The sequence below is a fragment of the Polistes fuscatus genome, unplaced genomic scaffold (genome assembly GCF_010416935.1).
Source record: "Polistes fuscatus isolate 324 unplaced genomic scaffold, CU_Pfus_HIC Scaffold14, whole genome shotgun sequence".
Classification (NCBI taxonomy): domain Eukaryota; kingdom Metazoa; phylum Arthropoda; class Insecta; order Hymenoptera; family Vespidae; genus Polistes; species Polistes fuscatus.
In genome coordinates this window covers 4,275,473-4,419,651 of record NW_025113042.1, presented here as the reverse complement: position 1 = coordinate 4,419,651, position 144,179 = coordinate 4,275,473, and the positions used below count along the sequence as shown (strand labels likewise).

The window sequence follows — 144,179 nt, the reverse complement described above, 5'->3', positions numbered from 1 at the left end:
TATTTTCCATCTAATTCGAGACTTCATATTTTTAGGACTGGCAAGGGAAGAAATCTTTTCGATGTATACTTTTTTCTATAATTTCTTTTTCTTCATTTAAACTGTACGAAATTTATTTTTTCCATTCGAAACGAAGGATACTGACACGTACGTATTTTTACGTATGTTCTTCGCTTTAAAAAATTCATCCCTGAAAAAATGAAGAGCGGTTACTTTTAGTCAAAATTTTTAGTAAAATCGAGTTTTTTTTTTTTAATCTCTACAGAGTAAGAACATGCTTGAGTTCATCTTTTCGGACATATAAAATGGTTAAAAATCATTCAAGCGAATCACAGAAATGTTTCCAAAACTCTAGGAGGTATCTTGTTTCTGGTTAAAAAGTATTATTTTTTTCTTTTCGTAAAATTATTCTTCATTAGTTTCTAACTGCAATAATAATGTACAAAAAAATCCTCGACTACTTTGCTCGGTTATTTTTTGGTTCTTTTTCGATTAAAAAAAAATAATTAACGTAGTAAAATATTAGAATATTTGTGCATAGCATAAAGGAAAGGAAGAAGCCAGTTAAAAAATGTTTCGATAAATAAAATAGATCTTACTCTCTTTTGATTATATTCTTTTTGAAAAAAAACTTCGAAGGTACGGGAAGGTAATACGGACGAATGCACGAAAGAACGTACGAGTGAACGTACGAATGAACGAATGACGTTCGACATTTAAATCGACGAACCGAATCTGTCCTGATTCGAACCTTTAAAATATTCAACGAAAATTCGTCGAAACGTAGTCCACCGCAAACTCTTTTATACGATTGGTCTATCGTGCGTAGTTCGGTGTGTTTTCTGGTTCGCACGTCACGTACCGTGTTCTTCTTTCGTGCGATATCGAATTGAGGAGGGCCGGGGAAAAAAATCGAAATAAAAAAAAAAGAAGAAAAAAAATTTACAAATACAAATAAAAAAAAAAGAAGCATAAAGTGCGAAAAGGGAATGACACTAGCGTATCGCTAACGTGTACCGGGATTTACGAAGATCTACGTGATGCCAGACGTGCGCTGATCTCTCCGCAATCCCAATGGGAGGGGGGGTCGCGAGATGGGGGAAAGGGGAAAAAAGGAATAAAAAAAAAACAACAACCGTAACAACAACTCGACGTTTTAGGTTTTAAAAGTTAAATCGTCCGCACGATTCGTTCGTTCAGTGCGACAAAGAGTGGGATAACCGGTGAAGAAGTGGGAGGGAGGGAAAAAAAGGGAAAGGGTGAAGGGAAAGAGCGATACGCTTCGTACCACCGTAGAAATTCAATATCTGGCCAACCCAAACACACGCTGCTCGCGTCGGTCAAATTGAATACTATCGTTTTTCGATGCATTTCAAATGTGCCCATGAATCTGTTAAAGTATTGATAGTAGTCACGCTGGTTGAACACTTGCCCACCGTTGCTAGCAACGCTAGGGTTAACGTCGTATAACTATGACGACGAGGATACCGATCACGTCTATATACGTTCCTTTATTGTCAATGGAAAATTCAGGGTGAAAAATATAGTGGCACGTTTTTGTGCATACACTTTGATAATAGAGATGCTAAAAAGTTAAATTAAAGATAGATAGAGGGAGAGAGAGAGAGAGAGAGAGAGAAAGAGAGATTGCACAAGAATGAACATTTTCATTTGTATGAGCTGAGTCAGACGAGTTCGTTTAGTTAGATTTGACTTCCGTTTTCATTGGTAACCTTTGCTTCAAGATACGGATGCTGCATGTACCAGGTGCATTTAACTATTCCTTTAACTTCTCAAAGTGTACTTCTCATTTAAAATTTTTAAATTATTCAATGGTTACTCTTAGTCTTCTCGAATATCTCTTAGAAAAGTTACTTCTTAATTTGTTCATTAAATAAAAAATCGAACTTCGAATGGTCATTTGATACGAGATCGATCGGTTGTTTTAAAAAAAAAGAAAACTTATCTATTATTCTTGTCAATTAAATATGCTATATGTTATATTTAATACTCATAGATTGATGCGTGAATGGTTTTTTTCTCTTTTAGTATTAAAACTGATCGATGTATGTTACGAGTTTTAGTTTGCTCGAATAAAATAATATTTTGCAAATAATATTTTTCGAACGATACATCCTATCGGAATGATTTTTATTTAAAAATTTTTATATTGGAAAACAAGATTTAAACGTTTTTTTTTTTTATTTATATACGTAAAAGCGTGACGAACGTGATTAGAGTAGTTGTTGGATACTCTCAATGCTGCACGATTTCGTATTTTATGAATTATGTTGGTTAAACAAATCTGGATTATTTTTATGCATCTGTAGAAAAATTATTGAAGATTTAGAATAACTATTTTTAAAATAAATTTTTCAATAGAATGCAAGAAAAATGTCATTTCAATCGTTTAAAAGTTTTAATTTATAGAAAAAAGAACTTGTTCGATACGACGTATGATATTTTTGGTTTTATTTTTGTTCATTTATCCGAACCATTTTAACTTTGGTCGTTTTTAATATTTGTTAAAATCCTTTTACGCGTAGATATACTACATCTCTTTAAATTTAAAAACTTATAAAACATTTCATTTTGGATGAAAATAAAAAAAAAGTAGCCAGAAATTAAAACCAGAAATGTTACTTCGAAAAAATAAATCGATTTTGCATGGAATGGCTCTCCATTATCGTGAACCTCTCTTCATCTACATTCTACAGACGAAAAAAAGGTCTTCTGATTTTATAATGAAGTATAGTATTGAATTGAAACGCTTTGAAAGTTCAGATAAAAAAAGCTTGATAGAAAACTTCTAAAAGGATTCGACGAACGTTGGTTACGTGTACGTAGATACATTTGATACGTACATTCATAGTTATTTTTAAATGGCAATGAAAAGAAAAAAAATATAGCGTATTGTCGATATCCAGTAGATCCAGAAGGTTCGGTAGATCTAAAACAGATTAACTTCAATGTTATTTCGATGTAACGCGAACAATGGATCTTGATAAACGTAACGGCTTCTTCTTTCTTAAAAAGAAAATATGTTCGTGTAAAAATTTATCAATAGCTGAATTTTTCGAATTCTAATTTTTGCAATTTTGATTTAAAACAATTATTTAATAGCACATTTGCTAAAGTATACTCGCACGCTTCTATTTTACATATCGCAAGTGAAATCTGCTTAGACATAATAAATATTTTATTTCTTTTTTTATTTCTAATCTCTATATTTAGAAAATATATTGATATTTTATTTGAATACAGAAAAATGCATCGAATAAAATGAAAGCTCTTTTCCCGTAAGAACTACCATCGATCGAAGTTACTTCTATTAAGATTCCGAAGAAAATTCTTTATCTGTGCATGTAGATGCGTACACGTGCCTTACCTGTGTATGCAGTATAAAAGAGAAAGAAAAGTTAATCGGGAGACGAAATTGCATTTTAATATCGATCTTGTATATATCGGAAACAGATTTCCGCTTTTTCCCCGTAGATCCCTTTTGCTTATCGTACGGACCGCAATTTTCTGCCGTATCAATAGATTTCCATGTCGTGTGCGGCCAGCTGTAGCGCACACCATATAGGCTATCCGTTTTCACGATTTTGCGATATCTCGTTTTTTGGTATATTCCACGAATAAGAAAATTCAATTGGTGACAAAGTTACACGAATCTAACGCAAACTATACTTATTCGTCTATCTTATTTATTTGTTCTTCGCACTAGAAAAGTAAAGATTTAATATATTTTATCTACGTTCTACATAGAAAAATAATAGTCGAAGATAGTTAGAAAGTTCAATCTGCTTTTCGATTTAACGTTTTCCCGTAGCCATACGTTTGAACGTTATCGATAAGAGGACTGAGAATATACGATGAGGAGGAGGAGTAGGAGGATGATGAAAAGGAGAAGGGGGTTCAATTCGGTCGATGTGCAATCGAGCCATTTTCCAGAGACACGCGTATCCTCTTCTGCTTTATGGAGTGTCCCGATTAATACCACGTTTATGGTAGCGGATGTGCAGTACTTCGAGGACAGGCGAGGTATGGTTATTACTCACAGAGGTTGATGGTGTCCCACAATCCTCTTAGCGCCTCGCTACCGCTCTTACCACAAAATGTCACCATTCAATACTGCGGCACCATCTTACCATCGGAAATTACGAAAGCTTTAACGGAGATAGCTATACCTTTCTGATTTTCACATACTATGGTAAATGTCCGATTATCACGCGCGCGCACACACGCGTACACATTCATACACATTTTCAATCTCTTTTATAGAAAGGCAAGAGTATTTGCATGATAAATGGTATCTATTAACTATTGGCAATCCTTTTGTAAGAAGAGCTACAAATGTACGTATGTAAGTCTGCTGAAATTCGAATAAAGTTCTCGTTAAATAGGTTTTATTCAAAAATCAATGATACGATTCTACAACCATTAACTTTATCTCGCATATCGTTTTATATATCTCTTTTTTCTTTTTCGACAAATTCACGATTCTTTTTTATAATTTATACGTTCAGTTTAAGGCAATGCTTGGAAATGGTAACTTTAGCAAGAAGGATAGGTTTTGATGTCAGGATAGTTTGAAGAAAAATACTCATTGTTTAATTACAAAAATTATATAATACAAAATGTGACGAGCACTACTTATAAGTTTTTTTGGTAAATAATTTCTATCTTGCTTACTTCATAGGTATTTAGTTTTTTGGTTTATAAATATCTTGTTTCTCAACCGTTAGTGGACATAGTAACAAGTAATGAAGAATTTAATTCTCTTAGGTGTATTTGTTACCCGAATACAATTCAGTTTAATTAATGTTTTCATCGTACAGTGTTATTTACCAATGTTCATTAAGGTTATACTATTATTTGTAATGAAACCACAATCGCAACGTTTTGCGGAAATGTAGAACGAAGATCAACCATTTCAAATTCTAGTATCATTAGAGATGTAATAACCTAGTTCAAATAAATATATAGATATTTATTTATAAAGCTCACTTTCTTACCTAAGGAAAGTAAAAATATCAAAGATGATTTATAAAACAAATAATAGCATGCACTTTAATGCATTCACTTAGAAAGGATAATAATTTTCACGATGAGATTAGTTTAAAATAAATATTTTAGGTCTCTTAACGAAATAGACAAAACTTTGTAAGATAAAAAATATCCCATCAATGAATATTCACTTTATGATCCTTGAGAATTCTATGCGATGTTAAAGGATATGCATGCGTGCCTCAACAAATAACATTTATTTGGTAGACAGGTAGATAGATAGGCGAGTAGTATTAATACGGATAATTGTGTATGCGATTGATTGATATTGTCGTGGATGATAACGCACGCATGCGGTGCTGTAGTACGGACATATGAACGTACCGCATGATATTAATATAAATGGCACGTGGCAGGCAGGTAGTTCGTAAATACTTGGCAATGGCGATATTATCGTGACTGGAACGAATGTAAGAACACTTGTTTTTTCTCCCCCATCTCTTCCCCATCTCCTCCCCCATTTGCTTCTCTCTTTACTCCATTTTTCTTTTCCTCTTTCTCTATCATTTTTTCTTCTTTTACTCACGCGTCCCTGGTGCAACTACGACCCTCCCCCCTTTCCCCTATTAAGCGCATACCAAAGATCAATATTTGAACAACAATGGTACGTCTCGCTGTTGGTTGAGAACGAAGATCGAAGGATATGGTACTCTTTTGCAAATTGATTCACGAGAGATAGTCCTGAACGGCTCGGTTCTCGTCGGTTCATTATCAATTTGCACAATGCACTAGTAATACAGAAATTATTGGATCGTTTGCGATTCAGACTCGGCATTTGGAATGCGCACGCGAATGAACGTTGAACGAGAAACGAAATATATTATGAGATACGTACATGCTAACCGAGCTTACGTACAAACGTGACTCTTGGTGAGTGCCTGCATTTCAGATAAAAGCCTTCCAGGGAAGAGAGAAGCTGGATAATCGAATTAATACTGCTTTGATCCTTCTACTATCTCCTATCATGAATTTTCATAACAGCAAGCTCTTCGTTGAAACGTAGGTGTCTCTATGTAACTTAGATATATATATATATAGAGAGAGAATGTTTTGGGATTATTTTTTTTTCCAACAAAATGTGTTAGTATGTTTTACTGGTAGTAATTAGAAAAATGTTATATGATTATAAACTTACAAACCTTTTTTGATGAAAGAGTTTAACAACATTGAAATACGATTATTAACATGGTATTGTTGCGCTAATTGTTTTAAGCTAAGTGAATTATTACGCTAGACATTCGTAACTCTCGTAAAGTTTCAAATAGAAAACAAGTATTCGATAATCCGATTATTTGAGTTATATTGAAATTCGTCAGAAATATGGTATCGAAAAAGTGTATGGAGATGGGGGAGGAATCGTTGAGTTGGAATCATTGAACTGATAAAACAGGAATGCCAAGCTCTTTGTGAATTTTGGTTTTGCATAGAGAAGAAGGGTCATAGAGAGAATAAGAGGATGAAAAGGAGGCGAAGGAGGAGAAAGGGAATATCGAAGAGGGTGATAGGAGGATGCTCAGAGAGCCGACTATAAACCACGGAAGATAATACCTGTTTCGGTAATAGAATAACGCGAGACCATGGCACGTCCGATAGCGATTCAATTAATGCCGTTATCCAGGAAGATCCTGCGTGCGCAGCTTTTGATCGCGAAATACAGCAACGAAGGAACGGGGGGTGGAGATATTCTCGTTTGGGGGATATTCGATCGGATAGATCGCCGTTGTTGTTCAATATCCTAGCCAACGTGCGACAATAAAGGATACACCAGCCGACGGCTTGCTTTCTATTCTCTCGACCTATGATGCTTTTGAGCTTTAATTATCACGTCAAGTTAGCATCCTAGTCATTTGTAATCATAAGTAATACGTTCTATGATGGTACCGTACATTTTCTTCAAAATCGATCAAGGTTTTTGTTGCACAGAATTGTATATTTTTTCTTATAAAAATACATTGTAAAATATATATGATTTTTTGAAAATGGGTCATTTGATTCGTTGTGGTGGTAGAAATAGGTATGCGTAAGGTTTGATACGTTTAGTATTCAAAATTAAGATGATCATTTTATATTGTAATTATAATATAATACACACGCATAATATGATTGCATAAAATAATATAGATACTATGTTGAAGTAACATGGAAAAGAATTTCTACGAAAAAGGAATTTGATGGTATCAAAGAAGAGCGATAGCTTATGTACCTAAAAGAAAGTCTACGAGACATATGCGTTTATATGTATGTAATACATATACTAAGAAAACTCGAGATAAGATAGAATTTCGTTTACAGATCGAATACTTTCTTGAAGTCCACGAAGTAATACCTGATATCTTGATATTGTTGGATGTCTTTCCATTTCTATCAATCCATGTGCTTATACTCGCGACGTACGAATATGATATTTATTTTATATATATAGTTTCTATCACATAACATGACTTCGGAAAACATTCATTTATGTTTTCTATTGTATTTTGACTTGTAGCGTATTTTTCTCTGGAAATAATGGTCGTCATGAAATAACGAATTGTTCTATAGAATAACGAATTATATATATATATATATGTATATGTATATTAGAGGAAATGGATAGAGTGGAAGGGAGAGATGCCGTTTAAATTATGGCGAATGCATTCGATCTCTCGGATTACAGTTCATTTGGCCGATTTCCAATTACAATTAAACTGATTACCACCGGTCGAATGCTGGACTAACAAAAAGCACGCGGTAGCAATAGAATGAGTAAGAGAGAGAGAGAGATGAGTATATCCCGATGGTGTTGCTGTTACCTCCGAATGGTTGCTGCATGGCCAGTACGGAATGTGAAAAGGGGGTAGGTTGGTAGACAGGCATGAATGTGTAATGAACTTTATTATCGCAACGCATCGAGGATGTACGACGGGGCACGGATTTCCACGATTTTCCACGATTTTCACGATACCCGCGCGGCCAGGGCTAATTCCGTTGGTCACGAATTAACGGCTGGTGTGTGTCGAACGTCCTCATGGTGGTTGGTGGTACCTAGGTATGTATGCTTTTTCAAAAATGCTATCGTTGCCCTGTCACTCGTCGAAAACTCATCACGGAAACGCTTCGTTTCTATCGTTTGTCATTCGTTCCGTCTCTTCTTATTTTTTTTTTGCGCAAGCGTCAGAAAAATACTGATCGAATGCATCCTACCCAACGTATAGCAAAAAAATTAACTTTTGCAATAGCGTTTATGTACTTGGGATTGCTATGAGAATCGTGAAAAGTTGATGCTTGTTGTTGAAGGCTCAGATACAGAACTACGCTACTATAGATGGGAGTAAGGTTTAATATCAAAACTTTGGATTTATTTGAAAACGAATTTAAAATAATGTACTGGTCGAATCATTTAATATTGGAACTTAAAATGTATATGTTAATTGTTATTGCAAACTCGGTAATCGGTTTAATATTATATATGATTATTTTTTTGGGGGGGAAATTATTGATGAGGTCTTCATCTTTCAAATCAAAGTTGCCAGCTCTAAATTTCTTAAACCAATTGCGAATGGTTCTAATAGTGACTTTGTCACTATAATGTATCTATATATACTCTTATTTAATTAATGAAATTGTATTTCATTAATTAAATCAGTATATCGAAAATTACGTTTCGTTTCGTTTCTCGATTTGATAGGATAGCTTGACATATCCAATAATATACACATACCTCTCTCTCTCTCTATATATATATATAATAAATAGAAACAGTAGGAAACATAGAACCGATAAGCACTCGGCCTAGTTCGAGATAGAATTTCGAAGTTAATCAACAGTCGTATTGAATAGAGAGAAAAAGTATCTACCTTTTTCGAAAGATTATCATTCTTTTCTTAAGGGTAAGGTATCGATAAGCACTTGGTGCTAATAAAGCTCAACACTCGTTACTAAAAGAATAGGTCGGAGAAATTGAAAAGAAAGGAGGATCAGAAAGAAGAATAGCTAATGATCAGCATTCATCACTCTGAGGGAATTGTTTCTTTTTCTTAAAAATTCATTTCTATAGTTTTTGTCTATATCTATAGTATATAATGGAGCTCTTATTGTTGTCCAGATTTATGGATATTTGAGTTTTAAGTATCCGAGTACTTTCTATCTCTCTCGGATAGATATATAATTTTTATTCAAGCAGTTGGATATATCTGTATATTTGTATTATTTAAATTGTAGTATTCGTGTAAATAAATTCTCCTTTGATTTAGTTGGAAATATGGAAATATTTTTTCTTTATTATTGGAGTTAAATGAAAAAAAAAAGAAAAAAGAAAAAAGAGAATTTATAGAAAAGAAATGATTTAATTATGAAAAGAAAATATACGAGAATAATTTTAATATGTAAAATTTGATATAATTATAATATAACAAAACGATATATAATATAAATAAAACTGAGAGTTTTAAAATTCAATACGCGCGATGTAACCGAACGATCCATCATATTGGATAAATCGTACCGAAATGAAAGTTTCGTTTACGATCGTGATAGGAAAGCTCAACAGATATCAAAATGAAATATAATTTGTCATTTGATATGCCGATACACAGTAGGAAATGGTAGATCTCGTATCTGTTTATTTCTTTACTTTTTGATTGACGAAAAATAATGTTTCTGGATTTACTAATTAAAGTATTATAGGATATATCGTTATTGATCCAGACTGTAGGCAATAGACCTAACTAGAAAGAGATAAATCATGGTTAAAGTCGTAAAGGACATTACGATGGTATCGTATCGTATCGTATCGTATCGATATCGAACGATGTGATATTTGTCTTGATTCTAACGTTATTGGCGTACTGCCAATTAAATCGGAAATAGTTTAGAGAGTAAATGAAAGCAAGAGAAAAAGAAATAAAAAAAAAATCTAAAGAAGAAGAAGAAGAAAACTAAAAGAGAGAAAAGAAGAATAATAAAAAGAGAGAGAAAGAGAGAGAGAAAGTAATAATTTTTTTCTCAATTAAAAATAAATCCTAGCCTTTCTCTGATCAACGGATCTAATGCGTTGATCGAACCGTAAAAAAGTTTTTTTCTCAAGTTCCGTCGTTCGCATCGAACACGAAAGAACTTTTATCGAGCATTTTTCACGGACTAGTAACTCGCTTTATTTGCCGAAATGTAATTGTCTCGGTTAATAAACTACATTTGGCTTTGATGTTTCTTCCTTCTTATTGTTGTTTATTTTTTCATCGGACTGCACCAAGTAGATCGGTCGTAAAATTTTATTGCGTTTTAATGTGCGTTGAAGGAACACTTGGAAGACCGAGATAGAGGAGAAATAGAAAATTAGGCAGAGAGATAAGATAGAGTTGAATTTATGCGCACACCTGTGCCTTATCTCCCTTTTTCGCGTCCTTTCGTCGCAGATGCGAATATTATTTAAGGACGATTTAACTATGTGCGTCAGAATTCAATTATATTCCCTGTATTCGTTATTTCAATCTATTCGCTCTTTCAACTTATCATATTTTCTATCATGGGTTCGTTCACTCATACTTGTGCGTTCTTACATTCGCACTAACCAACTCGTTAGATAGAAAACCTTGACGTCTAACATATAATAGGTATAATTGATATTTCGTTTTCATGATCAGAAATCGGTAAAAAATAAATGTTAAAAATTTATGGCGGCGCCTACTTTTTTTTTACCATATTATTAATTCACTTTATAGGAGTATCTTTTTAATAACCCTATAATTTAATGCGAAATTGTTCACACAGTTACAGTGAAAATGATACGAAATTTGTTTTTAAGTATCGGCAAGGGGATCCTCTATGGGGGCAAAAAGGGGGTGCAATTTTTCTGTAAGGCGCGATAACTCGATAAATTTATAATCCGTGGGTTGTCTTCCGACAACGTGCAGAACAACCATTCATAATGGGAGCATCGCACGCGAATCATGTATCATTCTAATTGATTCTAACCACGGTGCCAGACAGGTGGGGCAGATACAGCTGTGCTTAGAACGAATGAATATTCATCGTACAAAATCGCGGAGGAATGTTTCCGGGGTGTTCCACATCTGTCCCTGATAAACGAACGCCCCTGGAATTCATTTCTTGCAGTAATAGCAGGAAGCTAAACTCGAAAAGGACCGATCTGGAAACACGACGTGCTACAAAAGCGACTGAAAATTTACGATTTAACGCGTGATGATTTGATAAACCTACCTGCTTCCGATTATTCAATATCAACCTATTTTACTTCTTATATTTCATCTCGCAGATATTATAGATACACATTAATTACATTAGTTACATCAGTCCTGTTTTAATGCAGACGAAAAATCGTACGTGTATGTAGAAATACGAGCGTGTAAGTTACATTCTCACAACTTGTGTACTACCTGCACACCCGCGTGCTTTTTTTTTTAGTATAAAATATAGAAAAATGAGTCGTCCGTTCTGTAACATTTATCGTTCCCATTTCGTTTGCGAGAGCTACACTTTCCACCTATGGTTAAAGTCTATCTTATGAGTTTCAGATAAAGTATTATACATGTGTATATACACACATATATATATGTGTGTGTGTACTCTTTCTTCTCTCTTTCTCTTTTGACTACTTTTTCTTTCTTTCCTATCGGGAATCGTTCTATTTGATGTACGAGCGGGCTAATGCAATAGATAAGACGTCGCATTTGTCATTGACGCTTTATGGCGATTGCTTCTGCACTTTTTTTTTTCGTCCCCCTTTTCTTCTTTCTCATCTCGCAGAAATGAGATGATCATTTACCGTTGCTCGGATTACCTTCGTTCCAAACTATTATACGAAGCTTGCGAACTTCGCACCTTTTCTTTTTCCTACTAGTATATTAGAATTTTTCTTTTACTCTTGTACACCTTTCTATTCTATTCATTCAATATATTTTTATATATTTTCATTCAATTTGCGATTGTTCATCCCGGATATCATAACAATTTTTATTTGAAACAAATCGAGGCATTTTGTTCGATTCACTTTTTTTCACTCGTTTCTTCTTTTTTTTCTTTTTCTTTTTTTTTTTTCTTTCTATTTACTCCTGTAACATTTTTATTCCTGTCGATACTTTAATTCAGTTAAATTCTATTTCTTTTTCTTTTTCTTGTTTGTTTTTAAATATCGTGCCGATATTTTTATTCGTCGAGATTGTTGTTTGAATACTAAACGAATTTCCATTAGAATACGTTGAAGAAATTTACACATTTTTTGTTTGTATGTATTAACTTCAAGTATTATTCCAAAGCCGCGAGGGTTTAGTTTGAATTTTCAAGAAAATTTTCGCTATTGTTCAGGTATAATGAATACGTTCGGTATTATTCATGTATGATATTCGTAATTATTGTTCAAATATGAGAATAATATTTTCAATATCGTTCATACATGATGAATACCTACGGAATTGTTCGAATATTATATAAATCCTCGGTATCATTCGTATTTTTATTCGCATTTAAATTGTTCCAATTTGTCTTCATACAAATATCTCCCATTTTGATTACCTTTTCGATTAATTTTACTCCAACTTCTGCAAATATGCCTGATATTTTCTTTTAATAAAAATAAAATAATATATATATATATATCGAATTTTCATTGAAACACAAGTCTAATACCAATTTCTAATTTTTATATTTGTCCGTATAATAAAACACTTGTTTCACTTCCGATACTTGAAATTTCATGTTATTCCATACCTTAATAATTCCAATATCTGTCAGTTTCTCGGATTTCGAAGAAATTTCCATTGGAACACGTCGAGAGAATCGTAGTAGCAGTAGTAGTAGTAGTAGTAGTGGTAGTAGCAGTAATTCGACTTAAAAAAAAAAAAAGAAAAGAAAAGGAAAAAAGAAATAATAGTGGAAAGGACCGTGCAGAGAAAGATAAACTCTACCTAAAAGAGAGATCGATAGACTTCGAATCGAAAAGCTGCACTGGCACGAAATCAATTTACATTTTCGCGAGGGAGTATCGTTTAAAATGAATTTGCATCTCTGATTCGTGCAACCTCCGATCTCTCTCCTCCCTTCTCCTATACATCTATATACATATATACATATACATATATATATATATATTTTTTATATATATATATATATATATATATACATTCTCATTTAAAAGTATAATTTCTTCTGAAATATTAAATTCTTGGAAAACACATTTTTGCCCGTTGAATGCCGACGACGTCGCTACCTTTATGCTATTATGGTAATGACCCTCAACAAATTTCGGTCCTTCTCTCACCCAGCCCCGCGTAGATCATGATTCTTCTGTTCCGTCTTCTTTACTGCTATCACCGTTACTACTACGATCCTTTTTTCTTCTTATTCTTTCTTTCGGTTATCCCCGTTTCCTATTTTATTTTTCAAATAACTTCCTAGAGAAATAAAAGAAGAAAAAATAAAATCAGTTTTGATCAACATACATTTTTTTCTCCCAGCCTCTTTCCCCTCGAGCCCTTTTTATTTTTCGCCATTTTGAATTTGATTTTTTAATAATACCTATATATTATATACTTTGCGATACTTTACATAATTGGACGCTTTAATGCGATTACGTATTGGAAAAGAAAAAATATTAAATCCGAGAGAAATGTTATAACGATTTATCGGGAGTTCTTTTATCAATTTTATCGGAGTTAGTTCCTCGTTATTTTTACTAAAACGATATTGTATCATATTATATTTTATATAAGTTCTACGCTTTTGTCGAGTGGAAAACAAAGCTGCATTATTCATGAGCTTTGTAAATAGAAAGTAACGTGAAACCGAACTGCCGTAATCAACTATCTCGAAAGTTAACGTTAGAATTTTGTTATTTAACATTAAAACGTATCATGATCGGTTTTTCAAACGGTATATTAAAATTCTGCATTTAATTATCTGATATTAATAAAAAAAAAACATAAAAAAGAACCCCAACGAGTTTATGCCTTTCTTTTTATTTTCTTTTCTTGTCTCTCTCTCTCTCATTCTCATTCTCTTTTATTTTCGTTCTCTTTCTTCGTCTCTATCAGTGACCGTCACATTTTCTTTAATTTATGGTGCACCTCGTGCTCGACCCAAGTCTCATTCGTCGTGGCATTTATGTTATCTGGGTGCGGCATGAGGAGCTAAGAAACCCTTCTTGCCGTGCAAACTACTGCGTACGTTTGCTCGCATCCCTTTCTTACTCGTAGTCGTGTGCCACAAGTCTACTTGGGGTTAAGATTGCTCGTTATCGGACCTACGAAGGACAAGGATGACATCCATAGGACTAAAGCTCCTGGTTATCGTGTCAATTTCAAGGACATTCAGAGCCATCACTTTCTCTCTCTCTCTCCTTCTCCCTCTCCCCCCTCTCTCTTTCTTCTCTATTTCTGTTTTCTACCTTGGAAGGGTAGATACAGAGATATTTATTAAGAGTAAGATAGTAGTAGATAAAATGAAAGAGCTTATCGTATTCTTTCTTTTTCCTACCATTTTTTTCTTCTTCTCCCTTTCGCTATGACCATGGAGAAAGAAAATTGATGGGTTTTCTTGGACATTCGTTGAAAGGCGCGTTATTATCTCGAAAATATCTTCACTGGCGTGTGTTAGATTTCGTTAACGTTGTTAAATCAATAAGAAAGGTTTTTACGATTAAGAGGTCGAAGGTGTAACAGCCTGGCGAATACTTATCGAAACGATTAGGAGTAATGTGCCGACTCATCGTGCGAATCCCTCGAATCGTGACGATGCTATAGATGAGAAGAAATAGATTTCTAAGGACGCGGATAATGCAGCGAAGTTTAGGATAATAGCTTGGCATGATTCTACTACGGTGAATGAAGAACTACCTAGAATAGTAATGTTAGGAAAACGTTTAATCAAAGTCATGTTATTGATCGATTGACTTTTATTTGCGTTCACAATTGATCAATAAGTAATATCGAAACGTTCAATTTCTAAATTATTATTAGATAACAGATGAATAATAAATTAAATCATTTCATGAGACATTTTTAACAAATATTTTGAAGTTATACTTGAGAGTAAAATTTAAGTTGCAATGAAAGCATAAAGTTAGTCGTTAAAGAGAGTTGGGTTTAGGTTATCAATTGAATGAACTATTCGATGAAATATAATTCATGTTATAAACATATTTAAAAATATAACACTTCATAACATTCTTATTCGAGGTACGATAAAAATGTCGCGGTGTTGCTGGTAGGCCACATTAAGAAATTAACTAAATTGCAAAGTGTTGTGTCAGGGTTTTAGGTAGCGGGTAGAAACTCTCGGAGATTTTAACGGAGATAGGTCTACTTCTACCCAAGTTAACCACAATTCTTCTTCCACTTCTAAAAAACGAGAGGGGAATCATGTCCTATACCTACTTCTTACTCTTACTTCATTTCCATATCCTTACCCTTTATTTGATTATATAAATTTTGTATGTATTTCGTTGAATTTGTAATTCAGGGCAATGTCCTAAGGTTCACCAATCACTCACTCGCAGATAGATAGATAGATAGATAGATAGATAGATATATACCCGAGCATTTTGGTCCTATCGATCTTTCTCCATCCTCTTTCGAACGGTCGAATCGAAGCCGAAATTTGTGAAGATACGAAAGGAAATCCTGATACGTAGAATTTTCGTGCCGAACGTTAGTCGATTCTTCGGGATCCAATCGAAACGGTAATCACCAAACCCTCGATAGTTGAACCTCGACAATACGAGTTCATTAGTAGGTAATGAGCTACGAATAAGTTCCTATTACGTGGTGGTTCTCTTAAATTTTCAGTCTCGAGAATTAGAAACAGTATAAATTTTGCAATGAAGAGATATTTTTGTAAAATTAATTTAAAAAATTTACCAACTACGGGACAGGTCAATGATTTAACATTTTAAAGCCCTTCTTATAAGTATATAAAACACAGTGTATTTTTATTATATAAAAGTATTTGAAAATTGTGCTCTTGTTCGGATCAATGATTGACCTATAAAATAATATTCAATTATAATGCTGACGGTAATATACATTAATCGTTTTAATTTGTAGATAGAAAATATATAGTCATGAATGGATGTGCATACATGCATTTGCAACGATGTATTCAGGTTATACTCACAAGGATTGTTTACTAACACGATATTAATATTCTCAATAAGCGTAATAATCATCGATAGGTTAAACGCGTTTAATGTTTTCCTGGAATTTAATCTTGTACGAGGTTGGTGCATATTTAACAAATAGTTGATACGAGAAAATATTCGTGTTTTGTGAAACAAAAAAAGAAACGGCAGAAGATAGGAAGAGAGAGAGAGAGAGAGAGAGAAAGAGGGATGGGTTAAAGGGAGAGGGATAGGGAGAAAAAGGGGGTATATCAAAGAAGCGTCAGTGAAAAGCAGACCAGCGTAGTTCGGTACTTAGGCCGATGCAGTGTTCAGTGCATATTTACGGAGGCGGAAAATGTTTGCCCCAGTTAACCACAAACGGGGTTCACGTTCACGGCATTTCTAGGTCGCTCGGAGTTACTACAGGTAGTTGTAAGAGACTCGACTCGACTCGACTCGATTCGACTTCTCTACAGATCGTAAGAAGAACACTTCACCGTATCTCTGCCAAAAAGAAATTTTCATTTCGTTTCGTATAAGTTTTCCTATCTTATTTTTCTTATTCCTTTGCCGACTGTTTTCACGCTAGATCGCGTGATCCGATCAGAAACGAAACGATATCCGCAATACGAAACTATACTCATTTTTTCATACTTACCTCGTCTTATCACATTTTATAAATATTCTTGTTATAAAAGTGAAATGAAATATGTTTGATAATTCTATTGCTAGGTTTTAAGGGATACCCAAATTTTTATTCATTTTTCTTACTTTTATATACCAAAATATATTACCGTGTTTTATATTTAGATGCTGTTCCGTTTGATCGACCAACGGATCTACGCGGTTCTATTTCTAAATTTATCCAAAATTGTATGAATTTACTTTGACGAACAGATTACGGACAAATTGTCGTTATTGTATATTTGATTGGTAGAGTAATTAAAATGAGATTATTAAGCGTTTGTGTGTCCCTTAAAAAAAGAAAAAAAGAAAAAAAGAAAGAGAGAGAGAGAGAGATGGAATCTTATACGCCTAATATGTTTTTCATAATCGCGTGTAATGCATAACTGGTCTCAAAAGTGAACGTTCTTTGTTGCATACCGTAGATAAGCATCGCGTCAGTGATAATTAGCACGCTTCACAGCGATCGATCCCTTTTGACCGAACATTCAGCTCGTTCGTTCCTCCCTGCGTTATTTGGAGCGGAACTACTCGACGGATCCTAGAGGATCAAACGACAAAATACCCCCTCCGGGCTCTCGCAATTCTACCCTTATGGTATACGACGATCCCTCGGTCGTAAAATGAAACATTTTCGTTGAATATGTTCGAGTATTCAATTATTATTGAAATATCGAACAAACCTCCTTATTTATTTTATCATTTTTTTCCCCTCGCTTTCTTATCCCCTCGTCTGTTTTATTTTCATGCTTCGCGCAAGACTTTGCTAATTTGTTTTTTTCTCTTACATCAGACTTCGTTCGCTTTTTGCACATTTCTCATTTAGATTATTACGCGAAATTAAATTAATTAGAATGAAATGCGAGTCAACTGTTGACGTTACAAACAGATGAGACGCAAAATTTAGATATTAAATTCACGTCCGAGTTTGTATAACGCGAATGTGTATTTTCCATCGAAAACAAAATAATGATGCCCCGCATCTTTTACCTTAACGTTAGTGTCATTTTCTATACTTCTTTCTTGACTGTTAACGAAGTATTTAATTAAAAGTTCTTATCTTCGATCAACTCGGTGAATGGATGATTTTTCTTCCGAAGAAAAAAGTTTGGACGTTCAATTTTGAATTTCTCCTCAGCTCGAAAAAGACTTAGAACGAACCATTGTCCTGTGTCATATTTTTCCTATAACGCAAAAATATGATTATTTAGTTGTCGAAAACAATACGTATACATAATAGCTAATAGTTTTATAAGATTAACTAGAGTATTAGTTAATCCAGTGCCGTTTTAATACCTTGGCGCGAGAAAGAGAAAGAGAGAGCGAGTTGAAAGCGAGTTATTCGCGTTCGTTTCGATCGCGGTTCACAAGTTTAGGTTCAAATAAGTGAAGCAAGCTGTTGATTGGAGCGTCAATATCGAAGAAAGGGGGGAACTTGTGAGAAGTTTCTCGGAGAAACCTGACTCGTGAAGCAGTTCGATTATAGGTCTTAAGACTATACGCTTTCGAGAAGAAAGTACGCGAGTGCAAGCGAGAGAAAGGGGGTTGTTCAACGTGTACCGTCTATGGTCGGCTGGTAACACGAGTGTGTGTCTGGTTAGAGAAGAGAATAATGGGCGATCTGTCGATTGGAAATCGTCGAATGTCTTCCAAGTTGGCAGCAAAGCTGTTGGCACGATTTCGTTCGGGTGCAGCGTGTCAAGTGGCTCGCATTGTTTTCCTACGGAACAATGAGCGATTATTTTTCCTCTCATTTGTCTGTTGTTTTTTTCCCGTTAGCGTGATGGAGGAAAAGATAGATAGAAATAGAGATAGAGAGAGAGAGAGAGAGAGAAAGACAAATAAAAAGAAAACTTCTGCTCGACCCTTTTTACATTTGAAGCACGCGCGTACCCTACACTCGGCTACAATGTTTTTTCCTTTTTCTTTTTCTCCCACGTAGAAAGCTAGTTTATTCCCCGAGTCTGCTCGTACTACTTCCATTGGTATTATTACTACCGGCTATTAGTAATAGTCTTACTACTGCTACTACTACTTTTATTACTATTAATATTACCTACAACCACCAGTATACTACATATTTCTTATTTCCAGCCAACTCAATATTATTATTTACTATTATTTACCGCTACTAACGACTGTCGTTAACCAAAGCACGCGTGTACTATAATACCTATAGTTTGCCGTTGCTATTCTTTGCAAAATCGGTCCGTCGAAAAATTCCTTCCCTTAGGGTTTCGAGATTACACCAATGCCCGATGGTAAGCCCGTGGAAACGTAAACGTACTTAAAGCTGCGGTAAAAGTGGGTCGGCGGGGGTTCGTTCGGTGGAAACGTTTGGCTAAAACACCGAGTTGCATCACACCGTTGAAGAAGAGAAGTAACCCAAGTCGCTCCGAACTATTTTCTCCTTGTATATATTCAGAGCCTGTTCGTTCGAGATATTGAGAGTCATCTGAAAGTTTTATGGGAAACGTGGGTATTCAAATAGCTGAGTTGGCTCGACCCTATTAAAGCTGATCGAAAAATCAACATTCTTCTGTCGGATTAAAGTTACTATAAACCTTTTCCTTCCTTTCTTCTTTCCTTCCTTCCTTCCTTTCTTCCTTATTTTCTTCCTTTCTTTCTTCGTTTATTCGATGCTCAAATGCTATACTTCTTTCTCTTTATCCTTCTCTCTCTTCTCAACAATGTTTTTTTTCTTTTTTTATTTCTCATAAAAGTAATCGTAAATTTGTATTCCAAAGGAAATTGTATTTTATCTTCTCTCACTTTCTATCAACGTACAATGACAATAAACGGATACGTTTTTATGCGTTCATCGCATAGAAAAATGTTCATTTCGTACTTTCTAATCGAACCGATCGGATCGTTCGTTCCATTCAAATTAATTCGAATCGTTTAGAAAAATATTCTTGTCGTCCCTGGTTCCCTTTCCTCGTCCAGCTTAATCCTTCCCTCCATTAGCTAATTACAAATGCTCAAGGAAATCTCTCCCGTCTAACTTTCAATATTCTTGATTAAAGTGCATCCTTGGAATCGTCGTTATTTGCGGCGGTTTTAAACGATTTCACACATACGAGCATTACTCCTTTATTATTACCATTGAATTCGCTAGTTTCTTTGATCCATAGAAACATTCCAAGTATATCTCATCTTGTTTTATTTTTATTTTTTATTCTTAATTATGCATAGTGATTTATATTTTAAGCTGACTGGTTTTGCAATAGCATAGGAATTATCCCTTTTCCAAAGTATAATATTTTCGATACGTACCAAAAAATTGTTTTCGAATAAAATTTCGATACGTTTCGTTCGTTCAGTTTTTTCTTTTCGTTTCTCTTTCTTTTTCTTTCTTTTTTTTCTGTTTTGATTTTCTGTGCCTTCGACAGCTAAAACAGTTTATACAACAAATGAGCTTGTTTTGAATCGAATTACGAAATAGATCGTGTTTCGTTCCGTAGTCGAGTTCGTTATTAAACGTTTCCAATGGTTCAGCATCGTGAATTTCCAATGAAAAAGTAGTAGACGTTGCTCGTTAACTCTTTTTCTCTTATTTTATCGGTATACGCAATTCTATAGAATTCTATTCCGATTCTCATCGTGTAGTACGATCTCGAATACTCGATAATATCGTAGCATGAATGAAAGTTCGTTGAAAATGCTATTAATTGGTACGGCGTAAATTAACGATCTTTGATGTATTTTTTCCTACTTATATAAGCGCGCGCAAAAAAAAAAAAAGTTTGAACTTTATTATGGCAATTCAATAAGAAATAATCTCAGATATTATTCTTTTTAATTTTTTTCTATGTCTGTGTTTTAGAAATGAAATAAAAGCAATGATTAAGTATACTCTCTAATTTGAAGATCTCGATAATCGTTCCATGCAAATATGCTAAATAATATGAAATATCGCGATAATGTGCTATCAATTGATCGTGGCTGATCGATAACGAATGGAAATTCAAATAATTAACGAGGTAATATCTTTTAACGATTGATATGACATAATATAATATAATTATAGTAATAAATAGAAATGAAATAAAAATTGAACACGCGATTCGTATAAAATATAACAATAACGTAGAAAAACAAATTATATGACTATATTATAGATTTATTTTGTGCAACGATAGAAAAAGAAACAAAAAAAAAAAAAAAGTAATTATGCGTGAAATGTAGAGATACGTGCACGTGGCATTTTGTGCCAAGTAGTCGGAGAGAGAGTGTGTCCCCGATTTTGAAGCCGCTTACGAAACGCAATCAAAAAGTTTCGCGAGCCACAGTATGGTCGTACTTCCGGTTAATATCCGCGACGGGCCAATGGAGCGCAGAGAGATAGTTTCGCGCGCGCGCTCAGCTTCCTCGCAATTTCCAATCAGCGCACGGAAATGGCAATGCGCTTCAAAGAGAGATAAAGAGAGAGGGAGAGAGAGAGTTGCTATAATATTTCGCGAGTTGAAATCGACGCGCCGAAACGTCGACGTCTAACTCTCCCTCCCTCCGCCCCCCCTCTGCCCTTCCTTTTCCTCTTCCAACCCTTTTACAGTGCCACCCCCCGTATCCCCTCCTTTCAACCATATCCTCGTCTTCTACGTCCTGGTGGCTGTTATCAGCCGTCTCAGACGGATATGAGATTCCCCGAACCGTGGCCGCAAAACGCTATCCGCGAGAGTAAATTATTATTCCTCTTGGAACGTTTCTAATCCCTTTCCCCATCACGTTTCTCTCAGGCCATTTTCATTCTCTTAATCGATGTACAACAATTCGTGACCAACGATCGTACGAAATATTTTTCAAATATCCAAAATAAGGATTAGCGTAATATTGCAACCCTTTTTGTTTTAAATTACCCTGCGATATTTTATTTTTGAAATGTACGCAAGTATTCATCAGATTCGATTCGAATTTTCTCAAAGTTCATCTATCGGCAAATTGCAAAGAAATGATTTCCTCTACTCGATATATTAGTTACTTACGCGTATACATAAATTCGTATAAAGTATATAATAATATCATGTAATAGGTATATATGTAAATTCTTCGTTCATCGAATAGTAATCATAAGAGTGGAAAGGCTTTAGAATAGAAATTGGAAAACTTTCGTCGTATACGCAACGTACGCGAATAATTTCAATATTACATGGAAACCAAAGTCCTAGTGAAATATGGGCATATCCTTCCTCTCTCTCTCTCTCTCTCTTTCCCTCTCTTACTCTCTTGATACTCACGCAGGATACTCTCGATATCTCTGGTAAAATATTGAAAAGAATCTCGGGGAAAATCGAAACGTCACGTTCTATGAAGCATTGCCTCCAACCTTGGATCAAATATTCCCGATCCTTCGTAAGTAGTCAAACAAAAAGAAACCTCGAAGTAGAAGGAAGGATCATCTCTCTGTCTCTCTCTCTCTTTTCAACAATTCCAAATTTATTCTTTATGCGATCCGTGATGGAAAAGTAAGTGACTAATTTTTGATACCTAAAGTACAGTGAAACATAGGAAATATCGTAATAGAAACCCATTAGAAATAATTATATTGGGGGATGCACATTTTATAAAAGCTTTTAAACGATCTATATTTATATAACATTTCTTTTTCTTATTTTATTTTTTTGTCGTGTATAATACGTTCGCAAAGTTCGTACGTAAAAAAGCCCCTCCGACACTTTGTTTATGCGGGTATATTTTTCGCGCAAAGTTTTTCCCTATTCTATCTCCGTTTAGGTCGGTCTCTTCCTAGATATATAATTTTCTCCTCGAGTTTCTCTTCCTTTCTCATTCCTAGCTCTCGATTTTCTCTTTCTATCTTTCCATTTGTCTATCTCCTCCCTGGGATTCTCTCGTTTTCTCGTTGAAACGCAAGGGTGCGAGCGATTACTGTCGGCAGAAGCAAGGAGGAACCGGCGAAAAGCCAAGGAGTTTGAGGCAGCGAATAATTAAACCCGGTAATGTCTGAGCATTAGAGCAGATGATGACGTCATCAAAGCCAAAACCACCCTCTCTCTCTCTCTTTCTCCGTCCAACCAAAATTTGCCCTTCGCGCGCGACCCTCGACCTCTCGCTATCCTTCCCTAGGTGAAAGGGTGTTCCAAGGTATTACCGTCGTTTCTCTTCGTTCCTTTACCGTTCCTCACGACTTAATATCTTTAACTTCAAAACGTATGGGATAAGGATAAATTCGTGAGGAAAAATCTTATCTTTATCGTTAATATCATATTTTATATCTCATCGGTAACACGGAAGGAATGGATTATGCGACCGTTTTGTTTTCAATTTCTTACTTTTCCAATTTTTCAAGTATCAAGAATAATCCGGAACTGTGATCATCTTCAAAAATAAACGAAACCATGAACATATTTGGATTAATAAAAACGTTTATTTAACTTTCAACTATACCAAATACAATAACCACAAATTCTTCCATCTTTAGGAAAGATTTCGCTCGTGAAACTGAATGAGAAAGACAATAGGTATTACTATAATAATTATACGGACAGGAACTATTTCTCTCTCTCTCTCCGACTCTTTCTCGTTTGAGAAACTTAGTAGGGAAATAATTAATTAGAACCTTCGGTCCAGTAACGCGTTTGAAACAGGCTGACCTTACTAAATACATAGACTATAGTACACTTACATACCTATACTTTCGTACTTACACCCTTATGTATACTTATAGATACATACAAATATATATGTAATGCTTATATACTTATATACTTTATATATGTATATGCTTACATATACAGTTCCAGGATCACACCGTATGGTAATGCGACTTCAGTTCGTGTGACATTCCGCCTAGTTCCTTTTAAGAGGAAGAGGATCCGCAATGTAGTAATGCAACCGAGCGTTTTCCTGTTCCACCAGCTTGGTCCGCGATCCGTGCAAATTACGGTCGGGGACGAATTCTAGTTGCTGCTCTCTTTTCTTCTCTTTCTTCCACCATCACCGATGTTCTTCTAGTTTCCCATTCTATCTTTCTCTTGATCACCTATCTCTCTATTCCCCTAAAACTCCTGATTTGAAATACTCTAGTAATATTGTTACTACCTTTAATAATTATTAATATGCAATGTATGTATATTTTAAACATTTTAAAATGTTCCAAGTGTCTTATACATACTCGATGGTCTGATCAATTTTCTTCCAAGCATCACAGATCTTTTTGTACGCGTTATTTAACTGCGAGACTTCGTTGGACACCCTGTAAAAATAAAATACACATTGCTCGCAATCGTCCGAGTCTTACAATTAAACATTTCTAGTTAAGCTCGAAGTCTTTTGGTATACGCTAATTGTAAGCTGGGCAATAAACACGAGAGGTACGGGACTGGTAAACAAAACGTGTCACACGTTGTCTAAAGCCTACCCTTAAGGTACCTATTTTTCATGCATGCAACAGTGTTGTCACTTTGGACAAAGGAACACATTCATGATTATTTCAATATTTTAGATTAGGGGTTCTCGGGGAACACTGGAAATTCTCTTCTTGGAATAATTTTAGGATTCTCTTAATGAAAAATTAAGATCATTATTCAGCAAAGTTTGATGTTCTTTTGACTAATTTGACATTTTGAAATATGGCAAAAGGGAAGTAAAGGTATGAAAGGGTTAAGAATCCCTACTGTAAATTATTATAATCATTCGGATACTCTTACGATTAATATGCTATCATTTCTTCTTCTTTTTTTTCCTGTAGATTCTTAATGGAAAAAACTCTTACCGTTTATTTCATTTGGTTTCTTAATTTTTCCAACTGTTTTCTTTTTCTCGTATAAAAACTCTTTTACCTAACCGACCATTGAAAAACTCCGGTACGTAACCAGTCGCTCAAAAACTCTTTAACATAGCAAGTCGCCAAAAGCCCTGCATCATAATTAGTCGGCTAGAAAACCCGTAGTTAAAACAAGTAGTCGCTACAAATTTAGTATCATTGTCAGTTGGTAGAAATTTTCTAACAAAATACTGTCCTCGAAAACTCTGAAATATTAGAAACTTCATATATTTTTAATTAAATACGAGAAACATTAACGATAGCTAGTATTTCGTACATTTGTTCGATTTCGATAAAACAAATAATTCGTTTTATGACACGGTGTATTACATTTAATTAATATTAAATTCGTTTTTTTCTTTTTTTTTTTAATTTTCATAAAACTTGTTCAACGTTTCCCATTCGAAATACTACGATCTCGTCGAACTTTTGATTTATCGTCGTTTCCCAATTTTCTTTTCTTTATTTTTCTTCCATAACTTTAGATTAGAATATCGAAGAGCAGAAACGGACCGGTTAGTTTCGTTCGTCGTTGTTCGTGTTTCGTGGCACGGGTCGTATCTTTATCAAGTTTATTTATTTTTTTACATCGTATTTTTTTTTGTCCTTTGGAAAAAATCTATGGATAAGCAAATGAATCCACGCTAATTGGATATCTCAAAAGTTAACTTGCCTTTTCTTCTTCTTTTTCTTTATTTTCATTTTTAACTTCGTTAAAACGAAACTATCTTATTGTTAGAAGAATTTTCTTGTCTCGAGTTTCAAAAAGTATATTAGCTCTCTCTCTCTCGAATTGTTTATCTTTTCTTCGAGACACTAGGGGTAGGGGGAGGTTGAGAGATAGGTTCGGGAGTGTAATAAAAAAAAAAAAAAAGAAAAAAAGTATTAAGGTGCAGAGAACATCGACTGCAACAAAAAGCTACAGGCAGTTGTTATTTTCTTGTTGTTCGTAACGCAGATTCCGCAAGCCTAATCCCTTGTCGCGTTTATATCTTTCATGGAAGGGATGCGACGAATGCAAAGACCCTGGAGCGGTACTCGACATGGCAACGAGTTCACAACGAAAAGGGAGAGAGAATAGTTGGGGTCGCTTTGGTAACTAACGATCGTCGGTGACAAACAGGTCAGTGGAACGAGGATCGTTTATATCCATCTTATTCTCAATCGCTTTTTTATTTATTTCATTTATATCTTCCTTTTGTTTTGTTTTCTTAATGAATGAAGTTTCTTCCAAAGTGAATGAAGACGAAAGAGGGATCTACGGGTTAAGGAAATTCGAATTACGAGAGGAGGAAGAGAAAATGGAGAGAAGAAAAAGAAGAGCTTCGATTGGAAACGTTTTTGGGTTTGATTCGCAACAATTTGCTGATTTATCGTAGTCGAGTTATTGTTAAAGTATGCGTCTTCTTAGAATAAGGAAAATTCGAAAAGTTTAAAAAGTGTAAAACATTGAACAGTTTGAATATACAGAATTGAAATGAAACTACTATAAACTAAAACCGATGTTGCTCGAGTCTTGTTAAAGTAATGGAATCGAAACTGATCGTAAGATGAGAATACGATTAAGAAGGTAACAACACAGTGTTGAAAGAGAGATCATTTTTAACGGAAGGACGGGTAAATCGTTTTACCATTTACCGTGGAATAGATGGCGGGGTACCTAGAGAGAAGATCTATTATTGATATAGTCGTGTAGGTAGGTAGGTAGGTAGGTAGGAAAGGAAAGGTGGGATGAAAACGCGAGAGAGAGAAAGAGCTAGTTCAAACTTTAAGATGTAATCAATCACGGGGGGGTAGGGCATTAGAGTCCGCCTCCAATCTCAAAGCTGCACGGTAGTAGTATGTGCAGCTTCTGTTTTCAAAGTTCTCAATCCGGTAACCGCGGTTCTCTAAAAGTCCCTTTAAAATTAAACGATTCATTTTCTCCTTCCCTATCGGTTGTCTTATCCTACTTTTTCTTTTTTCTTTTTATCTTATCTTTTGTTATACTTTTTTATTCTTTTCTCGGATATTTATTACACGCGCAATTAATTTATTCTTTATTTACGTTCTCGTAAGATCGTTAAAGTTAAACAACGATGGGAAAGTTTTATACTTGGATGAGTGACCGTTTTAGAACACTGCGTGTTGTTTATTTCTGAGAGAGAGAAGTGTTTGAGGATTCTGGAAAAGTATTTCGATTCTTTAAACTTGTCTTATTACATTCAGGGATTTAAAATGAAATTTTCTTTTAATATTAAATGTTTTATTAATATTAAATGTTTTATTTTGTTATTATCGCTGATATAATATTATGACAATCAATTCACTTTGTACCGAAATGTTTTCAATAAGAAAGAACGATCCTTGAGATTTTACCATTTAACAAAGAGTACCTTTTTGTAAAAATAATCATTCGTATTCTTACTCGTTGTTCTCGGTATTTTCAGTATTTTTCGTTCTTTACGAAATAAAATATTTACGAAGAGAAAGAAACCAAAATGGAAAAAGAGAGAGAAAGATAGAGAACTAGTATTCTATCACATCAAAATTAAAGCATGCTACAAAGCAGAACAAAGCAAGGCGATGGGGTGTCTTGTTTGAAAAAAAAGTACAAAACTGTTGAGAAAATGAGGACGACTTTATTCGAAAAAGGATGGAAAGAGAAAAAAAGAGAAAGAAAGAAAGAGAGAGAGAGAGAGAGTATGTGTCTCTGTCTTCGTTTCTCTTTAAATTCGAGAATAGCCAGCTAGCAGTAACTTTGTATGTGCAAACAATTGTTCCAGTTGAAATTCGTTTCTCTTTGAACGTCGATACGAGAAAACCATTAGATTTCTTTCTTCGAAAAAGCTTACTCGTTGAATCGTATCTGATTTATTCTAATGTCATGTCAGATAACGTTCAAATGAAAATTTATTTACGAGAATGATTGGATCGTAATATAATTCGTATTAATTTATTTAGGAGAAATTTTTGGATAATATCGAGGAAAAGAAAAAAAAAATTATCAATTACACGTACGTATGAACTATGAAGAGAAATATGGGAAGAATGGGATAAATCATAAGTATGTTTTGTATGAAAATTCTTCTGGGTCAGTGTCCCTTTTCGATTTGCACAACTTCCAACGAGCGGTTTTCGGCTTCCGTGAGATTTTGACGTCGAATAAAATCGTGCTCGCGATGAACCTTCGACCTCACTCTCCACACTCTATGTATTGAAATACATATATACTTGTATATACATATATATCTTTCTCTTTCTGCTTTTCCTAGTTCATGCTAGCCATGTACTCGATGCGCCTATTCAAACAATTCCCGACGTATGCATGGCCGTGCACCCGTTTTGTAATGTGTAGGTAAGTACATACGTGTATTTTCAGTGGTCTGCAAAGCTGAGTTGCACCGTCGGTGAAAATCGATGTGGTCCAACCGGATGCACATTGCGTGACATATATCTACGAAAGAAAGATAGAGGGAGAGAGAGAGAGAGAGAGAGAGAGGAAGGGAGAAAAGTATCAACGAATTTTTTCCTTTTTCCAAAGAAGAAAGCAACGAGCTCGTGGAACTGCAATAGAAGAAAGAGATAATCCCGAATAACGATCGAGTCGAGTACTCGACGCGTTAAAAAGAAAATTCTAGACCGTAACACGACCTAGCGTTTTTCGAATGGGGAGAAACTACTAAAGATCGATCGTTTCAAATTAATGGAGGGCTTTTTTTTTTGTTTTTACGATACCAACGTCAATATATATATATATATATATATCTTCTGCACGTAAAATCTAAACGAGATCAAATAAAACATGCAATGAAATATTAGATGAAAGGATGGTAATACGAACTCTCTTTACTTAGTTTTATATAAATGAGCTACGAATATACTTTTACGATTATTAAGAAATTTGTTAACGATGTATAATCAAGAAATCTTTTAGCTGAGGGATTTTAAATAGGATGAATTTGATGTACTTTCTTTCCTTCTTTGTTCCTTTTATTTTATTTCATTTGATTTTCTTTTTGTTCACGACTATCGTACTCGAGAGATTGTAAACGGTTCGCTCTGGAAGATTACAACGTTTCGCGGGATAACGTCAGACCGTTCTGGCTTGGATTTAAACTAGCGAAGTCTAACGAGTCATGCGCCGAGGGGGTTAACTGGGTATTAGATGAATATAAAGTCAGTATATCTCGTTGGTAGACCGCATTTAGCTTAAGAATGTTTCTTAGCCCAAGAAAAAAGTTCATATTTCTTTGAAATGCATTATTATTTATCTGCAAAAAATATTCGAATATCGTTAGAGCAAGGTTTCATTAATTTTATTCCGAAATTTAATGGAATATTTTGGAGGTATCGAATGTATGCAAAATTGATTCGGAAACGAAGGTATTAATCGGCAACATAATACGATGTAAATCATATTCGAGTCTAACAAGTAGGAAACAGGTGTTTGAGAAACGCCTGAGATTATCGGTCGAGATTCATTAGGATGTCGAGTAATACGTATTGATATACTGCAGGTGGAAACTTTTGCGACTTATTAGAAAGGAAAAGAAAGGAGAGTAGAAATGACGGAACAAAATTAAATTTATACAATAAAAAAGAGTTTTAAACGATTGAAATTGAATTAGGGCAAGAAGCCATTCGAAAGTAAATCGATAAAAGAAAAACTTAAACTTCGGTACTTTTACTTCTTAGGAATTGATTTTTCGATTGCAGTATAAACTTTCTTTCGAATATTTTACGAATGAGGATGTCAAATTTGTTCTTCCCGATAATCCATCGTTTTTCGCAATGTAATAACTTTTCATTAAGTAGTACAATCCTCGCTGGGTCTTGAAATCAAACAAAATGTATCGAGCGATTCTCGAGAGAACGATTTCGTGGCATGGTTAAACGCATTCGTCGAGAGTTTAAGACGCCGGGGAAAGTTTTATTAGTCTGCCTTTCGTACCCTCTTCTTTCTGTTACTTTTTTTTCCCCCCTAAAAACTATCCTTCTTTTTTCTTTTTTCTTTCTATTCTTCTTTTTCACTTTACCTTTGCTAGGAGGATTTACACATAGGTTTATATTTTCATTGGTGATCCAAGGTAAGAAGATAACAGACGAAAGTCTTTCCTAGCACCGTTAAACCCTTCTTCGTTTTCCTGTCTAATCTCCCTAAAAGATTTAACACCCCGGCAAAAGGTAACGCAAGAAGTAGCGAGCACGGGGTAAGCTGGGTGGTGGGACCACCAGGGGTTGTTGAGGGCGAGGGTTAAGGAGCGTAGCGGTTAAGGGAAATTCAGCACGTAAGTTGGTTACACGGTTTATCGTTTGATCGTTGCTCGCACATTGCGGGCTGAGGTTGGGCCGGGTCGGGGCCGGGTCGGGGCCGGGGCCTTAAAACGGAGCTCGCGCGATCGCGCGAGGTGAATAATCGTGTTCTATCCGGTTTTATGTTAACTAAGAATCCTGGGTACCCGAGACGGGCGGGGGGTGGGCGCGTTAAGGTAACGCGTGCTGCAAAGCCGTGAGGCAATAAATCGGCGGTTCCCAGAGTGCCCCAGGGAATGAACTGACGAAAATATAGCGGCGGCCCGCAAACTAGGAATTGTTAGTTACTGCGCTACGCCGTAAAATATATGAGTTCATGCCGTCCGTGAAGTGGATAGCCGCAAACCCTATCCTCGAGTGGCGGCAAATACACCCAACGCGGAAGGCCCGTCTACGGAAAATCCGAAAACCATCCGAAAACCATCCGAAAACACTCCCTCGCTGGCTATTTCGCACCTTTGATCGATCGCTTGATCTATCTTTCTCTCTCTCTCTTGCTTTGTTTTTTTTTCCTCCTCTATTTCTATTAAACTCTTATGTTACCCGACATCTATCCATTTTTATTTTATCTTATTTTGTTTTGTTTCTTTTTCTAGTCGACTAGTTGATAGAAGTTACACGTGAAAGGATTTCCGATAACTTTTATTTCTTTATCGTTATCCTTTGATTTTTTGAAGAGTCGTCATGTAGAAAAGAGACTGACACGAATGTTACTGAATTAGTTGTGATTTCTGATTTCATCTTGATAAACTAGTCGATCGACTAGATAGTTCGTTCAACCAATGAATCATGTCTGACCGGTCGCATTGAAAATACATTTGGAGAAGACACGTAGTTGTTGGGATGATGAAAGTTCAGAAACATTCATGTTAATGCAACGTGATTGATTAAGCTAACGGAGTAACATATGGCGCGTTCGTCCATTCATTTATAAATTCGCTATAGCTGACGAATGTTTTCCGAATAATATCAAATCGTGGGAGTTAACAAGGAAAATGTCAGTAAATAATATTTTAAATATAATTGAAATAAAATTAAAAAGCGATTTAAATGATACGTTATTTATTTAATTTTTTTTTTTTTGATAAAATTCTGATCTTTAAAATAATCAATTCTTAAATTTAACTCGAAATATGAATTTTGTCTATAACGTATAACCATTTATTATTCTTTGACATAATAAAATAGTTAATGAGTATTCTCATAAGATCAACGAGCATAACGAGCTTCATTTAATTCTGAGAGCGTTTAAAATGATAACAAACGTCGACGCTCGTTTGGGTCGATATGATATACCATGCAAGGGAATTGTGATTTCCAGTTACGCTGTTGACGCGTTTTTAATACTGACGATGCGTGGGTAATTTAGCTCGAACGTGATCCAACTCTGAACGGTAAAGTTGCATCTCTCTCTTTCAACGTATACAATGAATAAAGCTCGAATAACGAAGCACATCGTTATTTTCTCGTCGTATACATGTGTGTGCATACATACATATATATATATATGTATATCGAATAAAAAAAGAAAGATAGAAAAAAATAGAACAGAAGTAAAGTAAAGGAAGAAAATGGCGTGAATTGCGAATGAAACACGTTGGATGTATTTACTTATTGTAATCGTTCCTCCGATGCACTTTATTATATTTTTTTGCCTAGGCATGGGTCATTGTTCTTAATTGGATTCAATTACGTACCACCGACATGACGAGATAAAACACACGCGATATAACGCACAGGAACACGAGAAACACATTTAAACTTAGAATTAATGGATTTAGAAGAAAATAAAGTATTATACATTTTAATACGAATCGAATCGAAACGCATGAAAAGGGTTTCGTGTATACGTTGCGAGTTAATTTGCGCAAAAATCGTACAGCCATTTGTTGCTGTAATAATAGTTCACGAAGGGAACAGATAAAACGAGAGCTTGGCTACGCGGCTACCATTTATCGTAGACACAATGTTTTATACGTTTTGTAAGCCATTCATTGATTTCGTTTTATCTTGATCAGAACATAATCATTTATTGGAGATATATCAAGAGATCAGTCACAGGTGCCATTGATACGTCAGATATACCATGCCAACATTTCAATACTCTATTTCATAGAATTTCTATAGTGTCAAATATTTTCGAGTTATTCGAAATATTTAATCTTTAGACTGGTAGAAATGTTAGACACATTTTTTTTTATAACTTTTTGTATAGGAAATATTTATGTAACGAATGTATTAATTGTTAAAAAAAAAAACAATGATTGAAATTATCGTTCTTTCAATCGATCGTATCGATCTGCAGCATTAACGCAACACATCTAATTAACTTGTGGAACGTTCGAACAGTCGTACGTGGAAACGCGACTGAATAGCAAGAAGGTCTCACGGGGGGATGATAATGGCTATCAGAATTCTCAGTACGTGCCATTAGGTAAATTGTGAAATGCCGTTGATCGCGGTTCACGGTCCAACTCGCGCAGTCGGCCCACGTTCGGATTCTCACGAGCACGGCTAAGTTGCCGAACGGGAACTTTACCGGTTGATTCGATTAAATCCTCGATATGTAGGCAAAACCTTAATGGGAACTGAGAGAGAGAGAGAGAGAGGGAGAGAGAGAGAGATACATTCCGAACCTACGGATTTCAACTCTAACATTTTTATCTATTTAAATATAAATGAACGAGCTTTGAGAAAAATTGATGGAAATCGATTTTATAATTTTCAACTCTCTCTCTCTCTCTCTCAGTGATTTTTATTACACTCGTTGGATTATGCATTTTCATTCCAAGGTTGAAAAAAAAGCTGCGTGCATTATACTTTGTAAACGAACGCTTTTAAATTCTCGTGTCTATCGACGTAGAATGACTGTGACGTGTTGCCCGGAAACAACAAAAAAAAAAAACAAAAAAAGAAATGTAAAATATAACAAATGTTTTGGGATCGTAGCAAACGCATTCTCTGCCTGCTATGCATAAAGAAATCCTTATTTCTCTCTTTGTACACAATGCGTGAACAATTTCTATTGCTTTGAAATAGAGAAAAGATATAAATTTTATCCAATTTATTTTATCGCGGTGAGATCGTACCTGCGCATTCCTTTTTATTATTTTTTATACGTATATACGTATTTCAATTTATTGTTCGAACGCGAATGCAAATTTCGCCGACTTTTACACAATAGCGGGTAATGAAAACTTTTGCGATTCATATAAATAGATAAATATTATTCGACAAATCGTCGATCAATTGATCAAACATATTAAACAAAAATGAATCTTCTTAATTATTGAAAAAGCTATGGAATAAAGAATATCGAAACCGTAAGTATTATCGATCAATTTGTATTTCCTCGATAAACGATTATATTTATATACATTCGGTCAGTTTAATTAAACAAATATTTATATTATTACAAATACGTTTTAAAGGGGAAAATCGATCGTCTCGTTACGGGAAAAAGTACAAAGACAATAACGTTAAGTTTATCCAAATAAATGTCGACAAAAATATATTCACTTTTTCCAGAAAATAAATTCAAGGAAAAAGAGAGTCGTAAGTTAAACTGTCAAGAATTTACTCAATCCCATTCCTATAGAGTGTTATTTCTCTTCTTCGTCGTCCCTTTTCAGGGACGAGTAAAGAAGAAGAAGGAAGAAGGAAGAATAGAAGAGATCGATGCGAAAGCATGGAAACCACCGCCAACGGCATACGGATAGATCCGATCGTTTTCGCAATTCTATCCGGAGATTGTATTTTTCGATCGTTTCGCACGTCACAACTGTGGATTCCGCGGTCTATCGATACACACAAGCTGGTTGGTCGACGTCCACCACCGTCGACGCAAAAAGGGCGGGAATCGACGTTATATACAATGTCTATTTATCTGCCGACAAGTTCAATGGAACCTTGCACCATCTCTCTCACTCTTTTTGACCATTGATATCTTTATCCAACGTTTTTCTCCATAGATTCACTCCCTGTCTGGGTTTGTACCACCCTCTCGTGCTAAACCCCCCAATCCCTACACAACCACCCATCACTATCTCAATCTACTATTTTCCACATTCGCGTTCCTATCATGGTTTTCCCCGTTTATATATGATTCTACTAAAAACATTCTCGACAATACTAAAATAGAGGACAATATAATTGATCTAGTTTAATATTTGATGTAATAATGATGCATCACTTTTAAGGAAGAAATCACCAAAGGATTCTTAACTTTTGATTGGTAGTGTAGGTTTATGAAATACGTATATCTCTATTCATCTACATATATATATATATATATATATATATATATATATATATATATGTGCACACATATATTAACCTTTATGTATCAGAAACAAGCCCGAGGTTTCAACAGCTGACACGGTTCCTTCCAACTTCCTGATCCAGAAGCAATTACTTTGAAAACATGACCAACACACGTGGTCCATTATAACACGACTCACGTTACCTCCTAGTTCTTATTCTTCTACAACGTTGTAGACATCCATAACTTTCGTTTAAAGTTTCGAGATTATGAGAGAGAATCGACTTCGTTGTTAACTTCACACAAACTTCCGTTTTTAAATTTTAGATATTTTCGTATATACACCTGGATGGTAATTATAAAAACGAATACACCGTTAGAAACAAAATGACGCTATATGCCTGAGTATTTTATTTTTGTAAATATTTTTTTTTTCCATCTTTTTGCGAGTGTGTAGAGAGAACGTTTAAATAAAGTGATGGTTTCTGTGAGCGACTGTATGAATAAATTTCGAATAACAACATGGTCCGCACGTGGTTAGAATCTATGAATAAGTGAATGAATGCATGAGAAATAAATGCAACTGGAAAGATAATATTGTTCGAGATCGATAAAACGAAAATCTAGTAAGAAATGTTAATAGAAAAAGGCATCCTAAATTTTCACACCGAGTAAACTCCTATAACAATTTTTTTGTTATTTAATTATTTTTATATTTGCATAGAATAATTGTGCATTCTATAGAATATCCGGATTCTCTCTACATCTACTGTAATATAACATATATATTACAATATACGGTAAATCTAGATATAGATATGTGTGTATATATAGGGTGACTCGACGAAAGTAGCGATCGTATGCGATACGCGTACTGAAATGAAATGCTCCCAACGGAAGCACTGTGTGTCACCGACCACCGGCCACCATATCATTGAATCCACACACCAGTCCCACAAAATAGAACAAATTTCTACGCGATACGAGAAAGTTCTTTCGTTTATACTGACTTTACTTCGTACTCCTTTTATCGTCCGTTTGCACATCGTGACTATTCAATTTTATTTATGATAAATGTCAGCTACGATGATATTACAGCGATGAATTTGAGATAGGAGGAAAAAGATCTAACGGAAACAATAGAAATCATTTGATATTTTATTTTTGTAGGAATATGGAAATATTTTCTAAATATATATTGATAATTAATTTAATATTTCGTTCCTATTCGATTTTCTCGATAACATTGAGTAAGAAATATATATATATATATATGTATAAATATAACTAGTCCATACTGTTTTTGTTATAACCAATATAAGAATCACCGTCTTAATCAACTATCGCTTTTACGTCGGAAGCCGTAAGACATTTTCAATTTCCAGAAGAGATCGTTCGATAGATTTAGCTCACTATTTTCTTTTTTACTATTGACTTTTGATACAGTATCGGCCTTCCTATCATCAATGTTTCGTTATTAACCCATATACGGTTGTCCTGGAAAAAAAGTCAACTTTATCGACAGGGCTTGTTGACAGTTTTGTGAAAAATCTATTTTATTTTTGAAGAAAATCCATTACAAAATATAAATATACCTAATTTTCCATTTACGTGTTAGATCAGTTGGTGGTAGGAAAAAAAAATATGCAACGTATAGAGAAGAAAATAGAAAAATTAAAAATTATTATTGTTGTCTTTTTTTTTTTTAATAAAAAGAACATGGTAATGAAACAATAAAATTCAATTGCAATTTAATGGAATATTATTTAAAATAGTTGTAATAGATATTGATAAACAGAAAACTACGTAAACGAAGATCATAATGTTCATCTATCTCTAATTAGATATTGATTAGTATTGTGCTTGTCAAAGAGAAGATCTGAAATACGATCATTCTACCTGTAAGTCTGTTGTGGATTATCATTACGTGCCTTTGAATCATAGCGAAGGATCTAATACAAAGTGACGTGGTTGTTCGGCTTGTGTACTATGTCTTATTAACATAGTTTGACAGCTCACTCGAGCTTACTTCCATGTAATTACTAATTAATTATTAGTAATGTTGTTAGTTATATTGTACTTTGGATGTATTAACAAGTTTTCTTAACAAGTTTCACGACATAATGCGAGAAATAATAATTATAAATTAAACAGCAAATATAGATCAATTAAATAACGCATAATAATTAACGAATGCACTTTATCTTCAATTATATTTCTTATAAAAAGTTATGATTAAATATTCCACAAAGATAGGAAATAAATAAAAAAAGAAGAAATGCAAGTAAAAATTGTTTCTTCGATATCTTGGAAACGATTGAGTTTTGGATTCAACTCCCAAACGATTTCTGCAACTGTGTAAGCTTTAGAAAATATCTGAGGTTATCGGGTTTGGTCGTACCCTTGGTTAGTTCATTCGTCGTTCTTAATTTTGCCGTCTTTGGGATCCATCGTTGTCGGTGAAATTGCGAGTTACTGTTTGCCGTGGACCCACTGCAGACAGTTGTTGATTTATCGTGGTCGAACAACCGAACCGTTAACGCCTGCCTCGACACCAGACATTTCACTCTTCTCTCACCCCCCCATTTTCCACCCTTCTACCCCCTTTCCACCCACTCTCTGTATGTATTCCCAGGCTGTCGCCGATCGAGTTCGCTCCGAATTCGGGCCGAAGTAGATTTATCGTTGTTACCGGTACGGCTTCGGATGCTTTTTGCTCAGTATCACACACCACTACCCTCAAAAACCTTTACCACCACAAACAACAACGATCATCACCGACGACAAAGAGTTAGAACGAGTTTGTGTTTTCCTCTGACAATGTAAATCCTGACTTCTCGTTTACGACCTGCCCAATTCGAAGATGCAAAGGTGTGTACGTGTTCAACTTCTGTCTCTACCTATTATGGCGCTTGTTTTATTCATTCCCCTACTCAAAATGTATATATATATATATATATAGGGTGGTCACTGTAAGACTTAATGTTATAAAATTGAACTTTCAATGGGGTTGGGAAAACACGATAAGTTTTATTCATACGTAACTGGTTTATTCTCCATGGGATGATGATCTTTAATCTAGAAAAAATTAGAAAATAAAAAAGATTGTAAAGGAACAAGTTATGACTACTTCAAGTGACCTTCCGTATTTCAGTGGTCACCTTGTATATATATATATATATATGATAGTATCTATCGTTTTCTAACAAGAACGATTTTGCGATACGCCAAACGGATTTCGAACGAAAGCTCACGATATATGTACGATGTTGAATTTTTCTCTCTGTATCGATTTCGGTAAACATTGGACAGGATACGGGTGATATCGACGTTGCTAACGGATAAAAAAAAAATGTTAAAAAAAAAAATATACATAGGGTGGGGTCAGTGACTGCATGTATATCACTATTTATCGGTGATTTGGTACGGATCGTCGGTCGTTCCAATTTGTTCACTCTACTGTATGATAGTTTTGTTTGATTTTTTAACATACAAGTGTTAGAATTATTAGACGAACCATCACGGGGTGTATTCGTTTATTATTGACTCCGAATTAAGGGATACAATTCTCGTTGTTTTTTTTCTTTTTATTTTTTTTTTTTATTGCCGATATTGCGATTAATTAAAAAGGATTAAAATTAATACAACGAGAGTGGTGCGTTGAATCGGTTTACCGAGAAATTTGATTTGTTCGTTTCACATGAGATGGACCATATACCATCCTTTAATCGTTTAACCGTATTTTCGTAAATACGATTTATGCGTATTTATTGCGAATGTTACAAAAAAATATTTCTATACTCTACGGCATTTCATACAGTAACAAGTCACATATTTTTTTTTTCTTTTTCTAAGCGATATATCTCATCATTTTTATACGCGTTGATATTTATTACTAAATAAATACTGCGGGTAATACAACATTATAAAATATGATATATTTTATAAAACGATAATTGAATATATAACGAAGAATGAAATGTTAATGTTGAGAATGTATTTTTTTTTTTTTATAATCGTGTGTTGTACATAACTTATATAATTTAACATTACTGTATCTTGAAATGTTTTTTACGTTTTTGTCTCGAATACAAATCTTTGAAGATTTCTATCACGAAAGCTGACAACTCTCTCGTGAAGATAGAACATCGTAGAATTTGGTGATAGGTCCTCGTGGAACATTCATAGGAGCTATGTAGGTTGGATTGGTTCGTCGTTACTTCGATAAGGATCATCGATCGTGTGGTTGAGCTATCAAAGACATTGACACGATCGTCGGCTATTCGCGATTCACGACCGAGATTTGCATTTAACCGTTTCACATATCCGTGAGCATGATTCCTACCAGCATTCAGTGATGTTTGGAACGATTTTCATTTGGTTTTATGTATTTTTCAAATCGATGGGCTATCAACATATATTTATTCTTGAACTATGATGATAAAGATAGTAAAATTATATAGTTTTGAATAAAATATTGTAAATATAGTTAAATGATTAATATCGTTTAAATGTTGATATGTAGGAGGACACTGGATAGAAAATTAGATTTCGTAGCTAGCGGACGTGATCTATCGTTCGTCGATCATCGTCGTCATGTAGCAATTCATCATCGTCTTGGCCAGTGAATCCATCTAATTTCACTCGGTGGTGAACGATGTTTCGTATGTCAACGACAAATGTCTGTCTCTCGAGTATCATTGAAACATTTCGTTACGGATAAGATTATTCATTCTTAAATGTTATCATCGAGTTATATTAACGTTGTTGCATAATTCAAAAAATAGAAGAAAATTGAAAGAAAGATTGAAAATTTTGGGTTTCAGTATCGAATCGGTCGAACAATTCGATCGTTCATTCGGTTGGTCGGTCAGCAGCAGCAGCAGCACTGGCGGAAAACAAGGAGAAGCATGCTCGTAAAATATTATGTAGGATAAGGAGATCTTGGCGCAGCTCCACAATCGATGCCAATGCAGAAGTCTGGAAAGTTTAGCCGAGTGAAGAGCTTAGCGTGGCTGCTGCTGCTGCTGCTGCTGCTGCTACTCCTGGTACTCCTGGTTCTAGAGGTTGCTGGTGGTACTTCTGCTGTTGTTCCAAAGTTTCATCCCTTTATAAATAAACTTTCGTCGTGACCTCCATTCTCTTTCTATCCTTCTCTGCGTTTCCTACCCTCGCCATCAAAACCACCCACTACCCCACCCTCTTCAACTTTCTTTCTCTTTCTGCCCCCACTACAACTGTCACGTGTTCAAGCTTAAACGTCTAATCCAGGATGGACCGCACCGTCTCGCATCAGGAATCAAAACCGCACCTGCCGGTTGCTTGGTTGCTTGCTTGGTTGCTTGCTTGCTTGTTCAAGAGAACATTCCGAATACAAGAACTAAGTTATCCTTCTCTTGTTTCGAACGGGACAAGTCAACAAGTGAGATCTTACTTGGAAAAGGGAAACTTGATCGTACAACAACTACTACTACTATTACTATTGCAAACATTTTTCTAAAGATAGGAGATAAATCTTTCTCGAAGATCCCTTTATCGTACTGAGATCTGTTAGCTGTTTCCCCTTAACTTGGCAAATGTCCTCTAAAGGATTCTTGGATTGTACTTTTTGCTAAATGTTAATAGCCATGTATGCATGTACACTATTTGCCAAAAACTTGGAATCCCTACATAAGGAATCAAGATGAGATAAAATGAACATTTTTAAAGTAACCAAGGTAGATTTGATTTGTCGAAGAAAAAAACTCACGAATCGTATGTCTTACTTTTTTTGCAATATTTTTCCCGATCAAGGAATGCATATATTCGATATTTAGCAAAATCAGCAAGCGATCGTAAACTCTTGGCAGATAGTGTATGCAAATACATATGTTCTTACGTATGTAAAGTCTTTAAGGACTTTTGCTCGAGTTTAAGGAGGAATTTCTTAGCGTTTAGTATATCACTCTAAGATCGTTTAAGTATTCAAAACGTAGCATCAACAGAAATGAGGGAAACACCACGTACACGTAGAAATAGAGAGAGAGAGAGAGAGAGAGAGAGAAGATATTAGTCGTATGTTTCTTGTTCTAGTTGTTGTTGTACTTCTTCTTCTTCTTCTTCTTCTTCTTCTTCTTCTTCTTCTATTTAGTTTCAAGTAACGTTCTAGCGTGAAAGATAAATAAATTTTCGGCACGAGGCTCGCGTGACGAACTTAAACGTTGCCGAATAGCTGCACCGCACGTAACGTCGATTGAGCAAACTAGCTCGATCGCAGGGGTTTACCACTTTTATTTGTATTTCTAGAAGGAAGAAGAACTACTTTATAAAGTAAGAGAAGGAAAATACACTTGGAAGCGGACTACTAGTAATTCGCGTTTATAAAGTGGCGAGATGATATTCCGAGGAATCTTTTACGAAAGAAAATTCTAGTCTCGTTTTAACCATTCTCTGATCGTTAAGTTGAACGTCTTTAAATCATAATTTGAGGACGAATGGCAATCGCGTGGGATTTCAAATCGATCCTTAACACCGAACGAAGTGACTCCGTAGAAAGAAAGAAAGAAAGAAAGAGCGAGAGAGAAAGAGATAGCAATTCCCGAAGTAAAATTACGGTAACAAAGCAATTTCCTGTACGATACGAGGTGGAGACGTTCTAATGGCCCTTTCGTCCTTCCATTCTCTAAAGCAACAGGTTATACTATCTTCTCTCGTATACAGGGGGTCTTGGTTTTCTTCTTCTTCTTCTTCTTCTTCTTCTTCTTACACGCGTGGAACGTATGCTAGCAGAGATAGAGCAAAAATTCTACACGGTAGTTCGTTATATACATTCTCCAGTGTTACACTCTCCACCTAGTTGGCATGTTTTTTATACCTGTTGTCCTCGATAAAGGACTGACTAGGCACAAAAAAAGATGCTCATCCTCGTGCTCCTCGTTCATAGTATCCATCATCCAACCTAGAAAACGATTTTAATGTATCTAAGTAATTTCTTTTCAGGATCGTCGTACCATTCTATTTTTAAGTCTTCGCTTAGCTTCGTTACATCCTTATGAATTATTATGCCGATATTTTTCAAGTTTCTTATCCTTCGAATTATTTTTCCTTGCTTTTCACATTTTATCATCCTTGTTAAATATTGCAGTGATTTTAATCTTTAATGTTAATTAAATAGAAATAACGGAAAATGTATTTTGAACGAAAAAAAATTGTGTTATTCTGATGCAATCCTGACAGGTATTAAAGTAATCTTTTAATATTACAAGCAATTTAAGCAACGTATAAATCGTACTATTTGTTTTATCAAAATGAAATAATAAATAAATAAATAAATAAAAAAAGAAAGGAAAGGATTTTCCGGGTTGGACAAAAAACAACAAAAATACGAACAGAAAAAAGAGAGAAAGGGGGACAGGGGAGTGTAATCGTATTGCGTTTTCTATATCATGGCCCCGATGAAAAATCTCCAAACCGGGAAAACAACTAGGTCGAAAAATATTTCGGAGGATGGCGTTGGTTCAACGTCACGGATGACAGTCCAGTTGCAATGCAAGCAGTAGTCTTGTCGAGTTCTACCCAGTATACCTAGTCTACCTGGTCTTGATATTGTTTCATCCTCTGCTTCGATGCCAGGATATCTCGTGTAGAAGGATTTTGTGACGTTCAACGTACGAATGAATGCATTTTCCTGTTATTCACGTTTATGTGCATCGAGTTTGTCCAAATTCGATCCTTAAAATTAAAATATTTTATTTCTACTTTCAAATTTGTCATAAAAAAAAATATTACATTTTAATTAAGAAACGTCGTTCGTAAGAAATTCGTTCTTTTTCGGGTAAATATTTATATAAAAAGTAAAGTAGAAAATAAAAATGAAATAACGCATATATATGTATAAACATTTAAACGCATCCAATGCGATTCGTATATTATAAAATGAAAATCTTTGCACGGTAACTTTAATATTATCGATTTTCTAATGTATATCTATAGAATATTAAAATTTGTCAATTAATAATAATTCCAAGAATACACAGTTTTAATCTAAACATGACGTAGTGTTAGATCCTGTATATGAGTACTTATATTATACGATATACAACAAACAAGATTTCATTAATAGATCTTCTCATGGAAATAGTGGTCATTTATCAAGTATATTACCCTTCGGTAACCCTTTACCTGTTCCCTCATCCATCGCGATATTACGGCTTAAACTTCAGCTGTTCCAACTTTGATAATATCTGCGTTCAGAAGCGATCGTTATTACAGGCGTTTACCGTCATCGCGACCTGCTTTTGTACTCTTGTCCAACGTTGTACACGATCTCATAAAGCCTTTCCCAATCTGCAGCCGGCAGGCATTATAAGTAAAAGCCCATGATAATAATTGCATTTGATAGGTCATTCGTAAGCCAAGTAAATCGAATCCAGTTTATGAGTTAATAATGATCAACCCCCCCTCCCCTATCGATTGATATAAATAAATTTCGATAATCGAACGATTGAAAAGTTCAAAGAAAGACCATAATCATTTGGAATGAGATAGGATTGAGGGAAAAGGGATCGGTTAGGGAGGAAGCGATAGTCAAGTTCATTGGTATTTCTACGTTTTCGCGATTAATCGTTCGTCTTCGGGTCAAGTATAATTAAACGAAACTTCAGAAGAATTTCACTTAGCATCGGGGAGGGGGGGGTTAGAAATCCAATGTGTTACCCATTGTCCCAATGAAAACTAACCGTACCGAAAACTTTCGACGTATATCAAAGATAGTTCGATGGTATTCTGTTATTTCTCCTAAACTGTCTCTTTTCGATTACTTTTCTAAAAGATATTAATGAACTTGAGAAATGTAATAACTGGGATGCCAAAATTTCTTAGAAGAAAATGTTCAATGGATATGAGATTTTACGATTCGAATTGATTACACGAGTTTTAGTTTGATTTTTATCTTAATCCAATGAAGTATTCAATGTTAACAACAGTTTTAAATTGTTTCGTAAAATATGTAATTAAAAAAGGATTTTAAAAGAGTAAAGTATTTGTATTGGTAAAAACAATATTACAATTTTAATCGAATATACAATTTTTTGAATTAATACGATGAAATTGTTGAATTATTCGATTTCATTTGTTTGCCAGTCAAAATTCTTCTCCTATTTTCCATTTCTTTCGAAAAATTAAATATGAATTTAAGTTTCGATTCGAAAGAGGAACTTCTTCGAAAGGTAAATTTTGATGCTTTTATCGTTAATATAATTTATTAAGAAAGCGAAAGAATAAGTCAAAGAGGGAAAGATGTTAGAATGAAAATAATGTAGACGTCAGTGTTCGTTCCTCTTAACGATAAAAATCTTCTTCATTTTATACGAAATACAAGCAAATGATGTTTTAGTATGAGCTTTAAGAGGGAAGTGAATTAAAAAAGTCTTTAAGTTAAATAAGCGAAGTTAAAGTGAAGCTCGTGTTGGCAGTACGGAAGTAGCAAAGTAATTAGCGATTGCACAAGGATTGTATCATCCTCGAATTGGTTAGTTTGACTACTCTATTTTATTTTTATTTATTTTTTACGTTTATTCGTGTATTTTATTTTAATCACAAATTTGGATTTTACGCGAATGAAAATGAGACGTTAAAATAACTTTAAAACGCGAAATCGGAACATCGCGTATCGTTGTTAAACGATCATTAATTTCGTGCAACTAATTGCCACGCTATTTCTTTTCTTTTCTAAAATCACGAGTCCCAAGAATTACTCCTTGAAAGTAAATGTATAGTAATAAAAATTTTCACACGCGTAAATAAAATCGCCGTACTAATTTCGCCGAACATTTTCAAACCTTTATATTATCTCGTATAAAAGCCAAGTATACCTAAAAAGAAAGAATATTTGTATCGCGTCTAAGGTAAGAAATTTTTACGATAGATCTCGAAGCTCGTACGGATAATGGAAGACTCGTGCTAATAAAAATAAGTATAGACGTTAAGCTCGTAGAAAATTTTTCGTAGTGCCAACAGGCGTATTAGTATGAGCGTGAAGGAATTGGGGGATGGTTGGGCCTCCGAGGAAATAAGTTCTACGAGTACGATCGGTTAAAACGGGTCTTGCATTATGAGCAATTCGAAGACAAACGAGAGAGAGAGAAAAAATAAGGAAGAAAACGAATGCAAGAGAAAGAAAATGAGTAAATGAGTGAGTGATGAAGGAATGAAACGAAAGAAAGAAAAAGGAAGCAATGATAGAAAGATAAAAATAAAAAACGGAATGAGAATGAAAATGAGAGAGAGTGGGAGGCAAAGAGCAATTGAGATAAAGGAAAAGTTGGAAAGGGAGAAATAGAGAAAATTAGGAAGTGGATGAGAAGTGGGAGAAAGAGGAGACGAAGGTGATGGGGGGTGAAGGTGGTGAAGGTAGAAAGACGCGTCAGAGACGAGCGTCGAAGCACGTCCGGACGTAATTTAACTTTGGTACAGTAGGAGATTCTCTGATAGGCACGGAAGAGTGCACCCACCTGCTGCGGACGTAAAGTTCGCAGTTACGTTGGATATATTGTAGCTTTCAGTGCTCTTAACAAACGAGGGTACTCGTTATACTTTCAACCGGCTATTACTACAACGTTCGTTTCCCTCTACTTCCCTATTCCACCCCTTTTTTCTATCTTCTTTTATATACGCGTAGGTATGGACACTCTTGAGTTTAGCAAACAAAAGTAGAAAGGGAAAGAACGAGAAGAGGGAGAAGGGGAGGAGCAGGAGGAGAGAAAAAAAGGCCGAGGGTTGGAAAAGAAAAATATTCTGGCAGGACGAGTGGTAGCAACGTAACAAGGGAGGATTCGCGTAAATCGGGCACCTTGTTACTCGCACGGAAATGAAATTCTATTTTGAGGAATATTCTACGACTATCCTTCTGTATTCTCTTTCCCTTCTCTTTCCTTTCTTTCGTTCGTTCGTTCGTTTCTTCCTTCCTTCCTTCCTTCTTCCATTCACCCGTTTCTCTTTAGCACTCGTTCTATTTTCTCTTTTCCTCTAACGACGCGTAGCATGTACGGCAATAATTCTTGCTAAGCTACTTAAGTCGCAAGCGACGCTTGGATTTTACGAACGAGTAATCGCGCATTTCCCAAGAACCGTTTCTAGTATTGCAAAGAGTGATAGATTCCGATAAACGGATTCGAGTAAGACGTGATTCTCTTTCGGTGTGAAGTGTTCGAATAAAAATAGAGGCTGAGAGAGATAAAAAAATAAGAAAAAGAAATAATAGATATGGCGACGGGAGAGACCGGAAAATAAGTTTATTATTTTCTTTTAACATATCCGACACACCGAGCACGTTTGTGTAATACGATCGATACCCCTTCAACGAACATTTCTATTATATCTAAAAATGAAAAAGAAAAGGGATTGTCGCGAAATAAATAATCCCATTAAATGGGACGTTCAAAATCATTGTTTTCGATTAATGCAATTATTTAGCGTTGCATAAATGCACCCTTGTAACCGTACTAATCGCTATTTCTTTCCTATTGATTTGTTTTTTTGATATCTTTTTGCTCATTTTTTTCTCCCTTTAAAAGAAAAAAAAAAGAAGTAAAAAAAAGAAAAATATAAAAATAACGATCCCCGTTGAAAATCCACTTGGGTAATCTCGGTAGAGTCATTGTAATTACTGTCGCTTCTTCGTTAGAGAGAAAAATCGTCGTAAATCCCTAGTCGAATGGCACTCTCGTACTCGTGTTTCGTCCTGTCTCGTACGAACGGGGTATATAGTGCAACGTCATTAGGTACATGTTGTCGGTGGTAGTGTTAGTGTTGCTACTGTTACCACTATTGAGAGGGAGAGAGAGAGAGAGAAAGAGGAGAAATATACAGACGCGTGCGCGTGTAATAACAAAACGTAATGCAATTAAAAAGAAGTCCAACCCAGAGTAATACCGTGTGTAAGCATTTATACGTATTACGATAGGGTGACACAGAGAGGATCCCTGTTTTGTCGTGTTTCGCGTCCTCTTGTTTCTCGATGGTCTGTGGATCTACAAAACGAGTCGTAAAAGTTCGAACAAGCGAGAGAGAAAGAGAGACAGATAGATAGATAGATATATAGATAGATAGGTATAATAGATAAATGGAAAGTGTGAGAGAGGGAGATAGATAAATAGAAAGTTTGCGAGAAAGCGAGGAAGATAGAGATATAGGACAAAGCGAGAGAGTTTCTTCCCTGCCTACATTGTCACACGACCGAGAGGGATGAGAATAACAGGGGGGAGGTGAAGAAGGAAGGAGTAGATCGAGGGGCTGAGTATTCGCATTTTCCTCAGGCATCTCATTGTGTGTACCGGGTTATGATTTACGAGGATTCGTTTCTCATTCGAGCTCTTACAAATTGCGATATCCGAGCTAAGTCGTCGACTACGTCGTCATCGTCGTCTTCTTTTTCTTCTCCTTTTTTTTTCTTTCCATTTTTTGTTCTCTCTCTTTTTCTCTCTATGTATATATAAAGGTATATCTTTTCTGTTTCTTTATGTAAAAAATACGAGAAAGGGGAGAAAAATAAGAGTCACTCGATCGTACGTATACAGGGTGTCTGTGAGTGTTTCTAGCAGAAACGTTGTACGAGTTTTGTTATAACTTTTGACCTATATTTATAAAACTTATAAATCTTTTCTTTTCGTATGTATAATACAAAAGAAAAAACTTTGGACAGCGGCTGTAGATGCGCGTATTTTCGTTCGTTGTATTATACGATACTGGGAATAAATTCAAAAGTATGATATCTGATCGGTCAGCGGTCTATGGGGAATCGAATTTCAGTATAATTACTTTCTATTCGTGGTCCTGATCGTAAGTGCGTTGGTCGCAACTTACTTCCAAATACCATTAGACCAAAACTCCTTCCATATTATCGAATATTAATTAGAGTGCCCATTGATTTTACTTCCAACTAGTTAGAATAATACATTATTATTGTATTTTAATTTTATATTATAATTTTTATTAACCAAAAAAGTATTATCGAGCGGAATCAAGGATAGAGATAAACTGCAGTCTACTACTGAAATCTCGAATTTCTCTCAAAGATATTCCCCAATCGAACTACTTACTATACACCATTCGGTTTTAGCCAATTGCGGATCGACATAAATCGTTGTTGTCTAGGGAGAATTCAACTCCATTTTCTCTCTCTCTCTATTTTTCTCAACAATAATTCATGATAGCAGAAAATAGAAAGAGAAATGATACGATGAGAGTTTGCTTCGGGAATTGTGAAAATGGTATGATGTTCGAGTAAAATTTTATTGGCCCTCTGGTTTGCGTTTTACCATCGATGCTATCCCTTTTCCGGTTGGCTAGATAAGCCGATTTTAATTATCTCGCAGAAGGAGCACACTACTTTGATAGGGTAAGAGCGTGTGCGCGAAAACGGCCACGTCCGTTGTTCGAGATAAGAACGTGGAACAAATGAGATTCGAGGATCCAGCAACGTTTTAGAGTTGTACGGAGTAGGCGTTGGAACGTTGGGAAGATCGGTGCTCACCGAGACGTTTATTGAAATTCTATGTGTTCTTGGATAAAACGCGAGCTGACTGCTACTAATCGTTGTCATTAGTTTAACTCGATGACTATGAAGATAGTATTATGGCTGAGCCATTACCGGTCGTTACTACTACGTCATGTTGGTCGTCCAAGTACACCCCATTAGATAATAATATTATATACCAATATAAGATTACTCTACTTAGATAAAACAAATATAACATTGGAAAGAAATTTTCTTCGTTATCTAATGTATCCCCACAAGTAATATTTCAATTTCTTTTTTCCTTCGGAATATCATTCGCAAAATCAAAAAGAACAACGTTTCATATTGCTTTAATATTAAAATCATTATTAAATAGAAATATTATATTATCGTAGACTATCCGAAATGTCGATGAATTGATTTTACAATCGATTCGTATCAACCATGATAAATTTATGGCTCACTCATTACCGGTCGTTATTACTGTGTCATGTTGATTGTCCGAGCATGCACTCACTCGATAACAATACATACCGACATATGTATACGCATACCATTGTTCGACCCCATTGAAATATACTTTCTCAGATATCGATGCATTTATTTTATAATCGATTCGTATTAAGCCTAGTTAGTTAACCGTTCCTGATCGAATTTCGAGAAAGTCGATAATGAAGTTTGGTCGTTCCATCGCTAAAACATACCACAGTAATATCGTAAACGTGTTAACTGGAAACTGCATGAGTCAGCGACCGCAACGTTAACTGTAGAAAAGTATAAGTATATGTATATGTATACACGCGACGGGGTATTTCACACCTTACTCGAGTACTTGAAATATTTCTCACATTTTCAACGACAAATTTTCATGGCAGACATTTTATATAGAAAACGCAACGAAAACGAAATGACAAAACCGCGATCCGATGATTCAGGTTTCCTATTTTGTGTTTGTTTGTTTTGTTTTGTGTCCGAATATTTGAAAAATTCACGGAACAATATTCCATATTGGTAAACATTGATGAGCGTGGTACTGTGAAAAATGGGGACGAAAAAATATCTTTCGAAATAGATGACTGTTATTCGTATTTTAAATGCTTTCAACGGAACCCTGAGGTATACTCATTGGATTGGCAACAAAATAAAACGATTCTTTCGTATACGTGTATGAAAAATAAAAGAAAATAAAAAACAGAGAGAGAGAGAGAGAGAGTAAGAATAAGTTAGGTTATCGATAAAATTATGAAACGTCCGTAGGATTTTTGGTTGAAAAAGAAAAGAAAAGAAAATAAAAAGAAATAAAAATAAAAATAAAAATAAAAATAAAAAAGCTCTTAGCCGGGGGTAGGATGATAGCTGAGTAGAGTCGTACATCATTCCGATAGCGTGCCTGCGATGCACCCACCAAGCGAAATAAAATCACGAAGGAGGTTTTCGATGCTAGAGAGGGAACGGTGGGGGTGAGAGTGTAAGAGGTAAAAGGATAGGAGGAGGAACGGGGTGGTGGTAGGTGGTGGTTGAAGAAGAGTCTGCGCGTCGAGGTTTACACCGTTATAATATCGGCATAGTGAATATTATTCGCTCGATCGACAACGATATTTATGCAATAGGGGGAAAACGAACGGGGGATGCGTTTCACCTCTGTTATGTACACTCGTTGAATCCGTTACCTTCCATGTATACGAGTATGTCGAGTGTATTTGCATTATAATTTGTGTAAGTATTATGATTTATAACCTGCACGGAATACTTTTTCTTTTGTTTTTCAACTCGTTCGATCATATTGGTTACGGAAAATCTCCGATTATTCGGATCGATTGGATTTTAACGTTAAATATTATCGAATCGTTAGTTTTTTTTTTAAATAATGTTTCATAGAGTCGAATTATGATCGTTTAAAAAGTGTTGGGAATATACTTTTGAAGACTCGTTTGATTGTACAAATCGTTGAGGATTTTCAACGATCGTATATTAATGTTGTATCTCGTAAAATTGCTAACTCCTGTAATATCTGTTTATTATTATTTTTGTTTTATGATCTATCCGGTGTCTCGGCAATTTTTTGTCAAACTCATTCGATTATAGTGATTGCAAAGAATTTTAGATGATGCGCGAGTAATCGTATTTCCACGTTTAATTCTCGTTGATGATATTATTTGCAGTTAAACGAGAAATATGAAAATACAAACGTTAAATACAACAGTTATTACAGCATCAAAGTCAATTAGCTTTAGAATTGACTCGCACGGATATCGGTACGCGTAGATTAAAAAATAAATACTTTCTCTCGTAAATCTCTTAAACGGATAAATTAATAGTAAATCTAATATAAAACTTATAACACATCAATGACGCATACAAACGATGCATAAACGCAAAGATCTAATGCAATTCGCGAATTGCTAATCCCAACAGTTGGGCGTTCGAGAAATTTTCCCTGGCACATTAGATCGTAGCAGTTTCAGACGATTATGGTCTATCGTTAGAGATGATTTGATGGAATCAATAAAACTTAGAATAATAATCATAAATGACGGAAAGGAGTAATAATAGAAAATAAGATAAAATAAAAGATGGAAAACGATCGTCTCGTTTTAGTTCACGTGCAATGACCGTCTTTTTAGCCTTGCGTCTATCTACTTGTTTCCCTTTCTCTCTCTCTCCCCCTTTCTGTGATTCTCTCAGGCTGTTGTTCTCTTTTGACTCTTTCAGTTGGACTCTCTCTTCCGTGAAAGACGAAACTTCATTCTCTGGGGTTTAGCTCTCTCGAGGGTCGAGCTTTGCTCTCCGGCAGATTGCTTTCGAGAAACGTGGGTAAAGAAAAAAAAAAAAGAAGGAGGAGGGTTTCTAGGAAGTAGCGATTTATGAAACGCCCATCGTAGAAGAAGTTTTCCGCCTCGGAACTTCTTCGCGCCCGTATAAACGTGCCGAGCTTAATGAATATAAATCGTGAGTGTTCCAGCCAACGTTTCGCGGTTTAACTCTAGGTGCCCACCAACCCCTCTGATTAGTCGTCCAGATACGTGTACAAGAACGTTCCTACCATACAAAACACGCGTGATTTTATTTTTTATTTATCAACAAATAAAAATTGACGATACTTTTCTATGCAGAAATGTATTTCTATCAAGTTTTCAATATAAATGTAACAATTTATTATATTATATATAAATGTTTTTTCTAAGTTATTATTATATTTAATCTGATGTTTGTTACTTTAAGAATAAACGAGACTACAACAGAGGTTTAACCTAATTTTTAATATCGATCAAATGTTTAATATTTGCCATCGGAAAATAATAGCGAGTAATTAGAGAAAATACGAATGCGCAGAATTCGAAACAAATATAATGGTAAGGAACAAATACAAAATAAAAAAAAAACAAGACGGATATTTTTAAATTGCTACGCTTTTTGTATAACATAACGATAAGTGAAAAAAGAAAAAATAGAGATACGCGCTTGTGGATTTCTCACACAGGTTAATAATACACGCACACACACGCGAACGTGCGTCATATTATATAAATATTTTTTTAAGATTTATTTATAAAATTTAGGATAATCAGCTGAATGTCGGCTTTTATCGTATTTTTCATGTTTATCTACAATTTGAAAGTAAAAGATAAGCTTTTATTCCCGTTCCTGTTAGTTTTTATTTAGAATTAAAATGAACGTGAACAAAATTTCGAATTATTTAACGATCGTTTAAGAAAAAATATATTACGGAATAAAATCATCGTTGAGAAATTGGAAGAAAATCTTTAACGTAGAACTATCTCTTCTATCTTATTCTATTTCCCACCCCCCTTTCTTCTAATTTAATTAAAAACAAATAACATAGCGTCAAATAAAAATGTAATGCAAACACGTACGGTTGTCGCCCAACACGCATACGCGCAAACACAACTTTACGTCCCATCGTAAATATTTTTTTTTCATTTACTCATAAAATTATGATAATCAACTGAAAGTCAGTTTATCTCATATTTTTCATACATTTACAATTTAAAAGTAAAAGATACGCTTCGTTCGTGCTTCTGTTATTTTTTTATTAACCAAAAGAGAAAAACTACAAAATAATCTCGCAACATTTGACAATTGTCAAAACAGGAATAAGAAAAATAAATCAAAAGTACATCTTTTAATTCATTGCCAGTGAAATAGATTAATTGTTATTAATATAATTATAGTATTCATATACCAGTTACTATATCCTTTTTAAAAATATATATCTATTACAAAATGAAAAGTGAAATATTATTATAATCGCTATTAAAGATTTTAATATATATATCTCTTATATATATATATAAGAGATTTGAAGAAAAATCTCTCGTAGCGCAAAAAGATATTTTTCATTTCTGTTATTTTTATCTCTCTCTTCTTTCCCTCTCTCTCTCTCTTCAACGCGTGGAATTTGAAAGCAAAACTCTTAATTAGTAGAAAAACAAAAAAGGCCGTCGGTAGGTAGGGGGGTGAATTCTGGTAGAGGTGGTTTGAGAGAGTGGGGTAAGAGGAAGAAAAGTGAGAGAGTAATGATTGTGAAAAGACACAGAGAAACATAGGGATGAAGGTTGGCGTCGGTGAACGAACGAAAAGCGTACTAGAATGAGCGGTGATGCGATAGGACGAGTAGAAGAGGATGAGAAGGAGGAGGAGGAAGAGGAAGAGGAAGAGGAGGAGGGGTTGCTTTAGGTAGTTCAAGGTAGTATGAGTGAAAAGGCTAAGGCAGGGCGTGCAGTTACATAATTTGTTCCTTCTTGCATGATGTTAATTTTAATTCATGCTAATGAAGAGGCGTGGAAATTTCATTCGGTCTCGACGTATAAAGGGCCAACGAAGTTAGTAGGGGGGAGGGGGGAGGACGATAGTTGGGTGTGCAGCAAACGCGGGAGGAGAGAAAAAGGGAAACGGAACGGGCAGAGTCAGCAGACTTAAGGGACAGATATTTTTGTTCGTGCCAGCTTGAGAAAGAGACCAAAAGGAAGGGTCGTAGGGTGGAAAGTAGAAGACGAGTCGAGGTAGAGTTAAAGGGGGATGCTTTGGCACGAACTAACGGTCAGTTCGAAATATTGTCGGTTTGTTGGAGGTCGGAAAATGATGTTAAGGGGTAAAAGATTTGTGAGCAATATAGACGCTGTTTGAAAGATATGATTTTTTGGGATATGATTGTTGTTATATAAGAAGCTTCTTTGATCATACATCGAATTTATGGAATTAGTTAATACGATGTATTCTAGATTTCTATGATCAAAAGTTAGATAGATTATGTAAGCTTTGTATTAGTTTTAGAATATCAGATATTACATTTGAAACTTTGATTAATCTTAACGGAGCGAAGAACTATATTTAAATTTCATAACAAATAGATGAATGTAGAGAAAGAAAAAGGAAAAAAAAAAAAGAAAGAAATGATCGATTCATCCGTTCACTTTCATTCCCGGTGACATAGTTTTAGCTCGGAACACTGGGCGAAAATCTGGTGTATTTCATAAATACGAAAACGGAGTATACCCCTTAGGGAATTCTCCTAAGAGTGTTTTCGTCGTATAACAACGTGATTTTCCTTTTTGAAAGTTTTTCTCTGTTATTTTACAAAATATGACTACCACCTGAGAGAGAAAAAGATGGCGAGAATCGTTTTTGTTGGGTGGTAGACGCTATGCGCAATAGCGCACGTTCATTGAAGGTAATACGAAAACTTGGAAACGGCGGGGGGGGGGTATAGTAAAGTGAGATCGATATATCTTGTTAAGGGTAGTTTCTCCCTGGCGTGCCAATGTATTTTCATTTAACGAGATCAGCAGTATTTCGGGATACATAGACACAACGATAGCACGCGAATATGCTTAACCAATTGACCGGCATATTAAACAAACCACCACCATTCTTGAATAAATCGTTTCACCCTCGGCCAAACGAGCTCGTTCAACATTTAGAGATCATTCCGTTTTCGACTTCGATGCCATAAACTCTTGGCTATGTAAATTTTCATCAAATGTTCAAAGCGCCAAAGCAATCGCTTTTACTATTCTTCCCGTATATATTATACGTATATGACTACGTTTATGTCTATGACTACGAATGCTTATATAACGTGTATATAAATATACGTATATAGATCATTGATATTTTTAAAGTTATACTTCTTTACACTCGAGTTTTTTTATATTAATTAAATTTAATTAACGTTTAATATTGGATATCTCATTATAAATATCTTATGTATCGTAAAATAAGAAAACTATGAAGTCTAATTTATTGCGAGAATATTAAAATTTTGTAATCTTTTAAATAAGTATTATATTTTTATATGTTGGAAGAGGAGAGAGAGAGAGAAAGAGAGAGATGGAATAATTTAATCCCGAATCTTATTCGTTTCTAGGATTCTGCAGGTATTTCATGGTGATTTTATGGTACCGTGACATCGTTACGTTCGCGGCGAAGCGTAATGAACGTTCGTCGAGGTTACTTAAATATCTCTTTAAGAAGAATATCTAATTCCACCCCTGTTAGTTGAGAGAACAAGTTCGTACATAAAGTTTAGATTCAGGTTCCGTGAAAGGCAAAAGCCCCACTGCGTCGGGCTACTAGTAGTTCTCTCGAAAACTTTTCCAAAATATCATTCCAACATAAATTGATCGCCAACGTTATTGTTCGACGTTTCACGATTTTACCTATGGATAATCTTTTATTGATAAAGAGATAATAAATTATTCAAATATCAATTCATATTTCACGATTGAAACTGAAATCATTCTCCGATGCACATTTCAAATTTGACCATTCTATTTCATTTGGATTATTCGTTGATATTCGATCTCTTTTCCATCGCGATTGTTTTCGATGATTAAAGTTATATTTTTAATAATTATTAATCAGATATATATTTTTCATTGGTTATACAATTAATCTTAATAGCAGTACGTTCTTTTTCCCGAGAATATCATTACGAGAAATAATTTATTTTTAAACAGGAAGTAAAAAAGCGATCGAACAAAAAGAAAAAAGAAATAAAGGAAAATTAAAAGAACGATTTAAAGTAAGTTCCATTTGCCGAGGGTAAAAAACCATCAGGAAAAATCGATATTTTTAATTATTAATAGCGTTTCGCTACGGTGTTGTTCACCCATGAAGTAACAATTCGAATTACGTAGAAGCACTTTCCTTCATGATTTATGCCGCTAAACTGCTAGAGTTATAAACGAGCAGACATTACCGCGAACATACCGCGATCTTGAGATAACCCGGCTTAATGTTCGAACGTTCATAGGTTGGTATCATGCGATCCCAATGCTTGGTTACGCGGTTAGCACGATCTCGCAAAAGTGCCCTTCTTCTGAACCTTCGATTCGTGTGACGTACCACTTACTCTCTCGATACTTCCTCTTTAAATTTTATTTTTATTTCGTTAAACGAATTGCATATATTTTTTCCCCCCCTTTCAATGAGAAAATTATCATGTAAAAAAAAATACATTGCTGGGCATAACGAAAGCGGTGTTAAATTCGTAACGTAGAATACACGGCGTGTAACTTTATATTTATTTTTTACAGGAGAGACGTGACGAGATATTAATTTACGATAAACAAGCTTGTGGTTGTGTGTGTGTATGCATTTGTGCGAATGCACGAGCTATAATAATAGAGTAGGTTGGTAAGTACTCGTCGGTTCTCGACATTTCGTGTTACCGTATGCTCTTACATAATCTTTCTATATTTTTCTCTTTTAGGTAAAAAGCTAATAAAACTGACAAAGATTATTCCTGGCATAAGAAGAAGAAGAAAACTGAGAATAAGAAAATAAGGAAACACAGAGAAATTTAGTATCGTAATATGGGACCCATTTCTATCTTCTTTCTAAGGATTCCCGATACTAGGAGGATAATCATAAGACATTCAATGGATCAACACGCACAATGGATCAACCACATCAGTTTAAGAACAACGTACAACGTTATTTTAATAAATTATTATAAATTATATCTTATTTATCTTAAAAATCAAATTTACATTAAAGAAATGTAAAAGAAACTTTCTGTACAAGATTGAAATTTATAAAATATACTTGAATTAAATCAAATAATTTGTTGAATTATTTATATTACTAAAAAACAATTCCTAATTCCTTTTTTCTAAGATATGAAGATATTTAAAAAACTGAAAAGTATGATTAAAAGAACATAAAGAAAGGATGGCGCGTGCCACTTCCTCGCACATCATGTGATCCTGTTACAAAATTAAATTTCCGACAAAATTTCAAAGTTTTTGACAAAATTCCAAAGTTTTCTCGAAAATTGAGATTGTTAACAGGATCACATGATGTGCGAGGAGGTATTTCGATTTCGGACTTTTCCAAGAAATGACGTCATCAGAAATTCTAAGAAATGACGTCATTTCCAAGAAATTCAGATTTTTCCAAGAAATGACGTCATTTCCAAGAATTTCGGATTTTTCCAAGAAATGACGTCATTTCCAAGAATTTCAGATTTTTCCAAGAAATGACGTCATTTCCAAGAATTTCAGATGACGTCATTTCTTGGAAAAGTCCGGAGTCGAGATACCTCCTCGCACATCATGTGATCCTGTTACAAAATTAAATTTTCGACAAAATTTCAAAGTTTTCGACAAAATTTCAAAGTTTTCTCGAAAATTGAGAATGTTAACAGGATCACATGATGTACGAGGAAGTGGCACGCCCCATCCTTTCTTTATGTTTTTTAAATCATTCTTTTCAGTTCTTTAAATATCTTCATTTCAAATTAAATTTTCGACAAAGTTTCAAAGTTTTCTCGAAAATTGAGATTGTTAACAGGATCACATGATGTGCGAGGAGGTATTTCGATTTCGGACTTTTCCAAGAAATGACGTCATCAGAAATTCCAAGAAATGACGTCATTTCCAAGAATTTCGGATTTTTCCACGAAATGACGTCATTTCCAAGAATTTCAGATGACGTCATTTCTTGGAAAAGTCCGGAATCGAGATACCTCCTCGCACATCATGTGATCCTGTTACAAAATTTCAAAGTTTTCGACAAAATTTCAAAGTTTTCTCGAAAATTGAGATTGTTAACAGGATCACATGATGTGCGAGGAGGTATTTCGATTTCGGATTTTTCCAAGAAATGACGTCATCAGAAATTCTAAGAAATGACGTCATTTCCAAGAAATTCAGATTTTTCCAAGAAATGACGTCATTTCCAAGAATTTCGGATTTTTCCAAGAAATGACGTCATTTCCAAGAATTTCAGATTTTTCCAAGAAATGACGTCATTTCCAAGAATTTCAGATGACGTCATTTCTTGGAAAAGTCCGGAGTCGAGATACCTCCTCGCACATCATGTGATCCTGTTACAAAATTAAATTTTCGACAAATTTCAAAGTTTTCGACAAAATTTCAAAGTTTTCTCGAAAATTGAGAATGTTAACAGGATCACATGATGTACGAGGAAGTGGCACGCCCCATCCTTTCTTTATGTTTTTTAAATCATTCTTTTCAGTTCTTTAAATATCTTCATTTCAAATTAAATTTTCGACAAAGTTTCAAAGTTTTCTCGAAATTTGAGATTGTTAACAGGATCACATGATATGCGAGGAGGTATCTCTATTCGGGACTTTTCCAAGAAATGACGTCATCTGAAATTCTTGGAAATGACGTCATTTCTTGGAATTACTGAGGACGTCATTTCTTGGAATGTCTGATGACGTCATTTCTTGGAAAAATTCGAAATTCTTGGAAATGACGTCACTTCTCGGAATTTCTGATGACGTCATTTCTTGGAAAAATCCGAAATCGAGATACCTCCTTGCACATCATGTGATCCTGTTAACAATCTCAATTTTCGAGAAAATTTTGAAATTTTGTCGAAAATTTAATTTCGTAACAGGATCACATGATGTGCGAGGAAGTGGCACGCGCTATCCTTTCTTTATGTTTTTTAAATCATACTTTTCAGTTCTTTAAATATCTTCATTTTTTAGGAAAAAGGAATTAGGAATTGTTTTTTGGTAATATAAATAATTCAACAAATTATTTGATTTAATTTAAGTATATTTTATAAATTTCAATCTTGTACAGAGAGAGAAAGTTTCTTTTACATTTCTTTAATGTAGATCTGATTTTTAAGATAAATAAGATATAATTTATAATAATTTATTAAAAAAACGTTGTTCGTTGTTCTTAAACTGATGTGGTTGATCCATTGTGCGTGTTGATCCATTGAATGTCTTATGATTATCCTCCTAGTATCGGGAATCCTTAGAAAGAAGATAGAAATGGCTCCCATATTACGATACTAAATTTCTCTGTGTTTCCTTATCTTCTTATTCTCAGTTTTCTTCTTCTTCTTATGCCAGGAAGAATTTTTGTCAGTTTTATTAGCTTTATACCTAAAAGAGAAAAATATAGAAAGATTAGCAAACGAGAAGAAATAGAAAGAAACTTTTTTCGATTACATGGCTAGATTGTAAGATAAGGCCATTTTTTAACCTTTTTTTACTCTTTTTCTCAAAAACGAAGGATCCCATTGCAAAAATATTTGCACCATTCGATTCAGCGTCGTCGACTTACCCTTAGATCAATTTCCCATTCCCTACTCCCAATTTAGGGTGTCTGGCCCTATTTCAGTGGACTATGCATATTTTTCACAAGTAGCGTTTCGTTACGTTGCGCAGGTGTGTAATTAAGATAAAGTTTATCAAGTACTTTTCAATAGGCTACGCGAGCATTGAACAAAATTTAATAACTTTTTACTGAAATCGAGTGTGTACATGTAGGTACGTATGTGTGCATGCATTAACACACGCGTGCATAAACCTTTTGTTATTTTCGTTTTCGTATATATCTATCCCAACGATTCCCACGATGAATAAAAATTTGCTCGCGATTATCTCTACGAATGAAAATAATATCTTTTCGTACGATTTTTTACATTGTATTGTACGAAAGACAAATAAAGAAATTTTCCCCGTCGATCTTTTTGCTATACGTGAGATAACAGTTAATTAAAAAGTACAAATTTATGCATCAACATTCTTGAATAAAAAGTGATTATTTTTTATAGTCGGGAGAGATTTGTTGGTAGATATCATCGTTTCAAATTCATCCGACTATGTTTTAAAGTTCGTCGAACTAACCGTGCCCGAAATCGAGAAAGTATTCACCGGAACGAGAATAACTTTTTATCGGATAGGTCGATATTCGCACGTGCCATTACAAGTTTATGATATTTTTTTCCCCAAACTAGAAAACTTCTTTCAAACTGTTTTTTTTATTTGTCCATTCCAAATTCAAATACGACATATATGATAAATTGTAAATCATAAAGTAATAAAAATAATAGAAGAAGAAGAAGAAGAAGAAGAAGAACGAGCCGAACGAAACAAATAATAAAGAATAAAAATAAAATAAAATAAAATGAAATTCAAATAAAAAGATAATGAAAGGATCGTAATGAGGGTAAAACGAATTTGTCGGAGGTTCGTTTCGTTTCGTTACGTTTCGTTTCGTTTGGTTTCGGCTTCGGAATTAAGCTCGAATTTCGAAGACTATTTCTGAGCCGTCATGCTAGGGATCCAATTTAAATCGACTTAACTGAACACTGCTGCGAATTTGCCGCCGTTTTATTTTTATAAACCTTTTCGAGCCCTTTTTGACCGTCGACTTTTACCGATCGATCGATCGATCGATTTTATCTCGTGGAATCCCTAAGAAGGAGAACCTCAACGAATGAATGTCTTCGACGACGACATTTCACGTTCCTTCTCCTGCCTTCGAATTACCTGAAAGGAAAAGGACACGGGAAGGAAAGGAAGGAATAAAACAAAAAGAAAAGAAAAGAAAAACCAAAATGAGGAGAAAGAAAGAAAAAGAGAGATAGGTGAGGAATAATAAAAAGAGAAAGTAGCATGGACGAGACGCCTCGAGGTAGTTTCTCACCGAATCAATCTCATCGTAAGAAAGAAAGAAAGAAAGAAAGGGAAGGGAGAGGGACGAGGATAAACCTTCCCAACTCGAATTGTAAAAAGAAAAAGAAAATCTTAACCCCTATCATGTTCATCTCCCTCTTTCTTTCTATCTTTGAATTCTGTTCCCGTCTATCTCATTTTGATTGAACATACTGAAACGAGAAAGACTTATTCCCCTTTGCCCCTCGCCACATTTTTTTACTCTTTCTATCTCTGTTTGTCCTAAGAGTCGGTGAAAAGAGAAAGATAATTTAACCCCCGCATCCCTTCTCTCTCCCTCTTGTTCATTTTATTTTTTTCTTTTGAGACACCGTGAAGAGAAAGATAGTCTTAAATCCCCACCCACCCCCCTCGCAGCATCTTCCTTCTCTCGTTGGCTTGATTTTCCGTTTCTCTTTCTTTTTCTCTTTGAGTAGCATTGCAAGCATCAGCAATGACACTAGCTAAGGCAATTGCTATCGCATTCTCGCGCGATAAGATCCTTCTCCAGGTAGTAACTGGATTTCTAGGGTTGGTACTGTTCGTTATCGAAGGCGCAAAAGGCGCACGACAAATTTTCTTCTACTCTCTTATATCTCTAACCATTTTTTTCTCTTTCTCCGTACCTTTGTTCGTTCGTTTGACGTTACTGCAATCTCTACAATATCCTATACTACCTGACTATTTGATCTAATTTGACACGCGTATATGAGCTTCGTTTTGGTTCCCTTTCACTCGAAATCCTTTCCCTTCCCAATGATGATCTACATTTGATTTAACTTCGATTATTATTTCTACAGAGATTTTGTTCTTCTTTTTCGTTCCATCTCTCGCAATCACCGATCCAAAGCGAGCCCCCCGTCACCACCACCACCACCCCCTTCACCTATTTTCTTTCTACTTATTTTTCTTTTCTTCGTTATAATATTCCTTACGTTTACGTCTTCTGCTATTCCTTTTTTTGTAAATCGTTTTTTTTTCCCGTCTCTCCCTCTCTTTTTTCTTCTTCTTCTTCTTCTTGTTCTTTATTTTTTGGCAAAGTAGGTCACGTTTCTTTCTTCGGCTAAAAGGCTTCCCCCATACGAGTCGTTGAAAATCTCGTGGCGAATCACGACGACTAGTGACGCGTAGTAGATTCTCCAAGTCTCGAGGAAGTCGTCGTCTTCGTCGTCTTCGTCGTCTCGTCTTTGGAAAAAAGGCCGTTGAAATACGTTCTCTCTCTCTCTCTCTCTTTCTCTCCCTTTCTATTTCTATTTCTATTTCTATTTCTATTTCTATTTCTCTCTTTCTATCTCCCGAAAGAGGAAATTTATGCACGAAACGCACGAGAACATTTTCACGAAAAAGTCTTCGCGAAATCTCTGTCTGTCGGTGCGCGTACTTTGAACGAATATACCGGGTGACACATATGCACAAGTATTTCGCGTTTTACGAGATACTCGACCGATGACGATATCGATTTTAGTTCACCCGTAATGAATTATAAAGAGAATTAAGAGTTAATTAACAAATATTCCAACATACATTTATACAACGAAGTATAATCATTTTTTCATTATCTCGAGTGATATTTTTTTTATTCGATAATTACTTAACGATAGATATCATTTATAAATAATCCTCAGGATAAATGGATTATTCGATTTAAGCTGGTTTTATCTAACGCGATAATAATAATAATAATAATTAGAAATCTTAACGATAGAAATAAAATTGAAAATCTAGCGGGGCTCGTTCGACGAAAATTTTCTAGTTTCACTGTGTATATATTGAAATGGTACAGCAGACCTACTCTAAGAACGAATTCGATGAGAGAGAGGGAGAGAAAGAGAGTCGTATGGGCTCAAGGATGCGGAAAGAGCGACTGCGTAGGTACTAGCTTGTCGAACCATAACCTCATGAGTCCTCGTATTCTCAGGGAAGTAAGTACTACGTTCTACCTCCTCTTCCCTGACCCTTTTTCCTTCTCCTCCACCTTAGCAACCCTCCGTCAGCCTCCAACTCTTCTCGCACCACTCACCAAACGCAGCAGCTCGTCTGAAACTAACGGAGAATTTAACGTGTACGTTCGTACGTACCGGTATCTCTGTGCATACACGTGTGTGTGCGCGCGTGTGTGTGTGTATATATATTTATATATAAAAGGATTTTAAGGAGAAAGCTTGGAAAAAGGAGTACACGCATTCGATGTTCCAGGGTTTAACGTTTTTCTTCCGTTAGCATTACGTCGACAGTTTAAGTGTGTATCCAACTTGGGCTCCCCCCCCCTTAACTACCACCGACTCTTCCACCCACCAAAACCTAACTCGTAGACACGCAACATATCCGGAGCTTCTTCGGTCGAATCCTACCCTCTCTTCTATGTGGCCCTACGATTTCTTCTCCTTACCCTTCTGCCTACCCTCTTACACCGATCTATTAAAGACGATGATATATTTTCTCGTAAAAAATTCTTCGACAGAATTACGATGTTACCGTATGGTTATATCTTAACGCTCTGCAATTTATTTCGATGCAGTTGGTACGTTGATTACGTTTCTGTTCTATTTTTTTCTTTGTTTTTTAACTTTCTCTTCAACCCCTCAAAAATTGGAGTATAATATTCGAGTATTCTTCGCTCGTTCCTTTATTCTTTTGTTTCTCACGATAAAAAAAAAGTAGGGAGTTATGCGGATATATTTATAGATATATCCACCATCTCCCTGAGAGTTAATATAATTTAGTAAGTATTTTCCGCGTAATAGAATTAAAGTCCAAGCAGAAAAGTATAGGAGCCTTTGTAGCCTACTTAGAAAAGAAGAAGGGACTGACTACTGTGATACCAAGGGGAATACTATTCCCTCATTTTTCTTATTCTTTTCCCCTTCTTTCTTTCTTTCTTTCCTTCTTTCTTTCTTTCTTTCTTTCCGTATTATTCGCAGTACCTTTTATTTTGAAGATTCAAGGTAGAACAGCGGAAGAAGCACGCTCGAGCTCGTTAGACCATTAAATACGCGATAGTAAAAGAAACAAAAAAAATAATAAAATGAAATTCGTTCACGGATGATGTGCTCGTAAAGTAGTATCCCATTCTCATACAAAAATCCTAATATCTCTTTTTAACGTCTACCAAAATAATTGGCCAACCGACCTTTTCGTAAGAACATTTATCTCACTATTTTTTCTTACTCTCTTCTTTACGATAAATACTTTTATTCCTTTTACTTGATCGGTGTATTCTCGAATAGAATGATTATGTAAAATATATACTTCCCCTCTCTGTTATAATACTTATTATTATAATATACATAATTTATATGGAAATTTTCTATTTAAATTAATATACTTAATATAATAAAAAACTTCTTTTTAAATATTCTCTCCGTTTGTTTGTTTCTTTCTTTCTTTCTTTCTTTCTTTAACATTTATCGACGTTTTAAGATGATACTCGGCTGAGTAATTTGTCGAGATTCCTCAAAGAGTCCATTCTTAAAAAGTCCTGTTCTTTGAGTAATCTGACTCTTAAGTCACGTGGACAATTATCCAAGTGCTATTCGTTAGATTAGGATAGATAAGTTGAATCGATCGATGAACTTCGAGATAGAAAAGAAGCACTTGTCTTTTTTTTTCTCTCCTTTCTTCTTGAATCTAAGGTAAAGTTTGAAGGGTAAAAAGGTAAAGGGGGATCAGTTTTAGTTGGATCAAGAGAGTAAATTCCGAAAGAAAAACTTCTCTATTTTCGTGGATGATCTTTACTTTGTCATGATCTTCAAATTTTACTTTTAAAAGATCTTAACCACTTATCGTTTCTTTTTCATTCGTACTATTCAAAATACTTTTAATATAATATAATACAAAATATCCTCCTCGAGATCTTTTAACGCGCACGCACAATTTTTACATACTTTATAGTTTCCCGAATATTCGACATAAATAAATAAAAATTCGTCGTCGTAATTATAGAAAATTTCTATTAGACGATAATTACAAAATAATATATTTAGATACGTCTAATTAATATTAATCCTATCCCACAGTTCGCGTGAATAATATAAACGATAATCGATGGAATGATCTATATTTAATAAAACAATTAACCTTCGTAGACTAATTTTGAAAAGCAAAATGAAGGGAATAGAAAAGCGTTATAATACCTAAACAGTGTCATCCCCTAATTATTCCCAGTACTGTTTATTTATACAAATACGCGTGACATATGTACGAGCACTTAGGAAAATATAGACGAAAATGAGGGAGGGAGGGAGGGAGGGAGGGGGGAGGTTTGCATTTCCAAACCTGCAGGTAATCGATCTCACGGTACAACGATTAATATTAAACGAAGCGATCCGATACATCGATAAACAGCTGATATCGTCTGGTTGAGGTACAGGAGATATTGGCAGCCATAGGTCAGCCTGTACGTTGTTAGATCTAATCGTGCATCTTGCGGACAAGCGGAAAATCCTTATTAGCTATTCCGTATTCTCTCTCACTCCCCTGATCTATCACAATTGTTCTTCAATTACTATAATAATTATAATTCAGCCGATTCGAACAAAAATAACAATCCAATGTAATAATTATCCAACGTATTCTTCTTTAAGTTTCATTAATTTCTTTTTCCGATTAAATATTATAATTCGTAGACAAATCTATTTATTTTTCTGTATCCTTTCGATCGAGAGGAAATATTCCAAAATTCGAATTAAACGTTCTTGGACTCTATTTTGTTCGATAGAAGAGTTATTACCGTTGCAATTTCGTCGTTAATGCTTGCTGACCCGTCTCTATCTATCTATCTATCTATCTATCTATCTATCTATGTAAGAAAAGTGTGAGAGAAGTGAAAGAAGAGACAGGGATTGGATAGAGAGATATAGAGATCCATAACTTTTTGACGCAGCCATTTTGCAGCACAGACATTTTGGCGCCCGGTAATTCGACGCGAAAGCGGACGTTACGTTGCTAGAATGCTTCATCTTCGTGGAATATATATATATGTGTTATATACGATATTAAGCTTCAACATCATAGACGAGAAAGAGTGACAAAGAAGGATATAGTAGGAAAGGTGAGTGGACGTGGGTGTTCGCGTGCGACTGTATGCGTGTGAGACAGAGAGAGAGAGGAAGATAAAGCGCAGCATATCCCCTTTAAATCGTCTCACTCATAAAAATTGCGTCATTTTTATGACATTCCACTGCATTCGTTTCATTCCTAACCATTTTGTCTTTATCTCTATCCGTCTATCTAAAGATTGTCGAACCTGCGGTTACCGTATTCATGATAGATGTTAGAAAAGATAAGAAGATGAAATAAGATCTTTAAAGACTGATGTCAAAAAATATTTGTGTACGTATAGGAGGGTTGAAAAGTTTTGAATTCGGCACGTGGAAGGGTCGATAAAATTTAGAAAATACCACGAAGAACAATGGAGAGTTTAATGTTTAACTATTGTCTTGAAAAAATTCACCAAATATACGGATAAATCGTCTACTAGTTTTAGTGAAACGGGTTAATATAAAGTTAGGTACGTCGTAATAAAAAATGAAGTATAATAACAGTTTGTTATAAGATATATTAACGTTGGCATGAACTTTTTAAGCGATCTCTAAGAAAGTGTATTCTTAGATGCGTAAAATTTATGATAAAGAAAAAAATAAATAAATAACTAAAGTGAGAGAGATAGAGAGAGAGAGAGGGAGATGCTTCTCATAAATATGTCGCTGCTTATAGGAGCATTTTTGTTTTTCTACGTCTTCTTTCAGAAACTACACGGGTATAAGTATTATGCATTTTACATATTTTTGCAGATAAAGAGCTCCGAGGGCTTCTAACATCGAATGCGTCTCCTCTTTGTGAGAGACACTCTCGCTAAGATTTTCTTATTTTCTCTGTTTTTCTCTCTCGGAAAGATTTCCTTTATCAGACGGAAATTACGAGGGACGATTATGTTAAATTTTCTCGTCGAATTGATTCATTACTTTTCGAACGAGCAAACAAATCTTCCACGAAGATTTCAATGAGGAAAATTCGACTCGGAGTCACTCGGGGAGTTAATTTTCCATTTGCTCCATCGTCGGAAATCGAAATCTTTCGGATCTCTCGGGAGGGAAAGATGAGGTCTTGCATTTATAATGAATTTTACGATCATTTATCTTCGCGTTTAAAGTCGAACGTTTAAATAATATGTATTTTATTAATATCTTTATCCAATAATATAGAAAAGTGCGATGAGGTATTCTTAGACGAGTAACTCGAGCTTATTAATGAAAGATTTAGAAAGACAATAATACGATCAAATGAAAATATCAAAATGTCGAATATTTAAAAGTCGAGTAAGTAAAAAACTAAACCGTGTTTCTTTTTATACTAGAATTTGAGCGAGCATCAAAGTGGTATGATCACTCGACCCTTCGTCGATATAATTCTGTTACATATGTAACGTCAAAAATGAGGACTAGACAAGAGGTGTATAGTAGAATAAAATATAAAATAAAAATTAGCAAAGAGATTTTTCTTGTAATTCTTGCGAGAGAGAAGAAAGAGAGGAAAGGTAGAAGGGACAGGTAAAGGTGGTAGTTTTTCCTGTTGTGTGTACCTGAGAGGGTCGGAGCGCGCGCGACTTCGCGACGATTCGTAGGACCTGCGCGTTTGCTCCAATCCCGTGGTTCGCATCAGCCGACGTTGTTCAACGGCACTCACGTTTCGTGCTCGAGGCGCGCGGCCCTTTGTCGCAAGCGCGCGCGCGCGCTTAACAAATCCGTAAAGGGTTCAATCCTCCTCAGTGTTCGAACATATATTTCCGTATTCTCCTTTGCGCGCCGACAAACCAGAAAACAAAAAAACAACAAATAAAAAAGGAATTTTCCCATCAAATAATCCTAGTGTGTTTTCTTCGAGGTGTAGTTTGTCATACAATTTTCTATCTACTTTTTTTGTTATTCATCCGTATACACGGTTTTTTAATTTACATACACGCACACGTACCACGCATACACGTACACATACGCACACCTATATATATATAGAAAACTGTACTGTGTTGTGAAAATTGTTCGCATTTGGATAGAAATGAATACAAGTGATTGAAAATCAACAAAGTGACTTTAAGATCGTCTAGGTATTTGTCATCATTCTTATCGAAGGAAGAAGAAGAAGAAGTTCGAAGAAAATTTCTTTATAAAGTTTTCTCCTTTTGAAAAGGTAAGAAAAATATTGTCGCAATAAACGTCTTCTTATTTTTCGTATATCGATGTTAGAAAAGCCACGAAACGTCCCTTTACGCTCGAGTTAGTCAACTTCTCTCGGTCTAGCTAGTCCCCGTTAATCTAGTTTATTTCGGCTAACATAGTTATATAACGGGAAGAGGGTAGATCAACGTTCGTTGTCCTTGTTGAGCACTAGCCCAATTCCTAGCTTGTGGTTAATGATTTAGAGCTCGATCTTGCTTACGAAGTGCTCAACTGGGGACTTCTCTCACCCCTATTCTAGGATTTACCGTAGTACTATCGTTTCTGACAATGGGATTACGCGTGTACTCTATTAAATATTTATATTATGCTTTATTCGCGATACATACATTTTATTTTATTTTAATATTCATTAGATCTCGCTTCTCTATGATAATTGAAAAGAGATAAGAGCTCGCGCCAATTTTTATTATACGAAATATCAAAATAATTTCATTTTCTTTTTGTTATTTTTTCCTTCATGAAAATTGATTGTCCAATATCACGAAGTTTAATATTTCCAGGATATTTCCCCTATACGAGAGTTATAATAATGTAGGTATATAAGATAAAATAGATGATACGGTTCCATTGTAAAAATCGATCTTAACGTTTTTTATAATGAAAGTCAATATGTTTCACCTTCTACCTTCCACTCTCATTCCCTCTTTCTTTCTTCTTAAGCTTGTTCAGGCCGAGGGAAGGTAATACGTCACAATCGATCATGTCTTGTCTTTGGGTAAAAACTCTCTTCCTTCTATTTCTCTCTCAAGAACGAACGAACGAACGAACGAACGAATGAACGAACCAACGAACGAACGAACCAACCAACCAACGAGCGAGCCATGTGTATCCCAGTGAAAAGGGTAATTTTAAACTTTTCCAAGCTTTTTTGTTTTCTTTTTTTTCCCAACAAATTTCTACCACCCAACCGAATATCGTCCGTCTACTCTTATTTTTTTTCTTCTCCCTATATATTTCTGCTGGAGGTTTTATTTTTTTTCTTGTAAAATCCCTTATTCTACAATATGTCATTGAAGGGGATCTTTTTAAAAGTATGATTTTACTTATTGTAATATTTCCATCCATCCATCCATCCATTCTATCCGTTTTATACGGTGACAAATATTCTACCTTTCGTTCGGATAACGATCGTTCATCTTTCGGAAGTCGTATTTCTTGACTAACGAAAAAGACACCTTGTCATTTCGTATACTCTTGAATCATAAACTAACTTAAATACACATAATACGAGAACTCATGCGTCATCCATTATTCTCAATCTTTGTTTGTGCTGGTTATTAGTGGGTAATATTCTAGTTAAATACACCGAGTCAATAATTATCCACTATATATATATATATATATATATAATAGTATTTTGTTTTTGTCAGTTGACCATAGATTCTGTGTCAAGTGTCCATGTAATATCATTCGTAATTTTCCTACAATTATGGCACGTCGTACAGATTTCAACATGCTACGTTGGTTACATTTTGTTTGTTCCAAGACCAATAATAACTGTTCCACTTTCCGAGCTACTTCGTAGAACAATATTGTTACAGCGAGTGAAAATCTTCGATGGATTTTAGTTGCTGACACCCTTAGACAATAACAAAAAGGGATAACAGCTGCTCTTATTTAACACGAATGTAGAAATACGTCACAATAAATCAATGTAATTAATCGTATTATAAAGCAGATAATAAAACATTATGCTATAACTGTTAATTTCATTAGATATTATAAATATTTAACAGTGCAATTACTCTGAAAGAAAATGCACGATATATGCGAGTATACTTAGATACTGGGATAAAAGGGAGAAAAAAAATGTATTGACGGAAGAAACGTATCGTTCCGTTTAGATAACGAGAAACAATATCGCATCGAGTTCGTTCAAAGGGAAAAATATATTTGCAACTTCCATGTTATTATTTTTTCCCCGAGTTTTCCGAACCCTCCTCCTCACCACCACCCTCCCACGTTTCGTCGAATTAAGGTTGCGTTCTAATTCCTGTCGTGCGAACAACCCGAAAGAGGAGATCGATCGGACTCGTGAAATTCTCTGCGCTCTGGTGGTGTTCACTTCTCCCAGTGGACATAATACATCGCCTTCCAACGAATCTAGTTGGCCGTATGCTGAGAACTGGAGGAGGATCAACAGAATGAGGGTGGGCAACTCGCTAAGCACATTCCAATATCTCATGGTTGATTTTCGGAAACATTTGGTAAACGCGTTGTTGTTGGACGCTGATACGCGTTCTCTCGTCAAGAGCCAATTAATCAACAATTTGAAAGGATGAATCGTTATTTTCCACGTTGCAACTATGCGCGTATCGAAATGCAAACCAGAAAAACAAAACCAAACCATATTTTCATCGTTACAGTTACACCTGTTCTCCTCTTATTTTTCCATTTTTCCTAATTTTTTTTTTTACTCGTCGTTTCGTTAAAGGTTTCCTTTTTTTCCTTTTTCCATTTTTTATTCGATTTTCCTTCCGAGTTTGTATATATCTATATACGTATAAATTTTTGTTCCTCCTTCGAACGTGATTTTTCTATTGGTTCGTTCAACAAGGTCGCCGATTGCGAATTCTCTCACGACGTCCAACCTCGGGAAGACGAAGGAAGGCTGGTTTTAACGTGCAAAAGACAAAACGTTGGAAGACAGTGGCACCCAGTGAAAATTATTAAAAGCTTCTCTCGGAGAACTTTTGCGCCTTAATTCGAATGAGGTCATCGTGAAGGAGGTAGACATGGAGGTTGGTGAAGAAGAAAACCAACCGATTTTCTCTCTCTCTCTCTCTCTCTTTCTCTCCCGTTTTCACTCTTTTTCTCTGGAGAGTTCGCTTAAAATTCAAACGCGAATTCAATGCCTTCTTTGAAAGACTGCAAAGCTAACTCAGCAAAAATGCAAAAGTAGTACGGTCGATGAGAAATGCAGAGGGACGTACGACGAGAGGTAGACCTTCTTCTTCTTCTCTCTATTTCATTCGACTTATCACTCCTACTCTTCTTTATTTTTTCTCATAAATACATTCATTTGTCTATGTATATTTTTGAATAAAGGATAGTTATTTGTTTTCCAATTGTAATATTCAAATTTTATCCGGGATCAATGCGAGGGGGCTGTTAATGCTCCGTTGAAAATGTACGATTTTATTTAGAAATAAATGATTAACGCGCGATGAAAGATATCGACTCTTTGCTTTAAACATTATTTCAATACGAAATGTAAGGCTATTCGAATAATAGAAGTGTATTGTAATAAAGTGAAAAAGCCATTAATAAATAATATCCCTAATTAATAATATCGCGTATCATCGATAATGAATTCTTTTTACATTCGATCGAATAACATTCATTGAAAAATTCATATCTTTTTAAATGGTACTTCACTTAATCTGAATACTTGCATTACAAAGAAGTGTTAAGAAACTCTATAGTTGATCTTACTGCTTCACGCTTGACAGAACCCGTCTCTGTGCGACTAGGTAAAACTAAGGAAACTTTAAGAGAGTCGTAAATTACCGAGTGGTCTACTATTCAGTCTAAATTATCCGACTTTCGAGTAATTAAGACATGAGTCATTAATGAACCTAGCTGGAATCAAAAATATTTTCATATTGTACAATGAAAAAAAAAAAAGAGAGACTCGTAACTTCTTTTTATATATTTGTGCATTATTTATATCGATTAAAATATAAAATATCAATATAAGAAAATAATCAAGTAGAAATGAACAGAGATAAACGCGTGCATAGGAATATTTCTTTTTCTCTCTTGACAAATCCTTCGATTCGAGAGAATTAATTTTCGATTCGACAAAAATATATATCGTACAACAACCGCGAGATTATTTTCACGCAGCGAGTGAGAATAAAAATACTCCCCCATTCGCAGTTTCTTCTCCGAACGCGTATCGCATTTTACGTTACATTTTCATTTTTTCAACGTGAAAAGAAGAAAAAATTTACGGAAGATTAAGCCCGGTAGAAAGAATATTTTCTATCTCTTTATTCTTTCCTTTCTTTAGAAACGAAGATAAAAAAGGCTAGCTAGCTAGATAGATAGATAGATAGATAGATAGATAAAGAAAGTAGACCAATTCGATATACGAAATATTCGCTAGTCGGAAGTTTTATTTTTACGAGCCCATCGCGACGAAGATTTCATCTCGTCACGTTCAGTGAAAAAGCGTGCGGAAACGAACACCGTTCTAGCGAGATGTTCTACGTATATTTATGTCTATATGCGCGTGTGTAAGTGTATATATATGTAAAAAATACTTGCAGCTACGCTCGCGATGCGTTTATTACTCCACCGATGCATATGCTTTTCGTTTCGTAGAGAGAGAAAGAGAAAGAGAAAGATAGAGAGAGAGAAAGAACTGTGGTACCCGCGAGAAATTCTGCATCTCTCGTATGTACCAACATATTTCAATGTCTAGTGGAGACGCTTGAAAAAAGAAAAAAAATATTAAAAAGAAAATAGAAAGAAAGAGAAAGAAAGGAAAAAAAAAATAGAATAGAAGTAGGTATTTTAAAATGAATGAACCGATATGGAATTTATAATGGAAAAAAAGGGGAATACTTTCCTTTTTAATCTACTCATATTTTACTATCTATTTATTTAATAGATAATTATTTAAATTAAAATGATATTTTTAAGTTACGACTACTGTCTGTAGATACAAATCGATTTTTTATATTTATTATTATCCTATCTAGAGAATTTTTTAATAATATAATTGAACCCCTCCTCCCCCCAACCTATTGACCCTATCTTATGATATATATTTTCTCGAATTTTCTACGATGGTAATAAATTTAGAAATCGTTTAACATATAGATGTAAGATCGTTAATACTTGGGATAATAATAATTATGGAAATAGTGGATTCTCGTAATCTATTCGTGTTTTTGCATAGGTAAATCGTCATAACACGCGTAAAGTCGCTTAGGACGATTCGCTACTTGGGTCTTTTCTCGATTGATCACGTTCGGAATATCGTATTCCTTAAATGATGGACTTACCGTTGAGTTTATATGTAAATTCTCCGGACTTGTAGAGAAACCTCGTTGAAGATTTCCTATCCGACCTTTTCCAACATCTCTCCCTCTCTCACTCTCTTTCTCTTTCTGAGCGGTAGGTTTAATACTAAATCTGCATATCCCTTTGTTAAGTTCGATTTCCAATCAAGTATTCGCATTGGTAGAACGAAACTTTCGAGGCTTCTTTCAAACCTGAACGAATAACTCGAAATCGTTATTACTTATCCGCGATTCTCGTAATCTGTTTTATTCTCATTTTTTTTTTTTTTGCTTTTTATTTCCTCATGCATTGTGCACATGTGTGTCTGTGTGTGTACATATACGAGGGTAATCTTTTTATCCGCAATGCAGGTACGCGGAGAAAGATGTACGCAAACATAAAAACGAAATGCTTTTTGTTTTCTTTCTTTCTACTTATTTTTTGAGTAATTTTTTAGACCGAAGCAACGCTCGATACTTTTATGAAAGGTTGACAGTATTTTATACGCATATATAAAAATATAATTCAATTAATTCGTAATATATAGGTATATTTAAAATGTAATATTATCATAGAAAAATTAGAAAGAAATGAATATTTTCGAAAATTCTCTATTCAAGGAAAATCTACATTTAAATATTTCATTATGAAATAACGAATATTTGCTCGTGGATAATTTGAAAATGAAAATTGAAGGAAAGGTTGCATATTAAATGGTAACGTTCCAAACTATACGCGAGAGAAATACGTTTGTAAAAAGAAATTATTTCCCTAATACCGACGTTAACAAATTGTTTTAGAAATATGTTAAAAATAAGCTTATAAATTTGATACACACAACGCATTTATTTTCGAGAGTATTTTATAACGACTGAGCGAATAATGCAACGTTCTTCAGAATATATTCCTTTGTATCGTTAATGTAGGAAAGCTAGTATAAATTTCATTAATGGCAGAAATACTGTTCTCGTGGTCTTAACTGTAATAGCTTTAACGTTGAAGAGAGAGAGAGAGGGAGAGAGGGAGAGAGAGGGAGAGAGAAAGAGAAAGACCACTCATACGGCTCCGTTCGTGGCCGTGCTTAATTATTCAGTATAAGAACGTAGACGAAATTTCTACGTAATTACGAGCATAGACCTGATGAAGTGTCTTCGCGTCCGGCTGAACGTGCGACTATAAGAGAGGAGAAAGTAGGAGAGAATACAACTTTATTGTATCATACACATTGAAGCTTAATGAGCACTCGAAACCTATGATTTTCTCCCTACATTAAACATACATATTCATCAGAGATTACTTGAATAAAACTTACAAAGCGTTTCGTTAAAAGTGAGAAGAAATAAATCTATGATGTGAAAAAAAGTAAAAAAGAAATGAAACTTCTTTCGCGTTCAGTTATTTCGAGCTTTTAACAAAAATATTCATCGCGAATAAAATACCACGTAAGAGATTGCGATATATCGTACGAAATGAAATTGGAAAATAATTAAACTCGTTGATAAAAAAAAAAGAAATAAATTGCATTCCGCAATTCGACAAAGTCCAAGCGAAGTTATTTGGACGATCGAAATATGATTTGATTCTCGCAAATTTAATCAATATTTTCCAATGAAATTATGTTTAAATAAAATGTAGAACCGTGTCGTTGGAAACCTCAAAGAGTTATTTAACTGCGAATTATTTTCAAATATTATTTCTATTTAGGTACTCGCGCAATTTTCGAGATTTTTAGGGTTTCGAAAGAAGAGAAAAGAAAAAAAAAAAGAGTAAACTCATTTATTTACCTGGCGTGCAATTAATAGCTTTCGCGAAAGACAAGCTTTACGATCCAACCAACCTTCAATTCGCTCTCTCTTTCTCTGAAAACTTTTCTTCGCTCCTTTTAGCGGGATAACCTTTCCCGTTGACTTTAGAACCATTAAAAGAAGTCGATTAAAGCGTAGAAGAACGGATAAAGTTCGAAGTGACTGACGACCAGCAAGCATTTTTTTTTCCGGTTATAAAATTGTGAAACCTAGCCGATGATGTAACCTGTGCTCGTAAAGAAGACCTTTCTCTTTCTTTCTTTCTTTCTTTCTCTTTTATTCTTTCTTAGTCTCTCCTTCTATCCTTCAGAAACTCGTACGTAACAATTAACGACTTCTAAGGAGCCAAAAACGCTTCTCTCGGCGTCTGCGAAAGGCTTCTCCCTTTGGCAATGAAACTTTCAGGTGGAAGGGTAACCCTCCGTTGGATAACACGTTCTGCACGTGACTTTGATAGTTTTTATCTCTCTCTCTCTCTCTCTCTCTTTCTTTTTCTTACGTATTCTTGTTCCCTTCATTCTATTTTTCAAATATTCTTTCCTTCTTGCATACGTTTTCCTTCTCTCCCACTCACACCCACACACACACACACACACCTGTACATCTCTCTCTTATTTCTCACACGTACACAAACGCTCCTTTTTTCTCTCCTTGTCTTTTTCCTTCTCGCTGTCTTTCTCTTTGTCTTTCTATCTTTTCATGTCTACTCAGACTTTTTGTATCCAGCAAGATATCCGAGTTGTTCCCTTGAGACGACGTTTCTTTCCTTCGAGGACACCACCAACGAAATGTTACGCCAGAAGCGTTCTCGATCAGAGAACTCTTTACTTTTTTTTTTCCCTTCTTTTTCTTCTACTTCTTCTTCTTCTTCTTCTTCTTTTTCTTCTTTTTATCGTCACATCGTTTTCCGCATTTTGTTAAATCTGTTCCACTACACGTTCTTTTCTACTTATCCGAACTCGAATAAAACGTCTGTCCGATCATTTCCTTAACACGTACGAACACACACACACACACACACAATGAATATAGAAAATAAATTCGAATATTTGGGGAACGATTATAAGCGTAATAAAATTTCTATAGAAAATAGATTATCCGTTATCTGCTTATTAATAATTCATAGAAACGTATAAAGAAGAAAATATATATAAATAAATAAATATAAATAAAAGAAGGCACGAATTAAATATTAGGAGAAAACACTTTGCGCTATTACATTATCTCATATAATATAATTTCGTTGCTCGGGAATGGGTGACGAACCTGAAAGTAGGGAATATAGGGTGAAGGAGGAATCAAGAGATGGAACGGATGTTGCGGTCGTGGACCCGTTGGATGAGGGAGAAACTCCCATCTATCTCATTTGTCGTGGTGGCAATCGTCGGAGAAAATTTACGAAATTCGATCCAGCAAACGAGGAGAAAAATCTTCTCTCGTTGAAAATGCACCAGCTCACGATTCTTATATACAAGTTATATACATTTTTAAACACGTATATATATATATAAGCAAACATTTGCGGCGAATATATTTTCCGACTATTTTCTCTTACACCTTTTTTTTTTTTCTTTTCTCTCTATTTTTATCTACTATATAAATTATATATAAAATATACGCGCGCGCAATCATTCTTGATGTACAATTTTTCTGTATTTTCTACCAGATATCGTGGCAGGTTATAACTTTTTTTTTTTAACAACACTGCAACTTCAAATTCGTATTTTTTCTTTACTAGATAAAACGAATTTTGGGACAACCTGTATATATATATACGAATATTTTTGGTGTATATTTTTTTCCAGGATTTTCTCTATCTCTCTCTCTCTCATTTTTTGTTTTTGTATTTTTTATTTTTCTTTTCGTTTCGAAAGAAAATGTCTGACACGCCTAACGTCTTCAGAAAAGTATTACTGTTAATGGCGACTACATTTTCCACTATACCACGTCTGACGAGTATACACCTTGATACACGCCCTGTACTACTCCAAGCGCTTAGCTCTAATGGCAAACCCGCGAACTTTGCTTCTTCCTATTTCTTTCTTTTCATTCCTGTAATCTTCCAAGTCTTCTTATTTTCCTTATTTTTCTTTTCTTTTCCACTAGGAACAACCACTCGCGTTACGATAGTTAAACACCTCTTGCGATAGTCCTATATCATATATTTTTAATTCCCATAAATATTCAAGTGAAATCATTTATTTCTCATTTATTCTGTTCTCATTTATGATCACTACTAGTTTCTTTTAATTAATAATAGAATTTCGTATGAAGTAGAAAACTCGAATTAATTCTATTAATAGTATTTCTTTGTGCAATTACATATAGAAACAAATGTACGAGTTTTTGTATGTGTACTTATCTATCTAAGTATATATATATATGTGTGTGTGTGTGTGTGTGTGTATGTTCTTGTCTCTTTCTTTCGTTTTTCCTATCTTTCTTGTACGACGACGTTTCAAGGATTAATGGTAGAACTCTAGCCGAACTTGTACTCAAGCTTACCTGTTGTGTCAAAGCTCTTTACACGGTAGAGTGACTGAAAGAGGCGTGTGAAGTGGAAAGTAAAAGGAGCAGGAGAAAGAGGATGGGAAGAGTGTAAGAGAGAAAAATAGATAGAGGTAAAAGGACGATGATACCTTTAGAAACGTACGCCAAGAAGAGAGAGAGAGAGAGAGAGAGAGAAAGTTCGGTAAGAAATTTCAAGCGTAACGAGAACTTCCGTCCTAGTACTATTTTTTAAAGTACCTTCATAGTTTCTTTTTTTTTTTTCATCTAATATCATTCGATTTTAAAAAGTCGAAACGATACTTTAATCTTTTTACCATCATGCTTTCCCTCGTTAATGTTAAATTCGTATTAACGTATATCTTCATTAAAATAATAATTAATATTTTTTTTCAATATGGATATATAGTATTTAATTTTTGCAAATTTTGTTGTCGAGAAGAGGAAGAAGAAAAAAAAAAGAAAAAAAAAGGAACAACTATTCGACACTCAACGACTCGTTATTTTAAATATCTCTCATGTCACGTATTTTAATTGAAGAAAATCTTGTTAAAAACTTTTCACACGTAAGTTCCTAGGATATGAAAAAAAAAAAAAAATAACAAATAAAAAAAGGAAGAAAAAGATTTGAAAAGAAACGGAAACGTCGCGACGTTAACGATCGACGAGATTCGTGCATAAAGTTTATTCTTGAGTGATACGCATAAAGAGGTACACGAGTTGCTTGCGCGCGCACCTTCATTACTGAAGAAGAAAATAATTTTATTTTTTTTTTTTTTAAAGCAAACGTGGGAGATTCCGGTAGAGCCCTGTAACAAACACGTTTCTCTACCTATATAATACATAAATATAGAAAATATATACAAGGATGTATATAGGATGCGTATATTTTCTTCATTTCTATACCTTTGTAATTTATACGTATATAATATACACATCCTATATATATATATATACGTACATACACGTATACGTATGCATATAAGACGCGCGCGTGTATATTTTTGAATTCATAGACAAACAAACGCAAGGTGTGCGTTAGGAACGAAACAGAATAAGAGTGAGAGAGAAAGATAGGAATAGGAAGGTGAGCGAAGGGGGTTGAGAGGAAAGGAGATGTCTTGATTCAAGGTACGTTAATGTATTCGTCTAGTACTTGAATATGGACTCTGCTTCTAATGGCTTTCGCACACGGAACGTGTTATTAAGTATTCACGCGTCTTCTTGCTATGAAAAGATACACCTACTCTTCTCTTCTCTTTCTCTCTCTCTTTCTTTCTTTCCTTTATATTTCTTTGCTTCTTTTCTTTTTCTTCTTTTTCTTTTTCTTTTTTTTCTGCTACACCGTAAAGAGACGTCTTCTATTGCAAAAGGTTCGTGATTAGTTCGCGGAGCGTTAGGGAAAATTTGTCGACGCGTAAAAACGTCTAGGACACGTATTTTCGCGTATTTGAATAATTACTTTGAAATTTTTGACATCATTTTTTTCTACACACGTGTACACGCATCCCAACCGAGTATTCAAACGTAATCAATTTTATATTATATACGAATTAACTATAATCATAAATCCTGCATGGATTTTGAGTAGTGTTTCGTAATTAAGATCGTTGTATTATTATTACTGTTCGTTTTTTTTGTCTACGTGCATTTAGAATTATTCGAAGTTGGAAAGAATTATTTACTTTCTTTCGACATAATAATCGTAATACTTTTTTCGCTTGCGTTCAAATACCATCTATATTTTATTTTAATATCATCGTTATTGTTATTATTATCGCTCTTATTCCATTTATTTATAATTATTTCAAATGGGTTGGAGTTTGATATTACGTTGGGAAAAGAATTTTTCATTTGCCCGGGGATTCTTGGAATATTTATTTAGTCGAAGAATTTTCGACTATAGGAGAAGATAGCCTCGAGGAATAGGAAAATCTTTTGTCGTGTTAAACTAGAACACTATCTCTCTCTCTCTCTCTCTCTCGCTTCCTATCTCTATAATCTGTTTTCCCATTTCACGCAGGTCATAAAGCGAGTGTCACACGCGTTAGTAAATTGTTTACGCGACTACAATAGCTGTCGTTTTAGATAGAACGGAGAAACCCGTTACTGGAAGATGCAAACATCTTCGTGAGTGTATAAGCGTCAACTAAAAAAAAAAAAAGAAGAAGGGGGATGGAAAAGAAAACGAAAGAGGGAAAGAGAAATAAAAGAAATGGTCGCACAATAGTCGAGGACAATGCATCACTCTAACCTGTCTTTCGGTGATTTTATTTTTTTACTTTTTTTATTTCTTTCTTTCTAGTTCTTCTTCGTTAGATGAGAGAATACAGTAAGTTTTCTCAAAGGTTCACAATAAAAACGTATAATTCGTGTCTCCTCATTCTCTCATTCTCTCTCTCTTTTTACTATTTCTGATTGTCTCCGTTTCTTTCTATTTCCCCCCGCCCCCATCCGTCCGTCACTCACGAAGAATCACTGGTATCCTATATAAAGTTTCACCCAAGGATAATCGAGACTTATTTTATCATCCTTCTCGTTTCCTTTAGCGCGATCGTTAGTGTCACCATAGCCTGCAGCGTTTTTTCTTTACATTTCTTTCTTTCCCTCTCTCTCTCTCGTCTTACAAATTCAGAAAGTAAAACATTCGACTTGAACAAAGTGCAAATGGAAGATCTACTTTTCATCGCAAAAACAATTTCAATTAGAAAATAAAAGGAAAATTGTCGAATGACAGATTATTCATGGATGAATATCATCTTTATCGAGAAAATTAATCGAATTCATTTCAATATTGTAATAAATAATACAAATAATTACTTCTTTTATTAAGAGAAATTTGTATTCTCAATTTTGACATCGATCGCATACCCGAAAACAATCGTCAACCGACTGTCAAATGCAGAATTGAACTTTTCTACTACTCGGATCTTTGTGCTCTCGGATTTTCTATTGTCGACTCAATGACAAACGTAATTATTAACTGGTCTCGTTAACTGTCTCTATCTATTGAAATAGAAATTCTATAAAGTCTAGTAGACTAATTATAAAATCTATAATAATTTCGTTATTATCGTTACATTTATGAACATTAATAATATACTTATATTAAATAAAACCAGTTTTAACGATAAGTATATTAAAAGTAATATAATTAAGAATCGTTCAAAATACTAATAAAAGAAAAATCCTGATTTTATAAATTAATCATAATTCACGATCTATATTATAATGGTTATTATCTTATGACAATTATTATCGAACGGAGAGAAAGGGTCTTTTTTGACTTTTGTAAGAACGATTTGTCTTGATATAATTAATCATGGGAAGATAAAAAGAGAGAGAGAGGGAGAGAGAGATTGCAGTGGTCGACTAACGTTGAAAATTCGAATAATCGTATCTCTCGAAAATTTGACTGTCTTACTTTCTCAACGGTCACGGAAGGAAGAGATTGTAAATCGTTGGTTTTCCTCTTCTCGCTACTTTATCCGTCTCTTTCTCTCTTTCACTTTGTCTATTATTTCCAGCATAAATTTCTCACGTATGTTCTTTCTTCCTCTCTCTCTCTCTCTCGTATAACTTTTTACATGCCATTCGTGTTCTATCTCTTTATATACCAATTTTAGAGAAATTGCAGCAGTTGGCAGACATAAAACGCTCATCTAGTCATATATCTCTAAAATTCTGTGTATTATTCTAAATGAAATCTTTTACCTTATAATATTTCATTTTAATCTTAACAAAATATATACATATTCGTATTTAACATACTCCGAATGAATCCTGAGACAATCCTTTATTATGTTCCATAGTTCGAAACTATTTCTCTATTATAAATATTCATTGAAATAATTCATTCTATACATTTTGATAATTCTCAATTATTTTTTATAAATTAATTAACCCAAACAAATCTTCGAAATATTACAAGAAACTCTTTCGTCATCGTCGTATTTCTTTAATAAATAAAAAATAAGATAAATTTTAATAAAAATGATAGGCTCATCTTTTAATCGATGATTTATTCTCTTTCTTTCTCTATTTTTTGTTCTTCCACTCATTATTGCTTAAGTCTCGACATGTTAAAAGCTGTCGAGTTTGCGTGCAGTAAATTCTGTAAGGATTATTAGACGAAATGCTACTACCACACACACACACACACATACGCGAACGGTGTTATCTATCTCGTGAATCGCTACATCTATTACGGTTCTTTTCGACGATGACTACGACTATGACGATGACGGTGACGGTGACGATGACGATGACAACGACACGGATTTGAAGTTAATGCTCGTGTTAGCTCGCGTGTCGCAAAATACGTTTACTCTTTCTCTAACACGATCGATGATACCTATACACACCCATTAACATACCACGAACATGCACATTCACCATTCAAAGATACACAAAAAATAGATTTACTTTTCTTTCGAGTGTTACCTTATGTATATTTAATTACGATAAAAAAGTTCTTGATGCACGTAAAAAGTAGACTTTTAAGAGAAAAAGAAAAACATAAAAGTGAATCCCAAAAATGATTCCAAAATATTGTATGTTAATTTTGATCATCAATTTATCTTTCTAATTAAAATCACATAAATTACATTTACTCTAAATATTATTTACAAAAAAGAAAAAAGAAAAGAAAGAAACCTACGAAACCTCTTTCGTATATTTTCCCATCGAGAATGAATTTCTGCGAGATACACTTTTCGGTGAATTTCCGAAAATGTATGATAAATTGTAAGTACTAGTAGGACGATTATTTAATCGATCATTATTATTATTATTATTATTATTATTATTATTACGAACAAATAATTGTATGGATTCTTATCGTCATTTTAAATCGTCTTCTATAGGTAAAAGAAAATTTTATCGATGAATAATATCTGGTGAAATTCTCTATTTCTCTTTCTGCGAGACTAATGGAAGTGGGTGAGGAGGACTACTAGTCGTTTGCGTTACCAATACACAAACGCGTATACACACACACACACACATATATATACGTATATATACTTATGTAGAGAGAAGCATAATATTCGAAGCTGGCAGGCGTGGAAATCACCTGCATAATCTCTACATCGATCCGTACTTGGAATAAGTTCACGAGAATGCCAGCAACGATCGTGCCAATGCTGTAAGCCAGTTCTGCCGAACTACTAAGGATTTCAAAGCCATTGGATTTGTTTGAGTTCGAGAGGAGAGTAGTTCCTATTTACTATGCTTTGAATGAGCTCATTTAAAATCTTTATCACTATTTTATTATTTACTCTCTGGTAGGACTTTTCCAAAGATTTTCATAAAGAAATGATAATTATATTGATCATCGTACGATGCGTTATATATTTAACATTACTATTTACAAACTCGTATAATTAGTTTTGATCGATCATCAATAATTTATCAATTCGATCGAGTTATTGCAATTGCTTATTTTCCTTTTTTCTTTTTATCAATTTTGTCGTGGACGAATACGTCTGACCATATCGTGGTATATACTACTGAAATACTAAATCGTATTTTATACTACTGAAATACTAAATTGTATTTTATACTACTGAAATACTAAATCGTATTTTATACTACTGAAATACCAAATCGTATTTTATACTACTGAAACTTTCTACTTATTGAACAAACAAATAAAAGTATTGTTTTGAAAGATATTAAGGAAGTAAATGAACAAGTAAATGGAAGTGTAGATTAGCGAAAAACAACCCCCACCCCCTTACCCGAAAAAAAATAAACGATGAGTGCTTTCTCTTTCGCGTTTGGTAACACGTGCTGCCTTGCTACTAGCTACCCAGTTCGTTTTCCTCCCAGGTTTGAATCGTCGTTGAATTCGAAATCCGCCACAAGCATCGGTGTTATAGCAAGTGCGTCAGCTGTTAGGGGTTATCGACACTCGCAAACGTCGAGTCGAACGAGTCCCTTTTGCATTTACGGTTCTATCCTTATAGTAGGACGTATATACCTAAACGCATACAAATATACATATTATATATGCGTGTACATATGGGGGAAAGAAAAGGTAGGGAGAAAGGAGAGGGCGAGGACGAGGGCGAGGGAAGATGGGGGAGGGGGTGGGGGTATAAGCAATGTGTAGAAGCAATTCATGTGTGTTCGCGATATGAGCCATTAGGCAATGAACGTGGGCGGTTCGGGTTGTCCTATAGGTCGTATTATCGTACCTATGCATGGTCCCTGCCAATAACAGCCGCGTACAAACGGCCTATCCTTTCGTAACACGCTCCAAACCGTAATGCGGAGACTTATTGGGGTAATACGAGAAGCACAACCACGATGCGCGCGGGAATTCGAAGCTTGCGTGTTGCCAAAATAGAAAGAGAGATCAAGATATATTGGAGAGGGTTACGTGATTAATCGTTCCAACATTCGATTATCACGTGAGAAATTACCAAGTTGTTGCTTAACATTTCATTTAACTGTTATTTATATCTATATCGGTAACAACTACCGGTCAACTGTTAAACAAAATTTCTTTATTTTTCTTCTCCTTGTTTTTTTTTTTTTTTTTAATTTAATATAGATAATATATATATATGGTTTAATTGATAGTTGTTTAAATTATAAAGGTGTTAGGTATTATCATTAATTATCAAGTGATTAAATTCGTTAGAATTACTTTTATGTCAGATAATTTGGAAGCGTCGAATTATTAACGGAATTAGTTTTCATTGTTAACGAAGGAATTTAACACCATTTGCATTATGTTTATTTCGATGAGCAAGTAAATTCAATGTACGATTGGGAATTAGATCGTTCGAATAATATAGATACGTTTAAATAATAGATTGTCGAATAATAAAGGCCCTATCATACGAGCATCCAATTTTGTACTACTACTCTGTCGATTGTTTAATAATTGTATATACACACTAGGTCTAATTAAAATAATAAATTATAATATATAAAATTTATATATATATATAAATAACTTTTGTTGCTGCACACCATTGGAACGTTGTACGAGTTCAACGCTTAAAACAGCAATAAATGAGAAAGAAAGGGAGAAGAAAAATAGGAGATTAAATTTTCGTAATTCTAATTAAATGAATCATAAACCATATATATATATAATATATGTATCGTTGAATTATTTCAGTGTATTAATAATAAATTTCGATATTTTAAATACTCGTAATGTTGTTTCCGTGTTCGCGCATGCGCACATTAAGTGAAATAAGAGAAATGTAAATGTAATTGAACCACGTAATAGAGTATGAGAACTTGTCCGAATTTAATTAGAGAACAAATTTAACTCACAATTAGGCAGCTCCGCGATCAAGTGTAAGTGTGCGTACGTGTATGCGTGTATGTAATTGTGCAGGTGAGTTGTATGCACGTCTCTAAAACGAACCGACGACGACGACGACAGTGGTAGCGGACGATTCGAAGTAACTCGAGGAAATTCTACGGCAAATTTCTAGCTTGGTTGTTAGAAATGGAAGATAGTTACTGCCATACCAAGAGAACGACATGGAAACTGTTCTAATGCTTTTTACCATCTCTTTCTTTCACACACACACACACACACACCCTTTCTCTCTCTTTCTCAAACTCATAAAGTTCTAAAATCGTTCTCCGAAAGTCTTACGATTCTCATTTGAGATCCGTTTTTCGTTTTATACCCTTCTCTCTACGATCCCAGAAATGTTGAGCTAATTATCCAACATGTCAGAACTTCGATATTATTTCCAATTTCATTTCTGTTAGAGTGTTGTAACGTGTTATTAATTTTGTTGTTTACGTTCGAAGAAAATGCAGAGAAATAACATTAGTTTTTTTTCTTTTATTCTCGAAACGCGTAACGTACAAGGTGTTTGAAAATATTTGTACACTTTGATAAGCTGAAATAAGAATAGAAAAGTTTGTACGATCGATCGGAATCTGAAAATCACTCTTGCAATTATGATCGCATATTTTTAAACACACTGTATACAGTTGGTACCATTTGTATTATCAGAAAATACTGTGAAAATTAATTGTCACCGAATTAGAGCATCAAAGAATTCCAATTTCACGGGTTAATAAATCTAAACTTATTCGTTTCGCAAAGTAGAAAGTTTTCTCACTCGGTCACTTCGGTTTTCCAAGGCTTTTTAAAGTCACGAAAGAAAGGGTGCAAAAGTGGAAACAACCGCGAATGCATTTTCTGGCTCGAGATAATATGGAAAAACGACGGAAGAGCGAAAATACACTTGCGGAGAAACATTTTTCTTCAATTACATAGTTTAATCTTTGCAATAAGTAATATTATTAGAAACTTATGGTTGTTAAAATTGAACAAGTTAACAACAATGCCGCTAAAACTAAATCTTCCTTGTTTTTTTATACTCGTTTGTACATATCATATTTTAACCGATATTCCTAAATATGTTATATAATATGTTATCCTGTATATGTGCAGTATCGTTTGTTCAAATATAAAAACGATAAATATTTCATATATTACTTAAATCAATATTAAAGCGAAGAAACTGAATAGCAATTGAACGTGTTCACGATTTTTCAAGAGATGATTTGAAGAAAACGATTTCAGTCAGGTGTTTCGAAAAAAAAAAAGAAAAGAATTCAAAGAAAACTTAGTGATATATTTGAAAACGTTCGAACTGTTGGGATATGTTAGAAAGTTTAGGTTTGCTCTCTAAACCCAAAAGAAACCTCGCTTCGAGGCTTTTCCCCGTTGTAAGCGGCATTATTGCGTGTTTCCTCTCTCTGCTCTTCTTCCTCCTTGCACCCATTCCCTCTTTCTCTTCTATCCTTCTTGTTTGAATGTCGCGCGAGTACCTTTTCTGGGGTAGGAGTCGATTCTACTCGAGTAAGAGAACGTTTCCTTAGAATTTCTCGCGGGTATTTGTCGGGAAACGAACGAAGGAGTGTGTGATAGACTTGGAATCGCGTGCTTGTCGACGCGTTAAATTTACTTCATTCCTCTCTCTCTCTCATATTTTTTCTTTTTTAATACATTTTCTTCCCTTTTCTCTCACACCAACTTGTTCTCCCTCCGTTTCTCTCTTTCCAACAGACGCAATTTTTTGTCTAAGTAGTAGTTAATTTATTTCGAACACTGGTACACACTTTTTCTACTATCGATTCCTACAATCTTACCCTGTGTACATAATAAAATATATATTTTTATTTGTTACATTTTACATTAATGTCTGTGATATATAATATTGTCATATATTATTTATAAAATATAACACACTCGTCAAGTGTGTAAAATTAATTGTTTCGCAACGATTTACTCTTTCGGAACAATGTTTTACTAGATGTAATTAGAAAATAGATGAAAACGTATGAACCACCGTTGGTGGTTTATATTGAAAGCGTGTTTGCGAGAAAGAGAGAGAGACAGAGAGATAGATAGAGATGCTTCGAAATGAAACGTGTGTCTCACGTTACGCCGGGAATTATCGTTCGAGTTTCTCTCAGTTACGTGTTCCGACATTGATGTGACCACTAAGAGCAGTCGATTCACCCCTGGGATGTATTCCTCCATGGTATTAACTCCTTCGAATTAATTACCATAAAATAGAAAAATATTAATGGGTCCTAATAAATAATTAAAAAAAGAAAAATAATGATTATTATCAAATTTACTAAATAAAATAAGATATCTTCAAATTTATACATGAAAATACGTTTCAGGATTTTCCTTCCCTTTTAACTATCATTAGAACTATATATATACGTATAATACTATTTGCAAAGATTCTACAAATTTACATTGCACAATTATATCAAAGACGTCTGATCAAATAAAACATTACAAATCCGATTACTTTCCTGAAATCACGTATCTGAATATTTGATCAAGAGAAAACTACATCATAAAACATTTGCTTTAGTGATCATAAATAAAGAGGTAAGGTTCTTATGATTTCTATATATATATATATATATTTTAATCCGTTTAACTTTTATTAATATTAATATTACTCATCGATATTTATTTGTATGTAATAATATTTAAACTCGTGCATCTACATTTTCTAAATTCGCATAAAATCGTTTCGAGTGCAAAGCCGTTTATTAAAAATGAATAAATTTAATTTTACCGTTACATAAATAGTCTCAAAGTTAAAGTTTCGACTGTCTCAATTAATTGGATCGAAAAATGAAAAGAAAAATACAACAAAAAAAATAGAAGAATAAGAGATGAAAAAAAACCAATAAACAAATGACCATATATTAGATAAGGACAAATTACGTGGCATCTATTTACTTGGCTAGTTTAAATCGAGACGTGGATAGGATACGATTCCCATTCGTTCCATTAGAAGTCGTTGCGCCAATATTTAAAAGTCCATTTTCGCTTTGTCGAAGTTCATTCAATACGACGAACGTACATATGTACACTTCGGAGCTCGTTAACGAGAATGAGGAAACTCAACTCAAGGTAACTCAATTAGCCGTGGAAACGTCGAAATTGGTATTAGAAGACGTCTGATCGATAGAAACTATTTGCTTCGATAGCATCTCGTTTAAGTTCTCTCTCTTTCTCTCTCTCACACTTTCTCTCTTTTGATTTAATACGCGGTAGCAGTAAATGCTACTTCATGGGTTTTCTAATTCCGCGAATTACGTTTTCTTACAATATTCTCTTCCATTTTATTTTCTATATTAATTGTGAATTATCAATCGAAAAATTGAGTAAAACGGGAAAGAACATTTGTAATCATATTAATCGAAGGAAAGTATTTTCTTATTTTGAAATAAGATCAACAATATATATTAAATAGACAAATATTTAATATTAAAATGATTTGAAACACGATCGATACAATAATTCTTTAGATTTGTTTAACGATAATACTGATTTCTAAGGATCAGATAGGATAAGATAAATTTAGCTTTGAAAATAAATTCTATCGAAGGTAGTCAAGAGATAGAACAATTTCTTTCTCTTTTAAAAGTGATCCGACGAAACGATAAGCGTTTCCTTAACGGAGAGCTACTTGATATTTTACAACGGTATGCTCGTGATGTCTACGTGGTAACTTCTTACAGAAGAATAGAGAAAATCGTTGGGAAAAAAACCGAGAAAAAGAGTATCTTGAATTTTTCTCAAAATCTTCCTATCTCGCTATCGATAACCGATATCGAGTAAAGAAACTGCATCGATTCAGCTTTGTTTTTTTCCTCCTCGTTGTGTACTCTTGGCAAACAGAAAACGTAGAACTGGGAATGCAACACAAGATCAGAATCTTCCGAATAAAAAGAAACCAGGCAAGAAAATAAAAAATACGCGAAGATCCAAGTAAACGAAACGATCAATTGAATTAACTTCAAAGAAATTGTTTTTCTTATTTTTTTTTATTCTTCTTCCTGTTAAAATAGTTTGAAAATTTGTACAAATTTTCAATTTAATCGTCAGTATAATAATTAAAGTTCAAATAACATCGACCCGTGATCAAAGCTGGTTCGAACGAATTGAAATATTTTTAATTTCGCCGAATAGACCATGTTTTTTTTATTTTATTTATTTTGCCATGCGTTATTTCGATCATTCCATTCGGGATGTGTAGAGAATAAAGATCAAAGTATATTTTAACAAGCTATTTTTTTTTTTATAATAAATACTTAGTAAAAGAAAAATTAAAAAATCAAAAGTGTATAAACTTGCCACGGTTTTACTGTAATCAAAAAAAAAGATAAAAATAAAAAGAGTATCAAATTTATTAATTAAAATATACTTTTCCTCTTGAATATTCACGACGATCTGTGCGTTTAAAATTGTTCAAAATATATTAAATATAAATATAATCTTGGATCATCCGTAGTAAACTATAACTACGAATGAATTATAAAGCAGTTATCAATAAATCGATAGATAAAGGTAACAACGCACCCAAGTAATTTCAAGTGGAATGTATTAACAACCCTCAGATACCCTAACACTTTCCAGGTGAGAAGTCGGAGCAAACCCAAACAATGAACCCATGTAAATCGGCTTCCGAATTTATCGATTGACTATCCTTTGCCAGCCAATTACCGGAATCCTTTGCATTTAACACGTATTAAAGTTAACATGCGCTAATGTTTAGTTTCATTCAAATCATTTAACTCGTTTTAATCCAATACCCCGTTTGATTTAATCTTTTTAACGAGTGTTTATATTAATTTCATCTCATGATCGCGTGTACAGTTTATCGAACAAGAAAAAGAAACGAGGAAGATTTTCATAATAAGATTCTTTTTCAGGAATGAAATAATATTTATAGAATATCAAAGATAGAAAGAGAGAGATGGAGAGGGAGAGATAAATCGATTAATGTCACTCAAGGCTTACTTGTAACAAGGAATCCTAGTAACCCTTCACGTTCAAGTGGGTCATCGTACGGTTAATGACTCATTAACATAGCTGATCGTGACAGATTCGCAATACTGCTTCTAGCATGTTATGGCCATAATCTATAAGCCTCGCTAATTATCTTCCTCCCCTCCTTATATGTTGTTAGATCGCATAATGGTGTATCAGAGCGATGAATGACCAGGTTTTTCAATAAGACGAAAATTCTTCTAAACTCGACGAACTATAACATTTAGATGTATAACTATTTCCCTCGAAATAATTTGATTACTTTCAACGAAAGTAAATTTAAATTAGATGCAATGTACTATATCTCGTCTTTGTTTTTTTTTTAATATAGTGTTTTAATCTCAATTATATTTCAATAATTATTTGCATTTATATACGATGCTCTTATTTAAACGTATACATATACATATATATATATATATATATATCAGTCGTATACATATAAATATATTCGCTACACACATTTGCATAACAACGAAACCTGTAATAATTTGAAATTAATTTTTACGCGAAATAAAATTTCTATATATATTTTTAAATATAATTTTTACATCTCACAGGGTTCGGAAAAGACCGACAATGAGTAGGAAAACAATCGGTCGTTGTTTCTCGTATTATTAAATTGTAGTTCTCCTCGGGGAAAATAGAATTTGAATATTTCATTATGTGTATACACGTTAAATATTAATTTTTCAATAAAATAATTATATGTATAGAGAGTACGATCGTTAAAATATTTATATAGAATTTGGAGAAAATGGAGTTTTAATATTTTAAATATGTACATATATATGTTATTGTTAAAACGTATAAATATTTGATACGATGGTAGAAAAATTAGTCGGACATTTAAAAGATTTTTTTCGCATAAGATTTTGATGAAAAACAAATGTACTTGCAATGTTTTTTTTTTCTTGTTCTTTTTTTTTTTCTCTTTTTTTCGTACATTCATTCTGCCACTTTCCATTTAATATCATTCATAGTTTGTATCACTTCGTATTCTCGTCGTACATTTTCACGTATCTCGTTTTTGGTCAAGGGAGAAACATAAATGACCACCAAGTCGTTATTCATCCCTGGTTTATATATTATTTCGTACTCTCTCAAGCCGTTACGAAAATCCCATGATATTCGTTTTCCAGAAATCGAAAACGTTGACGATTTTCTAAACCTTCTATTTCCAACCTTTTTCGTTTCGTTTTAAAATGAATCATACAATACACATCATTCGTTAATATTATATTTCATTTTATAAATGAATATTAATGCACCATATTAATTATTATTAAGACTTATTATACTATTGTGTTTTAAAATTATGATACAGTAGTATATGAGAGTAATGAAATCATGCAAATAATATCATACTCCATTTAGCCATATTATACTAATTGCGTACTACTAAATTATTTTATTAGTGAAAGAGAGAAAGAGAGAGTAAATTAAGAGAAGAATGCATATGATTCAATAATTTAATAATATATTATATTAAAATTTATATGAAAAATAAATTTAGAATAGCATTTAATTTCGCGATATAATTTTGGTTGTTTCTTTTCGATTGGTTTGTATATATCTTATTAAAAAAATAATTGAATCACGGTAAGATAAGATAGGGAAGGTAATATGCGACCTATGCGTTGCATCGAGAATACCTTCCGCATTGTGCACTTGACTAACACTCGGAGGGTGGCACGACATGATACCTTTGGTGGTAATGGTTTGTCGCTACGACCACACACCTTGGTATCATGTCTCACACCATTAGAGCGAACTTTGAACCTGACACCTTGACCACATACCGGAATTCTTCAAGTTTTAATATTAATCTTATCAATTTTAATTTTCTCCATTTTTTTTTCCCCTCATATATTTTAGTATTAGAATTTACTCGTATCTTAATATTCTTTTACTAGCCAAAAACACGAAGATTAAATTTTGATGGAATGTAAATTTTCATTATAAGATTTCCTACGACATAATGTACTTTTTGCATAATACATTCTGATCAAAAAATTGACATTTTTTTAATAACAAATTTCTATAAAACGTCACCTCAACAAAATATCGAATCACTTCCCCCCCACCTCAACGCGTAAACGTTTTAATAATTATGATATCAAACTTGTTTTTTATGAAATATAAAGAAATAAATCAAATCTTCTAAATAACATAATATGAAATATTTTTCTCGTAAAAGAACATTGTTTCACTTGATATAAAATAAGTGAGATTTGTAGCAACGCAATCTGTCAGATTGTTCCTGTCTTCTTTTGCACGATTTTCTTCTTCGAACAGGATCACATCCGTCAAATCCATATTCGCGAGTGCATTCAATTCCTTTGCATTGTCCGCTCTCGCAAAACACACAAGCACACACACACACACACACGTACGTTTGTCTATCCGTACGTACAATCATGGATGCATATCTACGTGCACTTTGCTCATACAGACCTACATATACGTACGCATATTCGCACACACTTGTATATACGTACTAACATACATATATCATTTTCTGGCGTCAGCGTAGCAACGAACAAACGAACGAACGAATGTTGAAAAGTCGGCGGCTTTTCCGTGGACACGTATTTTCTATTTGCAGTAGAAACAAACCAACGAGACTGCCCTCCCCCTCCCCCTCCCCCTTCAACCCCATGGTTTTTCCGTTGCGTTGGTAACTTGGGAAAATTGTCGACGACGTTCGGAATATCGAACTTCCAATTTCTCTCACTTTTTATCTCCCCTTTCGTTCTTTCCTTCGGTCATATTGACCTTTCCCTACGTTCAATCTTTTTCATCTTTGTTTTCCTCGGAGAATGCAAATTTTCCACTTGGCATATACGAGAGAAAACTTTTCTGTCCTATCTAACCATAGAATATTTTGATATCTAATGGTTATTTGGTATCCAACCAAATCCAACCAAGCGTCATTACGTTTTCGTTACCATCGCAGCATTAACTTTATCAAAGAAAATTTTCTTAACTTTTTACCAAAATTATACGAATATGATCGAAGTCTACGTTATGTTTTCCAACGATTGATTACTTCTTCCTAAAAAATCACTTTAATATTAACGATGAATAATATCTCACTCGACCTGTTCAAAATCAGAGAGTGCAATTTACCAATTTAAAAAGTATTCATAATTGATGTTAATTGTTTGATGGTATCTACCACCATCGAATAATCTCTGTCTAAAGTTCATGAATATTGTATTTTTCTACTTGCCGTTCTATCTCACTTCCTCACATTTATTTCAGCCCCTTTATCCGTCTACTATCTCTGTCTCTCTCTCTCTCTCTATTTCGCGTTCATTGATATGTACATCAGGAATGGCATTGACGTGCTCTACTCTTTCTCACTATCCCCCAATCGATGTTACTGTTTGGTGGTAGAAATGACCAGGCATACATGTAGTTGAAACAACAGCGGCCACGTAATGTAAAGCAAATATAGTTGAACCGAGAAAACACATGCATACTACGCATACACCTATACTTATACGAACAAACACACACACACACACACAAATATCTTTTGCAAATTCGCAATCACGTAATATAACGAATCGAATGTTATTCCAAACGTTACTTCGTACTTCTGCCACTTCTCCAACCCTTTACAATCCGCCCATCTGCCCTTCTCTCCCCCCTCCCATAACACCACCTCCTTCCCCCTTTTCCCATCTTCTATATATATATATATATATACATATATGCATACCTAACTCTTCGTACTACTATGGTTACGCTCGACCTCCACTCAAATGGCTTTATATTCATGCGGGAGTAAACAGCAATAAATTTAAATTGAATTGGATATTTACACGTGCGTCATAAATAATCTCGACTGCGAACGCGATAGCTGGATAGAAGAAAAAGAGACCAACCAATGCGCGAACGTAGTCATCCGTGTCTGGTTTATTGTGGTCCGAATAGAAAGCTTCGTTGGTTGGTTGGTCGGTCGGTCGGTTGGTTGGTTGTTGTGCAAAAAGAGAATAAGATAGGAAAGGATTTAAATTACGTTTTCGAAAATAACACTGTCGCGTTAAACTAATACGTATCTATATGCACCTAAACCACTATCATACGAAATTTGATTTTAGATTATTTTTCTTTATCCTCGAACAATTCGAAATTATTAGCTCTCAATATTCGATAACTATAAATATATTTAACCGTTAACAAATTCAATCTTATATTCGCACGAATATGAAATATTCAAGTTAACGAAGGAATCTTGCTTTTTTCGTTGTTTAAAGGTATTCAACCGGAATATCTCGTTCCCGTTTCGACAATGAGATTAGAATGAGATTATGGGCCTCCCACGGGGGGTGGGGTGTTGTTTTGCGTTCAGGGTTGCATCCAATTTTCTAGCTTAACCTGGTCATTTTCATTTGCAACCAACCAACGACCACATTCCACAGGCATTAAAAGTTATTCACGTGGAATAGGCACTCGTGACAAATTTTCTCTGCGTTTCGTTTTATGTTCACTCTCTCTCTCTCTCTCTCTCTCTCTCTCTCACTCACTCTTTGCTGTCACTCTCTTTTCAACCGAGTATATACCTATTTTACATCTGGTTGTACGTATTCGTGGTTTGCTGTGAAAAGAGATAGAGAAAATGTGAAATAATGCAACGCGTAACACGCCAGGTACTTGAATATAATGCCGAAAATTTGAGAATATTTCAACTCAAATAAGCGGAATGAATGTCCATTATGTTATTAAAATTTAGTCTCCTTGGTTTTCTTTTTCTCCCCTCCTCATCCACTTCCTCCTCCTCCTCCTCCTCCACGCGTAATTTTTTTAATTCATTCATTTTCCATTTATTTTCTCTTTCCTATTAAGGCAAAGTTCCGACAGTAAGCAAGATCACCGTAGACTAGGTCTTTCTCATTCACTTCGTCTACTCACGCGAAATTAATTTGAATTACGGAAGTATTTAAGCATGTAAATTACGTTAAGAGGCGGTTAAAATAATTTCGCGATAGAATAATGGTAAATGGTCGTTTACGTTCTTCGCTCGGTGTACTCACGCATACCATAGGCGATGCAAATAAGAAGAAACGCATTAAAAGCCTTTAAAGAAGTAAAAAAAGAAAGAAAAAAAAAAAAAGAAAATGCTATGATAAACCCTGAAAGTAATCTAGTTATACCACGTTTTTACATTTTGTTCCAAAGTCTCATTATCGAATAGAAAGAGTCACTTCGTTTGCGACAACTTTGAACTTACAATAATCACGCTTGCGATACACGTTTTTGTTTTTATCAAATAATTTTCACTAAACTTACAGAAATATTATATTTAGTTAAAATTTGATCGTTACGATGTATCTCTAATATTCATGAAATGAAATTTAATCACTCGAGAGAGGAAATTATTCTAAATTACAAAATTTAAATATACTTTTTTCCCTAAAATAATACAATTAAAATCTTTGTAAAACATATTGTACATTTCGTAAAATGTAAACGTCTATTCGTAATTAGCAGCTGCTGGCATTTGTAACAAATTTGTCTGATTTTAAATGAAAAAATATTTGTTAATGATTACAAACGAGCAAACGCACAAGCACGTGTACACGATATATCCTAGGTACATAAGCAGCAAATTGTAAAGATATGAAAAAACAATTTACGGAATATTACTTATCCCCACCCCTTGTAAATGTTACTTTAAATCTATGCTGATTACGAAACAAAAGTGCTCCCTGTTCCCCTATTATTATATTTTCCGTATAGGTTTACGTAAATTGCATGCGTGCGTGCGTGCATGCAAGTGGAAGATACGGGCTCGTTTGAAAATTACATCGCAGTTACATTCCCGTAAACGTTTTTAATCTCGTGTCAGAGGCAGTTGCCCCAACGCGAAATTAAGTACGCTCGTTAGAGAAGAGTTAAGAGGAATGGGGCAAGGGCAAGGGGAAAGGGAAGGGAGAAGGGTGAAGGAACAGGAGGTTGAGGAAGTAGACGGTGGCAGCAAGGGGAAAAGGAAACCCCGTTACGATGACGATGCCTCGTTAATGCAACCAAGATTTAGCTTTGCCCTACCGACTACTCCATATCTTTTTCTACTCGAGCATCGCAGTATTTCACATTAATTCGCGATTTTCAATGCAAAAAGTGTAGAGATTGTGAGCTGAGGAGAGGAGGGAGGGACTGCATTACCTACAGGCAACGCAAATGTTTTCTTTACTCGTACGTGCACCCTCAAAGCCAATCGCGTCCTCCTGTTACATTATTTTTTACCTTTTACTATCTTTTTCTTTTTTTATCTATCTTTTTTTTTGACGAAACGTCAATTGACTTATAAATTTTTATGTATATTTTAATCTAACGTTAGTAATTTGAACGAAGATAATTGGAAAAGTCTGAAGTATTCTCTATCAAGTTTATACTAATGCATTGTATATATGAACATAAATTATTATAACACTGATGACATATATGTCTATACCATTGAACTGTCTGTTATATAGAAACTGATTCCATCAAATCCAAGCAGCAGACATAAAAGAGATTTTATGAAAAAGATACACACACACATATATATAAAGTAAAAGCCACAAAAGGAGAATAAAAAAACCGCAAGATCGATGATAAATCAAATGTCGGGGAAATAGAATGGGAATATATCGAAAATAAAAAAGAAAAGATAGAATAAAAAAAAAAGGATAGAGATATGTAACATGGTAATATCTAGAGGAAGTGAATAAGAATGATTTATCAGTCATAGTAGAGTAGGAATATAGGGCATTTAACACTCCAGGGTACTTTGTAGAAGTGTGCACGTTGTTCACTTTGGCATCGGCAGCTCACGTTACAGTTTATTTCCATAGACGGGATGATATCGCTAGCCAAGCTCGTGGATTTGACAGGTTGGATTTCATTAACACGTAGAGCCAGCGTGACACGCTGCACGTGAACGGTCATATTGCACCCAAGGCAATACACCGCTCGAAGCAGCCACGGTTATTCGAGATATTCTCGTCTATTCGTTCGGTGACGTACGATCGTTCTACCTGCAACCCACCAACGCCACCACCACCACCACCACCACCACCATCATCACCCAATACTATGTTGGTGTTCTCCCGTTAACGGATGATTCTACCACCATACCGATCGATCCTTATCGATGCCTCGTTAATTAGATGGATGTCTATTGAAACTTCATTTTGAGACTGTTGACGAGTACCTGTTGTTTATTTCGCCAACTAATTTCAACTTTTACGCTTTTATATTATATTTGTATTTTTTTTTTATTTTTTAATAATTAAAAAGCATTGTCTTATTTTGTATATTTCAAATAAAAAGTATATTAGTATTAAACGCGTTAAACGAACAATTTTCGATGCATTTTATTATTTGGCCCGATACACGTAAAGTACCACCGATTCCTAAATTTAATCAATGTACACGTTTAATTAATGTTGAAAATAATCGAAAATATTCAATACAAGTTTTAAATGAAATTGAAACAGCTCTAACCAACAGACCTTCCTATTGTTTAGTAAGAAAAAGTAACGAGCTTTTCAGTGGCACGTTAAAATTGTAGTACTCGAAAGACAAGGATACTTGCAGAAGCGAAACAAGCGACCTGATATTACCTGCTGCTCGATATTGCGTAGGTTATTACGCGGCTGGTTTAAACGAGCAAGTGTGCTCGCATTTATGTATCCTGCAACGTAACTACCTTCCACCATGTTTCTTTCATCCCCATCCCCATCCCCTTCCCCTACTTCTCTCATTTTCCAACACTTTCTTTCTTTCTTCTTGTTACTTTCTTTTTCTCAAGTTTGTTTCTCTTTCTTTCTCTTTCCTTAACACATTCTCTTCTTTGATTTTTTTCCTTATTTATTTCACACATTAAAAATTAATAATACGACAAGGCAAAAATTGCAAATGTGCATTAGGGTAAAATTTAACATTTTATTTTTTAAAAGTAAATATCACGAGAGAAAATTCAGTTAAATGTATATATTAAATACGAAAGTTGAGATAGACAAATTTGTTCATGTTACGAGCTTAACCGTGTATATATATTTTATCTCTCTTTTGGTATAGAGTTTGAATGGAAAAAGTAAAAAAGAAAAAAAGAAAAAAAGGGATGTGACATCTAGAAAATCTCTAGTCGTTTTCTCGGAAATCTTGTTGCTCGGCATAGCACGAAAAGACTTGAGAGAGTTAGTCTCTGTCACTCATCGGCTTTATCTCAAGTCCCTGCGTTCTCTCGTCATACAGTCAAAACAGGCTTTACTTATCTTTTTTTCTTCCTCCCAACCTTTTTAAAATATAACTTTAGAAGTTTCCCTGATATTACGAGAATTGAACGGAATCTTAAATTGCATCGAGAAGAAGACAAATTGAACGGTGCAAGAACGTTGTTTAACTGCAAAAATAAAAGTGCAAAAATGATCGATCGATCGATCGATTCGTCAAGCACCATGTTTTTTAAGTTCCATACTGTGAAACGTGTTTCTTTTGTTTTTTCCTTCGTTTTTTTTCTTTTTTTTCTTTTTTATTTTTTCTTTTCACGCTCGAAGCGATGTAGTATACTGTAGTATTACAGTGTAGCAGCTTGATTAAGTTCTCGGTTACATTCTTTTCCTTGAATGCCTCGGGTTATGAAATACATACATGCACGTAACACACGCACATTTATATATATATATATATATACTTAGATATTATATCTCGACGATTTATACGTCGACCTCAAATGCTCGATGAAAAATGTCCTCGATCGTGATACTTTCGAGATTAATAAAGAACGATAATCAAGTTGAATTTGTCTTTCCTATTGATTATTATCTCGAACTTTATCCGATAAATTAAACGTTTCATTTTATCAAGGAATAACCGAAGGATGTAAAGAAAGGGGAACCAATTTCGTGAGAAAATTAAATTTCAATACTTTCGTTGGTGGAGTTCTACAAGTTCATCCTGCGCAGAAATTGATATATATATATATTATAAATAAATAAATAAAAAATAATAAAAAAGAAAGGAAGATATATATTTCCATTAGCAAGAATCTAAATAATAATTTCGCAGTTCAAATTTTACGCGATGCGAGAATTTTTGATTTTGATCATTCGCAAAACATTTAAACGGGAGATAACAATTACATTATTATCCTGTTGGATTAATGAATTATATCTCTCGTAGTTTTCAACGAAGATCGATAGTCAGGCCTGAAACGCGTAAGGCGCCGTCATTATTCACAGTTCTCATTACTCAACAGAGGTATGCCATTATTCATGAGACGTGCTAATGAAGCTTTCTCCTCCTACGTAAACGCATGCAACATTTTAACGAGAGAGACTCTTTAACGGGGTACCCAGGATGAACCAGTTCGATGTGATTTATTCAGGACTCTGAACATTTTTTTTACTTTCCTTCTTTTTTCCTTCCCATCTCTTTTTTACTTTCTCCCATGTTTCCCGGATAAAATAAATTCCTCTCGTTCTCTCTCTCTTTCTCTCTTTCTTTCCATCTTTCACTTCCTTCTTTAAATTTTAAAACCGAATTCTAGTACATATCGATTACATCTAATGCACCAATGCTAATTATTTCGAATAGTCATCGATTAACATAGATAACGTTGAAAAGTTAGCTTATAAAACATTTCTTTGATATTTCCACGAGTTAAGATAACCGTAAATAGGAATAATTCTTGGATAAGAAGGAAGGAAGTGACGTAATCGTTCTTCCTGCATCATCTTTTCATCCAACGAGAGAGAAAAATAAAAGGAAACAATGGTGAATAGGGGGACCGACGTTATTAAAATTGAAATTTGAATTTCGACATGGAAACAAATAGGTGGACGTAAAACAATGTTGCTTGTTTCCTATTACTTTTCTTTTTTTTTTTTTTTTTTCGTAGAGAAACATCAAATGAGGAAAACAAAAACTGGCCAATGGGGATGCGCTCTAATTGCATTGTTTAGATTGATGTTTTGCTCGAGTTACAAATGGCTCGGAAGACAATAGTTATTTCAGTTGACAAGAGTGAAAGATAAAAAGAGGGAGAGAGAGATAGATAGATAGAAACCTAAAACGTATCAACGACAAAAGGAGTATTGGAGTAAAACAATGATAATGCTCGACAATACAGTGTACGGTTAGTTCTAGTGCTTCTGTTCTAATTGTAAGATGATTAGGATTACAGGCACGCATTTTGAACACTGACTGATCCTCTAATTCCTCTCTCATTCTATTCTCGAAACCTTATTGTAACCTATTGATGTACTATTCTACTTCACAAAGGAGGATTAGGAGAAACAGATGGGTCTCTTTGGGTAATATTGATTAACGATTTATGATTTAACTATTATCCTACGCGAATTCCCTATTCCTTCTCTATTTCTCTCTTTCTCTTAGTCGCCTATGAGCTTCTAATCACGAAACACGATTAATTACGCGAGTTCATCGTCTGTGCCTAATATCAGCAATTCACGTGCGTACAATGAGTGGGTACTAAGAGTGATCATTATATGCTTTATCATCAGTTTCAACTCTATAAATTACATGCTTTATCGTTAATTCTGACCAGTGATCTCGCACAGATCGAGGTCACTAGAAAATACAACCAACGATGACGATAATAATAACGTTATACAATTTATCATTAATTTCAAGCCTAGTATAAATTATCCATTGTCATTAATTGTGGCCGGTAATTTCACAAATCGTGCTTTCTGTTAAATATTATATATATATATATATATATATTATAATGAAGTAATACAATTTATCATCTATCACGAAATTTACGAATTACGTCTAATATATTTCGGATAATATTAAGCTTTATTGATATTACTGATATTCCAAATTATATGTCAAATATATTTCACGATAAAATTGTTAAACGTTATTGATATTCCAAACGATGTCAAATTTTCATTACTAACTTTTGATACTAATCATTGTCTTTTTCGCTCCACCCCCATAAAAGAAAATAAGCAAATATTATATTTTCGACCTAATCGAATAACTTGCGAACTACTTATTCTCATTCTCGCGAATACAATCGTCAAACACTATTCCGTAACTACTCTCTTTCCTTCTTTTCTCGTAAAAAAAATAAAGAAAAAAAATGAAAAAAATAGAAAAGGAAAAAAGCACGATGGTGTATAGTATCCGGAAGAACCCGTGCTCTACGTTATGTCGAGAACAAAAGGATGTTATATTACATCGTTAACCGAAGCGGTAGTAACTTGGAAAGCTCGAGGAAAATTCGAGAAATAGTTATTGCGATACGACCACTATACTCTCCCCCCTTTCCCCTCCCACCCTTATGCCCCACTCTCTATTTTTGTTTCTTTCTCTCTATGTCTTCTTAAAGGTAAAGAAAGAATTGCAACGCACGTTTTACTTACTTCCGATAACATTTCTTTTTTCTCTTATATTCTTATCAATTACGTATGAATCCTTGGCAATAAAAAGTTCTCTTCCATCTTTCTTCCCTTCTTTCTTTCTTTCTTTCTCTTTTTTTTTTCTCTTTTTCTCTTTTCACGATCAAGTTGGTTCTCTAACGCGTAGGACAAAGGAATCGTCGACATATAAATTGCAACGGAAGAGAAAATGTACGACATTATAAAACTGTCATACGTGGGTTTCTTCTATTAAATCTAATGTCGTTCATAAAGGATTGCACAGCCGAGTACGAAGTATTTTAGCTCGTATCTCATGGCTATCCACTATTTGATTTATATCCTTCAATGATCTCAACTAAGAACACTGCTAAGTCTTCTCCACCCCCTCCCCCCCGTTGTCTTTTATTTTTTTTATTATAATAATCATACGTTCCAACATTTTTATATATTTCTACATGTTAACACCATTACTGATTTGCTTTCTAGTTATAATTTTTAATAGAATTTAATTCACGTAAAAAGCACTTCATTGATGAATTTTATGCAATATAATTTATAGAAACAATATTCAAGTATTATATAACTTATCGTTTAATTAATAAATTTATAATAATCAGAGGATAGACAAACTCGTGTTTCTTATATTTCTATAATTTAGATTTTCCTTGATAATTTGAAATATTCATTTGAAGCAGTCGAGGTATAATAACAGTTCGTTAGATATAAGCTCGCTATTTCTCAGCAAGTGGCTCCATAACGTTGAGTAAATTGTTTCTGTCTTCTCTTCGCGAACATAGAGATACAAATGGTGCATAGCATAGCAACGGGTATATCAGTAATATAGAACACTCGTGTATATCCAATAACAATCTGAAGCAGATTTTACTCGGTTGCACAGGTTGTGTCGTACGACTTTTAGCTCAAGCTAGAAACTGCCTGTTATGCAGGTGTAGCAAACCAGACAGTTTCGCATACCGAGTGACTTCGATTTAAATGGAAATATATTTTATATATATATATATACACATACACATTCGTTTTTATCACAAAAATAGTAACAATAATTTCTTTTCTTTTTTGGCGTCAAAGATTTAATCGAAATCGTGTTAACATTGCATAATGGTTTTCAATAATTTCGAGAAAATAATAATATACGAGATACGAAGAAAATCTTTGCGTTGAAATATGAATAAACTTTTTCCCCAACCCAATATATAGGAAATACGTGAAGTATTAGTAAAAGAAAAAAATGTATATGTATTTTGTTAAATTTGATCAGGATAAATGTAAATAACTAAGTGTACGTTCTCGTACGAGTATGTGTAAGGGTTTTCTCATAATTTTCCATCCAAGTTATCTCGCGTAAGCTTCCACCGCGTCGTAAGAAGAAACATTCTGGACCTATTTAATTAAAAGAAGAAGAAGAAGAAGAAGAATAGGAGGGATAACATACGTTCGTCGATTTGAAAGGATTTTCTGCGAGAAGGGATAACGTTCTTACGAGTAATAAGAATTTCGATTCGATGAAATAAAACTAGAGATGAAAGAAGAGAAAGAATGATAGGGTAAAGAAAACAAACTTATTTCTCGGATAATGCGAAAAGTTCGACAAGTTAGAAAACATTGAGAAAAGATGATCGGTCTTTGTTCCCTCCGACCAATCGACTTTTACTTTATTCGATTCGCCTAAAATTTATCTGCAAATGGATTAGTTTATCGTGATATTTCAAATCTTACGTTCGCTTGATCAAAGTTTTTTCTCGATAAATATATAACATCAATAAAATGTTTGTATGCGCGTATAAATAATAAATTGATATTCAAATTGTATTTAGCTTAAGCACGAAAGTTACTCGTACTTAGCATACACGTTGAAACGTACTTCCGACCTAATTATGTTGTAATTACGTTGTTCCAATTAACTGGTAATATCGAAAGGCGAAGAACTACGAAATTCATCGAACATCTATCGTATATATAATTGAGTATTACCTCTCATTTATACATACACGTCGATATAAACGTAATAGGTCACTTTTCGCTTTATTTTACATTAATCTCGTTAACGCAACTTCGTTTATTTCTGGAGTTGGAATTCCATTAAAAATAGATTTCAACGTTTTCAGGTTGAATATGAAAAGTAATATTGAACTTTCGTTAAATCTATTGATTAGCCCAATACAATTTCAAATATGTATCCTACCTGACTATTATTAATCTGATATCGATTAAACGTATATACGCATATGCATGTTTGTATAGATTCGAAATGCAATTAAAAGACAATTTCATTTCCATTCCTTGCCGCTAAACTCGATGATATATTTTCTATTAATCGCGAAAGAAAAAATAAGAAAAAATTCATAATTATCTCGATTAAATGAATTTCAATTAATTCATCGCACTCTAATCTTCTCTTTTAACTCTTATTTTTTATTCCTTAATACGTTCAATTATTTAAAAAAAAAAATATATATATATATAAGGGTTGGAAGGGGAATGCGTATCCATTCGCAACACGTTTTAGAGTATTCGAGTCTCCGATTGCATCTCGAAAAAGAGACGAGAAACGAGAAACGTTCGTGATGATGGCGGTCATTCTCAGATCGTAGAAAAGGTCCGGATGGACATCGTTACGATAGGATACAGGAAGAAAGATAAAGAGAGAGAGAGAAAGAAATAGAGATAGAAAACATTTGGAAAGAACTGTTCTCTTTACCGTGATAAGGTACTTTCACAGATATTTTTCCGCTAGATCGCGAAATACGACGACTAAAACACCTACCCTAAGAAAGTCACGACACATACTGTTTCTATATTTTCCACGAAATTTGTCAATCTTTTATCTCACTCTTGATATATATATATATAAAATTTGAATAATAAATATAGAGAGAAAAAAAATTAATTGCAAAGAAAATTGTCGAATTAGTATAACAAAAAATAAAATATCTCATTAGGTAAGGGTTCTACTTGAATCTCTTGAGAGAGGACAAAAATAAAATAAAAAAGAAGAAAATGAAACGATCGAATAAAAAATAACGAAGCACCTTTTTTTCTTTTTCCACGAGCTAACGTTATTATTATTTAACGTATTGTTCATCACGTCGATAAATGTCGGGTAGTAAAGTTATACGTGATAAAGTGTGTTGGAGGAAAGGTGCGAGGAAGGAAAATTTATGTAGGGGTAAGAAAAAGAGACAGAAATAGAAATGGAAAAGGGAAGAAAGTGATGCGGGGAGAAAGAAGAGGGTGGGTGGGAGGAAGGAAGGAAGGAAGGAAGGAAGGAAGGAAGGAAGAGAAACGTTAGGTGTAGTCAACTGTCTGAGTCTCTCCAGCGTCTTTTTACTTCTCTTCATCACTTTCTTTCTTTTTTTCTCTCCCTTTCTCTCTCGCATTCTCGTGAAAGACGTCGAGTAATAAAGTGCCACTGTCCAAGCTACCGGAAATTAATTGTCGCGAGTAAAAGTACAATACCATTCGACGGGCTTTTCTTTCCTTGGATATATACATCCATGTATTCTTTATATAGAAGTATCGTATAGTTGTATAGAAGTATGTGTGTATCGTATACGTGTGATTAAATTGGATCGGGGAAAAAGTTTCTTCGTAATTCAATGGAAAATATTAAACGACGACGAGTAATATTTTTATCATATTTTACATATAGAATTAGTAATTTTATAAAATTTTATTTATCGGAAAAAATTACGAAGAAATATTTTCCCCGACCCGATATATATTATAAGTGTGCCATGGTGTGTGCAGTTAACCGGATCGTAATTTTCTGAAAGAAGGTAAACCCGTTATTGGATCCACGTTGAAACGCTTGCGATTCCGTCGAGAAATGCAACGTTTTAATACCTCCCTCTAAAAGTGCAAGTGCATTCATTTATCTCTTAATTATGATCACAAAGAGAATTCACTTGGATCTTTCCTATTCATCCTTACGTCCTATCTAATTTCAACGCTATCTTTTCTCGCGACAATGTTTTTTCTCCTTTCCTTCCTTCTAACATTTCTCCAAAAGTGATACAAGGAGAGATCTAAATTTAAAATCTGTCATACAATTTGTATTACTATTCCGAAAATAATTCGATGTTATAACTTTGAAATATTTTCAATATAAAGTATTACAAAAAATAAAAAGATGTAATAAATAAATGACGAAAGAAAAATTTCGAAACTTTCTTAAAACTGTCTCTTTAATAATTTATTATTACTCGTTGGAATACTTCGAATAGTAACATTAAGCGTAATTCGGTTACGTTCAATAATCCCCCTGGAATAAATGCATACTATTGGTTATTATTGCTTGCCGACGATTGTACATATTTAATAAGTACATACTCAGATACATATCTACGTGTATTTACGTGCTTGTACATACGTACGTACGAATGTACATTGATAAAGTGCTATCGATGCATCTACTTGTATTTTTTTTTTTTATTTCCCTCGCTATATCGTATATGCACACATTTCTTTTTTTTTTATTTTTATATTTTTATCTTATAGTTCCGTTTTATTTTTTATTGGCCGAGAATACAAATCCGTTATCGAGGCTCGTTCAGATATGAAGATTGTGGTTTAAAATCCCTCGGTCGGTGGTGGTGGTGGTGGATGCGCGATGAAATTGCACGTCGCGTCGATACGAATAATTAACAGACAAAATTGCAGACGTCGCGATTACGTAGGGGGCATAAAATTTCCGAGCACTTGCGTTATTGCATGAGAAATGGTAGACAAGCGTATACACACACACACACACACATATATAAAAGTTTTCTCTGTGCGCGCGTGTTAGTTGTTCGGATACATTTAAATGGTTTCGATAGGAGAATTCAACGTTTCACGGTATAACCCCTCGGATAACGTATCGCAGTATCAGTATAACAATGTTCGTTTGCAATAATATCCAAACTGGGAGAGAACTATGAAAATTGTATATATAGTTTATATTTCATATGTCGTTTGATGATCCAACCGTCTGTGTGATTTTCTGCCAATCGACAAGCTTTCATCTATCGTTCTTTTTGAAATGGATTATTTTCTTATTTTCTTCCTTTCTTCTTAACAACAATTTCGATTAAAATTTTATATACGATCCGACTAAATCTCGTTGACTCTCATTTTTCATGATTTTTTTTTAATCATATCATTATTATTTTATATTCTTCATTAGGTAGGTTGTTTTATTAAAATATCAATTGCATTCGAGTGATCAAATTGTTTCTAACAAAATCTTTGTGTGTGCTCGAGTTTATTTTTCCCTTTTTTCATTTTTTAATTCGATAAAAACAAAATCAATTGCATTTTCAGAGAAGCGCGTTCCGTGAATTGAATTAAAACTTTATTATCAGCGAGAGACACTCTCTCTCTCTCTCTCTCTCTATTCGGAAATATGCAGAAAAAGAATTGAAAGAAAAAAACTTGAAAGGAACATTTTTTTTATTGCACTTTTATCATTTCATATCCTACCAAGTTACGAGTCCTATATTTGTAAATGCGATTGGTGGTGAGGTTACGATGGATTTATATCTCTATATAAAAGTAATTGATCGTAGGTATAGAATATAAATCGTGGTTTTAAATCAAGCACGTTTTACTGCTTCCGTGTGAGAATATGAAATAAAAGAGATAGAAAAGAATAATAATCGTTTCATCAGATGAAGAGCACCTTGTCGTTTAGATTCATCTTTTGCTTATATATATATATATATCGATCATTTTCTTTTTCTTTCTCTCTTTAACTCATTCAATAGAATTTCTTTTAAAAAGAAAAGAGAGACAGAGAGAGAGAGGGAGGAACGTACGATCGTATCTGAAAAATCGAGTTTCGATTTCGTCGTTTTTCGACAAAAACTCAATACAAATGCATTCATACGCGAATATACAAATATACGACTGGTATTAATAAAATAGTATATCAAAGATATTTTTATCTTATCTACGAATATTCCCGTGTGACGTATAATACGATTTTTAAAATAAATCATTTATACACTATAATATAATGTTTGTGATTATTTTTCCCCTCGAGTAAATGTATTTAAATAATCTATCGAAATATGTATACTATACGTGTAAATGCATTCTTAAATGTATATATAAAATGCATTATATACAATATTTATTTATATTATTAAATATAAAATGTATTTCTAAATATTCCTAAATATGTTTTAATAATTTTCATATTTAATATACGTGTATATATATCTATATATTGTAATTATTAGTAGTTCAACAACGTTTTGGATTATAGCCAGGAAATAGGAATAGAATCAGTCTAATTTCCGTTCCGGTACTTACCACTGTTAGGACTCTCGGATTTGCGGTTGCCAGACGCGAACTTACATTATCATTAACCTCTCTGTAACGTTGGATGCTGTGAACGTATTTACCTGGAAGAGAGATAGAGGACTATGGTGCCTGAACGAGCTAAAAGGGAACTTTGGATGTAGGAACAGTCTAAAATGCCACGTGTGTGTGTGTGTGTGTGTGAGAGAGAGAGAGAGAGTACCAAGAGCAGATCAAACGTACAGGCGTGTTAACGTCAATCCCACTATGTTTACCATTGTTCCAATTAATCAGGCTTAATCAGTAAACGGAACCATTGATGATTTTATACCTATCTACCCACTGATGTACGATAATTTTCATTAGATCATTTGCTTTGTGTCTAGTACCTCATTACTCTATTCTTTATTTTCTCTAACTGAACGTTACGTTAATGTTTCGTAACGATTGTAACTCGAATATTAATTTTGTTACTAAACTAAACTAAAGAATTTTTCATTAGATATATATACGATACAGAAGTGAATCAAGTCAAATGGAAAAAGCCTCAAGTGAAGGAAATATTTCTGAGCTTTTTTGATATTCCAATGGTCTTACACGCGGCAATTTAATTCGTCACTGTTGGTCTAGTTTTCTTTTTTTAGTTGGTTCTAATGTTAAATCAAGAACTCGAGTATAAATTATATTTTTCTAGATGGAAAAACCGACAAAACGACGATGGGTATTGTCGATGTGACGTGAACGACTAAGACGGCTGAAGAATTCGTATGAATTTATTTATATATATATATATATATATTATATAACTGTGTATATTTTTTCGAAAGAGATGACGTTTTGTATATTAGTAACCAACGAAGCGTGAAAAATATATTCTTGCTGGCAGTCACACATCTTTCGCATACTTTTTTTCGTCCTTCGTGGTTTCGTTCAAGCGAGTTACACAAACCATTTTCGTTTTTTTGCCGTATCTTCAAATGATCAAAATCTTTTTCCAACTTTAACATAATATAAAATGTTACTTGAAATGAATTAATGTTGATCTTCGGATACGCGAAGGAAGAGAATTCATTTATAAATTTTTATTTCTTCTATCAATCGCGAGCGAACGTATATATATATATAAATAAATAATATACTAACGTTAAATATTTCTAGGTTGAAAAATTGTCAGAATGGGATTCGATTAATCTACCAATCCTATTCCTACATCGCGTGAGAAAAGAAACTAGCTATCGTTTCGTAGACGATTTCAAGACGAATGAACTTCTCGTGCTCAGTGTGTTCTCAACCTTTGATTCTCAAATAATAATACATATTCAGGTTTCACTCAGCCCATCTCCGGCAAATAAATAATTACTATCATTAATACTTGTCACGTAATAACGTATACAAATGGCCCAAATTTTATACGGTATTTTTACGATACAGTTTTCTCGATATAATGCAATTAGCGAATTGAAAAGAAAAAAATAATAAAAAAAACATTCGTTCAAAGTACGGACAAAGTACGTATAACGCGTAAAAATAATTTTTCTTTTTTTTTTTATATACTATTCAATTGCATAACAAATATTTGCCGTGTGTTTAAATAATAGAGTCATATTTTTTCGATGTAACATTAATTTTATAAATAAACACATTTATCATATTTATCAAAAGTAAAAAAAACAAAAAAAACACAAAAAAAAAAATACTCTACACGCAATTTGATTAATTCTTCGAAGCAACTCTCTCCCCATTTAGTTTCTTCTACAAATTTTTTCGTCTCGTACCAACACTTATTCTACTAACACGACATTTTTCAGGAAGTTAACGACCATGTTATACAAGAACAGCAACCTATACTTCCCTATTTACATATTTACATACTTACGAAAGAATGGAAAAAAAGTCACGTGCTATGAAAATATATGTGTTAACAAAGAAACAGGAGGAGAATACTACGAACGAAATTAATCTTCGTGAACGTTCGGAAGCGTTGCACCGCTGTCGATTTATCCATAAAAAAACAACAACGGAACAAAGTAAAACAAATACAACAACAACAAATATACATCTACACGAAAAATTGGGGGCCGTGGGAGGAGGAAGAGGAGGAGGAGGAGGAGGAGGAGGAGGAGGATTGTTAAATAAAACGCAAATATGTATTTCGTGCTGCTGGTTGACATCCATGAAAAGTCAAATCTCCTTCTCCGCCCAAACGCCCACCCCACGCCTAACCCACACCCTCCTCACCCCTCCTTACCCCCGTAGGTCAAAACATTACAATTGCAAATCGATCCTCTTCCCTCTCAACGCGTCGTTAACCTCTCGAGAACTCGATTCGAAGCCAATGTGTAAACGCACGCGTGTGTGTGTATATAGATATATATATATATATGTATATATATATGTATATATGTATATATGGTTTTTTTGTGAGTAGGTGCATGCGTCGCGTCGATAGGAATCGATTCTACCCTCTTGTTTTTCGCGTTTGCCCAATTTTATGAGGACGCTTGATTGTTTTTAACGATCTCTCTTCTCTCTCTCTCACTTTGTTTTGTTTTTCTCTATCGTATCTACAAAATGACGGTGAGGTCGTCAACGCGAACGAACGAATGAACGAACGAACGAACGAACGATTCGAAACAATTTATTGTAACATCGATAAAACGTATCTCGAAGGGTTACGTACTTTGATGGTGTTTATCAGGAAACGTTCGAGTCATGAATTGTCACGCACGTATGTATGAATTTCGTTGCAACAGATCGAACGTTACCGCAGAATTTATAATTTTTTGCTAGATGAAATCTATAAAATATAAAACAAGGGATGTATATGTCCTTGTATTCGATATGTTTATAACATATAAATGAGCTCATGCATGTATCATGAGTGCGGGTGGATATAGGGGTCTGCGTATCCATGCATGTAAGAGTGAATGTTAACACACGTCCTGTTATATTACTCTCCAAACGAACCTTTCACACTTGTACAATCGTTCTTTCAAACGTAATGTAATTTTTATTCTGCAAATCGTTTCTTACACTCTCAACGAACGAACGAACGAACGAACGAACTAACGACAACGTTTTAAACGTTTTAATAATTTTTCACGCTAACAAAATGTCTCTACTTTTTATTTCCTCCCTTTTTATTCTCTCCCATACCATTATTTTCCCTTTCTTTATTTCCATTCGCATATTTCAACGCAGCTGCTGATTCCTCGATGTTATTTTCTTGTCGTTGTTGCGTACAAGTATTCGTGAAAATTATTGAAAAGTCAAAGAAATTTGTAATTAATTTTTGAACAATGCGCGAAGTAATATTTTTCTTTCTTTTTTCTTTTTTTTTCTTTTCTTTTTTCGTTATACCGTAACAAATGAGATTGCAAATTCATGGGGGGAAAAAATAGGAAAATGAAATCAACGTTTGTATCATTGAGAATCGTTCTAATAAGAAATTTCTTATCTTTTCTTTTTTACATTTTGTATAAATAAAAGTTGTAGAAAAAATGTGATAAAGATTGCAATTTGACATTTGACTATCGGGGGAAGGAAAAACGTCGAGAATTTTCAATCGTATAATTGAAAATACCTAAACGTCTGGGGGTGATTCTCTGGCTTTCCTGTTTAGGAAATGTCCGAAACATTTCAATGGCTAGTAAATCGTTGCGTGAATGTAAATGAAAAAAAAAAAAAAAAAGAGAAAAAAAGGGGAAAAAAAACAGAACAAGTAGCGGATAACAAACACGAGAAGAGTTTGTATCGAAAGTAGAAATCGACGCGTGTATTGCTTGCAACGGTGCGTGTTAACGGATAAAGAATGGCAAGTTGTACCGGCTGTATCGGATGGCATTCGTTGCAAAGCGACGTACCACCTGACAACGCGTTGTCGAATACTAAAACAAATAGAAAAACAACAACAACGACAACAAAAAAGAAAGAAAGCACGGAGAGAGAGGGGGAGAGAAAGAATGATAGTTTGTAAAAATGGAAAATAAAACAAAATCGCGTGTTAATTGCAATGTTAATTAAACCATTGTCTTTCTTCGATGATCGATAAATTACGTATTACCGTTTTGGAAACAAAAATTGTTAATAACCGTACGAATAGTTTTTCCCCCATTGTGGATATTAAAATTGTTTAGTTTTCCATTTTTTCTAAATAACTGTTTAAAATATTCGCGTCTTGTATACCAGTTGGGAATTCTTCAAATTCATATCTCGACTCATCGCTCATTCGATGAACATTTTTCTTTTTTTTTTTTATTACGAAAAACCGTCGAAATGACGTCCCGTTTAAAACCGCCCCCAATCATTTCTCCTCTTTCCCGTTCTCTTTTTCCTCTCTCTCTCTCTTTCCCTCTCTCTCTCTTGTTTTGTTTTATTTTTATTCTCTCAACGTTGGAAAATGCGAATACAAAAGGGATTCGTTAGGAACGTTCAATGGAACGAGATTTTATTCGTCCGTCCTCTTTGTTCATCCCCTGTTCATCCACTTCTTTCCACAGAAAGGCCGCGTTATCTCACCGATAACGTTATTTCCGATAATATCGTTAGTTATCGACACACCCGGTATATACGCTCTCTCTATCAGATATCCATCTAACCCGGCAAATCTTTGCTAACGTGTTTTCTGTAATTGGGAACAAGAGAAACAAGATATGTTATATTTTAATCCGATTATTAACAAAAATTCTGCCGCGTTCTACGAACAACTTGTTTTTTTTTCTTCCTATTAAAATTATATTTGTATTGTATATATATATATGTATATATGTTTATATGCGTGATTGTACGGGTGATTATTTTTTTTCGTAATATATGTCACAGATTTTTAAACGATTTAATATTAAATCGATGAAACTCGAGATAAAAATATTGAATTGAATGCAAATCAAAGATAATATCTTGAAATCCAAAATGAAATCAGTCATACGTATGATATTAATGATAGATCGAGTATGAATTTCTAAGGAGAAACGATTTTCTCGAACAAATTTCTAACGATATTCGCGTAACGAGATATCTCTTCTTCGATTCCTTACTTTCTTTGTAATTTCTGTTACTTTTTCTTCATCTTACAAATTGTATTCTTACATCTTGAAATCCGCTTAACGACGATACCACCGTAGTTTAGTAGTTCGACGATAAAATCGATGGTGTATGCTAAGAACGATAAAGTTTGTTCTGCAAGGTAAACTCTCTTACGGTATGGAATCATCGTTAGCGAGTTTACATAATAGTTTTAATTATCTTCATCGAGTTGAACCATTCATTCTAACGCTTGATTTTACGACAAACGAATATTTTCTACCAAAATTTCTCACAATTTTTTGAATAATAATTCGAAAAAAATATATATATTATATATATATTATACTTATTCCTATTTTAAATAACACGCGTATTCATTTTATCATATTGCAATAATTAGAGTGATATTTCATCCGTAAATAAAATTGAATATAATATATACATATATATATTATGAATTTAAATCGAATGAAAATAACGATAAAAATATTCGTATTAATTAAAATGAATTTTATATAAATATAAAATAAAAAAAAAGAAGAATATCGCGAAACGAATTACACACTTATTGATATTAATCAACGTAGCTTACAAATAATGTTATTAAACGATAATTAAAAAATTTCAATGAAAGATAAAATAATCGTTATTTACAGAGACAATTTTATCACGAAGGTATCAACAAACGATAACAATTCGATACTATCAATCTTCCTTGACAATTATTCATTATTATTGTAAAACCCTACGATTAGAGTCAGATATGAGAAGGGAGTGGGGAGGGAAAGAGACAAATAGACGGATAAAATGGTGAGAAATCAAAAGAGCAGAATGGGAAGCAGAATGGGAAGTAGAATGGGAAGCAGAATGGGAAGCAGAATGGGAAGCAAAATGGGAAGCACGCCGTGTTAGCCGATAGCGTGCGACACGAATGGATAATCAACGGTAAAGGTGAATAAATAGCTGCTCTCTGATCCATTTAAATTATCCCAGCCAAAATTACGTTACGAGAACCCTTCGGTTATACCACTGATTAACCAACGTCAATACTATACCTACGTTTGCTTTCAAAATAATTAAGGATCAAAAGATTCGATTACATATCGCTCGTTCAATTTTTTTTCTACATCATCCTATATACTTTTTTTTCTTTTTATATATGTTTTCACTCATGTATATACGTTAACGATATATAATACGTAAAGTGCACTTTTATTTTATCTTCCATCTGATCAAATTATTTTATTACTTCATATCTGAATTTGCGAAGAAGGATTTTCAAGATCTATCTTAAATAATTATCGCGTAAATCTTAAATAATTAAACACCTAATTATTTTTTTCATCCACATTCTTTTATACAATAGAACTTGATTAATAAGGACGAATAATACAAATAACATTTTGCAATAATTTTCAATAATTTTCTTATCGCAGTAACTCGACATAGAAAGTCCCATAATTCGTAGTTTCAGAGGACAAGTAAGTAGTAACGTAACGTGCAATTAATTTAAACCCTCTTCTTGCCCATTTTCTCATCTCATGTCACATCTTCTCTTTCTCTTATTCCTCCCCTCTCTCTCTCGTAATGAATGTCTCGTAAATCGTCCAACACGGTATCCATCCGATCTTTTACATCAACCCTCTCTATATATAATCCTTAAAATCTATGGTAAAAGGTTTGAATTACACGAGATTATCTTTCATTCCATTATAAAACATTGTCAAAATGCATCGATTTGGAAAATCTAGGAAGAACACTCGAAAGAATATTGAGTGATTAATAATTATTTATATTTTTCCTACATGAACCTACCACCCCCCACCATACCCTCTACATCACAGACCCTTTTTCTCTTTTAACGAACGTTTCATAAGTTGTCTGCTAGCTATCTAAGTAAATACAGAAATGATGTGAATGGTGACGTATGTTTAAGAGTAAAAAAAAATAAAAAAATAAAAGATAAAAATGAAAATGAAAATGAAAGAAAGAAAAATATCATCTCTGTCGTTTCGTTTATGGATTCGAACGCAAAAACGTAAGGGAAGATGAAAGCTGTGATATTCCTCGAAAGAAAACGGCCAAGAGGATGGCGATGATGGTGGTAGACTAGCTAGGTGGTTACGAAGTCGTCGCTGAGGGATAAAGGGAGGGATAAAGGGAGGGATAAGGGCGGGTTATGCTGGAGAAAACGACACGGCTATCAAGCGAGAACACTCCTTGTGTTCTGTTCTACTACACCACTACTACTACTATTACTACTACTACTACTACTACATTACTTCTTCTTGTGTATGGAAGTTTAAAAGTAAGAGAGAGAGAGAGAAAGAGAAAGTATCAGCGGAAAATACAGTGCATCGTCAACAGATAAGCCGCTTAGGATCCCTTTATTCTTCCTAGCCGATTTTCTCTCTCTCTCTCACTCACACCCACACTCACATACGCTTACTAAGAATGAAAGAGTGTCGTTTCATGATCTTCGAGTCTCGGTGGTTGTTGTGTGCTTTTCCTACTAACACGTTTTCATGTATGTATGTATGTATGTATTTTTTTGTATTTTACTTTTTATTTGTTTTTCGTCATGTTTTTCTTGTTCTTTTTATATTTATTTCTCACGCTAACTCTCTTTCCCTTTCTCTTTACGTCCATCTGTTACTTTTTCTTCAACTGGCTTATTCTTTCGTTTATCTCTCAATGAGAAAACCGCGATATGCTCCGACTTTTCTTCCCGGTTTATTTTTCAACGAGAAAAATACGCGATTCTCTTTCTTTCTTTCTTTCTTTCTTATTATTATTATTGCTATCATGATTAAAATAATAGTACGACGAGTGAAAACGTTTGCTAAGAGTGATCATTTTGGTGTATACTCGAGTGCATTTTAATGGTTGGATGGTTGGGGTAACTTTTACCGTTATATCGAATGTTTTTTAACATATCTTTTCAGCTTTTACGGTACGAAGGAAAGTTTTATTGTAACATTAACTCGCAAATATTAGCGTGCACTAATATAGCTCGTGGAATATGAAAAATATTTTATAATAAATGAAATTTAATATCTTTTATCATAATAATTTATATAAATGGATACGATTTTGATATATTAAACAACAAATTTATTATTATTCGTTATTACTTTCATACTCTTTATTCCGATCATAAGAATCTTTGTATAATAAATCAAAATTGTTAGAAAAATCTTTTGAAATATGATAACTCAAATATGCAAAAATATATTATACATATATTATATATTCAAACTATTCGAATTCTACAAACGTATGTATGTTCTTCAACCTCTTATAATTCCCCCCTACATATATATATATATATAATATATTTTTTTCTCATCTTATCTACTAACAATAACCACAAAGAAAATGTCCAGATTGCGATAGGAGCAAATTCTTAGACGAATTTCTGGTGCGTTACGCGAGCATAGACTACAAACTTTTTCCAAATCCTTCACGTTTCTTCAACTACCTCGATCTTCTTCCCCCCCATCTGACCCCTTTTATAGCCTTTACCTTTTTCCTTTTACTTTTCCTTTTCGTTTTATTTTTCTTTTTCTTGTTCTTTTTCTTCTTTCGAGCCACCGTATGGTGAGTCGAAGTTCGCGAGTATAAAACGAGAGAAGTGGGAAGGATTTATTGCGCACGAATGCTTATTGGCTCTTTCCCGATGCCGGTCCAGAATCTTTATGCAGAATCGCGATGCAGAATCGCGATGCAGAACTCGCGATGCAGAACTCGCGATGCAAAATCGCGAACCGAAGACACGTACGGTTTGAGAAAAGTTATGCTGACAGCAGATACGACGAGAGTGGTACGTGAAAATACGAAAAGCGAGCACCAGCCCTCTTCTCTCCAACTAGTTTAACAGATAAAGATAAAAAGATGGAACGTAACACGTAGAAAAGAAAAAAAAAAAAAAGAAAATAAGAAGAGTAAGATAAAAAGAAAATAAGAAAAATGATGGAAAATCTTTCTTCTTCTTCTTCTTCTTCTTTGCTTTTCATCTCATTTCGTTTTATCTTGTATGTATAGTACGTAGTTGAAGTATGTATAAGATGTGTTTCCTTTATATCGAACAAATTGAAATATTTTGTGAAGTATAGAACCTATCACGATGTAAATTTTTATTTTTGAACGTCCAGCATCGAGAAAACTTTCAAAATCAAATTCATATTTGTAAATAGAATTATATATATAAATGTATATAACTATCTGCAGTTTGAGATCATCTATTTTATTGTAAAATATTGTAAAATATTGTAAAATATTGTAATTAGCCTTTTTAAAAACTTTAACGCGATTCTATACTTGATCTGTAAAACAAACAAATATAATATATCTGCAACGTATACTTTCTCTTGTAAGAAATAAATTTTACGAGCAAATATTTTTCGAAAGCTTCTTCACGATATATTCCAATATTTCGAGATAAAGAAAATCATATATGTATGCATGTATAAATGCATACACATATACACAGAAAATAAAATTCTTAATAATTCGTTTTCTCGAGTTTTGCACAAACTTCTCCGATCATTTACTGAAATATCTTTCTTGATAATTTGATGCGAAGGATGACAGGTAAAGTTCGTTACAATACCTTTTGGCTATTATTCTTCGAGAGGTAAGGTAAAAGGGAAAGAAGAAGAAGAAGAAGAAGAAGAAGAAAATGATGAGAGTTCTTTATATCGATGAAAATAATATTGCCTTTTCAAGAAAAGATGTAAGATCCCGTTGGTTCAGAGAAGTAACAGTTTCTACTTTCTAAAAGTTTCTCACTTCTTATATTTTTCTTTATTTCATCTTCTTATATCATCCCTATATTTTAACATAAACGCAACGACGAGTATTGGTTAACGCATTCTGTATTAAAGTTAAAATAAAATATTATCGTTAAACCGATATATTGGATAATTTAATCAAATTCATTTATTTCTATAATATTTAAAAATTACTCTAACAACATATTGATTTTCCAATACTTTTAGAAACAATTAGTAGTAGTAGTAGTAGAGAGATAAACAAAATATATAACAAAATTGACTCGATAATAATTACTCCAAATAATTAACAATAAATATAAGCAATAAAACAATCAACCGTACATTGTAAATTGACAAGCAATTCAACTATACGTCTTACACGAATATTAAACCATACTCAAGAGGTCTCTCTCTCTACACGAGGGTTATTAATTAGCATGCTTGTGTCGTGTCCCATGTTTGTCCTAAATTCAAGCCCTAGATCGATCGATAATACCTTCTCTTTAAGATCATTGATTTCTCTATTTTCAGTAAACCACTTAATCTTATTTCTACCTTAAATTACATTATCAATCATTTCTTCTAGAAATAATTATTAATTAATTAATAAACAATTCTCCTTATCATATGAAATCTAATAAATATATATATATAAATGAAAACTATCGAACACGCGCACGTACGATCGTAAGATAACCATGAAAAGGGACGAATGAGGGACGAATAAGGGATGAGAAGGATTGGGGGGTAGCGAAGGGGAGTAAGTCAGAATTAGGGGACTGTGATGCATGGTTTAAGGAGAACAAACAGCAACCTGATGAAGAAAGAGAGAGGGAGAGAGGGAAGGAAGCAGAAGTTTGTTGTATAGGAGCAAGAGAGTTGGTAGAGAGGGCTGAGGGAGGAGAGGGGATGAAGGGACAGGGGAGACAGGTGGCATCAAATTATTGCAAACAATTACGTTTAATGAGAAGGTTAACGCCATCAGACGATAGTGACGGAGGAGGGAGGGGGGGGGAAGGTGGGACTAGCGTGAACGCGGATGCAAATGTGCCGGTGCCGACTAATTAGCAAACAGAGTAGTTCTCAGACCTGCTACCCCCTTCCCTTCCCCCCTGGTTTAACTGGATGCATCTACCACCCTTCTCGCCTCTCTCTTTCTCTCTCTTTCCGTCTTTATCTATTTATCTTTATCTTTCTCTTGCACTCGTCTATCTGTTTCTATCATCCTTCTCCGTCATCCCCCCTCAATCGTAGAAACTTTCTTATTCGGCTTGTTAGAAATGTTTAGGGAATACTACAGCACGTCGATAAAACAAAATAACTTAAATTTATAAACGTTCATTTATTATTTCAATTTATTTTCAATTTTATTTTATTAATAATGATTGTTATTATATAGAAGTAGAAAAGAAAAAAAATCGTTGTAGTTTACTCGATTCTAAGAATTAATGTTTAATGATAATTGTAGGATATTTTAGGAAACTTTTAATCTAAATTATATTAATTATTGTGAATAAAAAAGTTTTCATCGTTTGGAGGGGCTTGATAATTCCGATATCGAGTTTATCAAATTAATTCATAATTAATTGAATTTTATTGGTGAAATATAAATATTTCTTCAATCGGAAAAAAAATAATGAAATTTTGTTGTATCCATCTCAATGCCTTCAGTTATTCCGTATAATCTATGACGGAAATAAAATAAAGAAATTTTGCGTTGGGAAAAGTAAAGAAAAGAAAAGAATAGAAAAGAGAAAAAAAAAGACTTGATTTATCGCGTCGTTACTTCGATAAGATATTAAAGAAATTGATTTTTCTTTATAAAAACGTCCGTCTTGATATTTATTTTATTTTCCTATGCGAATAAAGAGAAAGAATAAAGGAGAGTGTATGTGTGTGCAGTGCATGTGTTTGTTGCGTGCGTTAGAGAGAGAAAGAGAGAGAAAATTACGAACAGAAAAGATCTTAAACGAAATAGAGTATCCCTTTTTCGAGATAAACGGAAAAGAAAGAAGGAAATAAACTGTCTCGAACCTGTAGACCTTGTTCTTTTATGAAACGACTCTCTTTAAAGAAAGGAAAAAAGAAGAAGTTTTAGAAAAAATAAAGTGAATGAAATAAGGATGGAAAAAACGAGAGAGAGAGAGAGAGAGTGATACTTTGTGTGTGTGTTTCATCTTAAGTTCTTTGACCATAGACCTTGCACAGTATAACGGAACTGGTAGAATGGTCTTTAAAAAAAAAAAAGCAAATAAAAAAAATAAGAAAATAAATCGTTAATTTTGTTGTTGTTTTTTTTTAACTTTAATACACGTCACGGCGATTTTCTCTCTCTCTCTCTCTCTCTCTTTTTTTCTTTTTTTTTTTTTATATTAAACGACAATAAAATATTTCCATCACGAGTCGTTCGTTTTTCCGTAACACTTTGTAAAGTTGAAATTGTGGTTGGATGAAATAAGTGTATGTACAGGTAGAGAAATAGTACGTATTTCACCGAACGTTTCTGAAATTTTAAACTCATCAACATAATAGTACTTCGCGCGCGGAAGGGCCGTGATATGCGGACGGAATTAATTATATTTCTCAGAACTAATCCGTAGAGTGTCAGGGAGCACGTACGAGCACGAGAAATAGAAAGACAGGGACAGAAATAGAAATAGAAATAGAAAAGAAGAGAAATAAAAAAGAGAAAGATATAGCATGTAAATTTCATGCAACGCGTTATGCAAATTCGTTGATACCGTTGATTCCTTTCCATTCGCGTGTCCATATACGCGTAAAACTTTGAAAGGACTACGGGGTTCTAGCAAAAGGATAAGCTTGGAAAAAGAAAGAAAAAAGAATGAGAGAGCATATCGAGAAGGTGGGGCATGTTTACTTCAAGCAAACGTCGCCACTTTCTCGTTTGGTAGTAACGATTTCCCTGTTTTATGGAGCCATCGTCCGTTTAAGAGGATTACTACGAATTCAAAGATTATCCTTTATGTCTTTTCTTCTAATCTATCCTTTTTTATTTTTTATTTTTTTTTACTATTTCTTATTACAAGTATTATTTTTATTTCAATACGATATTTATCGGATTCAATACGTTTCCCATGCATTTTCCATCAGCATTAGGAATAATAAATCTTGTATAATATAATTAATAATTATAATCGCGAGTATAAATCTTTTTTCTATCTTCCTTTCTTCTTATTTTTCATCGTGCAAATTATTTTAAACAAATTCTATTTTCTGTTGCAGGTATTGAGATGGATGATCATTGATTACCAACAGTCGTGAGTCTTTTTAATTAACGAATAATCCTAAATTATATATTAATAATAAGATTTAAAATACTTTGTAAATATTTTATTTATCTTTCGTAGAATTTAAAAGAAAATAATAATAATAACGTCATCTCGTTAAATACGTTTTAAGAGTATTCCAACGAAAGTTACAGTTAACGTTATATTATAGAGAAGAACGAAGAAAGGTTTTTCCATCTGTTTCCGTATTCTTAGATTTATTTAACGTTTTTACTAAAGTTTCTAACGTCTTGGAAGAAGATAAAGTCTCTGGAGAATCTAGAAGGAAATACGCACATAGAATGAGAGAAAATGATAGTGAGTGAGTAAGAGATAGAATGTGAAAGGTAGAGTGAATTCAAGGAAACCGATCCACGATGCACTTGTAGTAATAGTAATAGTAATAGTAATAGTAGTAGTAGTAGTAGTATTTGTAAGCGAGTTCTGAGTAACGGCACCTCAGCGGACGACCCTAAATGCCAACGTGAAATTTTCATTCTGGATAACTTTCCCCTACCCTTCCCCCCTTTCACCCCTTTTTCTCTTTTTACTTGCATATCTCGTCTCCCCGAGTTACGAAAAGCATAAATCGCAAGGGTAGCAAATTTCCGTCTTTCCAAAGTCCAGCTCGTATATAAGTAACACGAATGTATTAGTTGTAGTATGCGTACGTATACGTTTACTTTCGTATAATTTAATAATGTAGTTCGATAAGGATTTTCCTTTGAAAATTAACGAAGCACGAAATGTTCTCGATGCAAATATATCGATACGATTCCTCGATTGTTTATATTACAAGAATAATGCATTTATTGCATCCCTCTGCAAACATCTGTAAATATCTTTCCTTATTTTTTTTTGTCGCATCACACCACACACATACACACACGTACACAGAGACACTACGATGGGAGTTCTCAAATCTTCGCTTAGACAATAGGTTGTTTAATTATTTCTATTAATGTAGGAAAATTAATGAATAAAATCATATACGTGGGTTGACATTTAGAATATGCATAATGGAACAAAGTGAAATTATTTTCGGAAGAGTACTATGGTAGAAACGTAATGCAGTACTCGAAGTCTCTAGCAAAGAGAGTAAGAGAGAGAGAAAGGGAGAGTAAGAGGGAGAGAGAAAGAGATCTGCTCCTGTGCATTGCAAATTGGATAGAGTTCCCTTTCCACGGTAGCCTTTCCTCGGACTATCCAATTTATCCTCCCTTCTATACTAAGGGCCGTGAAACGGATGAACAAGATAAGTGAAAATTTTACGGGTACTACCTGCGAGATATAAAAAAAATTCTTCTTCTCTTTTTTCCCGATAATTACTATTCGCGAAAGAACGACGATAACGTTCACGTCGTGAAAATCTTTCTTTCCTTTTCTTTTTCTTTCTTTTTTTTTATTTTTTTTTTTATTTTATTACTCCTTTGTCTTTCTGCTTGGTTGCCGATCAACTGAACCCCACCAACTCTCACCAATCTCTCTCTCTCTCTTTCTTCTTTGTTTTAAAAGAAAAAGAAAAAAAAGATGGAATTTTCGTTTGAAGTTGATACATCAGTTTCATTTGCGACACTTCGTATTAATTAATTATTCATCGAATAACCGATTCGACGAGAGCAAAGTCTTTTAACGAGACGTTTTTTTTTTTCTTTTTCTTTCTCGTTAGAAACAAAAAAGTGACGAGCATATTGGAAACTTTTGATATAAGCGTTGAGTGTACGAGGTGTGATAAGAAATGCGATTAAATTTGATCATCTACAAATAGATATTTCTTATATTTTCGTTCGCTCCGCACACGTGTCGGTGTTTTTTTTATCTTCGTTGCATTTATCGAGACGTTTAAACATTTTCCGATAATTGTGAAAACTTTGTTTTTAGATTGCGCGATAAAAATTATCGATTATAATATATTTGGACGTAGAATGACGTGATGATATTTTAAAATTGATAAAATTTAACATATTATTTGTAAATAGGAAAATGTATGCTTACAAATAATTATTAACGATCGATTTCAACGTGACCGATTGTGAATAATTAGTAGAATATGTTGTTCATGACACGACGAAGATATTAAATTAATCAAAAGTGATTCGCGTTAACGAGAACACATGCAGACGCACGTTTAGTATATTAAGTTAGAATATTAATATTGAATTGTATCAAAAGTAAGAGCATTCGCGCAAGGATTTAATAAAGCTCGATTATTAATTGATACAAACATAGCTTTAACAAAAGTAAATCGATACGAACGTCAATAAATAATAATAAGAATATATTCGCGAATATAATTGATTATATTATTTCTAATTTTTGTATTTGTTGAAAAAATAATAATATCCAAAAGAAATTTAGCGATCCTACGATGTCGTAACCTATCAAATAAATGCAATTATCGTAAGATTCGATATTAATGTTATCGAACGATGTTTTATTATACGATTCTGAATCCATTTAACGTGAAAAATACGAAACAAAATTTTCTCCACCGAAGCTAATATACAAATGCACGTAACATTAATCACGATTATGGTCCCTTGTCTTTCCGCGTAAAAAAGAAAAAAAGAAGTATTACCAACCTTTCCACTTTTTCAACTGTATTATCGTCGACTCGACGCCGGTTCGTCGTTCGAGTTAAACGAAAGAGTAATTAAAGCCGAAACGCGGTGAACCTTAACGATGACAAATATGACAGGTGCAAGGCATCCAGTTCGCACGTCCAAAATCACTATCCCCGAATGATAGAAAGAAATGAACAATACAAAGAACGAACAAAATATAGACAGACAAAGAAAGAAAGAAATATAATTCCAAGATCAAAGAGAATCTAAAGGAAAAAAAAAAAAGGAAAAACGGGGAGGAGGGAGAAGACAAATTTTAATCGACTTACAATTATTCATTTAAAGCTTTCCGCGGAGACAAAGGTTTTTTCCTATGATTACGAGAGAAACGAACGTGAAATTACGTATTTTAATCTTCGCTTTTCATTTAATACAATAAATGGAGATTACACCAACACAAAGATACGAATGAAAATGTAATGGAAAAAAGATAGATGGATAAAGAGAGAGAGAGAGAGAGAGAGAGAACGAGTAAAAGAAAAGAAAAATAATATATATATATATATATATAGTAAAAGTATACAAGTATGTGTTTTCGATAGTTGTTAACGCGATGTAATAAGTATTTCATATTTTATCAAAGACTCGATGTTTTACCTATTATTTTTTATCGATAATTAAACCTGTTGATGACACTGACGATTACTACCTGTTGAAACTATATTTCTAGAGAAATTCATTCCTATCGAACGATCCAAAGGATAAGCTCTCGCTTTAAACGATGCTTTTTGTATTATCAATGGAGATAATACATTTTTTTCAATGTATATATAAATATATTTTCTATGCATTTGTATACGTATACTAATATATATATTTTAAAAATATAATTCATTAAACCACGTTCATATTTCCATATTTATTTCTATACCGATTTGATTGAGATTAATTGACATATTAAATTATTTCTAAAAAAAAAAATTATTAGCAAATGTATTGGAAGAAATATGTATTAAAATATAATACAAGTCTATATATGAACTCAGAATGCAACTACTGTATCTCTTTCTCTCTTTCTCTCTCTCTCTCTCTCTATGTGGACAGATTTCTTTTTCTCTCACGCAAGCTTCTCCATGCTGAGAGCAAATAAATGAAACGGGGTCACGTTGTAATAACGCCTCGTAAGGACTCACAGATTCAACGCTATTTCGCATCGCCTCTCGGCTACTTTAATACGAGAATTTTTATTAAAAGGGATAGCATTTTAAAGGGAAAAAATTACGCGTCTCTCTTTCCATCCAAATGCATCTGCATGTTTTCATATCTGACATTTAACATGTATTAGATTAAATTAGGTCATACGTGTATTCGTCCCCTACGTATAAATATACGTGAACATATTTTTTCCTCTTTTTTCTTTTTTTTTTTTTCTTCTCTCAATTTAATTCTATTACAATTCATACAATTTTTATGAATTATATTTTGATCTTTTATCGAACGATATATAACACAAATATAATACCATTTAAAATCTATCCCTTCGTGATTTATTTTTTATAACGTTTCCTTTTATAATATCCAAGGAACAAAACAATTTATGAAAACGTTTACAATCTAAGTAAATTCAATTGGTATGTACAATATGAACGAAAAGAGTAATTTCAAGATTCTAAGATGCTATAGTGATTACCTTTGGATAATAATAATCGAAGAAGAAGAACGTCGAGAAGACGAGAAACGGGAAGAAAATATTCCTTATTATCGGAAACTCTAGAAATGTATGAGACCATTAATTCGAGCCAATAAAAGGGACAAGAAAAATGCAGTAGATACGGCCTTGTCAGAGTCAGACTCCGAATGCTTTGGAAACAAACGAACTATCTTCTATCGAAAATCGGACTGGTCGAATTCGAATGATCACTACGACAATTTCCAAAGTATCTTTCATTTGGAATCATGGATCCCGTTATGTTCTCTCTCTCTCTCTCTCTTTTCCGTTAGTAGATATCACGATTATAAGATCGGCGGATGGTTCTCAACGTTCTTCCATTCCTTAAACTACCCTAACTTTATCGAATTTACTTCTCCCCAAAACTTTAGGATTATTCTCCGCTTCCTCTCTCGATTACGATGCCATTAATATTCTCGTAAACGTTGTTTTAAATGACACTTTGAATTTTCTGATTGTATTATTATTATTATTATTACTGCAAGTAGTTGTTTTATATAGAATTTGTCGATAAAACTAATAGATAACTAGTTTTTAAGTTTCCTTTTTAATTTTCTATCCGTATTTTTTTGCAATCATTATTTCGTAATTTTTTTTTTTTTTACCGATAAAAGTTTCGCTACCTTTAGTAAGGTAGAAGCTCAAGTGATAACGTCATTGCAACTTTCAATTTACGTTGTTGAAACTTTGCATTATTTTTTTTTTGTCTTTCGTTTTAATTAGAATTTTTTCGGTTAAATCTATCTCCTTATTATTTCTATTTTTAATCTTCCTTTATCGATTGATTTTTTTGCGTTTACGAACGAGATCTCCATCTATTTTCGACGCACGTAACAATTTCAATATCAATGACGTTCTTTCTTTTTTTAAAATAAATACAAGAGAGAGAGAGAGAGTGAGAGAGAGATGGTTTTCTCGTCTTTTGCATGCTCCACGTCCAATATAAAAGCTATTCTTCCTGTGTTAGAAATATCTTTTAAAAATACATGACATGCCGATGTTTTGTGAAGACATTTTAAACGAGAAACGAGAATACCTTTCTTCCAGAGTCAAATCGTTGACCGTTATAATATATCGTTGCAAACTCAAAGCTTGCTTGAATGTTTCAAAAGGTTTTGTTTTACATTTCTAAACAATGATGTATGCACGATTTTTAAAAATGGTGTACAAAATATTTCAAGTAGAAAGGAAATTGCAATTTATAACACAATTCTCATTCTCGTCGATAAATTATCTTGCATTAAATAATTTCAAAATTGAATAAACAAGATTACAAAAATATTATTCGATACGAATTCGAAAAGAAAATCTACGTAAAATATTTTCCTATGCAACATATTTGTTGCATATGAAAATTTCAATTTCAAGCCACAAATCAAGTCATCCTTCGGAACGTTAATAATACGTTTTTGCTAGCTCTCTCTCTCTCTCTCTTCCTAGCAATGATAATTCTAATGACGATGGATTTACGAACAATGCCATTATCGCATTGCCATCAAGAGAAACAATCTAGCTAAGCTATAAATGGATGCACCAAGTGATAAGTAGATTAATCGCACGAGTTATTAATATAATGTATTATTGTATCACGGAGAATTTAAATGGATTATTACGTTAATGCTTAATGTTTTACCGTTCAACAATACGGTTTCTCTATGTTCTTTTCTACTATTATTTTCTTTTTCTCACGTTATTTCTAAAATCTTGTACACTTTTACAAATATTCGAATAACATAATACTTTGTGATCTCTAATTACTTGTTGTTTATAAAACAATAATCCTATCGTTATTTTATATTATTTTGTTCTTTTAACAATAACAATGCTAGTATGGAATTCCTTTTATATAACGTTTCCATGTTATTAGGAACAAAAAAAAAAGGGAAGAAGGAATTGATTATATTTATATTATATTAAATCGTGCCCGATCTTTCTCTCTTTTTATTTCTTTTTCATATGTAAGAGTTTTACGTACGGTCATCGCATACGGTCATTCAACTTTGAGAAACTTTCCAATTACGTCGAGAGTTGTCATAGGAAGAATAGAGAAAAAGTCGTGGCGGTATGCAGGTTCGAATACTCGAATAGTGAAACGTACAAAAGCGGAGAAAAGCCTGTAATAAGAAAAAAAGAAAAAGAAGAAAACTATATCTGAGAGAACAGAAACAGCATACTTTTAAACCAAAATAAAAAGTAACCGACGGATCGATAGAGACGAAAGAATAAAGGGGGGAAAAAAATAAGGCTACGGAATGAAAAGTAAAATAACTGTCAAGTAATAGCAACCTTCTATCCTGATAAAAAAAAAAGTAACCTTCTTTTTCGAGAAGAAAAATCTCTTAAAAATCTTTTTATTCTATTTTGTTTTGAAGTAAAATGTTTTGATCAACTTTAATCGAATCGTTCCACGAAAAAGTTCGAATTTAAATGACCGTTTGCGATGAACGTATGTGTATTAAAAATAAAAATATAGTTTTTATCTCAAATCAAAACATTCTTGTCTCAAAAAGTACACACATATTATTTCTGTTGAAAATTTCTCAGCTGACACGAAGCCAACCGTGTAGAAAGTACATTTAATACTTTATATATATTTACCTCCATAAATAAGACGCATAATTTGTTCGTTTATTTTTCATACATCTTACAGAAAGTTAAAATATTACCGGAGAGTAGTTTTACAGAAACTGTAATATATTACAACGGGCGAGCACTTTTTAAAGTTTTAATCTTACGGTAGTAGCTTTGTACGTGTAAGTAAACTATAATATTTTAGGTTTATTTGTAACATTTTTTGTTCTCCTATAAATTTTCTTGTTTATCTTTTTAAGAGTAAGACAACTGAAAATACAAATTGTTACAGTCGAAACGTTATAGAAAATTTGATAAAGACCGGCGTTAAAATAAATCACACTTTTATTATTATTATTATTCCATAGCAACGAATTTTTTTTATTTTACGACGAACTAGTTTATTTTCATTTTTATCTATCTATTTAAACCCAAATATACCAGCATAATATATTTATTTTTCATATTATTTTGCTACATTTCTCCAATATACCTCAGAGTTAATCGTAATTAACTTTATACGCATATTTGCGTCGATAATTAAATCGTATATTTATACAACGTTGATAACGTTAAACATTTATTAATAATTTCAATAAAAATAATATGAAAATATTTAAATAATTAAATCAATCTACGCGTCGCGAATAAATTACATAAATATATAATAAACGATCCATGCAAATACTGGGAGCCTGGCCTGTCTGGGTACTTGATCTACTCATCGACAAAATGATCCTCTCGATATGCGAGATGGTCGAATCCTCTCTCCTAAAGAGGATATATCGATATATCTCGATTCTCTCGCCTAACTATGATATTATAAGCCGACCATGCACTAACTAAGTGAGGGAACGAGAGGGAGTAAGAGAGATAGCGAGTACGAGAGAATACGACAGGGGTTAGAGAGGGTAGAGAGAGGGGGGGAAGATATAGAGGGTGGGTGGGGGGTTTAGGAAAAGGGGAGATGGTAAACGAGCTGCTTCGGGGAATTGCACAAATTGGATCGTAAGTGGCTACTACAGTATCGCTGCAATCGGATGAAATCCGATGGTGAAGAGAGAGAGAGAGAGAGAGAGAGGGAGAGAGTAACAGGATGAGAAGGATGAGAATGATGAGAAGGATAGATAAAAGGGACTAGAAAGAAAGAAAGAAAGAAAATGAGGAAGAAAGGGCGGACGTCCGCGATATTCGACGTTCATCGAAGTCGAGCATCCTACATACTACTATGACTACTTGTGGCTTCCAAACGATAGAAAATTGCCTTCTCTCTTTTACCATCCCTCCTATTCTTAGTTTATATATGTATGTGGAAGTATACAGGGTGGGTATCTCATAAATGCATGCCAATGATTCCCGAGTTAAATTCTAACTAAATGAAATGAACATTTGCATAGAAATATTTAAGCAATTTTTCTACGTATAGGAGGGAATTGAAAAAATTGAAAGTTCTATCATGCAAAAGGAGCTTCATCAAATTTATAAAAATACCATCAGAAATAATAATACAGAGCCTTATCGATTGATGGTTGTATTAATATTATATCATCATTTGGTAGTATATATTAATCGTGAAATATATCGACATTGATTTATGAAACACCCTGTGTATACGTGCACGTTCGACATTTGGTTGGAGACTGTCCGGTGTAATCAGGGACTTTTATCTACGTGTAAATACGTCCGAGAGGAGTAAAGAGTAAGAGGGATGGATGGATGTTAGCTCGTTGATCAGTGGCCGGCCACAAGTCCGCCTAGAAATTAGAGATCTACGTTTTCAATCTCGACTCCTACACTAACGAATAGAAACGGGTTAGAAGCAGATCTAGGAAAGTAACGAACACTGGAGAGAAAGCTGAGTGAGAAAGAGGGACAGACGCGAACGAATCGATGACGCTCGTGCTTGAACACCTGATGACACTCCCTCCCTCCTCCCTTCTTGTCTGGAAAAGGGGGCTGAAAGATTGTGTCATTCGTCAAAGTCCTCGAGCGTTTATCGGTCGGAACGGATGCGGCTAGGAAAATTGTGCGCGAAAGGATAGTACTGATAAAAATTAGATAAAAATAAAGGGGATTGACCGAGAACTGTAATAAAATAGAAAGAAGTAGACGAAAGAGTGTAAACGAAATAGAAAGAAAGAGGGGATGCGTTAACGTAATGTATACGTGTGTGTGCGTGTAAAAAAAAAAGATATGTGTGTATGGAAGAAAGTTAAGAAACATTATCTTTTTTGTTATTTATTTTCTCGAGAAGAATTTTCTCGAATAAATTTCGAAGAAGATAAAGCGTTAACGACATAAGTGATTTTAGTTCGAACAAGTGTGGAGAAAAGTGGAGGCCGGAGGGAGGGAAACTTTGAAATTATTCTATCCCGCGTGGATAAACGAAAGAATGAAAGTAAAGAAATAAGAAAGGAAAGTAAAAGAGACGAAGCTGACAAGGGAAGGGGAAAATTTGACATAGCGGAAAACTCGGCGGGACTGTATTCAAATATTTCCTCTTTCTTTCTCGTTTGTACTTTGTCCGTGTATCTATCTATCTATCTATCTATCTATCTATCTCTCTCTCTCTTTCTCGTTCGTTCTTTCGTCGTTCAGTGTCCTCAAAAACGAGTATTATGAGTAGTAGCAAGGTCTTTTCATGGACACCGGTGAAGATATCTCATAGAAATGCTAGCTTTCTATGTGTTGAGATGAAAGTTGGAGGAAGGAGAATTGGGGGATGAAGGGAAGGGCTGCTTGTGACTGGTGGAAAGGGGTGAAAGGCCGGAGAACGGCAAAAGGCTGCAATGAGACGACGAAGCGAGCTGACTCTCTTGTTTCGCGAAGAAAAGAGAGGAAAGAGAGAGAGAGAGAGGAAGGAAAACCAACTGGCCTCTGCAAACGTTCAACGTATAACCCAGGGAAAACTCGAGTGCTTCGGCCGTCTTTTCTGTTACGTGGTATCTTCTTGGGGAGTTGTTAATGGCAGGTGGTACTACTAACAGCAAAATCTTTCCCCATCCGCAACTTCCTCGTCGTTATTGGAAATTTAGTTTCTCTTTCTCTCTTTCTCTCTTTCTGCCTTTCGTTTTTCCTTTCCTTTTCTTCGTTCCTTCCTTCAAAGTTAAACGAATTGCCTTCGATATTGTTTAAGTAGTATATTTTACCTCTTCTTATGTTTTCATTTTCGTTAAGAAACGAAAACGTCTCTCCTAGCTTTAAAGCTTTTTTTAATTTATCGATTGTTGCCACGAAAAGATATGCAATTTTTTGTTATGGCTAGTTTGTTTACTCCTATGGACAAATATTTGCTTAAATATCGATATTATTTTTAATATACGTTTTAATGGAATGTAGAAATAATTAGTAATATTTGTCAAAAAATATTAGACGACGACGACGAACAATATTATTGAAATGAAAAATGAATGAATTTATTTCCATTTATCGAATATCCATTATCGTGGATAGTATTATTCGTTGCTCGTTATAAAATGATCCGAAGTAACGATTGATAAACTTTTACCTATCACGAATTCGAAATAAGGTTATTGCTATTATCGTCTTATATATTTTGATTCAATAGATTTGGAACTGTCAGACCCCTACAGCGTTTATTTTCTTTTCGTTTCGCTAATAAGTTTGAAAAAATATTGGAAAGATTTCGAAAAGTTTTTTTTTTAAACTGTAATAATATTCCGTAGAACATTCTTTCTCTCTTTCTTTCTCATCCTTTCTCTTTAATAACCTGAGGCCAATGGCACCAAAAGTCTGCAGTAATTGCCTGGGAATCGATGTCACGAGCTGCCATTTATTCTCAGTCTACTGTTAATTCTTAATACAATTCTAGATAAAAATATCGAGACTTCGTTTAACGTTACAAACAAAATATCTAATTGAATTAACTTTACGAGACAATAAAAAACGAAATCGCGTCTACTTTGTTAATAATCGATTAAAATTATTTGAAATATAATATTTTGTTTTATTGTTTATAAATCAATATCTTTTTTAGTTCTTTTCTCATAATTTCGAAGAGTTTGCTACGAGAGAAATTCGACGAAACGAATGCGAAAGTACAAAAAAACGTAAAAAAGGAAAAAAATACAAAAAAATATATATATATATATATACATGTATATGTGTAAAAGAAAAACACTCACGTAGAAAACGAGAAGTAGAACGACATGATTGGCCATACTTTTTTACTATAAACGACGCTATACATCTCCACGTTGCACTCTGCAGATTGCGCAGGGAACGAGGATAAAATACGTCCTGCCCTTGGTAAAGGAAAGGAAAGGGAAGAAGAAGAAGAAGAAGAAAAGAAATAGAAGAAAAAGTAAAAAGATAAAGACAAACCCTCGGTGGCCAAGAAATCTTCTCTATGTATCTTTTTCTTTCTCTTTTCTTTTCTCCATGCCCTTTTCTTTGTTGTCACTCTCCTTTTGTCTTCTTTCCATCAAATTCCATCCCCTTTCTACTTATTTTCCCCACCCCTATTTTCCACCTGCTTCTCTTTTTTCTTTCTCACTTTCTCCGTAACCTTTTTTATTATTATTATTCTTCTTCTTCTCTTTTTCCAAGTACTTTCTCTTTATCTTTTTGGCAAAAAATTAAAGAAAAAATAAAAAAGAACATAAGAGAACACGACGCGCAAATTTCGCAGTTAAAAAGAGACAAAAATGATCTGTTATGGTTGGCTCAATACTTTATTTTTCCTACCGAGAAACTCTCATCATTTTTTTGGTTATTTTCCACCCCCTTTTCTTCGAGATGACACTTTTGTATAAGTAAGAAGAGAGTGAGAGAGAGAGAGATGCGAATAGAAGATGGCTTCTTCTTATAGATTAGTAGATATTAATCGCTGAGGTTAGAAACGGCTTCTTTAATCCATCACCCTTTTCGCGCAATTAGTGTCTGAACCCCTTTCTCCCTATTCTATCCACAAATAACGTTCTCTCTCTCTCTCTCTCGCTTACATTCGTTCTCAGACAGCTACACACCCTTAAGAGCTTAATTTCTCCTCTTGATTTCAAAATAAACGATAGTCGAGTGGCATCGTTAATTAATTTTTCTTCCTCGTCGATCCGCTCTCGTTAAGAAGACGATCTGAATAAAAAAGAAAGAAAGAAAGAAAGAAGGGGGGGGGTAAAGATCAAAAAGGTAAAGGGAAGAGAAATGGCATGATTGATGCGGCCTCCTTGAGAAATAGATATTGATGCTTGAAGTATTTAAGTCTGAAGTGATTTAATCTCTTATAAATTATCAAAACGATTCTTAATATATCCGTCACGAGTATTTCATTATCTAACTTTTGGTGTCTTTCTTTAATTAATTATTTTTCATCAATTAAATTAAAACGATATTTCGTATATTCAAATCTTATAGTCCAAGAGCCCGTGAGTGCCAGACCTTCGGATTTTCATAAAAGCTGAAAATTTTTCTATGTGTGTCCCTAATACAGGTAAAAATGATCCCCACCCATGAAGCTGAGGCAGCGGTGGCTTTGGCAGGTAACAGGTAACAAAGGTGTATAAAATTCCATCTCAAATTTATCATAAAATAAAACTGAATTTTTTATATTTGATTCATAATAATATCAAAACTCGCGTTGCGAGATTATAGAGAGATAATTAAAGAGAGGAAAAAAAAAATAAAAAAAAAAAATAAAAAAAAAATTGAAAAAAAAAAAAAAAAAAAATAAAAAAAAAATAAAAAAAATAAATAAATTAATATTTAATTCAGTTTTATTTTATGATAAATTTGAGATGGAATTTTATACACCTTTGTTACCTGTTACCTGCCAAAGCCACCGCTGCCTCAGCTTCATGGGTGGGGATCATTTTTACCTGTATTAGGGACACATATAGAAAAATTTTCAGCTTTTATGAAAATCCGAAGGTCTGGCACTCACGGGTTCTCGTGCTATTACGAGTAAACACTTTCCTTCCCTTATCTCTGCTTTTCCTTTGTTTTTTCTTTCTTTCTTTCTTTCTTTTTTTTTCGTTTATCGTCATAGTCATCGATATGTCAGAGGCTTAACGGGAAGTTTTCTCGAAGATCATTCCGAAAGATTTCTTGACGAGCGCGGAGAACGCATTATGTTTTCTCTCTCTCTCCCTCCCCCCTCTAGCCCGTTTCCTTTAGCCCTCTTTCTTCCCCGTTTCTCATTTTTTCAACCCCTAACAGTTTATTTTACACGCTCGAACGAACTCGTTCGTTCGTTCGTTCGTTCGTTCGCTCACTCGCTTCGTGCTTATCTCGATGGGAAAAGCATGTAAAACATTTTCTTCTTCTCGTACGACAGCACTTTCTCACTCATTTTATCGTTTGAGCTCTGTGTAGTGGGTAGTTTTATCGAAAGTTTACAGTAGCTTGCTTTTCATAGAGACAGGATGTCGGTCGTCGTCGTCGTCGTCGTCGTCGTCGTTCGTGTGTATGCGAAAGAACCGAGCACCGCCAACTGTTTCGAGGTATCGCGATTAGGTTGAGAATCGATCGTGGGTTTAAATCGAAGCCGGGATGATTAACGATCATTTCAAACCTGTCACGACAACAACTTGATGGCAAACGAATACACCGAATTATGACGTTTTCTATCTCATCCTCTCGATTTTTTTGTTCCTTTTTTTTTTCTTTTTTCTTTTTCCTTTTTTTAATACTCTCACCCTTTGACGATAAAATAGAACTTTTAATTCGGTCCGTTTATTTATACCAAGCTGTTAAAGTGTCCCCGCTGTTTTATCGTCGCACGAGACAACAACGCAATATTATTCCGGGCGTGTATTTCTCCCCCCCCCTCCTTCCCGTCTGCAACCCCCCTTCGTAAAACAGGGAACGACGACGACGACTACGACGACGACGACTACTCTCATTTCAACGTGCAATACACTTTCTTCTTCCACCGTAGGAAACAAACGTCTAACTCGAATAGAGCACGTTATCTACGATCTTGTACCTGGAAGTGATTCGCACTTCGTTACTTTTTAACTATACTCCGGAATTATGTAAACGCGTAGGTATACGCGTTTGTGTTTCTATTTTATTTGATTATTTTTAACAACTAGACCTTTAGGAACGTGTGTATAATGTGTGTTAATTAGATCGGAAATTAGATATACGTATTTTTCTATTTTTTTTTTATTTCTTATTATATCGTTAAATACAATTTTAATGAATAAAAAGTAAAAACAATTGGCTAACTTCGTTAGATCTTGTATGCTACATTAATCAATGAAATTATTCGGGACCATTCGAATAAACAAAGAGACGCGATTTCTCGACAAAAAAAAAAAAGAAAAAAAATGGTCAAAGCTGTCAGCGAAATGCATAAAAAATGTTCCAATACGGATCTAACTTGATTTATGTCCGACGTAACTTCGACGAGATCGATCGTTCGACCTGAAAAAAAAAAGGAAAAAAAAAAAAATTCTAAAAGGTTAATCGACCGTTCAATTATTCGACTTTAACGAGCGTTAGCCATTATTAATCCACATTCTTCGATTTATCATGGGGAAAAGCTTCATTGATTTTTAATTCGCTTAATCGATACATACCGCAATTTGTTATAATAATAGTTTTTTCTTTTCTTTATTTTAAACTACTATCTTTTTCGAAATAACCAAAATGTTTTCTTCTCGTATCGTAAAATCAATGAGATTTATAAAATAACTTTCGTTTAACGATGAAAATTGAAATCAACAAATTTATTAATTCAACGAACTATCGGCTTTAAATATTTCTAATTAATACGTACAAAAAATTGTCAATATTTATAACAAAATATCTAACCGTGTATCCATTTTCAATCTACAATTTCTAAACAAAATTTAATAAAAATAAAATACGTAAAAAATCATGAATAAATGAATTCTCATCAAAGATATATAAAAAGAAAAAGAAAAAGAAAAAGAAAAAGGAATGAAAATATTCGTTGTTAACCCGTTCCTCTCTCATTTACCGTGCAATTAAAACGTAAGAGAGATGTTATTCTTTTTTCTTTTTTTTTTTAACATTTCTAATTTGCAAGAAGAGACCCCGTCGTCCGATGAATGTGCGATCGTTTTAAGCAAAGGAAAAAACGAAAGAAGAGAAAAGAAAAGTAGACGAAAGAATCGTGAGAAGGGGAGGGGAGTGGAAGAAGTTTGGTGCAGAGGTAAGAGTCGGGAGTAGGGGGGTGGGAATTTTATTTTCCACTACGAGAAAGGGGGATGGATTTTCTTTTCTCTAGCTTCTTCTCAATCTTTTTTTTTTTCCTTTTCGTTTCTCCTTCTTCCCCATTTCTTTTCCTTTTTCCTTTCTTTTCCATGGCTAGCAAGATAAAAAGGTGGCGTTAGCACCGACTACGACTACCGACGACAACGACAACGACAACGACGACGACGACAACTACGATTACGACTACGACGAGCAAGTCTTTGGAACAATAGACGGCCGAGAACAGACCGAGGTTCACAATCAAACGAAATTCCCGGTTTCGCAGCCCATTCCCTTCCCCACCCTTCCTTTTTCCTTTCTAAGGGCGACCGAGCTCGGACTTTTCTTTTCACTCGCAAAACTTGGTGCCGAGGATCGCGACTTTTCGCCTCGGGTTTTGTTGCTAGGAAGTAACGACGCTGTGACGTCATCATTGTCATTGTCGTAGACTCGTCTTTGGGTTTAGGTTCGGGTTTGGGTTTGTCGTAGTGCCGGGACAACTCTGACAACGACGATGACAGGTAAATGCACGTCATCCTTCATTCCATTCGTTTTTCGATCCGACGGTATATTCTCTTTTACGCGTAATTTAAGGGAAGATTTACGTGTGTACCTAACGCGAAAAAAGAAAGAAAAAAACAAGAAAAAAGATCTCCGTTCCGATTACATAACTACGTGAAAGAAGATAGACACACCGGTTTTTCAAACCAACTCGGCTTTTTATCCTTTTACCCAAACGATACCTTTTTTTTTCTTTTTTTCTCTCTCTTTTCCATGCTGGGGAAAAAGAGAGAGAAAGAGAGAGAGAGAGAGAACGAGAGAAAATTGTTGGAAGGAATTTCAACGGTAAAGAAGTAACTTCTTCGTTGGTTGATCTTTTGAAATGTGCATTAGAATTACATCCACTTTAAATGCAATTTACTGGTTGAGTTTAAATTATTTACAGATCACGAGCTAATTTTTATTCTTCCTTTTCTTTTTTTCTTTTAAATTTTTTACTCGTTTAAATGAAAATTTAGAATTAAATGATAATGACTAACGACAATCACGATGCAATATCTAATCCTACGAGATTTCGTTTCTTTACTATTTAATCCTCACCCCCTCCCTCCCCCTCTCTCTCTTTTCTCTCGCACACTTTCCTTTTAGCAATAAAACCGTTTCTACAAGAAGACGATACAACTTTTCAATTGGGCTTCCCTCTCACTTTCAAATTCTTTTTTTTTTTTTCAAACTTTCCTTCCATCCTTCCCCCCGTCCTTCCCCTTTCTCACGTTTTCCTCTTTGGAAATGGAGCTCTCTCTCTCTCTCTCTTTTTTTCTCTCACGAAAGTGGTTCTCACTCGTGGAAATAAGCACGAAGGGATTCCGATAGAAACCTTCGCAGTCCTCGAACGTGACATTCCAGTCGCGTTGTACTGGCACGTTGCCACGTTGCTTTATCCGATGGCTTACGAATAGAACCAACTACTGTCCCCGGTCCACGCCCTTATTTCCAACCCTTCTCTCTTACTACTATCAAACTATTCCTTCTTTCCTTCTTACTTTTTTTCTTATAAGTTTACAACCTTAGTCCAGGTTCTTTGCACTAACCTTTCCGTTTACAAACTATCTTTCTCTCTCACCCACTTTCCAATTCTTTCTTTCTTTCTCTTTCTTACTTTTTTTCCTCGCCCTTCCGTTTCTTTTTCTCTCTCAATTTTTCCCTCCTCCTCCTCCTCCTCCTCCTACCCCCTCTCTCAACCCTTCTCTCTTTTTCTTTTTCTTTTTCCAGTTGCAAGCTTACTCGGACGTGTTCACCCAGTTAGACTTTAAATGTTTGCGATATCGACGCAACCATAAATTCGTTTGGTAGATCGCGAAACCCGCGACTTCCTTTCGACGTGTTCTCTCTTTCCCTCCCTCCCTCTCTCCCCCTTCCTCTCCCTTTTCCATTCAGTCATTCTAGTCGTTTATATCAGCGGCAATAAATATTTCCACTTATCTCGCGAGGTACAACTCCCCCCATTGGCTTGCAACCCTGTCGTTGACTTTTATATTTCTTTTTTTTTTTTTTTATCTCTTGTCTTTCTATACCACTATTATTTTGCGAACTTCTCTTCTACACTCTAATCGCTTTAATTCGATTTATTATATTATTCATTTTTATTCAATTATATTAATAAATTTAAATTTTTGAATAAGCAAGAAAAGTTATTCTACGTTTAAATGATCTGGCAATTCTCGAGAACACCTTGTATTAAAGTGCAATGTATTTTTAAATATGCGAACGATATTTTTTTGCTCATTCCAATACACATAAAGGGTTGACATTTAAGTATATATATATATATTTAAAGACAATCTTGGGGATGTTGTTTACATCGTTATTGGGTTCAAGCTTCACTCTTTGTTTCACTTCGCTCGACATTGTTTATTTCTCGTGCAAGCATCGACGTTGCAAAGGGGTGAGAAGATGGAAGGGAAGAAAGTATACGAAGGGTGGATGGGGACGAGACAAAGCTTATAAGTAGGTATCGATGAACGGATAACAGAAAATGCAATTGTAGGTCAAGTGCATGCTACTCGATCGTATCTATCTCGCAATTTATTATCAAATATTTTCCTAACATATATTATTCATTTGTTATTAAGTATCTAACGTTTTGTGATTTTACATTTAATAGGAGCACAGATTTCTTCTGAAAAAAATATATTCATTTATAATCTTCTTTTATGATTAGATTTATACGAAATTATTTTTTAAATCGCGTCCTTATTGAAACAATTATCAGCCGAGTAAATTATTTTGTCTAGATTGAAAAAAAAAAAAAACAAAAATGTTCATACGTGTTTTTAGAAATTTCATCTAAACGTTAGAAAAGGATATAGGAGGACACTTGATACGTTCTAAGTTATAAATATGTATTTTATTATTCCGTTGGTTGAAATGAAATGAAAAGGAAAGGAAAGGAAAGAAAAAAGAAGAGAGCACGATAAAAAGAATCTGAAATCTTATGAAAGGCACGTATTATGCTAACGATAAAACGAACAAGAGAAAAGAACAGACAGAAGACAGGCAGGCAGACAGACAGATAGACTGACAGAAGTCCGATTTAAGAAGGAAAAAAACATTGAGAGCAGCCTAAATCGTGAGATTAAACTTGGCAGGAAGAGAATTTTCAATTAGGAGATACCAAGCTAGAACATCAGTGTCGTTGAACATTTTTTTTTTTTCTTCTTTTCCTTTTCCTTCTCCTTTTCCTTCTCCTTTTTCTTCTTCTTCTTCTTCTTCTTTTTTTTATTTTTTCTTTCTTTTTTTTTTTTGTTAACTAAGCCAGCACCACGACGACTGGGTGGTGGTACTTGGGAACGACGACCTCTTAGGGGAAAAGTAAACGTGTCATTGAACGCGAAAAGAATTGGAACTATAAAACGGAAACTTGGCACACCGAATACGTCTCTCTGTCTCTCTCTCTCTCTCTCTCTCCTCTCATTTTATTCTTCCTCATTCGTAATATCGAAGTGCTTTACGCGATGGGATTGAATTTCGAGAATGAATTGCCATATTTAAAACGAAAGCAAAAAAATGTATTTCTATATTACTCGTAATAAAAAAAAAAAGAAAAAGAAAATAGAAAAAAAAACGTAAGAAGAGAGAAACCATTCCCTCTCTCTTCCTTCCCACCCCCATATCGCAATTCTCGTAACTTAATATTATGAATTTATGATCGCGTAACTTGATCAAAATTTACCCCCAAAAAAGAAAAAACGTTGTACCTTCGAATAATACCTTCTTTTTTTCTGCTTTCTTTATTTTACAATTAGATACGAGAATAAAAGGAAATATTTGAAAGTGTAAACTTGAACGTGTAAAAGATTATTTGGTCATTAGCATTAATAGATAAACATGAACCATCGTCAAAGATTTTTGAAGCATTATCTTTTCTTATGTACACATTTTGAAATAATCCTGTCACGTTATATTATAAGTCTCTTAAATAATTCATAAGAAATGAATATGCTAAACCTGTTAAATACCACCCTTTATACTAAAGTCAGTATCTCGTTCATCTGTTTCTACATAGAATACTTACAACCTTATACGTACACATTATTATATACATTTTTGTTTGATTAAATCACATACAGACATACATACATACATGCACGCACGAACGCATAGATAAATGTCGACAGAATAGAACTTCTGAGAGAATAATAAATACATATAAAACAAATAAATCAATATATAATTATTACAAATGCAAATAACTTGATACGCGTATAAAATACAATAAAAAATAAAATATTATCAAAATAGACGTGATAAAACAATAAAATATAAATGAAATTCGCGTTCGATTCCAATAAATGTAATAAATAAAAAGTAAACCTAAAATATGCAGTACCAATTTCATGCAAACCCTCCATACCCACACACACACACACACACGGTGGCCAGATTATTACACAGTATCAAGGAACCCCTAAAGTCTTCCCTACTTACTAATAATGTATTCTCAAGTCAGGACTCGAAGGTACGTTCATTTCTACAACTCTCCTATCGTAATTTATGATAACGTAGAAGGTAGGCGGGTAGATTGGGTGGAATGGTGGATAGGGGAAGGGTGGAATGAGATGGAAAGGGGGGATGGAAGCAATCCCCCCTTGGTGGCAAGGAAGAAATCAAGGAACACCCTCGAAGGTGCGATCTAACGGCACCTTTGGTAGTTTAAAGGGCCTACGACTAGAATCACCAGCACCACCACCGCTACCACCACCACTATCACCACCATTACCGAACATCGCATTTCCCTTTGGTTGGCCATTCGTTCTTCGTCAGGATAGAGTGGTAGGAAGCGGTCTATCACGAGTAATGGCCATTTCCAACTATATTATGCATGCCGTTTCCTCGCTTAGGAACCGGACCTTCACCCCCTCTCTCTTTCTCCTCTCCTCACCTCTCCTCTTTCCCTTGTTATATTTCTTTCTCTTTCACTCTTTCCATGCATCGTTTCCTTCTCCCCACACGCCAACATACACACATATACACACACAGAGATTCTTTTTTCATCTCTTTCTAGCACTTTATGCTCGCCAGAACGCGAAAAGCTCACCTCGAACAGGTGCATCCTGCCTAAGCGAATCCGGAACGAAAGATTATTATTGTTATTATTATTATTATTATTATTACTATTATTGTTGTTACTAGGGGAATGCAATCGAGTAAGATGTTATGTACCGTGTGTCCCATTTAGAGTCAGAACGTTATTTTATTTGATTTTATTTCTCTTTCCTTTCTATTCTATACATACACACTTGTACCTATCTGGTAATCCCAAAATAGAGTCCCTGTATGGCAAATAGGCTACTGTAATTTTCCGGACGATCCCACACCGATTTCATACTAATACGTATACGTATATATATATATATTTTCGAATGAATTATTATATGCATATAAGCTTGAAAAAAATAATTGAAAAATATGTTCACCGTGAATTTAAGACGTTAGTATTTAATTGTAATTTATTAAAGGGTTTATAATAAATCATATCGGATAACGTTCGGATTATTTTTCAAATCATTTATTTGGATTTATTTAATTAACAGTAATATTCGGTTAACCCCAATAATTAACGCGAGGATATTTGCATTATTTTAAATCTAAATAAATAGCGCTAGGGTATTACTTGATACCTAAATAAATTATACCGGTAATAAGGGTAGATTTAATTAATAAAAGCAAATATTATAAAATAAATCATAAAAAAAATGAATTTCTTTTTGAAAAAAGATTATATAAAAAAAATATTGAATGCACGTTACCCATTATTATATTCCGTCGAATTTTCTCTTATATATATACATATATATATATACGCGAGGAACGGATCGATATCGCGCGAAACGTGAATTGAAAATGATTTGACTAAAATCGTGCAATATTTGTCCCAATAATATATAATCGTGGGCATGTATATGTTTTGTTGAAACGCTATCGGAAGATTTCATTCGCGCAATTTCATCGAGAATCGTACCGTACATATCGACGAATCGAACGCCTAATCGCGCACTACTCCAAACCAAACCGAATCGAAATCCGCACGAATTCCAACGTGTATATATATGTGTGTGTGTGTGTGTGTATGTGTTGTGTGTTGTGTGCGTATGTACGTATATGCGACAGGTCGTGCGATTTAATAAACGATCGGGTGCGACATCGCGGTTGTTACCAGCTATAGAGAAACTCTAGGGAATATCGTTTCAACGTGTCTCTAACGGTAAATACGTATCGCTTACGATTAGTGTTTTCAAAGGGACTCGACTAGTCGGCAACACTACACTTACGGATCCGAAATAGCTTCGTGAGAAAGTTACATCCGATAAAAGAGTTAGTTGTTAACTAAAACCCAATCCGAATTCATTCAAATCCCTCTTTTTTTCGGCTTTTCGATGAGACAAATGTTTCACATTAAAAGTTACTTGGTTACTTTTAGTTATTTTATAAAGTACGAATACGTATTTGCCATTATAAACGGACACGTGTAACTTATTCTATGAATAAAATCAAATGAAATTCTAAACGATCGTTCAAATTTTATTATCGAATAAAATAATAGTTTGATTATGAAATTCGCGAGATTAATGGATACTAATTCATCGTAATTCATGTGTGTGTGTATATATAGAATTTTGAAGATATCTTAAATTCTTCGTTACAAATGGGAATCCTTTTTTGTTCATACAAGAGACCATCGATAAAACGTTGTTAGTTTTGTTACATTCTTATCATCACGTTATTCGAGAAATATATATATGGTAAATGGCATTCAGCCAAACTATCTTCCACAAGCTAGTTTCCTTTATGCATAAAAATCTTCCTACAAAACTATGACCTTATCCTCTCTTATATTTTCTTAACAAAGAAAAGCGGCTAATAGTTCTCCTTCTTACGTTTAGTTCCAAGAAAATGCAATAATAAGAAAGTAAGAAAAAACAAACGGAACAACAAAATTTAGAATGAGAAAGAGAGAGAGAGAAATAAAACATATACTGCATAGTATTCGAAGAAAAGTTCACGTTTGGCATATACTACAGGAAAGTCTTTTCATATTTGAAAAATATAAAGAAGATCAACGAAGTTATAATAAAGTTCACTCAAAATATTTCAAAGTTGGGGAAAAAGATAGTTGAAAGAATGGAAAAAGATCATTGAAAATGATTGTAATCTTATCATCGATCAAACGTGCGATATATTGGGTTGGCAACTAAATGATCCTTCCTTTTTAAAACTAGAAATGAAAGTGAGAATGCGGTGGTCGCATCTCAATAGGTTTTTATTAAAATAAACACCCACGCTTAATTGAAAACCTAAATAATCGGCACACCGATATATGTTGGCACATTTTAAATTTATTTTCATAATTTCTTCTTCTTCATAATTTCTTTATATATACATATTTTTACGTAAGTACTTATTTATACAAAAAGATAGAAATATATATAGATAGACAGATAAACAAAAAATAGAAAGAAAGAGATGTCTCCCGGGGACATGTAGGTTTTTATTAAAATAACCATAATCATTTAGTTGCCAACTCAATACTATTATATTATTTTCCTTTTATTATTATCGATCATAAAGTTATTATAATAAAAGTGAATAAAATTTCACATGAAAACTGATATTATTAATCCTATTAAAATAATCTTATAAAAATAATCCGAAATTAAAAGGAAAATAAATGCGTATGATCGAAAGATGAGATGGGATTATTAAAATTGTATCATCAATTAAATAAATATTTCATTTAGTATAATACTTGTTTAATTGTTTTTTTTTCTTTTTATGTGAATTTAACATGAAAATAAACCTTAGAGACAAATTTTTTAATCACACAATTGATATCATTGATTTTATTAAACGGAGAATTCTTTGAAAAGAAATTTCAAGCAGAGAAAAATCATGAAAATAATCATTCAAAGTATTCCCTTTATGGAATACTACGTTATTCTCATTTATTAGCGTTGAATACCTTTTCGCAGGTTACTATCGATCGATAAAACGTTTTCTCTCTTTCTCTCTCTCTCTCTCTCTCTCTCTTTTTCCTTTATCTCGATATATATATATATATATATACATATACCCATACATATACATATATAAAATCGTTACAAGAGCGATGCACGTCCGCTTTCGTCGAGCTTTTTGGTAAAAGCTTATATGTATATACATATGTATATATATATATATATATATATATATATATCCGAGATATTATATAGCGCGAGAACATAAACGATAGAATTTTTATTTAACGATACGACCGAAGATAAAATAAGGTAACAAAAAAATAAAAAACAAGGAGAAAAAGAAAAGAACAGCGAAAAAAAAAAGGAAAAATAGAATATAAAAATACAAATGGAAGAAAAATGAAAAAAAAAAAAAACGAAACGAAAGAAAGGAGAAAGTAGCAGGAAAATTTGATCTTTCCGTTTCTCTCAACGTTTGATCGGCACGTTGAGCTTTCGAACGAAATTATAGTCATTCCTTCGGCCGTAATACTTTGCTCATATATATTCACGAATACACACACACTTACGCATGCACCTACCCATATACAAAAAAAACACATATGTATATGACTGAAACGTTTGATAAATATTTCATCGGCGAAGTTCTACTTATTTAGTTTTCATCGACGGCCAGTATCGAAAAAGAAAATTTGCAGTTTCCATGCACGACCGATGGAAGAGGATGTAAGGACTACCGTAAATGGAGACGAGGAACGGTCAAACGTCGTGTATCGAGTCCGTCTACGAGATCTTTTACCGGAATATTATGTTTTATGCATTCTTTCGTATCTACCAGATACGCTGACTACGTGGATAGCCTTGAATTAGAATAAACTGGATATGTATACATGTATATATATATTTATCATGTCTAACATAAGAGACCGGTGAAAGAAAGAGAGAAAGAAAATCAAGCGCGCGAGATAAAAAATGTTTCTATGGGGAATCATTAAGAAAAATAAACGTAGAATATTTTCTCAATGTTTTTTTTCTTTTTTTTTGAAATGATCAACGAAATAATATCCTGTTATATCGGATCGGGGAAAAAGTTTCTTCGTATTTTTCCGATAGACTCCGATTAATAAATGTATAATATCATTTTATTTATATCGTAGCACACAGCATACGTGGCATCGTCGAGTAGGATTATTAAGAAAAAGTATGGTAGGAGCTTGAATGTAAGAGTAAAATAGAAGAAAAAGAAAAAAAAAAAAAAGAAAGAAAGAAATAAAGAAGAAAAAGTAGAGCTCTCGATGTTCGGAAGCGTAACAACCAACCAACCAACCAACCAACCCATGGATAGGGGTATATGGAGACGCCTTACCAAGTATAAGGGGACCCAACCGATCCATGAAATTTTTTACAGTCCACCCACTTTAGCCCGGTCAAAGGCTTTACAACGAATATAAAGTACCTTTATATATATATATATATATAAAGAGAGAGAGAGAGAGAGAGAGAGAGGCCGACGAGGCAGGAAGCTTATATTCGCTACTTTATCCTGCTTTACTGCACTTCCTTACCCAAAAGAGAGAAAGAGAGAGAGAGAGAGAGAGATAGAAAGAGAAGGATCGAAGCTACCTTAATATTTCAATTATTAAGTCCTTAACGGGGCTAGTCGTATCTTTTTATTACCCCTTTCAAGCATCTACACAATGAAATTCTCACGTTCAGGAATATAAGGATGTATTTATTATATACAGGGTGAGCCCGATGGAAACTATCGTGCACGAATATAAATC

General features: G+C 34.0%; 3 long non-coding RNA genes across 3 annotated transcripts; 2 read left to right on the top strand and 1 right to left on the bottom strand.

The window, feature by feature from the left end:
* Positions 1-23,788: 23,788 nt before the first annotated feature.
* LOC122514175 lies at positions 23,789-28,010 on the bottom strand. The gene is made up of 3 exons (XR_006302976.1): positions 27,979-28,010; positions 23,979-24,059; positions 23,789-23,871 (listed from the first exon to the last, which is right to left on the bottom strand). It is a non-coding gene; the product is annotated as an uncharacterized LOC122514175 (long non-coding RNA).
* Positions 28,011-55,265: 27,255 nt separating this feature from the next.
* On the top strand, positions 55,266-55,471 carry LOC122514177. The gene is made up of 2 exons (XR_006302978.1): positions 55,266-55,339; positions 55,416-55,471. It is a non-coding gene; the product is annotated as an uncharacterized LOC122514177 (long non-coding RNA).
* A 12,148-nt stretch (positions 55,472-67,619) lies between these two features.
* On the top strand, positions 67,620-119,323 carry LOC122514176. The gene is made up of 2 exons (XR_006302977.1): positions 67,620-67,707; positions 119,289-119,323. It is a non-coding gene; the product is annotated as an uncharacterized LOC122514176 (long non-coding RNA).
* Positions 119,324-144,179: the final 24,856 nt, after the last annotated feature.